Here is a 142208-nt window from a genome sequence, read left to right as displayed (position 1 = left end):
ACTACTGCAACGCCCTATACACCGGCATCGACCAATCTCAACTCCGACGCCTGCAGTTAGTTCAAAAATCAGCCGCTCGACTCCTTACTTGCACAAAGAAGCGAGAACACATCACCCCGGTCCTTGCATCACTCCACTGGCTCCCCATCCGCTACCGTATTAATTGCAAACTTCTCCTGACCGCTTACAAATCCCTCCACGGCCTGGCCCCCACATACCTGTCTGATATTCTCCACCACCACATCCCATCTAGAGCACTCCGGTCAGCCGACCAACTGTTGTTGGAAGTGCCCAGGACCAGCCTTAAAACCAGGGGGGACAGAACCTCCGCTGTGGCAGCCCGCAGACTCTGGAACTCCCTTCCCCTACACATCCAGGGCCCGGTTTTTCAAAAGGTTTAATCCGGATCAAATTGATCCGGATTTAGTAACCCTTTTTTTTTGCTATCCAGGATCACGTAATCCAGCTTACTTTTGAGCCGGTTTTTCAAAGCAACATCGGATTGGATCAATCTGATCCGGATAGAAACTTTTCAGGATCACCAAATCTGGATAACCAGTGCTCAAATAGGGTAGGAAACACAATGTAGAACTATAGATATGTAAAGAGCAACAAGTAGAATAGCCAGTGTGGGGTCAATAAAGTTTGTTTGGATTTGTTTTGGATTTCAAAAACCAGTGATGCCATTGCCATTGCTTTGTTATTCTGTTTTATCATTGCATGCATCACTAAAACATCATCTAAAAACAAAACAAAAATATTTTTGATTGTGATGAATTATAATATTATAATTAGTGACAGAATGATATATATTATTTGTGGTCAATATTGACAGCTTGGGGGATTATTTTATGAGGCCAAACTCTTTCTACTTTGCTGTAGGCCTATACTGAAAGGCTGAATACGTTATAACCTACCTAATCACTGTAGCCTGACGGATGAACAAATCAAATTAAAACCTTATGAATAAATAGGATATCTTGTAGGCTATACTGCATGATCCAAATATAGTGTTATTTGATACAATTTTAAAGTTTCATTACATTTTGGGCCTGAAATCTACGCTGAATCCACCCTTCTGATGGGATCAGTTTAATCCCGATTTTTTGGATCAAAGTGATCCCAATCCTACTAAAAAGTTTTGAAAAAACCAAACTGAAGGTTTGATCCAGATCAAAACCAGGATTGGATTACGTGATCTAATCCGATTACGTAATCCGTTTTGTCTTTTGAAAAACCCATTTTCATGATTTGATCCAATCCCTTATCCAAAATCCGAGCGGATTACTTTTGAAAAACTGGGCCCAGGCGACCCAGTCTTTAAACATTTTTAAATCTCAGTTAAAGACCCACCTTTTTTCCCTTGCTTTTAATTAGTGTCTTATCCAGATTTTGTCTTTTAGCCCTTTTCTTTTCTTTTATCTTTTAAAAAAATGTCCCTTTTTATGTCTTCGCTTTTAGCATTTAAGCCCTTTCTGTGAAGCACTTTGGTTGCGGCTCCGCCGTTTGTATATGTGCTATACAAATAAAATTTGACTTGACTGAAAACATCTGAAAATGAGATCACCAAATAGGATCAGATCTAATTTGAACCTGCTTATGTTCACATCCGGATATTATTTTAGGAGCCAACAGCAACTTTCCCCTCTCTAATGCTCCGTCTCTATCTGAGGTGGTGGATGTTTATCTGTTTGACGAGCAGCTGTTTAGACCTGCAGATGGGAGAGTAGTAATAAGAATTAAGTTTGAAGGTTTTAAGTTGTATTGGAAAACTTCATAAATGGGCTCTTAGCAGTGACAGCTTTAATTAATAATTATGTCATGTGACTAAGACTTTAATGACCCTTCTGACATTATTTTGCTCCTAATAATAGTACACAAAAACCTTTACCGAGATAAGCCGATGAATAAGATCACAAATTCTGTTACATTTCTGCTTCTAAATAAGCTGCCATTTTAAAAATAAAGATTGTTAATTTATATTTATTTATTTCATTTTTAAGTAGCAGAAACGGTAGACATCGGCGAAATGAATAATGGTTTGTCAAACATGAAAACGTGAGAATCAACGTGACAAAACAAGAGTCGCTGCAGATCTGAGTGTTGCAGCTGCAGGAGGAGAGACCGGTCTACGTCCCGGCCTCCGTCATTGAAGAAACACTTCCTGGAGCCCTGCAGCTCCTGCGGCCAACTCAAAATACTATGAAAGTTTACATTAAATAAAAACATTTAGTCCCATCAATTCTTACCAACTAAACTTAGAGTCACGTTAGTTTTATTTAGACAGAGTTACAAGGATCGGGGTCTCCAGATCCTTGATCGACGCTACCAAGAATGAAGAAAATGGGCTCAAAAGGGTACTATTGAGCCTGGACTGTAATTATGGAACAGCTGATCCTTGACATCAACCGTAAGCAGGTGTCAAAAGTATTCACATTCATTACTCAGGTAGAAGTATAGATACTAGTTTAAAAATACTCCTGTAGAAGTTGAAGTATCAATTCAAGTTTTTTTACTCAAGTATAAAATTACTGGCTTCAAAATTACTTAAAAGTATATAAGTAAAAGTAATGTAAGGGGGAAAAAAATGAATGCATCTTAGTATAATGCAAATATAAAGAACCATATATGTGTACTATTGAGCATTAACATGTGTTCCAGAGAGCAGAAGATATGATGACTAGTTGCCTATAAGTATTGTAATGGTGCAAAAAGTCAAACTTCAGAGGCATGTCATCATTTATCCTAACCTTTATTGGAATGTACATCCAAGTTTAGTTGCAGGAATCTGAGGGAACGGATGCAAGAACAAAACTGGACAAGAACATCTGAAACAACCACAACCTAATTCACTCTATCCGGATGGAGCAATTTAACTGGATAGTTTTTTTTTAAAGGCCGAAATGAAATAGAGTAACGAGGCTGTTTTTAAAATGTAAGGAGTAAAAGTAAAAAGTCGTCTGAAAAATTGCTCCAGTGAAGTATAGATAACCAAAATTTCTAGTTAAGGTAACGAAGTATTTGTACTTCGTTACTTTACACCTCTGACCGTAAGCTTCCCGAGAGGTTTTGAAGCTTCTTTGTACTGCTCAGGGTCACCATGTTTCTGTGAGGTGACCTTGGGTGTAGAAATGCACCAATAAATAAGACTCATGTTGCAAATGGGTAAAGACAGGCGGAGCAAACGGATCCAGGAAGCTGACTGGAAAACGCCCACTTCAGGTGAAAATTAGCCGTGGTCACCAGCTCCAACGGCTGACCCGTACTGAATGTTTGCCAGACATCAGAAAATGGCCAAAAATGACCAACGCTCGGTTGGCATGACGACAGAGGGAGTGACTGTGGCTACCTGAGCTGGCGGCCAGTCTAAAGGCTCCAAGGTTATACACAGACACCAATCCCCAAAGACCTCCCATCCCAACCGTCGCTCAGACTCGGTCCCGTTCTCATTGTCCACAGGAAAAAGAGTGAAGCCTCAAAAAGTTCATTTATAACACTTTATTTACATCTTTATTAGTCACATCTTTCAGGTTTACTCTTCATATTTAAGCGGCACAAAAAAAGTAAAAGAAAAGTCACAACACTGATCAGGAACATTGTTTTTGAGAAAAAACACGGACACAAGGAAGAGCCTGATCCAGACGGACAGGGCAAAGGTGGACCAAAGATGAGAACAGGGTGACAAACAGGATAGAAGGACGGGCCGCTGGCGGCGCAGTCGTTGGTGAGGGACAAACTTTGTGAAGGTGACGGGTGCGTCAGTTCAACATAAAAACAAAAGACAAGGTGCAAACGGCTCAGGTCCTCGTGTTCAGCCGTCCCAGACTCCTCCCACCTCCAGGAAAACTGGGCTCAGATCAGACGACCACATGCGTGTAGCCAGAGAAGTCCATCTGCAGCCATCTTTAAAAAGGACAAGCAGGCCGAGGCCGGAAACAAACACCTCCAAAACGGTCAGGATCAACACGAGGTCATATCAAGGTTCCTCCGCAAAGACGGGTCGGCTGTCATCCAGATCTTCAGTATGGATTCCAGAAGAGCGGGTCGGAGAACACGGGAACCTGCTGGTCATCAGAGCCCAAGTCTAAAAGACAAGAGGCGTTAGATGAGATAGACATAAGAAACCAGCTGCTTTGGTTGGGATCCGGCTTGTCCATCACCTCTCCATCTCTCTACCTGAGACCAAGCTCTTTAACCGTTTGATGAAAATGTACAACAGCAGAGCGCTTGGCATCGTTTTAGGGAAACTGTCTCCTCTCCAACTAGATAAGATTGGAAGCGACGAGGATCTGTTGATTCTTAACTTAATGTCTCATAATGACCAAGAAAGTAAACCCAACTCTTCTCCTTGTTAAGGGGCAATAAAAGATCAGTGAAAATAAAATTAGCTGAGAAGTTTGAAATGTGAAGTTGTATATTATCTATCGGAAAAAAAATATTCAAAAAATCGACAACCTGAAGGAATTTAACTTGTGCTCATCTGCTGCCACCAAGTGGACAAAACCACCTGCTGGTTCTGATCAAACCAGCTTCAGTAAAGAGCAGCCTGTATGAAGCTCCACGTGACTTTTATTGCACCGATGACCGACATACTCCATGTCTTGATGCAGTTACTGCTTATTTCAATTAACCTATTCATTGTAAATCTTGTGGATGTTTACATGCTGGTTTATTGCTTAATCTGTAGAATAAAAATATAAATAAACACCCTGTGACGTCACAGCTCATGTCAAAGCTTCAGTAGCATAAAAATCATCTTTAGTTTTTAGATCCTTCTGTTTTTCCCTCCAGAGGATGTGATGCAGCTCACCTGGAGCGTGGTCAGTCTCCATCAGGAGGCGGAGCCAATCGTTCACATCATCATCAGGGAGGCGCTGACTCCTGCGGGCGTGGCTGAGGCCAGGTGGAGAACGAAGAGGCCTGCGGCTCCTTTCCAGGCACTGAAAGGGGAAGCAAATAGATAAAACAAAAACACAATACAGATTTGGGCTGAAGTCAGCAAGGAAATAAAGTCTGCAGGTGAGACCAGAAGTCACTGGCTTCAACCAGTAGTTCCATTAACCTCCATTTTAAAATGTCCAACTTTACAGAGAGCCAATTATTTACTCTGGTTCAAAAAACATTTGTCTCCATAGTTACATTTCACATGCATGACAACGGTACAACTGGCATCCACTCAGATCACTTTACGGCAAAACAAACATCTGGAAGTGTTTTGCAACTGGTGGACCATATGACACTGGGGGGGGTGAAATTAAACGAAAAACTGAACACCTTGAAAGCAATTTACACCTCCCAGCATTCTGTCAAGGAATTTTGTCATGGTTAAAGTCTGAAGTTAGGACCCTGGACACCTCAGTGGAGGTCGTTCAAGGCTGTCGCTGCTGTGCAGGCAGCGCAGGTTTGACTCCTGACTCCAGGTCGTATCACGCGTGTCACTAACACCAAACTTTAAGCTCAACCCTAACTAACCTTTGAGGTCGTACAGAGCTAAAACAGGACCAACCCAGAAATGGCCAAAGTTCTCATGCTTCAAGGTTTCGTTGCCGCTTGTTCTTAGTGACAGATTGTCTCAGGCGCAGTTTTTAGAATTATAGAATTGAGGGGGGGGGGACCCACAAAAACCAAGTTAGGCTACATCTTAGACCTGAATGTATCAGACTGTTGAGCTTTGGTTTTAGAGACTGCAGGTGCTACAGTCCAGCAGCAGGGGGCGGTGCAGCAAAGAAAATTCAAAGCTGATTTCATACTATGAAAGATGTACCATCTGATTTAAAAAAAAAACCCCAAAAAAGTCAGCTCTGTTACCAAACATTGAGTTACATGATCAGGTTATTGATGAGCGTTACCGGCGACAGCGGGATGTTCCAGGCTCCGGGTTTTCCCTCTGACGAGACGGCCGTTGGAGATATGGAGGCGTTAGAGGCGGCAGGAGCCTCGTTCTCTCTCTGCTCATTTCTTCCTCCATCCTCGCACAGGTCCGAGGTCATCTTCGCCAGCTGGCTCTGCCTGCAGAGAAGAAACTCACTCAGCTGAAGCCGCCTTCTCCTCCGGCAATGTTCAGGAAGCTCTGGAGACTCGGGACTCTTTCCCGTAGGTCAGAGCCTCCTCAGTTCATACAAAACTGCTTCCTGTTTTAGTTCAGTTCACAAGCGTTTCCGTTCCTAATCCAAACACCGCACCACAACCCAAGTTAACAGTTTTGAAGCTAGTCAATATCAGTGTTGGCAGAGCATCAGGTTTCCATGACAATCAGCCTGAAGCAAGGAGCTGAAAAGTACAGTGATGGTTTCAACCCAGATTTGTACATTTTTATACCATCTTGTTTGTACCACTTTAGGCAAACCCTGTAAAGTGCACATTTCTTTCACAATCTTGCTAGCCTTTTTAGCTCATTGGCCCTTAAACCACCCCATAGGTCAGTGTGTTGGAAGCAGGGAAAAGTCTAAACATGCAGGACAGCTGCCCTTGAGGACTTGGAATGGACACCTCTGGTATCGAGTGTCACAAAAAGACCAAGGAGCATCTTTGGCCCACGTCTACAACATAAGGCGTGTCTAACGTGTGGTACCGGGTCACATGGTGGCCGGCTGTCCGTTTCGTGGGCCTAGCTGGCGTCACAAACATCAGAAGAGCTGGATACAGGAGATGGAGCGGGTGGCAGATCCACACTGCACAACAAGGGATCTGTATAGCGACCTTCCCCAAAATCGTGTTGCAAATATGACCAGCAGTCTCCGCCTGCCACTCCTGATGTGTTCACTGACCACAAAGAACATCTTTCTGAGGGTGCTCAGGTTCCTGATGACAGTTTATTGTCTTGCAAAGCTGCTGTCAGTCATTTAAGTATCCAGTTGTGGATAACGGTTCTGTAATAAGCCGATATGACGTCCACGGCTCTGAGGAGGAGCAGCTCACAGACATCCTCGTCAACAGTCTGACCCAACGACCTGTCACCCAGCGCGACACCACACCATCACTCAGATTTGTGTCCAACACTCAGACTGCGGTATCAAAATTCTTTCACCTTTAGTCAGAGTTTTATAGTGAGGAGGAGTCACCAGGAGTTTCAAAGCAACACAATCAAGAACTTTGGTTTCAGCCCAGTCGGTTCCTCCAGCCATGGGGGTCCACTAAGGCAGTTGTATGCTAGGAGTCCTGAATTTATAGAAAAGGTTAGGTGTGACTCGAGCAACGGCTGACGATATTTAAAGACTCATCACTTCATTTACTTGGCACCACCTTGACGTCTGAGCTGTGAAGACCCAACAGCATTAATTATTTTAAGCAAAACCTTCGGTTTGGTTAATGGGACCAACAGACTGCCTTACAGGCAGAAGAGGGTCCAAGGGCGAAGCTTAGCCAAACCATTTGACAACCTCTAGCTTGCTGACTGAGAGTCCTGGTAGAAGCCGGAGGACATGGCTCCTCTCAGTGGGCCAGCATCCTTTTGGACTGACCAACGCCTGGACCTCCATGCCTCACCTTTGAAGAAACCCAAAAGGACCCAACAGCCCCCGTCAGTCAGCCGAGTGTTAGCATGTTGACGGGTGCTGATGGTGTTTTAGAGTTCTGCAAATCCTCATTTTAAGTGTTTTGGTAACAATGGACAGATGTTGAATGAAGAAATCCAAGTCAACATTAGAGACAGGAGCGCCTGTCCCGTACTGCAGGGGCAGCAGATGAGTAAGGTTTGATACTTTGCTCGGGTTGTAATAGCTGTTCTGAACCCGAGTGCCTCCAAACTCAATGCTTCTCATTCGTACAAAAATTATTAGCATAAGTAACGGCGGTCTCCACCTACAGCTGCTCCACTGGGTCAGGGGTGTCGATGTCTGGATGGCTGCTGGTTGGGGGGTCCCACAGATGCAGCGCTCGCCTCCACAGACGCACCTGCATGTCCCAAGACCGCCGGCTGTACTTCCTGTACTTGTTGGGGGTGGATGGATGGACCTTGGGATCCCTGAGTTGTCTGAAGAGAACACCGGGGAAAGAGTTAAGCAGTTCTTGGAGCCGTTTCAGGCGCAGTGCAACCTTGGTGTATTTGCTTACCTGGGAACTTGCTGCAGGTAGTTCTGGTATCCACTGGTGTTCTTCCCGTACTGGATCTGTTTCTGCCGTCGTTTCAGAACCGCTGCATTTGTCTCAGTGTTGGCCGGATCTGGCAGGCGGGGGTAGCAGCGGCCGAACGGAGGCCTGGCAGGACAGAAACGTCAGAGGTCCGACGAGCTTTAAACTGATAATCGGCTGAGGGGAAACGACCACTGACCTCTTGTTGTCCACTTCATCCGTCCCCACGGCCACGCTGCTGGTGGAAACTTTAAGGATGCAGCGCTCCAGGATGGACGGCCTAGGGGGTTAAAACTGACCCATGAAACACCAACCACACTGAACATGTACAGAACCCTAGATAGTTGGATGTAAACGGCTAAAACTACATTTCTACTTTAATGTCAGATTGAGGGTTCACTTAAGAGTCGGACAGATCAGAATCAGCTTTATTGGCCAGGTTCGAACGTTGTCCAACAAGGAATTTGACTCCGGTAATTCGCTCTTTCGCAGTAGATAAAACAAATGTGGTATTTTTGACATATGTACAGATAAAACTCTAAGGTGCAGCAGTTTGAGGTAGGGATTAAGAAAAAGAAAAAAGGACAGCTCTGAGTGAAATAAAATAAAACCTATTTACAATTTTACAAAACAAAATTATAGGTGAGCCCTGCTAAACCTGTGGGACCCCCCCCCCCCCAACCTGCATTTACGCCAACTTTATCCACTTTTCAGCTTGGATGAGAGACGGTCAGTCACCTGCGAGGTTTGCTGCCTGCCCCTCGCTCTCGTCCTCGGAGGCCACCAGTGGTGGGAGGTGACGGCATCGGTGACACGTTACTGTGGAGACGAAGAAGGTGATGCATTCACTGTAGTCAGACACCGTTAAATGTTGAAAGGTACTGGATCATGATCTTGCAGACGTTTAGTTTGACAGAGTTTGTTTTACAGGTAGGGTTTTCCTGCAAATTTGTCCTCTTCAGTTTCATCCTAACAGGGTGCATTTTAGACCTCAGACTAATGTACATATTAGTAATTATCAGTGCTGCCTGTAGCGGCAGGGTACACCTGGTGGGACCTGGACTCCCATGAACATGCCCTCTGTGGGGACTTGGGTGCATCTCCTACCTGACCAAGCTGTCGTACACTGAGCTGCAGCCGGGGAGGAGCCACGGTTCAGGGGCAGAGCAACCTGATGAGGTCAGCAATGGGTCGGGGAGGCCGTTCCACACGGCTGCAGACCAGCCCTTCCCACAAACACACGAGCAGGGACTGAAACAGAAGCTGGACACGACAGAAACACGTCACAGAACTTTCTGCAGCACCAACAGCCACATTGAAAGAGGAGCCTTAACTAAAGGGGCTAGTCCACGGGTAGGGAACCCTAGTCCTAGAGAGCCGCAGTCCTGCACGTTTTCCTGCTTCTTCACACCCTGATACTAACACACTTGTGCAGACCTGAATAAGAAGCTGCTGATCATTAATTAGAATCAGGTGTGTTGATGCAAAGAGACATCTAAAACATTCAGGACTGCGGCTTCTAGGACCAGGGTTGCTACCCCTGGACTAGTCTGACTCAGTCCAGGGAGCGAATAAAGATTTCTCTGATGACCACTAGGGTCAACACTGCCTTTCTTATGATCTTCCAGTAAAATACCCAACACGGCATCGTCACTCTTACTTTAAAAGATGACTTGTGTTTATCTGTACCAGCAGCCGGGGCCTCCGGTCAAGTGACCTTTGGCTCAGTCCATTTCAGGACCCTTCCAAGTCGGCCAACCAGGCCGACAGCTAGCCGAGCAGTGTTGAGGAAGCCCAGTTGTCAACCTCCAAGCAGCCATGACTGGCCCACCTCTCGTAGGCCGAGTCAGTCTGCGGGCAACAGAAAGATCGCAGGTCCCAGCCACAGACTACGAGCTCCTTCAGTGGATCCAAAAGTATATCGGCAGAGCTGCCGGCAGACACTTACAGTATATTTCACATGTTGCCAGCGATGCTGGCTTAGTACAAACCCTGCCTGTGTTGCCAAGAGTGGTAGCATGACGATTACGTTAGTGGATAATCATCGGCTGAGCTGGCTGTCAATTATCTCAGGAATGCATACAAAAAATGTACTAATTTAAATACTCTACTGGTTAAAAAAAAAAAAAATTTGCCTGCGTCAGTCGTCATGAATGTGAAATCAAACGATTGGAGACCAAAATGTTTTTTGGAACCAGACTGGATTAGTGTTCATTTCTGCTCTAAAGTTGGACATTTTAAATGGGGATTGACTCGCTTTTGCAGCCTCTAGCAGTCAGGCGAGGAACCGCAATAAATCTCAGTCCCCCATGAGTCTCAACAGGACGTAAACTGGCAGGAATGTGCTCCAGCAAAGCTGCACTAGTACTCGTTTTAGCTACGCAGTAGTCATTTAGGGTGTTTTGTGACCTCAAAAATTAAGATGTTTGGTCAGATTGAAAATCAGAACAAATGCAAGGCAACAGTTAGCATAAGATAAAGCAGCATAGTCCACATGTAACTGAGGTGGTTGTGTCAAACCCTGTGGGTGACGTCAGCATGGCAACACATCAACTCCAGCTCACTTTAACTCAAATTGTAGACTTCGTCTTCGCGAGCTTGCTTATCATATCTCTCAGACTCAGGTGGATTTATTTCCCTTTTCTGACAACCATAAGGAAGCGTATTGAATTCACTTGAGAAAAAAAAAAAATCTGCTCTATTTTTCTGAATTAACGAGATAATGTCCAGCAGATCTAATCTAATCAGAAGGGGCTATCTGCCTGAACAACCACAAAGTCCTGAGGTGCCTGCGCAAAGTCGACAAACTAATAATACCATCAATATAACTTAAAGACAAGAGTATCTTCCAATGTTTCAAACCAAAATAAAACTGGATTAAACTGAAAATGTTTGCTTCCATGAAATCGAGCTCTCAAGTGAATGACAGCTTCTTCCAAATTGTGAGGCATTTCGTTAATTCAGAAAAACATAGGAAATGTTTTCATTAAAACTTTTCTCGGAATTCTGAGATAATTAACTCCTTAATTTAGGAAAAACAGAGCCGATTTTTTTTTCCCATAAGTGAATGCAATACGCTTCCGTACAACCAAACCTACAAAACCCACAAAACCCAGCACAAAAGAGCTGCTCACCAGGGGCGTCAATTGGGTATGGCAAGGTATGGCAGCTGCTACACCTTGGCTTCAAGGGAAAATATAAATGTTTGTTTTTTTAAATACATTTATGGAATTACTCTGTGTCTATTTGTATTGATTATTCTATTACTTAATTCATATAGAATAACTGCAAATGCAAATCAGAACATCATGATTGATTTCACTAGTTATTTTACACTGCAAAAACTGAAAATCTTAATATTTGTCTCATTTCTAGTTAAAATGTCTAATTTTTTGTTAAAAAAAAATCTCATATCATTTAAGACAAGACTCAAAAACAACCAGTCTCACCTTTTTCAAGTAGATTTTCACTTAAAATAAGTGGAAAAATCTGCCAGTGGAACAAGATTTTTTTGCTTGTAATGAGAAGATGAATTTTGTCCCACTGGCAGATTTTTCTACTTATTTCAAGTGAAAATGTACTTGAAACAGGGGAAAATTGTCAAATTAGTTATTTTTTTCTGGTGATGACTGTTTTAAGTGTAATGAGATTTTTTGACTAAAAATTAGACATTTTAACTAGAAATAAGACAAATATTCCTGGTAAGATTTTGAGTTTTTGCAGTGAGCGAGACTGCATTTATAAAAGTTCCAATTTTCTTGACCACACAGATAAGCTCCATAGACTTCTGTGATGAGTATTTGCTGGACGTGTTGATTGATACTCTAGTTAAGTTCTGTGACTCGTAACCTTGCCATACCTTAGCTTCCACTGAATTGACGCCACTGCTCACCAACAGCTGATGAGGATGATGAAGCCGAGTGTATAAACTGTCTTTCTTTAAATGTGTCTCATATTAGATAGAAGATGAAGAAACGAATGTGTGCTGCAAGAGCCCAAAACCAGGCGTAAACAAACATTTCATTTTAACCATTTCCTCCATGCATGGGGAGTCACCTGCCCACAGGTGTGGTTCGTACCTGGAGGACAGCAGCGGGCTGTGAGCTGCAGGCTCCAATCCACTCGTGGACATGTCGGCGTCTTCGCTTCAGAGGGACTGACGCCACAGCGGAGCTTTGGCGGCTTTTTAACGAGACCCACCTGCGCCAGGGGGCGGGGCCTGCGGCCAGGGGGCGGGGCCCGCGGCCAGGGGGCGGGGCCCGCGGCTCAGCCTCACCTGGCTCAGCGGAGCCGCTTCCGGCCTGAGCGGCGCAGCCATGTTGGTGAGGGAAAGCGGTCCAAGTCAGCAGTGGGAAAACTACAAAACTTATGTGTAACGATTTGTTTTAATGTTATCTGTTTTTCTTTTCTTCATGTCTTATAAAAACGTTTTTCTACTTTGTGACTCCATAATTAAACACTAAAGAAAGACAGTGAAGAGAGGAGGTTCAGTTCTTTTTATTCTTATGTATTTGTTTTACACTGGCAATCTAGATTTTGGTAATATCTTTAACAATATAGACCTATGCTAGATTGGTGGTAGTATAGTATATTATCAAAGGCATTTTCCAAGATTTAGAGAGTCTGAGTGTGTGATGGACCTGTAACCTGTCCAGTGCCCAAAGAGAGCTGGGATTAACAGCAGATCTCCATGACCATGACCCATTGGAATAAGTGGATGGATGGACTTCGCAGTTTCAGAGAACCTATTTACCCATGAACCCTAAGCTACAAGTTAAACCCATTGACAGTATAAAAAGAACTGGATAAATTCCCTGTGATGTCACCCATATGTACATTTTTTGACAACTCGCACTCAGGCAAGCTGACCTGCCTACTTGAGTGTCCATATGCCTGTGCTTAGCACTACGCAGGAAAACTGATCGATGAATATTGGCTATAAGCTACCAATAACAGTTATACATACATGTATTGCTATAGATTGCTATTGATACATTTACCTGATGAGGTCTATAAACATTCATCCCTGTACAGCTGACACGGATGTAAAATCTATCCATAGACACCGAAACTGCTCGTTGCACCTGGATGTAAATATATTTATTTCTACTGCAAAGTTGTACATTTTAACATTTTAGTGGTCAGTCAAGGGTTTTATTGAAATTTGCAAGTTCATAAAGTCTGAATATAATTTTGTTTTTCTTCATATTTTGCCTCTTCCTCGGATGCAGTTTCTTCTCCAAATGGCAGTAATGTGCTACAGTGTTGTTAACTCAGCTAGCCTTGGTAAAAATCACCTTAGCTTACCGGGTATGCTAGAAATGTTAGTAGGTTTATCAAATCAAATTCATACCTGTCCAGTTTTGGATTTAGAAATAATGGAAATTTTCCACCACCCACTGTCTCACCAGCCCAACCGAGGTCCAGTATAACCCTTACTAACCCTTACTGAAGAAATCTTAAAAAAACTACCTGTCAACAACTTACAAATTACAATTATATGCTCAGAATTTAAGAGGCCAACCTTTGTTGACAGTGAAATGCTGTGGACATTCATATGTATGTAATTATTTTTAAATGTATTAATTTAAATATTTTCAGTTTATATACACATTGATTGTCTTCAAGTGAAACAATTACATTTTCTTTTAATTTGTCATTTTCACTCATGTTTCTCTCTGGCATTCACTGACTGATGACAGCGCTGGTGCTGCTGACGGACATCCTTCATTCCCCCGTGAGAAACTAAATTTGCAGTTACAAATCTTTCAGAACGGGTAACTGAGCCCCATCCTGCGGCTCTTTAGGAAAGTAAATTTGTTATCCCATTTTTAGAGATATTTACACAAAGTCTTCGGTTTTTGGGCAGAAAGGCCTCCTCTCTGGTTACATCCATCCATCCCTCTGATTTGTTGTTCCAGGTTTGTTGCCGTTGTAGCCACTAACCTCGCGAGAACCAAGCTACAGCAGGGGGCAGTTCTCGTGAGGCCAGTGACAATTCAGTTTGGAGAAGCACAGGAATGCTTTTTAAAAATTATTATATTATAAAAACTGGAAATTTACGGGAAAATACTAATACAGGAGGACGGCGGGGAAGAGGGGTAAAATACGGTAGTTTCGGTGTGTCCATTTCAAAGCATGCACCCTATTTCTGGAGTGAGCAGGAACAAATTTGTGGTATGATAGAAGCATGTCAGAAGCCCCACCTGTCAAGCATTACCCTAAGGTCAGCCTACCGCAGGGGTGTCCAAAGTCTGTCCTGGAGGGCCGGTGCCCGGCAGGTTTTAGATGTTTCCATGCTTTAACACACCCTGACAGACATGGCTGTGTCATTAACAGAGTTATGCAGACCTTGTAGAAGCTGATGAAGAGCATTAATTAGAATCAGATGTGTGGAAACAGGGAAACATCTAAAACGTGCAGGCCCTCCAGGACCGACTTTGGACATCCCTGCCCTAACGTGACACTGCCGTGTGAACCCACAGGAAGTGAAACGTGGTGAATTATTCAGGCGCGACGTCACCCTGAGTTCCACGTTCCAAGTAGGTAAATTGAACAACTATGGAAGGACGGTTTGATATGTTCAGTTACTTTCTAATTGTTATATGTTATGGAAAATACTATATTGTTTAAATTAGTTTAATTATTTTTTATTTTAATTACAGTACATGTTTTTATCTTTGCTGCAACCTTATTGACATATTGATGAGTCAGAGTCATGCCCCTCCTGCAGGCGGCGCTGTGGAGCTTTTAACGTGAAGAATCTGCAGCAGCCGCCTCCAACAGGGAATGAAGGTGCTGATAAATTAACAAAAATGGCATTGCAAAAGGAAATAAATCAAGTAGTTTGCACAGCTGAAAGAACATGCCTGTTTCTTTTCTAGCTGCTTAGAAATATGCCATTCATCTCAAAACTAACAATACCATTTCCACTAGGAAAAGGAGAACGCAAAGCAGTAATAAAGAAGAAAGGAATGGAAATATGGCAGAAAAGGTGGGAGGAAGATCATAAAGGACAGGGATATCACAAAATACAAAAGTCTATCATAACCAAGAATTATACAGAAAGGAACAGAAGGGAGGAAATAGTCATAACAAGACTCAGACTGGATCACACAGGATTAAATGGCACTTTGTATGTTGTGGGAAAAAGGGACAGTAATAAGTGTGAGAACTGTGGAGTAAAAGAAAACAGTAAACATATTCTAATGTATTGTAACAGATATGAAATAGAAAGAGAAAGGCTACAGGAAAAAGTGAGAGAGGCAGAACGTGAGTAGAATTTGAGGGGGATACTGGGATCAGAGGGAGAGGGGGTTGAAATCACCAAAAAGGCACTGATTAAATTCTTAAAAGATACTAGGCTGATAAATATAATTTAAAACAGGTGTTGTGCCAAAAAGTGATTGACTGCCAGAATCTGATTTCTTCTGATTTCTGGCCGCGGGAGCGATAGCGCTGAAACGTCAGATTTTCAGATTATGAAGCTCAAGAATGAGATCAAGTCATATTTAGGCAGAAACAACTTTTCATTAACTATATTTGGCCTTCAATCAATTTTTGGCAGGTGAAAATGCCTATTTTGTGTTGTAATGGTCCTTTAAAAGAGTTCAAAGCAATCCTGTGAGCTCTAGTGTTTATATTATGAAGCTCAAGAATGAGATCAAATCATATTTAGGTAGAAACAACCTTTCATTAACTGTATTTGGCCTTCAATCAATTTTTGGCAGGTGAAAAGACCAATTTTCAGGGGAGAAATCAGATTCCGGCAGGTAATCACCTTTTGGCACGACACCGGCTAACTGAAATGATGTTACACTCTTGTCCAGTAGCGGGCGGTATGCACCGTAAAGCTGTTTGCGATCCGCCAATAAACCAGAGAAGAAGAAGCAGCAGCCGCTTCCGGTCGCAGAGTAAACACGATGGCTTCTGGCAGTGGGGTGAGTTTTCCTCAGAAGTTTACTTTGTATTCAGTACAAATATGAAACCACGGAACCGTGCCGTGACCCAAATGTCGGCGAGTGCGTGACTGCGGACCGGAACCGAGCCGAAACTCGCCGACTAACAGCTAACAGCTGAACGTTCAGATTCATCATCACTACATGTTCTCTCATCTGTGATTAAGCTCTGTTAAAATGTCCGTGTGTTGTGTTCTGGTTCGTGTTCACGGAAGTGGTTCAGGGAAAATAAAGGATAAAAACAGCCTTTTAGCTCCAGCAACAACAAAGCGACTTCCGGTCTGTCAAAATAAAAGCCCTCAATATTAAACCACATCCTGCAAGTTCATGTTTATCTCCATCCCAGTGTTTTGTTGTATGTGGTCTGAATTAGGGCTGTTCGATTTTCCCCAAAAATAAAATCTCGACTTTTTTCTCTCAAAATCCGATTTTCGATTACGATTATTTTGTGAATTGACAAAAGGCAAAGAAATGATTTCAAATATGCTGTTTTTTTATTGACCCATTGGGCTTTAAGTGCAAACTTTGCTCTTATTAAACCAAAAAATGAATGAATAAAGTGCAAAACTCTGTAAAAATATAATAAAATACAAAGTTTTATCTCTGAAAAAAAAATCAGCAAATCAGCACTTGCAAACATACAGTAAGATATATTTCCAATTAAATAAAACAAGACATTTTCTAGTTAAACTAAACTGGGTCTTTGCATGCTAAATAATAATGCAACCCATGAAGGAGGTAGAGGTTTGTAATGTCAGTCATTACATTTGCTATTCACATTTGCAAGTTATTTGCAAGGAACACGAGCCGGTCTACGGCATCTGGCTTGAGGGATGCCCGGTGGCATGTTACAACGCCCCCTCCTACACTAAAGAGCCTCTCCCATGGGGCACTTGTCGCAGGTATTGAGAGGTATTTCCATCAATCATTAATATGGTATCAATCATTAATATGTGTGCAGACAAGATTAAAAAAAAAAAAAAAGTGAAAAATCGATTTTACGAGTTTCACGTTTTAACATCGTTCTAATTACATAATCGCGATTACGATTTAAAATCGATTAATCGAACAGCCCTAGTCTGAATTGCTTCTTCTCTTTTTTTAAAGCGCAAACTTATTTGCACCACTTTTTTTGGCGTTTAAAGCTAATTTCAAATGGATAATCGAACATATATTAGATTAGATTAGATTGTCCTTTATTCCTCCCTTAGTGGGAAAGTTCACTTTGTGCAGCAGCAATAAACACAACACACACATGCAGCGAAAGGGTAAAAAAATATATAATTATAAATATAAACAGTACATTGGAATGAAAATAAAAGTAATGCAGTACGAGAAAGAAAGAAAAAACAGTGCAAAAAAAAGCAGGTAGGATGTTTATGAGGTAGACAGATATTGAACATCTTGTTGTCCATTTGCTACTGTGAGCAGGTCTGGTTGTAGAGTCTAATGGCAGCGGGGAGGAATGACTTCAGAAGACTGAAAACAATATTTGTAGTGTTCATTAAGCCAACAAACGATCAAATAAAGGTATTTGGACCCAAATTATATTGTAAAAAGTCATACAATATACGCACAATAACATTTATTTGGAGCGCCTTCGATGTTGATATTCGTACCCATTCACAGCGACATTTTTAATTTTAATTTTAATGTTTATTTAACAGGGACGATACATACAACATTGTCACAAAGAATGAAAAATGCGATGCATACAAGACGTCTAGCTTCAGCTAATTTGCAGTCTTTGTCCCTGGTCAGGCAAAAGAAGGATAAAAGATACTGAATACAAAATACAATAATACAAATACAGTGAATAATGCAGTGAACAGATATCATAAACAAATAAACACAGCTCCAAAATTTAGATTAAAAATTGCACAAGTTAAATACATTAAACATTAGTAAAATACTGTACTGACTGTAGTGACTTGAGAGAAGTTAATGTTCACATTTCTGCTGCTGCTTAAGCCAATGTTTAGCTTTGGCACTAAACATCCTAAATTCTGTTTGGGATTTTATTTCTGGTGGTAAAGAATTCCATCGGTGTGTACCAGGCACTGAAAGGGATGACTGACCAAATGTTGTCCTGTATTTTCTAATTTTACAATTTTGGTTGCTCATGCTCCTTGTCATTGTCCCACAGTTGTCTGCTTTGATAAAGATCTGTGACATTGCTTGTTGATTGATTGTTTCAGTAATGAGCTGTACAACATTGATCAGGTCTTGCATTAATGATGGACAGTCAGAGTTGTGTAGTGTTCTCCAGAACATTTCAAAGATTTTCATTGTGATTAAGGTCTGGGGTCTGTGGGGACGAGTCCATGTATGAAGTACCGTCTTGTGTCACCAGGTTATGAATCCTGACGTTTTGGAGTAAAACCATGTTATCAGAGAGGGCTCTTTCAGTGTGTTCAGAGACTTAGCTGACCTCATTTTTGGACGTGTAATGTTGCTGAACCCGAACAACTGAAAGAGCCCCAGATCATGATCCTACCACCACATGTATCACAACGGACCTAAAGCATGATGGGAACATCACTTCCTCACTGAACTACTTACCCGGATGTCCCCATAATTATGGAGCGGATTAAACCTTCCTGCTTTTGTTAAGTTTTCATGTTTTGTCTTTCAGTCAAGTAAGAACGACTTCCGTCGAAAATGGGACAAAGACGAGTACGAAAACCTCGCTCAGAAACGACTGGCGGAGGAGAGAGACAGAGAGAGGAGAGATGGTGAGAACACGACTATTTACTTCATATGTTTCACATGTATAAGAATGTTGCAAGTCAAAATTTCTGTAATTTCTAAAATGGTAAACTCAGTTTACCATCAAAGAGGAATATGAATAGTTTGAAGTTTATTTTGTCTCTCCTTCATCTTTCACTTTTCACCCGTCGGTTCTCAGGAAAACCCGTTCCACCAGTCAAGCGGGACCTCCTGCGTCACCGAGACTACAAAGTGGACCTGGAGTCCAAACTGGGGAAGACCATCGTCATCACCAAGACCACTCCTCAGGCGGAGATGGGCGGGTGAGTCCTGGTCCTCCTCCACAGTTCTCTTTATAGGAACTACAGTGGCGAGTAAAGGGGCAAATATACTTGTTGTTTGAGCCTGCATGTGCGTCTGTTTGCGCTCACGACCAGCTGCGTTGTGAACGGACCTCGCTTGTGCACCACACGAGGAGAGCGTGTCCTACTGGTGGTAACCGGTTAGGGGCTGTATGCCGAGCCAGAGTTAGAAACGTAATAAAATATTCAGCAGTAGTTTAATAAACCAGCTGGTGGAATAAAGATAAACAAGCATCACAGATTAAGAGGAGATCACTGCTCTGCTTTTCTTGTGATCTTGGTAAAGAAAACGGCGTGATCGGATATGGTTTGTCGGGCCGTTCAACCAGCGCCGTCGGGAGACTGGAGAGCTTGTTCGTCTTGCCGATGCAGCAACTGATGATGAGATACAGCGGCGATATTTCCGCATTCCCTCCGTTTCGTTTGACGACTTGTTACATCGGATTGTCACGCTAATTCAGCACAAAACCAGACACGGCGAGCCCGCAGCAGGGAGCTGGCTGTCATCCTGCGCTACGTGGCGGCAGGGATGAACTATCAAGCCGTAGCAACCAGTTACAAGCTTGACGCGTGCACGAGCATGTCATCAGGAGATTAAATACTGAAATATTTGGAGCAAAGTCGGTGTCGGTCGAGCGATGACTCACGAACTTCTTCTAGCCAGCTAATAAGGAACGTGAGCTGGGCTTAGACCAGGGGGTGGGCAATCCTGGTCCTCGAGGGCCGGTGTCCTGCATGTTTCCCTGCTTTAACACACCTGATTCTAATTAATCGTCGTCATCAGCTTGTCATCCAGGGCTGCACAATTCTGTTAATGACACAGTCACTTGTATCATGGTGCAATGAAGCAGGGAAACATCTAAAACCTGCAGGTACACCAGCCCTCGAGAACCAGGATTGCCCACCCCTGGCTTAGACTGTCGTGAGACAGGTTAGTTTTACCCTACGTGTTGTTGCAAGCGGATGTAATGTTTGATGATCGGTGGACAAAACAGCCAACCAGCACCATCACCGCTGCATCTTCCTACGAGCACGGACATAACGAGCACAACTCTGTATCTGCACCAGGACTGTGTTGGTCTGCCGCCGCTGTTTTGACATGCAGGTTTGTCTCTGTTCGGTGGCGATGTGGATCATAAATGTGAGGATAACAGCTGCTCAGCTTCTCTTCAAAACAGTCTGCAAGTTTCCGACCTCCGTGTCAAGTCACGTGTGGTCTGCTGGTGTTCGGACTTGATGTGAATTTGATGCTGGGAGTCTATTTTCCCTTCTTTGATGGCCAGTTTACCAGGTCTCAAGGATGTGAAGTGTCCAAGTTATGATGCCCCCTCCACCGTGCTTCACCACAGAGTTGATATGTTGTTGTTGGTCAGCTTTGTCCCTTTTCGCTCCAAACGTAGTTGAGTATACGTCCTGGAGAACTCACTTAAAGTTTCATCAGAGCTCAAACTAGAGGTTCACCAAACTGCAGTTTTCTTTAAAGGGGACCTATTATGAAAAACACGTTTTTCTTGTTTTAACATATATAAAGTGGTCTCCCCTCACCCTGCCAGCACAGGGGAGACAAAATACCATGAATTTCTGCAAGGTGTCTGACCCCCGCCGGACAGAGTCCCCCAGTGTCACGTGGTTTTTTTTGAGCCGATTAGAATCTGCTCCTGTCGTTACGTAACGACAGGAGCAGATTTCCATAGGTTCAGCCTCCGCTGCTGAAACCACGCCCACAACCAGCTCTCTCCGCTGCTGGAGCGGTCCTTTCATTGAGCCAGTCGGACGCGGCGCCGCGGCGGAGCGGATCCGGGTTAAATCATCCAGGTTCCCGGGTGGTTTGGGAGCTGGGTCCTCGGGGGTCTGTCCCAGGTCGGACCAGCTTCACCCTCCGAGATTTTCAGGCAAATCTGTCGGTTTGATCACCGGTAACGGGCGATGCGCACAGGATGCGCTCCGGAGCCGATCTGTGCGCCGGCCGTGGGGTTGCGGCGCCCGTCGCGCAGCATCCGCCGGGCAGATTCGGCTGAAATTCCGCTGGTCGGTCCCCGGGAGTCCCTGCTACCAGTCCAGGCCGGTTCCTGCGGTCCCGGCCGGTCGGAACCGGTCAGATTCCCCCGTTAAAGCCGCTGTGATGCGCGCTGCTCCAGCAGCGCTGCTCCTGGGCGCCCGGCGTGGCTCCGGGGCCAGCGTTCAGCATCCGCCGGGTAGATCCGGCTTAAATAGTGCATAAATGTTATTTATATACAACTCATATTTTATTTTTTTAACAATAAAGTTTCCATTTGTGAAAATTCAGTGTTGTGATAATTTACAGGCTCGGGCTGCTCTGGCGGAGCGAGGTTTATGCTCCTCCCCTGCTACACGTCATTCAGGGAGCCAATCAGCACAGAGCCTCATTATCATACCCCCCCCCTTCCCTAAAAATGAGGCGCAGAAAAAGAGGTTAGAAGCGGTAAAACTAGTGACAGGGCCCACAGGCTGGATTTATGATTTATGTAGAAAAAACAAGCTTTAGATTGTTTTTAAGACATTCAAGGCCTGTTTAAAATATACATTAAATGCCATAATAGGTCACCTTTAATGAATTTTTTTTATTTGCTTACTTCAGTTCAGAAAAGATGGAGGTGCATCCAGATATTTGGCTCTGCTCCCTCAGCCAGATCTACCTTATCTCTGTCACCTACATGAGTTTCACTGTGCTTCTTTGTACAACAATAAATCTGTAATTATGACGACTGTAAGATGAGACTTTGGTAAACCCTCACCAGTGTGTCCGTTTTTAGATTCATATCCCTCTCAGATGGGACGTATTTAGGTCCCATCTGAGTGATCGCTGATGAATGTCGGCCCTTGTTGTGTCAAGAATGAGTCAAACATCAATGAGTCAAACAAACAGGACACGGTTTTTACACAAACAGTCACTTTTGTAAAACAGTGCTGATTGTCTGAGTTGGCAACAGTAACTGAGGGGATGGGACTTACACGTAGTTACACGTGACGTAACCATACCTGCCAACACTCCCGATTTAAGCGGGAGTCTCCCGATTTTCAACCATTTCTCCCGCCCTGCTCCCGATTTGTAATTTCTCCCGCTTATCTCCCGATTTTAAAGTGAAATGAGTCAATGGTGTTTCACGTGTCGGGGTTCGTGCATGGATGTATTATATTAACGGGTTCCTGACAAACCTGGCAACCCAACCCAAAAGCACTGCCTACGTCCAAGCTCCGCCCCATGGAGCTGCTGCGATACGTCAACGTCGCCGCCATATTGGATGTGGCAAGACTGCGCTGCAAACTAATACAAGTAAATTGACTTATTTTCATAAAGCGCCTTTCTACAAAGAAATTTACGTTTTACGTCTCATTTATTCATTCACACACGCACTAATATACCTGGGAAACAGTTAGGCACCAAATATAATATGTTTAATTTTCTCAGATGGCAAAAATAAGAACTTTATCGATCCCACAGTAATTCATGTTATATCAGCTATAGAGAACAAGTTAGTGCCGAAAAACAATATATATCCCCCCTCACAAAAATAAGAAAAATAGAGAAACATATTCTCTCATCAGCAAAGCATTACATAAACATATTTTAAAATTTTCAAGTTACAAAATAACATATTTGAACAATTTTTCAGATTTTTTCAGTTATTTTATTGTTTGGAAAATGGTTAAAATATGTTATTTTGTTATTTGAAAATTTGAAAATTTGTTTTGTTTGAGAAAATGCTTTGAAAAAAAGCTGAGGGAAGAGTTGGTGGAGTATCAAGTCATAGCAAGCAAGGATCTCCCACAGGAAGAGAGAGTTGAAGGTTCTGGGGCCTTCTAGGGAAAGAGGAGAGGTTTACAAATCTGGCATCACTGATGAAGGCAAAGCTCTGCATCCCTCACAGCAATGCAAGCTCAGAGAGGTCATTCAGCATGGTGAAAAAGATCCTCACGGAAAACACAATGAGTATGGATAATTCTACTCTTTGCGCACTCCTTTCTTGCAAGATTAACCATACCAGCCCTGGCCACAAGTATGTACCCTCCAAGAAAGTGATTGAAGCTGCAAAGTCTGAAACCTACAATTACAACAGGTCCTTGGGTGACAAAGGGAACCTGGAAAATTCTACAAATATTGTATTTAATTGTTATTAATACTAAACTTATTTGGCTCCAAGAAGGCTGTAGAATCATTTTGGGAGGTACATTTTAGCACATTTCATTTTAGCTATGGATTTAAAGCTCATTAAAAGTCGCCTTGTTTATATCAGGGTGGGGATGTTGTGAGTGGAGCATTCCAACCACTACCCCAGAAAATCTCCCTATTTTTCACAGCCCAATGTTGGCAGGTATGGACGTAACTAATTTTAATACTTGGATGAAAGTCCATGAACATCAGCAGGTAGTGATAATCCTCCTGGAGATGTTTTTCCAGGCATTATCTGCAGCCTCCTTCAGCGGCTGCTTGTTTATGCGTCTTTCTACCTCCAGTTTTCTCGTCAGAAGCCGAGAAGCTTCTCTGCTGGATTCAGATCAGACTAATGATTTGCTCGTTTGAAGAATGTTCAGTTTCTTTGCCTTGAAAAGGTCCCGATCTTCTCTTTTCCTTTTCCAGACTTTTTCTTCCATCATCAAGATCCGAATGTATCTTCCTGAATTTATAAACGGTTTTGAAGTATTGTTGTACGAATTTTGCTGCTCAGACACGTTGAAGATCAGATCACTTTAGATAAATAATGAATGCAGAGAACCAGTTAATACAAGCAGCTCACACACTTCCTGCCAATACGTTATAAAACACAACTGTCATAAGTTTAAAAATCATACTTGTTGAAAGTTGGTGAAGTGGTTTTAGTGTTTTAACAACAGTATGCGCTGATTCAATGAAACGTTGAATGCGGTCATGAGCGTGTGGTAAGTTTGTGTAGAAATCTTGAAGCAGCAAAAATAACAGATTCTTCTCCTCAGTCATCGTCTCTCTACTTCTTCTCTTCCAGATATTACTGTAATGTCTGCGACTGCGTGGTCAAAGACTCCATCAACTTCCTGGATCACATCAATGGCAAGAAACGTAAGTTCACGTCTGAAAACGTTCAAATCACACAATCAACATAAAACCTTTTCATATTAGTCGTCTGGAGACTGTGGTCTTGACTCTGTTATCCGGCTGACGTTAAAGACAGCAGACCCGAATGCTCCGGCCAGGCGGCCGCCGAGGTCTCTCACTCGCCCCCGACAGACTGCTTTCATCCTCTTGAGGAGTTTGCGGCCGTCCTCGTTCTTCAGTTGGGCCTTTCTGCAATTCCAGTTCACCCAGCTCTCATTTCACCCTTTTACTCGTCCGTTCCAGCCTCCCAGGGTGGTGCAGAGGTGTATATATATTTCCTTTATTTAACCAGGCAAGCAAATTAAGAACAAATTTATTATTTTCAAGTGCAGCCTAGGGGGGTAAGGGGAGGGGGGGGCTAAGATGAAAAAGAACAAAGTTATATAAATACACAAAAAGACATTAAAACACAATACAAAAGATAAAACGGGTGTAACAGGCATAGACAGAAATGCTGCTGTTCTGCCCCTGTTTGACTCGATAAACAGAACTAAAGGGGCTCCGGGACCCGAGCTGGTGGTCAAATTATACAGATCACAGTAAAACTCTGAAACAGAAACATCTCTGTCTCAAAAACTGGTGGGAAGGGGGCACGGTGGCGCAGCTGGTAGTGCAGCGGTCTCACAGCAAGAAGGTCCTGGGTTCGATTCCTGCCGGGGGACGCTGTGGGTGCTGAAGTGCGTGTTAGTTCCCCCATGACTTCAGTGCCCACACCATGGGTGGGGTTGGCGAAAGGATCTTTCTGTGTGGAGTTTGTATGTTCTCCCCGTGTTCCCCTGGGTAGCTAGTGTGAGCTACCCTCACAAAAACATGCACACAGTCCTGGGCTATACATGCCCCCTCTGGCCAACCGGGGCGCCAGATGGGGTGGGGAGGATCCGGCCGGAATAACGTGATCCTTCCACGCGCTACGTTCGGCCGGAGAAACCCCACCCTGTCTGGTGAAAAGATGTGGCCTGCTCACTCCTCAGGTTAAGGAGGAGACCTGAGCTCAGTGCAGGGCCCTCCTGGGGTTGGTAGAGGATGGCAATGCACAGGACTGTCAGTAGGTAGGAGCACGGGGTGGTAAAAATGGGAAAAAAACCGGGATAAAAATATTAAAAAAAAAAAAAAAAAAAACTGGTGGGAACAGAGAACGTACCAACTGGACAATGAGACGAGAGAGAGGCAGAAACATTGATGTGTGTGTGTGTGTGTGCAGATCAGAGGAACCTCGGCATGTCCATGCGGGTCGAGCGCTCGTCTTTGGATCAAGTGAAGAAGCGTTTTGAGGTGAACAAGAAGAAGCTGGAGGAGAAGCAGAAGGAATACGACTTTGAGGAGCGAATGAAGGAGCTGCGGGAGGAGGTGAGGAGGGAGAGAGGGAGGGAGGCTGCGCCCCCTGATGGTCACATGACCAGCCTGTCTACCTCTGACATCAGCTGGTCTGTGATAATCAGAATGACCACTTTTTACAGGAGTGAATATTTGAAAAAAGAAGTGAATCAGTACAGTTTTTAACCTCAAAATATTATAACCGTCCAAAAAATGATGAGGACATCAGAAAAACGGGACCATTTACACCTAAACAAAATGTAGATCACCTGCCAGTAAGCCCCGCCCTCAAACACAGATGAGCTAGTAGCTGTTGAGTGTCAGTTCCACAGAGAAACACTGGAGATCCAACACTCTCACCTGGTTTATGGCATTTATACCACAAAAACATGTAAAACAATGTATCTGGAGTATCTGGAGTATCTGTAATACTGACTCCAGGTATCCAGCAAGGGTGACAATGGGGCTTATTTTATCTATTCCCCTAATTCCTAACTAAACAGTCAATTGTTTTGGATTAAACTGGAAATTTAAAGTCCAGAAGATCAACTAGGACTTTTGCATTTGTTGTCAAAGCAGCACTGACTTTAACTCATTACCTAAACTAACTTAGCGTTACCTAAACTAACTTAATCACAATTGTTAAGTAGAAACACAGACTCTGATTAGTAAAGTGTTGTATGAGCTAGCTAACTTTAATCATAGCTTCCTAACATCTAGTAGACGATAGTTGGATTCCACGAATCCACGATAGTTGGATTCCTAAAACCTCCATTAGATAGTGATGAACATATAACACTCACTCTTGAATCCGTAAACGCCCAGACGACGTGCAGAAAGACAGAAAAACTCAACACGGGCTATGGACCGAAGTCTGACGCCAAGTCCGTTTCAAACGTTGAGTCTCCTGAGACACCAAAGATTGTAAGTGTGTGAATATGAGCACTCGGGTCAGAGACAAAAGCAGAAATTGGCACCTCCCAATTCTCCCCCTCGCCCTCGTTTTCTTCACTACCCCTAAGTTTGCACGTTCCCGTGAGGGTAGTGGTGTCCCAATCCCTCTTTTCACCTAGGGGGAGGGGGCATATCGAGGGCGAGGGGCTGAAAATAGCCCCTACGGATCGAGTGATTTCAGATGCTGACTTCGCGAGCGAGGGGCTATGAAAATTTCCCAGAATGCTTTTCGTCGCCATTTGCGGACTGAATCCAAAAAAAAAAACATGGCGGACATTTCTTAGTGAATAAATCAATATTTTGAGTTAGTTTCTGCATAAAAATGCGTTTTGATTACATTTCTAGCGACGAATGTATATTTTACTTTCAATCACTCAGTGAATGTACTTAATCCCTTTTTTGTCCATTGTTCGCGAAGAATCGCGCCAGAGTAAAGGCTGTTAGGTTACGCCGTAGGCTCTGCATCGATTTGACTCGCCGACCGAAGGCAAACAGGCAGACTCGTCTCAGATTGTGACCAAGGGAGAAAGCATTTTTTTGTGAGAAATACAGAGAAATAATCCTGTGACTCGTCAGATTTGTTTTGGATGTTTCTGATATAATAGTCTTCAGAAACCACAAAGTAATCCAGCTGTTATCTGGGTAATTTACACACTTTCAGATAAAGTTGCCAAAGATCACGCCAGAATAAAGGGATTTATGGGTCCGCGTTACACCAACGCAGAGCCTACGGCGTAGGTTACATAACCATCGCCGCAGGCTCTGCGTCGATGTACGCGGCGACGTACGCCGTACCCTACGCCGTAGGCTCTGCGTCGATTTAACGCGGACCCAAGCTCCAGAGCCGGCAGACAGAAATCTCGAAATCTCGAAATCGCAGTCCAAACTAAAACAACAACTTCACTTTCTACAGTCTTTGGTGTTTCAGCACTGTGAATCAGATTCAGGTGGAAAACGTTCTTCAAACTGGCTTTGTGATTTCAGAGAGAATCTCAAAAGTCGATGTTCTCCGGTGTTTCAGGAGGAGAAGGCGAAGGCCTACAAGAAGGAGAAGCAGAAGGAGCGGAAGCGGCGGGCGGAGGAGGACCTGGACCTGGAGGAGGATGACGAGATGGCGGCTGTGATGGGTTTCTCAGGTTTCGGCTCGTCCAAGAAGAGCCACTGACGCAGCTCCACTCTGAGGCGGAAGGTTGTCCTGCCCCGCCCAGCTCGGTGGACGGGGTTTGAGAGACTGTCGACGGCGGTGGGAGGAGCCGTTCCTCTGCATTCCTGCCATCTTGCTATCCTGGTTCAGACTTCAGGCTCTTATTTTTGTCGTTTCATCTGTCGTTAGATAGAAAATCTGTTGGAAGGCATTTTTCTGTCGTTTTTCTTTAAGCGTGAAGTCGTCAGAAGCAACAGGAAGGCACCTGAGACCAGAAACTGCAGACGTTTCCTTTAACCAGAGACTCTGACTCAAAGTATTTTAAGTTCTTACTATCAGATTTAGCTTGCTCGTAATTTGGTTTTCCTTTTGACGTCTGAGTCGGCTGGTTGGAAGAATAAAGTTGCGTTCAAGACCACTGTGGGAAGTTTTTAATTTGAAACAAAGATGAATGAAAGAGTCATACAGATGGGAAACTCAAACAGCCGAAGAAGGTGATACCAGGACACGGCATGCTGGGAAATTTGGATTTTAATAAACTCTTTTCTTTATATTTCTGATTGCTGTTGTTTTTCAGTTGCCTGTGGTCAGTGAACGCACCAAAGAACAAGTTTGATGCCTTTAGCTGAATTAAACCATCATTGATATGTGAAATATTTTCTAGATAAAACCACAAAATGAAAAAGGGAAGCATGAGAACAGCAGCTCCGGTTTATTTTAGTCTGAAAATGTAGACAAACGATACCCCTGTCTTTGTGGCTTCACATGAACGACTGAAAACGCTAAAATGTGGTGGGTTTTTTTCTTTCTTGTGTGGCGCCACGACAGACCGTTTGATTAACAGGAAACAGAAGAGGAAGTTTGCTCCATTTCCTGTCAGAGGCGCTGATCAGTGACCACGATGAGATGCTGCAGCCTGATTGGACGTCGCTGGAGCCCCAAACTCAGCTGAGGTGTTCTGGGTAAATGTCTGCTGAGAGTGTTTCTGTTGGTGTCAGATGGTTGTCCAGCCTTCAGAGGAAACATACGTCTTTTCATATATGTTGATTAAACCTTCTCTGCACGTGTTGCCGTCCAGACAGAACCACCGTCTCCGTGGTAACCCGAGGTGACCCGGGGTGACCTGTCACCCGCAGCGATGCACAAATCCGTCACGCTCAATGAGGACGGGTTGAGCCCGAAAGATGAACCTTGATTTTTCTGAAGCCAGCCGAGAAATCACAATGGTGTAAAAATTTAATAAATATTAACATCTACATTTTCAACTTTAGGAAAAATTTGAGATTGACTTTATAAACGTGCAGGAAAAGATTTTATAAACCCAAAAACTAAATCCGCTTCGACCGAATAAACCTGAAAATATTCAAGAAAACATTTTGTTTTTGTCATTATAAACTTTATTCAAATACTTTATTTTGTTTGCGATTGAAAAAAAATTTGGATTTCTGACTTTCTAGAACAACTTTTACCAGAATTAATTCTGATAATTTGACTGTAAAAAACTGCCAGTATGTAAAAGTTTTGAAAACCTACTGATTCCCACGGTGACGTTGCCGCCTGCAGGTTCAAGGAAAGCCCACACCCACTAGCACGTTGCTCTTCACTCGCGACCCCAACCATCTCAGCTGGCGGCTGTTTGGCGGCCCGGGTCATGTGATGCAGCTCTCCACAACTCTGTGATGAAACCACGCAGGACCTGCATCTACTGTATGTTCTGGTTGTACGTTTTGGCCCGTTGCTGTGTGCAGAAGGTCGTGAGGTTGACCCGCACCATCACACCTCCTCCACCCTGCTTCACAGTGGGTTCTTCGTCTGTGTTTTAAAAAGCCGCAGAGACTCACTGGCCTCATCGGTGACCTTATTCGTGCTCAGAGGACTATAATTATAACAGTACAGCAGATAACGGAAACATCTCGGTTTTATCTGGCAGGAAACATTATGAGCGGGATGTAAGCGCAAACGTTTTCATTTATTAAAGCGAGCATAAAGGACGTGTCGTAGTGTGCATGTGTCATATTGTTAAATTTGCATTTTCATGGTTCAGCAGAGCGGTTAGCAGCCGCTGCAACCGCCTCTTTACATTTGGGACTTTTTACTTTCATGCCTGCTCTCCCAGCATGCACCACCTCCATCCGGCCGCGTGGAGGTCAATGCACTTGGGCCTGTTCCTCCTTTGTGGCGGCGAGCGCGTGTCGCTGCTTCAGTGTGTTTGGGAGCGGTTTCGTAGCCGCTTGTGTGATGTAAACTCGTCCTGAGGAGGAAGCAGATGACAGTTTTTCATGTAACAGAAAAATGAGACAAAACCAGTGTGAAACAAAACAACAAAAACTGGTTAAAAAGGCAAATCAAAGGCTGGGATGCTTGTTCTTATCTCAGTTCCTGGGGGGATTCTCTCTCCGGAGCCCTTCCACTCTTTAAAAACAATACAAACGTTTTTAATGGTCTTTTTTAAAGCAGAATAAGAACACTTGATATAATAGTCGGTTTTATTTCACCGATACAAATGTGGAGGATGTAAAAATAGGGTTTTATGACTAACTTATACTAAATGTAGCTTTTTATTTATTTTATTTTTATTTAACCTTTATTTAACCAGGAGAAAGTCTCGTTGAGATTAATAATCTCTTTTACAAGAGAGTCCTGGCCAAGACGGGCAGCAACATGGTTACAAAAACAAATAACATAAAAACAATTTATAACAATTAAAACAGTTTTAACAAAACAGTAAACAGATCGCAAAAATAGTCAAAAGAACTTTAAAAGCATCAAGTGAGACCTCTCTTAATTTTAAAATTTTCTGCAACTCATTCCATGCATAAGGAGCAGCATAGCTGAAGGCCCTACTACCTAGTTTAGTGCGGACCCTAGGTACAGACAATACAAATAAGTCCTGGGAGCGAAGGTTATGACTCCCAGTGCTTTTTTGAAAAACATAATTTCCTAAATAGAGTGGAAGTAGGCCAAGAATGGCCTTATAAACAAAGACATGCCAATGATAGAGTCTACGGGTGGACAGAGCAGACCATCCGACCCGAGTGTACAAAGACGAAAAACTTTTAAATTTTGTAGTAAAACTAATCTTGCGTTAAAGACCACGGATTGCATAACTGCATGTTTTAAACCTGGAATTCAAAGGTTTTACAAACATCTGTCATCAAATCATAAACAGTAAAAGTACTTTATTAACATTGAAGTGTAAAAAGGAAAATAGTCGGTAAAAGTTGGTCGTCTTGATCAAAGTTGCAACTTCTCCTGACTTAGGTAAGAGCACTGGGTGATAAAAATAAATAAATAACAAATACAAAAAGTTGCAACTTCTCAACTTTATAATCGATGTGCTCTTCTGTCTTTCCGGTCTTTACACTTTTCGTCATGGTTAATTAGTTTAAAATAATTATTTAATTAACTTCTCATAATTAATTATTAGCTCAAACCAGCTCACGGAGAAGCCATTTAACAAGTTATTAATTTAAAACCATACCATTTAAAACTTTTTCCAGGGGACTGTAAAATAATTTCCGTATTTACAAAAATATATGAATGTTATGTTTTGTTGTTTTTAGACATAACCGATTGGTACATTTGAATGAATCTACGTGCTCCTACTGAATCTACATTTTTTTTAATACTTCTTAATTACTTTTAGCGCCCACATAGAAAGGTTTTTGAATTGGTCTCTATTGGTTTTAAAAATCAGGGAAGGACTGGACTTGATAATACTGTATCTCCATTAAATGGAGGTCCAATTCAACATTCAATATTATTTAATTTTATTTATATAACATCTATCACAACACAAGTTGTCTCTATCCAGAGACCCAGAAAATGACCCCCGATCAATTATTACATAAACAACGGCAGGTATAGAAAACTCTGCTGAAGAGCAGCCGGGTAGAGCAGGGAAAGAGAGGATGAAGAACAGAGGAGACACAGATATATTGTTGAAGCTACAAAACAGCAGATATATTTGTTTTAATAATCCGTTAACTGGAGAACTAAGAGTTCTATGTACATCTGACTGATACCTGGTTAGTTGGTGGACTACAGAGATCAATATAAACAGATGTAGACAGCGGACACCAGGGTGGTCAGAGGGGGGACTGCAGGTCAGGATGAAGCTCTAAGCTCCAGAAGCTCTGGCCTGCAAACATGTACAGAAGAGAAAAGGAGGGGCCAGACCAGCACAATAACCGGGTCCAGAGGAGGAGTATCTCTAATCAAGCTTCTCCTGCCCAGATACTTAATGCCAATGATAGTTTTTAATTTATTTGTCTATTTATTTATTTGTCTTTATGTGTCTGAGGTGTGTCTGGTTCTGATGGAGGTCTCTTCCTGTTAAGGGTGTCCTTCCTCTTCCTCTTCCTCTTCCAGCTCTCAGGACGAAGACTTGAAACAACGTGTGTGATTTGTTGTCATCTTTTTATGATTAGTCATCATATACAAACAATTATAATTAAATGATTTTGAATCCAAATACAAGAAGTGCAGTGACGCTGATGGTCAACCAGATCCTGATCCTGCTGGCAGACAGCAACTCGATACATTTCACGATAAGTCTTTATTTTTTAACAAAAACTAAAAGAACTTACACGGGCAACCCTAAGTACCTCACTGCTTCAAAGGATGTAAGTTAGATCAAGGTGCTGCCGATCATCATTACTGATGAACCGATCATCAGCAGACCCTCTATAAACGCAGGTGTATTGTCCGTTATCTGGTCTAGGGTGTTCAGGTGTGGGTTAACACCACGCCAAGAGGGAAAGAAATCAGCGATGATCTTAGAGGTACAGTTATTGATTTGTGAGGGTTTAGAGAAATTTGGAGTTTACGGTGAGAAAAAAAAAGAAATGAGTCAGTGCAGCTGTCAATCTGTCGACAAATTTACCCCGAAGGGTCAGACTGTGAATCGCTCCGAGAAATGTAAAATAAAAATAAAAAACCCCCAAGAAAAAAAACAAAAAAAAGCAAGAGTTGCAGCAAGTGGGTGCAGCTGCAGCGGCGGTTCCGCTCTGTGGTCAGACGGGGGAGGAAGATGATGCTGCCATCACCCCCCGACTGCAAAGTCACTTCCTCACTGAGAGGGAGGGAGTGAGAGAGAGAGAGAGAGGAAGAAAGAGAGGGGAAGAGGTAGAGAGACACTGAAGAAGGGAAGGAGAGAGAGCGCAACAGAAAGAAGCCATTTTGGGTTGAGGGTGACATGTCGGCCAGAACCTTGCCCGCTCGTCTCTCGTCCGTCTACGTGGAAAGAAGCCCGTGGATTTAGAAGGAGGGAGTTCATTTGAGGAAGTCGAACCTGAAGACGGTTTTCTAACCCTAACCGATCTCTGAGGGACTTGAAGAGAAGTTTGGTTTGACGATTTGCAGGAAGAGGTGGTGGAGAAACGAGGCCTGGGGAGTCGACTGGTGGACGGCGGACGTCCGTCTCAGCGAGAGCCGACAGCCGGGCGGGAAGTAAAACTAGTGCTGGAGCCAGGAGGTCCAGCGGGTCTGCAGACTTTCCCCAACATCTATCCGATGCTGGCTTCCACTTGTTAACAGGTCAAAAGTTGTGGGTTTGACATCAGCCGGACGAAGGTCGTGTCTCTCGGACGTGGCGCAGACGCAGGATGAGTTCCCACCAAGTGCCTACGAGGTCGGAGGTGATGGGGTGGAACCCGCAACAGCTGGCAGAGTACCTGAAGAGGGTGAGGCCTCCATCTCCACTTTTCAACCTGTTTCTGTTCCTTACCGGGTGTGCTGATCCCAAATATCACATTTCCCAGAAAGGCCTTCCTCTAAGGGGAACGTACACCCGTGACCCAGGAAAACGCCGTTGACAACGAGCGCACAAACCCAAAATAGTCCACATTCATTCTTGTCATTTAAAGCCACGATCGTGATGGTGTAAAGATGGTTGTCGCGGAACAGCAACAACAACAAAAACACTTTCTTCAGCCCAACTCTGGAGTCAGCCAACCCGGGTTTAGTTCACCACACGTAAATCCAAAGAGACTGAGCCGTATCACGCCGGCTCATCGGGTTTTATAGGACGTTACTTAAAACCTTCCTGACAGCAACAACCTCGTAGAAGGAAATGGGATAAAAGATTCCCGTGCTTCCTGCTAACTGGGCCCAGCATTCAGACCGGGTGTCACATCAACTGACTTTACAGAATCACAGAACCGAGTCAGAACAGAAAGATGACACACAAATATGTGTGAGAGCAGCTGCAAACAGGAAGTGCAAGTTCAGCTGCTGTTGTTGTTGACGTGCGAGCGTCTCAGGTGTTCTCCAGAGCAGCTGCTCTCACAAGAACCCTGAAAGGTCGAAAAGTTTGACTCGGACCCAGCCAGCAGGTCCATCTGGGTTCAAATGGGGCTGTACGGTTATGATGGACTCTGAATTGGGGGCCTATACGGGTCACACTGGGCCAACGAGGGATGTGGGACGAATGGAGATGGGTTTTTGCTGATTCTCAGCTTAATGGAGGATTATCATCTCTTGATATTAGGCAAAATACAACCTCAGATGAACAACACATCACTTTTTTTCTGCTGTGCCATGTTTTGTTTAACAAAGAATGGAGACAAATGTAAGATTTAAAAATAAAAGTGGGAATTCCTAAGTATCCCCTAACTCAGGGATGTCAAATGTGCGGCCCGTGGGCCGCATGCGGCCTGAGAGAGATTTTCATGCGGCCTGCGAGAAGTTTCCAACGCAAAAAAACGAAATGTTAATTTACTAAAAAGGAAGGCATAAATAATTGCCATGAATCGCAGCATATCCGATAATATATTTCTTCTACAAATCCATCGTTATTCCACAAATAGAGCAGTTTTCGACATTTTTTTTGTTTTCTAGAATGCATTTGCCAATTTTATTTCTTTGTAGACGGTCGTTTATTTTTATTAACTGACTACTATTATATATTTTTGCAGGAAAAATATCACTGCTAAAAAAGATGATAGAAGATATTTATTCAGAGAATTTCAGTTTTGAATACGAGGATAGTGACAAAGTAAAACAGTTAAAAATAGAAGTGCTGACTTTTTGGCGTAAATATCCCCGCCAATTTTTAAAAATAAATACACTTAATTGTACTGGAAAAATCTCTAAATCACAAAGAAACACTATACACTGTAACAAGAAAGATTTAGCTTTTAATTAAATTTCCTATAAAAAAGCGAAACATAAAAAAACATACTTGTTTCTGTTTATCTTTGTAAAATGATATTAAAAGTATCTTACATAATTTGAAAAAAAAAGAAATTTCAAGAAAAGATCCTGAAGAAATATATTTTACATAATTAGAGTGTAAACAAAGTGCATATTTCCTTTAAAATTAACTAAACTGATATTGGATTAGATAACAATAGTAAAAAGAAAAGAATTAGAGAAAAAAATTTCCGCACCGTTTTTGGTATTTTTTAGCGTGCGGCCCGCAAGAAAAAAATTGGTCAAATCCGGCCCGCCAAGCAAAATGAGTTTGACACCCCTGCCCTAACTGTTCCCATAGTATTTAAGAGGGAAAATCCCTCCCAGGTTCTGATGATCATCTGCTGTAAATGAATATCAGTAAATGTGCAGACCTCTATAAACACAGATGTTTTAGCAGACTGGAGCATGCAGGTGCGCATTAACACAATGCCAGGAGGGAAAGACATCAAAAAAGGTCCCAGAGGTGGACGTCCCAGCAAATCTACCCCAAGATCTGACCCTATAAAGGCCCAAAGATCTGACAGTTCCACCTCAGAGCCCCCAGGCATCACCGGGCATGTTTAATGTGTAAATCCATATCAGCACCACCAGAAGAAGATCAGACAGATGAGACCGAAGCGGAGATGTTTGGTCTTCATGTCCAGAAGCATGTTTAGAGAAAAGCAGACACGGCATTCAGAACCACTGTCAAGCACAATGTAGGGAGGGGAGATGGGTTTTTTATTGATGCAGCGATTCAACGGCCTTCAGTGTCGAAGTAAATGTCTGAAAGTCTCAATGAACAGAAGGAACAATGTTGACAAAAATTGATCAGAATTCCTCCAGAACCGTGTGAGACACTGATGAAGTCAGACAGGAAACATCTGCTTGAAGGCATCGCTGCTGAAGGTAAATCTACAAGCTGTTGAGTCGTGGGGAAACTTAGGATTGCCCACGAGGATTAATTTAATCGTTTCTTAAAGGCTTCATTTATTTAAAACTCACAAAAATCCGATGATTCTTATAATAGTTTTAGACACAAGAACCTTGTGTTCTGACCGGTAGAAATGTGTGCCAGTGCATTTCTCTTTGTCCTTGTTGTCGCAACCTTTGAGACTTCAGACGATGACGTCACTCAGCTGCAAGAGCCACAAAAACGTTTCCTTATTTCTTTAAAGAAGTCTGATTTAAAGTTGCTTCTTTTTTTTCTCCAACAGAGGAATCTGGCCGGTTGTGATAAAATCGTGTTGAAGAACTCCATCAGTGGGTCCAGATTCGTGGTGAGTTCACAACCACAAAACAAGATGGAAAATGAAAACATCTGCAAACTTAAATCCTCAGACACAGACTGACCCGCTTCGAAAAGAAGACTTCTTCTTGTATTGGACTGAAAACAAGCTCATGGATGTAACTATGGCCTCAACGTCTGCTTGTTTTCACAGAACCTCAGCGACAACGACCTCCAGAAGTTCCCCAAACTGCACGCCCCGTGAGTTCTGCAGTAGTCATCTACATGAGAAAACGTTGACATCATTCAATTTGAAGCATTTGAAAAGTGTTTTAAAGGCAGCATTTATCTACATTACATTAAGCAGATGCTTTTATCTGAAGCAACTTATTAATGAACACAGATGACTTTTGGACGATTGGGAGGACAAGTTTACTTGTTGTACAGCAACAGTGCAATTCAGGGTGCTTTTCATAATAAAAGCATGAAAAGTAAAGAGGAAAAGCAAAAAAGCAAAAATATATGAGTTACAGAAAAGTTATACTTAAGCTAGAATTACAGTTTAGTCCTGAAATTCAGATGGTTTCAATCAGTTTTTAACAATGATTTAGGGGAACTGAGGGTTTCAACATTCCTGCAGTTTCCTGGAAGTTTGTTCCAGATCTGTGGGACGTAGAAGCTGAGTGCTGCTTCTCCATGTTTGGTTCTGGTTCTGGGGACACGGAGCAGACCTGAACCAGAAGACCGGAGAGGTCTGGATGGTTGCTATGGCAGTAATAAGTCTGATGTATTTTGGGCCTAAACCATTCAGTGATTTATAAACTAGCAGAATTATGTAAAAGTCTATTCTCTGAGGTGCAGGGAGCCAGTTTAAAGATCTCAGAACTGGAGTGATGTGATCCACTTTCTTAGTTCTGGTGAGAACCCGGGCAGCAGCATTATGGATCAGCTGTAGCTGTCTGATTGACTTTTAAGGCAGACCTGTGAAGACACTGTTGCAGTGATCAAGTCCACTGAAGATAAACTCATGCATGAGTTCTTCAAGGTCCTGCTGAGACATTAGTCCTTTGGTCCTGGAGACATTCTTCAGATGACAGAGCGTCCTTTAGTCCCAGAGAAAGACAGAAGTCAAACCAGGAACCTCGTGTCTATGAGGCAGCAGTGCTTTACACTGCGCCAACCTGCCTGGTTTATAAGGTTTTTTCTTGCAAATTTGCACGTTTGTACAATCAGAAATGGACTTTTCTGTAGAGGAACTGCAGGTCTGGATAAGGGCCCTAGTGATCGATGGAGGAACTGCAGAGTTCGGTACTCAAAAACATCCTGAACATGGCGAGACCTCCTGAGCTCGTCTGCTCAGCTGCAGCTTTGAACAAGCCTCTCCTCCGCTGTTCGATGACGTGAATCCTGACATGTAAACGTGTGTGTGATCAGCTGTGATTCAGCTTCATGTGTGTATTTGTGCATCTGCAGGATGGTCTCAAAGATCAGCAGTGAAATCAGCAAGAAGGAGGACAAGAGAGGCCTGTTCGGTAAAAAGTACGTTCATATTTCATGGAAACGGAGAAAAAGAGGTTTAATATTTTTAAACTATCTGCTATGATCTAATGATTCAAAATGAGGATTAATAGACTACGTTCTAGGTTGGAATCATGTCAGTGTTTTCCTGTAAAACTCCTTCAGATGGCTGGTCCAAGTTTCATATCCGGTTTCTAAAAGCTTTCTTTCTTTTGCAGAATATCGACACCCAAATACTCAGAAGCAGGTGAGTCGACTCCAACAGGTGTTACTGAGGCGTCGCACCGAGTTCCCTTCTCCATCACAGATAATATGATTTCTGACTAAAACCTACAAAAGTTGGGATAAAAACAGCAATTTAAAACTGAAGAAAATGTGGGAAACAAATCTGTCAGAAAAAGAAAATAAAAGAGACAACTAAAAGTGATTCTATAAAAAGAACCAACTGAATGTATGACTTTATATAGTCACATGTTTGCTAGATAAAGAAATGCAATTTCATAAACTCACAAATTTGCACTATAATTCAAAAATTCTAAATTTAAAAACTCTCAAATCGGAATAAAAAAACAGATTGTTACTGGATAAATTTGTGAATGTTTAACAAAAATCAGATATTGTGACAAAAAATTGAGAAAATAAAATCAGAAACCAACTTTGTGAAAAAGAAAAAATAATTAAAAAACAGTGACTTTGGAAACTTGTTTTTTTTTTAAAAAAAAAAAACAAGTTTCCAACTGAATGTATGACTTTATATAGTCACATGTTTGCTAGATAACTAAAAAAATGCAATTTCATAAACTCACAAATTTGCACTATAATTCAGAAATTCTAAATTTAAAAACTCTCAAATCGGAATAAAAAAACAGATTATTACTGAATAAATTTGTGAATGTTTAACAAAAATCAGATATTGTAACAAAAAATTGAGAAAATAAAATCAGAAACCAAGAAAAAATAATTAAAAAACAGAGACTTTGGAAACTTGTTTTTTTTTTAATTTTATGAATTCACAAATGTATGAGCAAATAGGTTAGAAATCATGACTTCACAAGCAAACCAAATCTAAAATTGTGACTCAAAAATTTGTAAAAAAAAAAAAACCCTCAGAAAACAGAGCGAGGACAGACAGTAGCTAACCGACTTATAATTTTAGTGCTTCTCGGGGAAATTCTTCAATGTTATTTATCAGGTGGCAACAAATGAAGTCAGCTCATTTTATTTCTCATCAAAACCTGGTCTTAATGAGACAGGGGGTCATTTCTGGGATACAGTAAATTAGGGTTGATTGGGGTTAGTTAGGGTTTACTGACTTTAGCTGCAGTTATCTTGGGTTAGTTGGTGTTAGCTGGGATTAATTTAGGTTAGTTAGAGTCAGTTGAGGTTATTCCAGGTTAGTTAGGTTCAGTTTTTGTTAGTTGGGGCTAATAAATGTTAGTTGGGGTCTGTTGGGGTTATTCCAGGTTAGTTGGGGTTTTGTTTGTACAAACCCAGGGCAGGGGAAGTCTGTTAGCCGCTAACCAGCTGATTTCTCTGCAGAAATGACCAACGACGTTCAGGGATGGGGTGATGACGAGTTTGTGAGTTCTTCTACTTTCCTTTTAGTTGGTGAAAAAAGTATCCTACAAAGTTACTCTGTCAAATTTACTGAACAGTTGACACACTTGATGATTTTTTAGAGCAACATTAAGCATAACCATGCGACTAGCTGTACTGTTGGTTAGCATGTGTCTAACTTAGTGGCTATTTAACACGATATTCCTTACTGACCTTTTCTCACCCATTTTATTGTAGTGTGGATTTTTCTGGAATCATAATTTTTGTATTTTAGCTGAAATGCGATCTGGAAGCTAAAACCCTTTCCTTTTGGGCTCCAACAGGATGATGAAGAGTTCGACAACGACTACGAAAGTCCATACAGTGACAACGATGGCAGCGGCGGAGACTATGAATCCCCAAACGAAGATGCGGCCAACGACTACGAACCTCCCCCCACTGAACCCCCTGAGGACCTGGTTCACAAGCTGTGTCCCACGCTGCCCATCGGAGACGGAGAATACATCGGTACCCACGCACTCCCACGCACATGTTCACGTGTTCAGCAGACGCTCACGATAAACCAGTCCGTTTACGGAGTAGTTTCTCAGGACTTCTGGTTCTCTGGGAGGACATAATCCAAACTGACCAAGCGTGGTCAATGAATATGTCTCCACTGGAGTCACAACCAGACTGTAAACCCCCTGTGATGTCATTAGGGTTGCCACCTTTCAGAAATAGAAATAAGGGACGCTCCGATTTCAGCAACGCAGACCCCAAAAAAAGGGACATCCCCAAAACTTCTAAACTGCATAGAAATGTATTTATTTTATATGAAAAAACTAAATGCTTTGATTTAAAGTTTAAAGTGCTTTAATAGCATTTAACTTGCATGACTGTACAGACATCCAACCATACTAGCAACTGAAATATCCTCCCATGATATTGTACGTCCATCAGCCCAGATGTAGAATATAACCTACAGGTGAAGGTCGGATCATTAGAATATGGTGTAAAAGTTAATTTATTTCAATAATTCAACTTAAAAGGTGAAACTAATATATTACATAGTGTCATCACATGCAAAGCAAGATATTTTAAACCTTTATTTGTTATTATTTTGATGATTGTGATGTTTATTGATTTCATAAGATAGGCTAGAGATTTTTTCATTTGGGGTTTTCATAAACTGTGAGCCATAATCACCAAAATTATAACAAATAAAGGCTTGAAATATCTCACTTTGAATGTAGTGGGGAAATAATATATTTGTTTCACCTTTAGTTGAATTTACTAAGAATGAAGTTTTGCAATATATTCACATTTTCCGACCTTCACCTGTATATTATTACATCAATAAATAAGAGCATAATATGTGTCTGTATTGGTTCAATACGGAATGCAACTTTTAATTCCCAATTCCGGAACAATTCCAGTTTTTAAGGGACGGGTGGCAAGCCTAGATGTCTTACAGGTTCTCTGAATAGTGCTTTGTTGAAGCCGCTTGTTTTGCTCTTCCTGTGTAGCACCATGTTGCAAATGGGAGCAAACAGGTCCAGAAGCTGGCTGGAACACGCCCACCTTATGTCAATCACAGTTAGCAATTTTAGCTTGGTTGATTTATAGCTTATTACACATGATGCTAATTAATGTCCCTTTATAGCCTACTTATTCACTTCAAATCTGTCTAAACATCCTCATGTCAAGCATCGTTAAGGAAATAGCATCCTATATGAGCGCTGCCAGAGCAACTGGGACCCACATCGCTCAATTCACTGCTCGTGATATATCCGGCTGCAGCTACCGGCATCGTGGCTGGATATACTGCAGGACTCTAGTGGTCGGTAGAGGAACTGCAGGCTGCATGTGTGTGTGTGTGAAATATTTATATTGCTTTCTTGTGTATCTGTTTGCAGATAAGAGGGACAACCACCTGTCGAACAGAGCCCTGCCTCCTGCTGTGTGTCCCCGCCCTCCTGTCCACTCCCTGTCTGCTCAGACGGCCCGGATGGTGAGTTATATGATCAGTTTTATTATACAAGTTGAAAAACAAGATCTAAACCGACCTAAAGTGCCTTCACAGAGGTGATGAAAGAAGAAATAACTTTCCAAGTTTTTTGTGAGGACATGCGGCTTCACTCTGGTGGTAATTCTGGAAAAAGTTGGGTTGAACAACTCATTGTTAAATCAGTTCAAAAAGAAGCCTTCTACAGGTGTATCTGTCGCTGTGGCAACGGGTCCAATTGGTTTAGGAATTCAATTAACAATAGCAGAGTGAACAGGCAGAAAGGGGAGGACAAATGTCAGTTTGTCCAGCACCAGTTCAGCTTTTTAAACACACTTGAGGTAAACTAAACTATAATAAAAAAATATGAGTTTTCATGGAGATATCATGGAGGTTCCAGTGGGAAACTATTCACCTTTGGATTTATCACACGAGTGCTCAGAACTACACGCTGTCTGATGTCCGTCTCAGGGAACAAATAAAGAAAATGCACTGTGAAAATACATGGGACCCAAAATGGAGCCTTGAGGAACCCCACAATGAGACAAACTGAAAGTCATACATCAGGTTTGACTTCAACCAGTTTAAAAGTGAACCTCTGATACCAACAAACTGTTCAAGCGTTGATGAAAACAGTTCATGATTCAATGTGTCAAAGGCTGCAGACAAACCTGCTAAGTCATGTGACCAGTGTGTTCTCACAGAAGGTTTTCATCCAGATACGCTAAGAATGAGTGAAAAATTATCAGTAATCCAATACTAGCTGGACATTTAGAGAAGTATTTTGTCCACAATTTCTGTTTTTAAATCATTCAGTGTGTTTGTGTGTGCTTTTTATTTGCAGCCTGGAGAGCCTTCCTCCAGAAGAGACCCCTCCCCCCACTGCGTGGGACGAGCTTCAGGAAAATGTAAGTGAATGATGACACTGTTGCCATGACAACCCAGAAATCCTAACTTCATAACTATTACATTTGAGTGACAACTCCAAATTTCCAGCTTTTAAACTTGCAATTTGCCAAAGAAAACATGTTGGTCATCTATTGCCACTCTCTATGTTTGATGGTTCTGCTGCTGTAACTAACCCACCTTCATATTTCGTTATCGGTCAACACACTGTTTGGTTTCATGTGCCTCCAAAAGTCATGGTTCTGATGTGTTTGCGTTTGTCCTTAGTTCTTCCAGAACCACCGCAGATCTTTCGTGACAACAAACCCGGCAGAGACTCCGGATCCACGCCGTCCCCAGTCAGAGGTAAAACCTGAACCCATTCTTGTTCTGTTTGATCCATGTTGCCGTGTGTTCATTTTCTGTAGCAGTTAAAGGAGCATGAGGCTCCTTTTAAGAAATGAGACTCTCTAGCGCCACCCTTCGCCACGACGGCCGTTGTCGGTACTGCAGCCAACAGCGAAGCCGGCACGGGAGAACGGGGAGAACGCGCATGCAGCGTCATGTGACGTCACATCCGCAGCCCAGCGCGGGAAATTTGGGACCGAATTGCAGCACATTTTGCAGCACACAGCCTGTTCAAGGCAACGGAGAGATACACTAGAGGAAACATTCTTTTGGGTTTGGAACGCTTCATCTGACATTATTACTAGAAAACTTAAAACGTATACTAATTTTTTTCATAAATCCTGCCTCAATCCTGCCTCATGCTCCTTTAAGGAGGCAACTTTAACTCTGACTTTGAATTAATTCTATATCAGTGTCTTGAATGTGCTGATGTCAATGTTTTTTGTGGCCTTCTCAGGACCTCAGCGCAACACTTTGGAAAGGGTGAGTTTTCTTTAAATAAGCTTTATTAACAACTCTAAACTGAAAACAAAAGGAGATCCATGATTGAACTCTGAGGAACTCCAGAATCGCAACCTTTACTCATGTGTTTCTGTTTCTTCCAGCCAAGCGCACAGTCCTGGAGGTGCGTTTATTTGCACACATACACACACACACTTTTGTACTTCCTACATAGTGCGGTCCGAGTGACAATAAATGCTCCAGTACAACACCAGCTCCCTACAGAAGTGTGTGTTTTCATTCAGGCCTCAGCCGGAAGCCTCTGATCCGCCGACCTGGTCCAAACCTCCCATTCTTCCTCCTCCTTCATCCACCTCGGTCAGCAGGAGCAACTCCTCCGTCAGGCCTCCGCCCACCAGGTCCTCCACACATCAAACCAACTCATGTCGTCTCCGACTTGAATTTAAGTTTCCTCTTTGGCACTTTAAGGAAGTTTCCAGATTGTAATCAGAGGTTTGCTTGTTTTTTGCAGGTTGGACGGACGGAGAGAGGTACGCTGCTTCACTTCATACTGATTTTTCTTCCTCCTCCTTATATAGCCGTGTAATTACATATTCAGACACAAATACACACATTCTCTCACAAATACAAACCCAAATAAAAACAGGATGGAACTATTTACTCATCTCATAAATATTTTATTCACAACAGAGAATATGCTAAATTTAAGCTTGCTAACATGATAATAGCAATGTTTTTACTCAGAAAAGTTTTTTAAAAATGTTTTAATTTATTTATATATTTACATATGTGCTTATGACTAGACTAAATGTTTCTGTTCACACATGGCTTCTTCTTTGTATATTGGAGCTTTAGTCTGCAGTTGTTGATGGCACAACCAGCTGTGTTCCTACAGATTTCTGGAAGTTTTCATGTCCTGTTTTAATGCAGCGCTGACTGAAAGCAGCTGGTGTGGATTTTCAGTCTTGTCCACATTCTATGTATCTTCCCTTCTAACAGACTCTCTCAAAATGATCTTTTTATACCCAATCACGCCACTGGCCTTTTGACAATTAACTAATTGGCCTCCACATATTCCTCCAGGTTATTTACAAGTTAGTTTTTCATGTCAGATTGTAAATAAAATGCGGGTTTATGAGATTTAAAAATGACTGTAAAACAAGGTGTTTGAGCAGATTGGAAGTGAGTTTATTGACTGAGAAACTTTTAGCAAAAACTGATTCACATGAAATCTTCAGTCACATGAGCACAAACCCACACAGCAACCAGGATTCAAACACGGGACATAAAACTGAACTGGAGTGAATCAGAACACCTGTCTGCAGGTGTATTAGGCATTAAACGTTTGTGTCACGTTTATGAAGCAGAATCAGAGCTCATATCCTCTTTCTTCTCTTTTCCTCTCTTTTCAGCAAACACATGATGAAGGTGAGCTTTCTGCACTTTTGTTCCCTGTTCCACATTAACATGTCACCGGACACTCACGTTGGAGCAAGTTCAGAACATTTATCAATCGTTAGAGTATAGTGTCCAGATGGGTGCAATAATAAGAAAAAACACCATTCGGGCTTCACGATCCCCTCCAAATACTTTTAGACAGAAGAGGTTTTTCTACTTATTGTTATTCTTATTATTGACGCCACCTGATGTTGGAATAATCCACATCTACACTTCAGACTCCAGATTACACAAGTGTCTAAATTTGGATTCTCTCCTGCAGTTCTTAAAACCAGCACCTTTCCCCTCCAAAATAAAAGTCTGCCCCCCCGTCCAGGCATCCCCGGGGTCTCCACCCGCAATGCTGACAGGTATGTTAATATATGGTTTTTATTCTTCCCAGAACGTAGCTTCAGTTTTCATGTTAACAGTCAGGACTCTTAGAAGTCTAAGTTTTAGAAATGTCATCACAACTCTCAGACCCTCAGCAACCAGTCAGATCTCTCAGGCCATTTGGGAGTTTTTTTCTTGTTGTTTTTTGCATTAGTTGTCTTTTTTTCTGTTTTGTGTCATATGTGTCTTAATGTTGAGAATTTGTCCCTCAATTAGTGTAAAGCGCAAAATATTTTAAATCTGTATTGTATCTCCTTCTGTCTGCAGTACCACAAGGTTTGGTTGTAGGCCCACTTGAATTTAAAATACACAAATTTATGCTTTGTGATTTCTTGATTTACTTCTGCTGTACCATCAGTAGATCCTATAAAAGCAGTCCAAAGTTTCGTCAAAAATCTTTGTGTTTGAAAGCTACTCTCAGGAAATTGAAGGACCAAACTAGCTTGTTTCCTGCACTGCTCTGACCTCTGCTCAGTTTTAATTAGGAGCTAAACTGTTTAAACTTTTTTGCCCAGCAACGCCTGTGATGCTTTTTTACCATAGCTGCCATTTATATAATCTACAGAGTCAGTTACACCTCTTAAAATTAATTATTTCAAGACAAACATCAGAGGCTCCAAGACCTGAGGCTCACCAGGGCTGAGAAACAGTCTGAAAGATAAACGTATATGTTTTCATTTCTTATCTTCAGTTTCTGATCCTTATCTTCCATCCAGAGCCCAACATCTGGAATGGCAACCTTTTGTGATTCAATGGCTAACAAGTGTCTTTAAGTGTCTTTTTTGTGTGTTTTCGACAGTCTTCCTCCTTGCATTCCCTCTGCCGCATCTCTGCCCCCCAAAATGAACTTTGGTAAGGAAAAAAAACTAATACCGTATTTTCTGGACTATAAGCCGCTACTTTTTTCATAGGTTTTGAACCGTGCGGCTTATACAAAGGTGCGGCTATTCTGTGGATTTTTCTTCCACCGCTCGGGGTGCTCTAACGGGAATTAGAATCAAAACTAAAACCAAATGTATGCAAAGAAGAATACGCCACTTCTTCTTTAGCAGATAAAAGTAGGTAGGAGCAAAGTTGCTGCCGTGTTAAAAGACACTGTTAGGAAAGCATCTATTTAGGTACAAACATGTACATCATTTACAGTTCAAAATGGTTCTGTACATGTAGTAAATATCTAATCTAACAACATAAATATCTGCGGCTTGCATATCTATTTTTTTAAATAGAGCGGATGTGGCTTGTATGCAGGTGCGGCTTGTATATCTTTTTTTTCATTATTTTTTAAAAAATAGAGCGGATGCGGCTTATACATATGCATGTGCGGCTTATATTCCAGAAAATACGGTATTAAAGGAACAGTTCAGGTAAATCTGCATTCAGACAGATGAAGATGGAGAGTTTTACTTTTGGTTGTTTTTAGCATTTATTAATAAACTTCAACTGGAATGGTGGAGCTCAAACAGTTTAAGATGACAGGCGGTGAGGCATTAATCTGTTTCACTTCAAGAAAACAGAACTTCTGTGTTTTGTGATTTTAAAGTTCAAAATCAAGATTAGCAACCAAATTAAACCAGCAGACATTTTTCTTGAAGCTAGCAGAGGTGTGTTTGTCTCATTTTAGGTAAAAAACTAACAAAAACTAAACAGTATAAAAGTAGAGAGAAAGGTAAAAAAAAATAAAATCAAATAAGAAATTCACAAGATAAACTTAGAGAACAAAAGTTGCAAATTTGTGAGAAAACTCAGAAGTTGTCTCTGAAATTAAAACAAAATGAAACAAGAACATAAAAATATTTTCTTAAGAAAACGAAAATCAAGACGTTTTGAATTTAAAAAAAGAAAAAAAAATCTGGTTTGTTTTGAGTATCAGTGAACAAAACATCCAAACACATCTGTTTACAGGGATGGGAGACAGCAGAGACAGCAGGGGCAGCATCGTCGCGACAGACAGATCTTTGCCTTGTCCTCCTGCGACCACATCACTTGCTCAGGTAGAGACACAACGCTATCAGAACCAACTCAGAAACGAAGGACAAGACAGCAAATGAGAGGAGACAAAACCAACAAATTGAGCATGCTGTCAGACTGGACATGATCTCAGACTGCACAGAAACTCAGACGGGACCGGTGCTCCATCTGTCCAGCAGGCGGTGCTGTTGTCTCATCCAGCAGGTCTGACTGTGGTGTCTCTGTGCAGGATCTGGACCCTCTGTGGTACGTGGGTAAAGTGACCCGGGGTCAGGCCGAAGGAGGTTTGAAACGACTTCGCAAGGTAACCAGAACCAAACAGCAGCTTCAATGTGATCATGGTTCTTCTGTAAAGGTCCATTATTCAGCTTTTAATCATGGTTCATAAATTATTTTTAGTCATATTCATCTTTAATGTCTTTTAGTTCCATTTAAAGTGGCACTTGGCTCATAAAATTATAAAAAACATGTTTTTTTAAGTTCTAAAAATGCAAAGTTTTATACTCTTCCTGGTGCGAATCTCCTTTCTGGAGCGTATTTTGGAGCACGACGAGAGTTAAAACTGTAGAAACAAGACGTCTAACGTCAACATGCCAACATTTTCTAAGTGACGGCGCTGCAGGAAACCTTTGTTCCTGATTTCCTGACTGGATTTAGTCTTGAGGTCTCAGCTCTTTGTCTCTGTCTTTTGAGGATGGGGCGTACCTGGTGAGGGACAGCACCCGGCAGCTGCCCAACCAGCCCTACACCCTGATGGTCTTCTACCAGGACAAGGTCTTCAACATCCAGATCCGTCAGCAGAACCACAACTTCCAGCTGGGAACTGGACTCAAAGTCCAGGAGGTGACCACCACACACCAACAGTCAAATCCTGATAGCAGGTTCCCCCTGAAACCTGTCAGGACTTGAACAGACCCACTACCCTTCATGGATCCATCAGCAGAAACAGTCCAACAAAAATTGCAGAAGAAGAAGTGCTTTTGAAGCTTCTCTAGATTGATCTGCTGCAACTGTTGGTTCATTAAGGCCCAATCCCAATACACCCCCTACTTTCTTTCACTCGCCCTTCTTTTCTTCACTACACCTCAAAAAGAAGGGACAGATTTTAGGGCACATGAAATCTTCCCAGGGGCCTGTCCCAATACTCCCCCTACCCCGCGTTTTCATACCTAACCCTCAGGAAGATGAGAGCCAAAAACTGTTTTAATTTCAGCTGTAGCGCTGTTAATATGCCACTTTATTAAGTTTTAATATTTTTTCAGGCGTAAAAGTAACCATTAAGATCCCCAACCTGGGCTCAGTTTATCCAAATAACGCCTGTTAAGAAATTTGACCCGATGTTTTCGGAGATGAGAAGACCCGCCGGTCCGGGGCGCAGCAGCAGCAGCAGCTCACAGCCGGAGTACAGACGTGATCGGCCTGCGCCGTCGTCCCGGGGGAGAAACCTGCAGCTCTGTTGAGAATTACCGCTGGCTGAAATAAATCATTTAGTAATAAATGTTGGTTTAATAGATGAAATCTAACAGTTGTAGCTACGCCTGTTAAGAAATTTGCTCCGAAAATTTGGGGATTTCTGCCTTCCGGCTCCGGAGCTGATTTATGGTTCCGCGTTAAATCGACGCAGAGCGTAGGGTACGGCGTACGGCGCGCGTCGCCGCATAACCTACGCCGTAGGCTCTGCGTTGGTGTAACGCAGAACCATAAATCAGCCTTTATTCTGGCGAGGTTGCAAAAAAAGTGATTATGTACATTCACTGAGTGAATATTATGAAAGTAAAATATATATTTCTCGCTAGAAATGTAATCAAAACGCATTTTTATGCAGAAACTAACTCAAAATATTGATTTTATTCACTAAAAAATAAGAAATGTCCGCCATGTTTTTTTTTTTGGATTCAGTCCGCAAATGACGACGAAAAGCATTCTGGGAGATTTTTTGGTCCCTAGGTCAGCTAGTCAGCATCTGAAAACCCTACAAACGTAGGGACAAATTCATAGCCACTACACTACTTTTCGTCACTCCCCCTAGGGGGAAAGAGGAATTGGGACACCACTACCCTCACGGGAACGCGCAAAATTTAGGGGTGGGGATGAAAACGAGGGCTAGGGGGAGTATTGGGACAGGCCCTAAGACTACTGCTGATGTCTTTCCCTCTTGGCTTCGTGTAAACACACCTGAATGCTAAAAGAAAAACAAAAAAACTGCCAAAAAATCCGCTTTAATTGAGGCCTTGATGAGGTGACCAGCTGCTGATGATCGATTCATCAATGATGATGATTAGCAGCACCTGGCTGCTCTTAAATGTCAGATATGCCACCACCAGATGATTTTAGCCCGTTCATCTCCTACGTGGTTTGTTTCTTCAGCTGTAGTTTCCATGTCTGACCAGTGGAGGGCGCCGCTCTGACGCCACGGTTGTGTTTTCTGTTCCCAGACCTTCCCATGTGTCAGCAACATCATCAGCCATTACTCCCACTCTCCTCTGCTCCTCATCGACGCCAAAAACCGGAGCTCCAGCCAGCAGAACCAGTGTGTGCTGTCCGAACCGGCTGCGTACTCCATGTCCCGCCAGAAATGGTCCTGACCGGACCCAACCGGATCCCAGCGGTCGCCAAACTAAAGCGGAGGACGGCCGGAGGAGTCCGAGGGATCGTGACCTTGAAGTGGTCTTTGCACACGTCGCTTTGGTTGTTTCTATTTGGTTGTCTCTGCGAGCCTGACGGGAACCAGAAATGCTTCTCCTTTAGCTTTTGTCCACACTTTTCTGGGTGAATTGTTCACTTCTGGTGTCGTCAATGTTCAAACCAAAACTGCAAATCTTCCAGAGGAGAGCCGTCCTTCCTGTGAGCTTCGTCAAACTTGTTTCCTCTTCTTTTGTTTCCTGTCAGCTCAGCTGCTTTTTGTGAAAACGTCACGAAACGCCCCGGATTGTCTGCAGCCTTCCATCCGAGGCCTCGTCAGCGCCGCCTGCAGGCTTTCATGCTGTAAAAGAAATAAAGTTTGATCAGAAATGGCTTGTGTGTACCGCAGCTCTGTTCCAGCACCTCCCCGGGCTGAACTTACCCCGTAAAGCCTCGGCCCTCTTATTTAGTGAATCATCCAAGGGAAGAAAAGGTTCTAGGTTCTTCCCAATTATCCCAACCTCAACCTCACTGGCCTGTGGGCTAATATGAGCTAAACCCAAAAAATCGCCATGTTCATCAGCACAGCATCGCTAGGGTTGCCACCCGTCCCGTAAAATACGGAATTGTCCTTTATTTGAGAAAAAAATGTTGCGTCCCGTATTGAACTAATACGGGACGCGATTTGTACCGTATTTTCCTTAACTTTTACACCATATTCTAGTTGAATTATTGAAATAAATTAACCTTTACACCATATTCTAGTTGAATTATTGAAATAAATTAACCTTTACACCATATTCTAGTTGAATTATTGAAATAAATTAACTTTTACACCATAGTCTAGTTGAATTATTGAAATAAATTAACCTTTACACCATATTCTAGTTGAATTATTGAAATAAATTAACTTTTACACCATATTCTAGTTGAATTATTGAAATAAATTAACTTTTACACCATATTCTAGTTGAATTATTGAAATAAATTAACTTTTACACCATATTCTAGTTGGATTATTGAACCATTGACCATATTCTTCACCTGTAGGCTATATTATACATCTTGGCTGATGTGGACATACATAGCATAGGAGGCTATTTCAGTTGCATGGTTGGCTGTCTGTACAGTCATGCAAGTTCAATGCTATTAAAGCACTTTAAACTTGAAATCAAAGCATTTTGTTTTTCTATATAAAAATTTTATATAAAAATAAACAAATTTTTATTCAGTTTAGAAGTTTGGGGGCTTTTTTCTTTTGGCTCCTGCGCTGCTGAAATCAGGGCGTCCCTTATTTCTATTTCTGAAAGGTGGCAACCCTAAGCATCGCCCTCCGTGACTTTGTCGCCCGGTCTCTGAAGACCAGCGTTCAGGTCCTGCTGTCTTCTCACAGACAAACCTGGTTAATCCACAAACCCGCCGACCCGGGGTACTACGAGTCTGCCGGGTCAGCTTTCACTCTCCACCATCCCAGAACACCCAGCGGTCTTTTAATTCAGTTAATGAGACATATTATTGTTAAAATATTTATTATTATGCTCTGTTAGGCCATTATTCACAGTTCAAGGAGCTTCAGCTAAATAAAAGTTCAGCCCGGTACACAAAACTGGTTCTGGTCCAGACTGTAAATATGTTTATTTCTGCTGTAAAGTTGGACATTTAAACCCGAAGGTCAACGGAGCTGAACTCACTGTTGGATCCAGACCCCGGTGGTCCGTAGAGGAACTGCATTTTCTTCTGGCGTTTAACTTTTAAATCCATGTTCCACTTTTAGCCGAGTCTCTAGTTTTGGACAGATTATAAATGTGGACACTGACCCCGGAGCCGGTTCTGGTTCTGATCCATCGCCAGGTGAAGCTCGGTGAAACCAGTTGAACTTTTAATCCGAAATTCACCACAGTTGAAGGTGTTGGGTTACTTTTTCCCAGGAGCCCCTCCACCACCCCTCAACACACACACACACACACACACACACACACACACACACACACACACACACACACACACACACACACACACACACACACACACACACACACACACACACACACACACACACACACACACACACACACACACACCCGTATGGTAGCAGCGATCAGTCAGTTACTTCAGCCGCTGTTGTTTTGTCTGCGTCGTCCTTGAAGGCACCACGGGGGGGAGATTACTGCTGCAGCTTATCAGCGTGTGTGCAGATCGCTAGAATAACAGAGGTTTTGGCAGTTTGCTGTTCTGGCGCATTCAGGTGAGTGTGAACACAACGCCAAGAGGGAATGCCATCAGCAACGGTCTTAGAAAAGCAATTACTGATCTGAGTTGTTAAATCATTTCCACATGAGTTGGAGTTCAAAGTAGTTCAAAGAGAAAATGGAAAACATTAAGGACAGTAGTCAATCTTCCCAGGTGAGGACGTCCCAGCAAATGTAAACCGAGACCATCTGAGGCTGTATTTTCCTTTTATGAATAAGTTCTTCTACGTTCCTACACAAGAAAACAATGACAACACCATAAATCAGTTTCTGTGTTAAAATGAAATCATTATCATATCAAACTCTTATTTTCCGTACATACATCCGGAAGGCCTTCATGTAAAGTTTTTTCTTCTTTTGTTTAAAAAAACCAAACATATTTATTTATTTGAGTTAATGGAGACATAGGCAGTTCATTCTGGACCTGTCAGCCGGGCTCTTTCTGGATCAGCCTCGGAGAAGATGTTTCCAGGATGAATCCGGACATGAAGGTCTTCCTTCAGAGCGTTAGCATGAGAAACATCTCGCAGGGGAGATAATCGGGACAACAGAAGCGCGCCGCGCCTCAAACAGTAGCTGCTGCTCCGTTTGTGTTCACACCTAGTCTGAAACCGAGAAACTTCAGATATCCAGAGGGTTTAGAAACCACATCATCGTAACTTCAAAAATGCATCATTACCACATTCAAGCCTAAATAATACTATCTACTTATTTGACATGCATTACTGAAAGGACCTCGAGTTAAGGAGTTTAAGGAATTATCTTCTTAATAACAGTACTTTAATGTTCAACTTGCGCAAACGGAAGAAATAAAAAAACAAATCAAAACTGTAACAAAATCAACAAACGACAGAATGAAGCTGAACCTGAATATTCAGGATTTAATCTAAATCCTCTGCTGAGGCCAATATTTACGGGACATGTTCTCGTTCTCTGGTGAAGGTGTTGGGACAAACCTCAATTCCAACATCAAGCAGCTAAGAGATCAGAAAGAGGAAGATGCCACAGAAAACAGTCCTTAATAACCAGCTGCTACCTGCTGCACACACGGGCCTGTTAGCAGCTGCTAAGACCTGTTGAGATGACCAGTACTCGAGTTGTAAAAAACAATCAGGGGGGATGGTGGATTTTATCATATGGGGACAGATCATTTGTGCTGATTACAAATAATATAATATATTACAAATAATAGCACTGACCAAAACACCTGCAGAAATACTGCAGGAATGACATAGCAGCAGTTAAATGCAGCCTTCTGTAAACTTTAAATATCCACTGGGCTTACATCAAATACATCAAAACACAACAATAAAAACAGTTTTCTGAACTTATCAATATGACTCTGTCCTTCACAGGATAAGTAAAATGGATCACTGCAAAAACTCAAAATCTTAACAAGAATATTTGTCTTATTTCTAGTTAAAATGTCTCATTTTAGTAAAAAAAATCTCATTACACTTTAAACAAGACTCATCACTGGAAAAAACAACAATTTTCACCTGTTTAGAGTAGATTTTCACTTAAAATAAGTACAAAAATCTGCCAGTGGAACAAGATTTTTTTGCTTGTAATGAGAAGATAAATGTTGTCCCACTGGCAGATTTTTCTACTTATTTCAGGTGAAAATTTACTTGAAACAAGTGAAAATGGTCAAATAAGTTATTTTTCTGGTGATGACTCTAAATGTTGAAATAGTAGTAAAACCACATTCATTGATGAAATGACATAAGGGATGGAAATGGGGGATGGCAGTTTTACAGGGGGGATGATTTGGACCGTTTTTATTTCAGGGGGGGATGCCATCCCCCCTCATCCCCCCTCAACTCGAGTACTGGAGATGACCACTCTGACACAAAAGCTCTAAATCCAGCCGTTCCTTTGATGTTTCACATCATAAATCAGAAAACCTCAAGATTTAAGTCGTCCCAAGTCACCCCAAATGTGAATCATTTTGTCTCTTGTATTGGAGAACCAACACCCAACATCCTAGAAGACATGGCTGAGTCCTGCATCACTGTGGGTTTCCTGGCTGTTTCCTCCCGTGGTCATGGGGCCTCCGCCCGGGGCTTCCCTATGTCGCCAGATGAGAGGGGCTTTACTGGTGGGGGGTTTCCTCCTGTCCCTCTTCTGGTCCTCTATGTGGCTGCTGGTGGCCTGGGTTTGGGTTTATGTCGACATCTGGTATCTCGGTTGTGCCCTCCCTCCTGCTCTATAGTTTCAGATCAGGTAAAGCCTAGTTTTCACTTTGCACACACACAGTTACACAGACATACACACCTGCTCACTCACCCCACAGTTTTGGGGACAGATAATCGCAGTAGCCTAGTCTTCATTCAGTTTTAGAGACCTGGAATGGTTGCTGTTTGTGTCTCTCCCTGTTTCCATTTTTGTTTTTTGTTTTTCTCTCTTGCAGATTCCAAAGGCTTGTGTTCAAACCCCATCTCAAAACTCACCTTTACAGAACAGCTTTTAATGTGTGATTAATGTCCTGTGTCATGTTGTGTCCTTATGTACTGTCCTGTGTATTGTAATTGTACTATGTGTTTTGTTACTAATGTAAAGCATCTTTGAGTGCCTTGAAAAGCGCTATATAAATAAAATGTATTATTATTATTATTATTATTATTATTATTATTATTATTATTATTATTATCATTATTATTATTATTATTATTATGATTATGATTATGATTATGATTATGATTATGATGATGATGATTATGATTATGATTATGATTATGATTATTATTGTGTGCCCGTTGTTTTCCTGTGTTTCTCTCATTTCAGACTTGCAGCAGCCCGAAGCAGCTATCGTCAATCATTGAAGCTGAAGGCTTCCAGCCAGGACCAACCCAAGGACCCCAGTCTCCTCCAGCAGCCGGGTGTCCTAGTTGGATGACCAGAGTCTCAGATTTCACAGTCCTGTTTGCATATTTGGGGAAAATCCCAGATAAAAATCCCCAAATTCCAGATAAATCCATGTCTCCTCAGCTTTGTTTATAGCGTCTGTTTATAAGGGGTGGGGTCTCACATCTGGCCACGGCCCTCACCCCTCCAGGTTTGTATCTGCCAATTCAGAGGTTCAGACAAAGCAGAATGAATCGAGCCGAAGTTGTGAGTGCAGCTAACGATGGGGAGCAGGATAATTCTAGCTGGATCTGTGATGTCACAGAAACCGTGACAGAGAACAGGGTTGTTTTTGAGCTGGCAGCTGTTTATGACACACAGATAAATACTCGGAGAGAAAAGTAAGAGTAATTCTTCACAACTCACCCCCTTTGAGATGAAATAAGTAATAAGATATACCTCCTCCTGTCAGAGTTCATCATCAACCTTCTTAGCAGCAGTAAATAAAAGTTGGATTGACAGTTTTTCAGACTCTTATTCTTATCTGGACATCAGTCCTCTCTGACTTACTCATAATAAATCTGACAACTCATGCTTTCCTTCATTAATGACCCTGAATTCTGCTTCTCATCAGCTCAAAGTTAAGTTAGTTTAGTTTTAGTTTAGTTTATTGTTTTGCACAGTTTTTAAAAAATATACAGGACATATCAATGATAAACACTATAGGTGCAGGAAGAGGCAAAAAACCCATTGGGCTTATTTGAAGCCTCCTCCAAAATTTCATGTCAAGATTAACATACAAAAAAACAGAAAGTAAAACTATACAAAAGTGATGGCAAACTAATAATGCAATATATAAATAATAAAGAATAAAGACAAAAAATAAATGTGTGTGAGTGTGCATGGGATATTGTTTTTACAACTTATATTATATTGACTCCTGAGCAAATAAGACTGTACATGTCACTATGAGTAAAGTAAAGTCAAACATTTATCATTGGAAAGCATTAAAAAAACCACATCTGAATGAGAAGAACTCAAGAAGATAGTCAGAAGGTAAATGTGTACTGGGTGAAAGTGGGAGTTTATCATTCTTAGGTCCTCACCCGTCCTGGGGGGAAGAATTCAGCCTGTTCGTATTCAAATCAGCCCCCACCGCCTCTCTCTCCCTCACACACACACAACAGCCAATCACCTGCGTGGTGGGCGGGGCTGCAGCGTATAAGAGTCTCAGGTGAGCAGCAGGTGCCGACACATGTGACCAGCATGGATCAGAGTCTGTCCTCCCCCCTGCAGGGATGTTGTCTCCCCCAGCAGGAGTTTGACTTCAGCTTGTACAGTCCGCCGCCTCCTCCCGAGTCTGGCCCGCTATCGTGGCAACCGCCGGCCACCCACAAGGACTCCTGGCTCACCGGCTCAGACCTGGACCTGGTCTGCAGGACACCTGGACTTCTACCAGAAATCAACCAAGCGTACAGAGACTCCTTCCCCTTCTTGTCCGGCCCCCTGGCCGGCTCCTGGAGCTCCTGGGGCTCCCCGGACCGCCTGCTGAGCATGGTCCGGCCGCCGTACTCCTACTCAGCCCTCATCGCCATGGCCATCCAGAGTTCGCCGGAGCAGCGGCTGACGCTGAGCCAGATCTACCAGTACGTCTCCCAGCAGTTCCCGTTCTACCGCCGCAGGGGCGTCGCCTGGCAGAACTCCATCCGACACAACCTGTCGCTCAACGAGTGCTTCAAGAAGGTCCCACGCTGCAACAACGACCCCGGTGAGTCCAAGAAACCTGACAACAGAGTAACAGAAAAGCTTCTGCTTTTGATAGAATCACTTATACGTCACTGTTGTTGGTTTTTATTGGATGATTTTCTTCTTCTCAGCAGGTAAAGGAAGCTACTGGACTCTGGACCCCAACTGTGAGAAGGTCTTTGACAACGGAAACTTCCGGCGCCGCAGGAAGAGGAAGGCCTCAGCCGACAGGAAACCCTCTTCCTCCTCACCAGAACCTGACGCCAAAGATCCCAGCATGCACTGCAGCTTCCTGTGTCCCCTGCAGGACCCTCCTCCTCCTCCTCCTCCTCCTCCTCCTCCTCACGGCTCCTCTTCCTTGCAATGTCTGCAGTTTCCGGAAGAATCCTCGCCTCCTCCGGGGTCGTCCTGCTCGCCCGGCGCCGTGGTGCCGCGGTGGGACGCCTGCAGCTCCTCTCCTCCGCTCTACGCCCCCCCCACGGCACCTTCTTCCTCGCTGCCGCTCTACATGGAGCTGCAGACGGCGTTCAGTCCAGAGACACCGTGGATGCAGGAGGTCCGGGAGCTGCAGGAGGTTCAGGTCCAGAGTGAACGTCCGTTCACGCTCAGATTTTCTGATGTTCTGGACCTCCTCTCGTAAAATAAAGACTGTTGTTTAAGATAAACGACTTCTTATTCGGCTGCACTTTTCTGTTGAAAGTGTTGGAATGCTTCTATTTATCTTTTTTAAAAGATTATTTTTGTTTTAAAATATGCAATAATGGAATGAATTTGTTCAAATTCGTCATAAAAGTCTTGTTTGGAATAAAAAAGAAAAGCAAGTCTAATTTTTCCTTCATTCTCTTTTTTTTAAATATATTTATACACTGTTTAAATTAAGGTTTTTGTCCCACTGGGGGAGTTTTTCCTGCCGTTGTTTGTGTAATAATTGCTCAGGAGTCAGGTCTCTGGAAAGATCCGAGAGACTTTTATTGTAATAGATGCTAATAAAACTGAATTGACTTGAATATACAACTAGTTTCTATTTAATTACTTGATTAAACTTTTAAGGTTTCTTTTAACTCTATCCAGGGCCGTTTCTGTTTTTTGGGGGGCCTTATGAATGATGCCATAAACCTATCCACTGTGACTGAAATAATTATGGAGAAAACTTAAAACACCTGGGGAGGATTACTACGTTCACCCAGCTAGCTCTTTGGGGCCTTTTGCCAGATTTTGCTCTGGGGACTCCCTTCTTTGGTACAATTCTAGTGTGATGGGAGAATTTCAAACCCTTAAAAATGATCACATTCAAGTCGAATCAAAACACATCTAAACCTCACTGATGCTAACGCAACAACACATCAGGGTCAGTTGTAGAAAGCTTTGTGCAGCGAGGTGGAGGGTTACATTCCAAGAAAAAGAAATGAAACAGTGAGAAAACTCTGGTTAGTTCTCCACTAATACTGGTTATTGAGCCCGACTTTGCAGCTGGGCCTTGCAGGGGATTTTATGTCAAACTAGACATCCATGGGCCAAATCCAGCCGTCAGCCTCGTCTCTTTTGGTCCAACATCCAAAGACAGAGTCCAGTTCTGTTCTGCTTCAGGGAACATTCGTGGACCACGACTACGTCTCCTTTCTGTTATCTCAAATTAAACCACTTCCTGTCCTCGTCCTTGCCCAGAACACAGTTGTGTGTTCAGTATGTTGGAAGTAAAGTTGAAGAATGAAAGAAAAATACATATTTTCAGCAGCAGTTGGAGCACAAAGTGATGCGGTCAGGGAACCAGCAGGAACTTGAAGAAGCTCCCAGCAAAACGTGAAGTTGTAATTAGCTGTTGATGAGAGCGCCGGTGAAACTGATTCAGCACATCTGGTCCTGTTCTAGTGGACCGAGAGCAGATGTGTCTGTCACCAAAGTGTCTTTTCTTTATAGTTAAATTATCAAAACCTGATATAAGAGCAGCTGGACTCCAATAATCCTGCAGTTGCTATTTAACCTTTGACCTGCGATTATAAGCAGACACCTCGGACCTTCACTGGTCCACTGCTTTCAACTTGGTTCTGACCTGAAGTCTACACACACACACACACACACACACACACACACGTGTGTGTGTGTGTGTGTGTGTGTGTGTGTGTGTGTGTGTGTGTGTCTGTGGGCCGTAAACAAACGTCACACTTTCACCGGTGTCGGCTTCATGCTTTCATCATCACACATTCACAGATCTCTGGGATCAGGATCTGATAGTCTTCATCGACTCTTGTTGCCATAGCAGCAGCAGGAGGTCGGAGTGTGTCGTGTGTTTACGGTCACACGTCTCGTTACTCCACCACTTCCCCCCAGGGTACCCCGGCCCCCCTCTTCCAGTGGATCCGCAGGATTTGCATGTCTAAGTGAACAAGCTCACCTGCTGACTTCGGCCTGAAGCAGCCAATCAGAATCCTGCTTGCGGTCGCGGAGACACCTTCATGTCGAAATTCCTCTCCAAACACACTTCTGCAAAAACAACTGAAGTTATTCAGCTTTAATCTACAGCGCAAGTGTGACGCGTCACATAAGGGTCCTCTGGTGAGCTCTGGTGAGCTCTGGTGAGCTCTGGTGAGCTCTGGTGAGCTCTGGTGAGCTCTGGTGAACTCCAGAACAACCCAGAGCCGGTCGCAGTGGTTAGGTCTTCATTCACAGGTCAGAAGTTAAGGCAGTGGTAACTACCTGAAGAAATGTTAACTAGCTGTTAACCCCATCCTCATCAGACAAAAGAGCAAGCCCATAATTATGACGGACAGTTGTCTCAGATTTCATCAGGACTTTAACTTAACTAACTATTTTTGCCACATGCATAGACTTGAGGTCAAACTCCAGGTCCAGGTTCAAAGTTTAGACTCAATGCAAGTTTATTTGTATAACACAATTCAACAATTCAAAATCAAGGTGATTCAAAGTGCTTTAAAAAGACATACAAACATAAATAGAAAGCATGATTTAAAATGTAAAATGTAGCTTTAAAACTAAAAGTAACAGTGCAGATTCAGAGCTTTATTCAAAGGCAGATGAGAACAGATGAGTCTTCAACCTGGATTTAAATAAACAGAGTTTCAGCTGATTTAAGGCCTTCTGGGAGTTTGTTCCAGACATGTGGAGCATAAGATTCAAGATTCAAGATTCAAGATTCAAGATTCTCTTTATTGTCATTATAACAAGTGCAACGAAAAGGTAGGGTGCAGGCCTTCAGTACAACAAAAAACAGTGCAATATCAACAATAAATATATAAAACATTATAAAATAAATCGCTGCTTGTGTTTTGGTCGGCTCCGTGTCGGTTTTGTGTTTTGTTTTAGGTTTTTGTTGCAGATTTCCAGTGCTCGACGTGCCCCCCCCCACAAAAAAAAAAAACAGGGTTTGTATGCGTATATATATGTATATATATATATAAAATATAGTAATAATGCACATATATATGTTTTTACCGGCATGGTATCAACCATTAATATGTGTGCAGACAAGGTAAAAAAAATAAAAAATAGAAGATATATGCAGGTTGACGATACATGTTGATCAATCACTGACTATGTACTCTGGTATTTACCCAGAGGCACCTGTCTCAGGTGAGGCTGACGCGTGCCAGATTCAGAGACTGTAAAAGAAGAACTGGGCAAGCAGTTTTCTCTAATCTTCACCAGCTCTGCAAAACAGAGTAAAACCGGTCCACAACCAGCTTCCACAGAGTTCTGATCTGTTTTTACATTGTTTATCCGAACAGAAACCGGCGGTCCGGCTTATCCTCCTCATCATCCACGAGCCCAAACAAACATACGAGCTGTTAACATCCTTGACGAGACGTGTCATCACAGCCCTGCTGCTGCCGGAGGGCACGCTAGCGCTGACGGAGGCGTGTGTGGTCGGCCCGTTAACCGCCACGCCGGTGGCTGGCTGCCATTTGCATAACGTTACACACACACACACACACACACACACACACACACACACACACACACACACACACACACACACACACACACACACACACACACACACACACACACACACACCTGACAAGACTACAGTCCGGTCGGCGTTCTCACATTTTATCTTAGCTTCTATAAAATAATTTGATGACACAGTCTTGTGTGGACAATACAACGTATCCCACGATTCAACAGCTTAGATTCTTTGGTAGCAACAACTGTGCATTTCAGTGTATGGTATAACACTCTGGATCTTGATGAAAGTGTGAAGGTCTGCAAGAACATCAGGCTATTCAAACGCTGCTATAAGCAGATTCTCATACTGAACTACCAACATTTGATGTTATAATGACCATGATTTTTTATTTAATTTTTTTGCATTGTCTTATTTTCTTCTGTGCATGATGCTTTTCTTTCTTTTTTAGCTACTTTTATTATGGTGATTGTTTTTGTTTGTTTTTTTTCATTGACTTTTTTTCTTCTCTACTGTGCTTGATGCCTTTCGTTTTAGCTACTTTTATTATTGACTCACTTGTCTTTTAATTACTTTTATATTGACATACTTTTATATGTCAAAAAGAAGGGTATATATGTATTATTGTTATTATTATTATTATTGTTATTGCTATTATTATTCTTTTATATATCGGATATTCTTAGATTGCAAGAAGGGGCCGGACTAGATAAGCATTTGCTTCTTCCTGTCCCTTCTTGAACAAAACTGGTTGTGCTTTATTATTGTTGTTGATGTATGGTGTGTTTTTATATTGTTTTGTTCAAGATGAATAAAGATCAAATCAAATCAAATCAAATCAAACAACTTGAAGTATTTGTTTCCTGTATGACTTCGTCAGTGTCTCAGCTGCTGGGACGTCCACTCTTGGCAGAAAGGGAGTACTTTCATTGCCCAGATTGCTTTTTATAAATATATTTATTTCTGTTTTGTCTCTTTGACTTCAGTTTTGCCAGAGACATCGGTCTCATCTACTTAAATGGAAATGTACCCACCACTTTCTCTCGTCTCCTGACGGAAGTCGAGTCCCCTACACCGTTGCGGTGTAAACACACCTGAGCGTCCTGGGGACGGGAGGAAATCCCTCACAGACTCCCACGCAGGTGAAGGGGAGCCGGCGGCCGTCATGCTGGTATCCTGGCAGCTTCCATGAGGACGACCCCTATGATTCCCGTCACATCGGTTAGGAAGCGAAACCATCGCGGCCGCTTACCTCTAACGTTCTTTTTTTTTTCTTTACAAAAATACGCACCAACAGGTTTTACTGAAATAAAAACCTCTTAAACCTTCTCTGACCCTTTAAATCTCCTCCTGGACCCATTTAAACCCTCTTAACCCCGTAACTGTGACTGACAACCAGCCAAAAATAAATCTAGTTTCTTAAACATCAGATTAATATGTTCATCTGTCTGAGGAGATAAAAACCACAGTCAGTTATTGGAGTCAGAATCATTGTGATTGTTTTCATGTTTGACCAACAATTAAAACCAACAACAAAACAGCACAAAACAATAAAGAATGGACAGATGGACAACTTTCCCGCCTCCAGCTGAGCCGTGTTGAAAGAAGCTACTCCGCCCAGCCTGATCAATCCAAATATGGTTAAATGGCTGGAACAAACAAGCCTGGGACACGCCCACCTTTGATGTAGCGGTTTCATTGTGATGGGACCATCCGTCCAACGACCAAGAGCCAAGAGCCAAGAGCCAAGAGCCCCACCAGGTCCCTCAGGCCCTGGGGGCTTCAACCGAGGCCTGCCAGAGTCCCGGTGGAGGTCTGGGTGGAGGTCTGGGTGGAGGTCTGGGTTAGGGTTGCCACCCGTCCCTTGAAATACGGAATTGTTCCGTAATTGGGAATTAAAAGTTGCGTTCCGTATTGAACCAATACAGACACATATTATGCTCTTATTTATTTATGTCACAATATACAGGTGAAGGTCGGAAAATTTGAATATATTGCAAAACTTCATTTGTAGTAAATTCAACTTAAGGTGAAACAAATGTATTATTTCCCACTACTCCCATGCAAAGTGAGATATTTCAAGACTTTATTTGTTATAATTTTGGTGATTATGGCTCACATAATCAACCCAAATAAAAAATCTCAAAAAATGTGAATATATTATGAAATCAATAAACAATTCAATCATCAAAATTATAACAAATAAAGGATTAACATATCTTGCTTTGCCTGTAATGAGACTATGTAATGTACATGTATTAGTTTCACCTTTTAAGTTGAATTATTGAAATAAACTAACTTTTACACCATATTCTTCACCTGTAGACTATATTCTACATCTTGGCTGATGGACATACATAGCATAGGAGGATATTTCAGTTGCTAGTATGGTTGGCTGTCTGTACAGTCATGCAAGTTCAATGCTATTAAAGCACTTTAAACTTTAAATCAAAGCGTTTTGTTTTTTCATATAAAATAAATACAGTTCTATGCAGTTTAGAAGTTTTGGGGATGTCCCTTTTTTTGGCGCCTGCGCTGCTGAAATCGGGCTGTCCCTTATTTCTATTTCTGAAATGTGGCAACCCTAGTCTGGGTGGAGGTCAGGGTGGAGGTCAGGGTGGAGGTCAGGGTGGAGGTCTGAGTGGAAGTAGCCGGCTGATCGTCCCTGTTGGCGAACCTGGAAGTTGGTTGGGCAGCTAAGGTGGTGATGGTGGAGCAGCCTTGGGATGACTACAATATGGCGCCCTTGATCACGTATAATGTTGAATAATTCAACACGGAGGTGAGGGGAGAGCTGACGGCAGCCCCCGGACTCAGCCTTAATTAGGGCCCGAGCACTTACAGTGCGAAGGCCCTATTGTATCTGTAGGATTTTTTTTTCCCTCGTTTTTATCCTTCTTCTGACGAAATGAGGGCCTTTTTGCGATAGACGACAAAAAGCGCGACCCCCTTTCATCTGATTGGTCCATATTTGATAGTCCCTATTCTCTGCCGTAAGTTTTGAACGGGTTGTGATAAAGACATGTGGGCGGTGTCATTCGGACTCAGTATTGAGTACTTGACCTTCATTGGCCTGAATTAGCCCCGCCCTTTCTTGTGATTGGTCAATATTTGATAGTCCATATTTTCTGCTTTAACCTTTGAATGGTTTCCCATAGTAGCTGGGAGGGAATTCATTAAAATCGTGCACTTGGTGACAGGTTTTTGATATTTTGCATGGTGTTAGGTATGAACATATGGTTTTCAAAAACCACCGCAAACAAATTGGGACGGCCCCCTAGTGGCCGGTTTGCAGAAAATTCAAAATGGCTCCCGCTGAAAAGACCAAAGGTCATATCTCAGCTTCTCTTAGTCCTAGATTGTTGTATCTTTATTTATTTATTTATTTCGATCATCTGCTCAATATGGTACACTCATTCATAACGTGTCGTGTAATCATTTAGATTGAAAAGGAATAGGCTGAAGCTCTGAGCTTATAAATGCCTATCCTTTAACCTTCAAATTATTATTAATTATTATTAATTTACATTTTCTATAACAAATGCTTTCTAGCATTTCCACCCAAAAAAGAAGCAAACACAAAAAAAAAAAAAAATATGTAACAACAAAGAACCAGTAAGAAAAGAAAAAAGGAAAAATAAATGATAAATAGTCCCGATTAAAACAAGGACAAAAAGATCAGTAATTATTACCTGCATATTTAAGTGTTGTTTTAACTGTTGGTTGTTTGAGATTATGTTCCCCCCTTAACTCATATTGCCCATCTCTATCCTTAAACAGTTTTTGTATGTTGCAGGGGAGTGAATTATTCTTTGCTTTGTATATTATCTGTGCCGTTTTAAATTCAACCAAGTCAGTCAATTTTAGTGCGTTTAATTTCCAGAACTTGTCACTTTCTCTACTTGTTTTGGTGCTAGGAATTCAATTCTGAGAAAATATCCTATTTCAAGGTCATGTTGAAGGTCAAATTTAATTTTCAAGGTCATTTTTTGTACATAAAAACTCCATATCTCTAGAATTAAGTCACATAGAAAGATTATATAGGGCTCTAGACCCCTATTTTCACCCCCAAGGAATGCAATTTTGTGTTTATTGAACAGGTCACTATCACTGTAGTATCAATAATCTAATTGGGTGAGCATTATGGCCATCGTTCAGGCTTAAGATGAACTCAACTTCAGAACAAAGCCACAATGAAAGCCACTACTGGTGGAGTTGATAATATTGACGAGTGTGGTCTATTTGAGCTCCATGGCACCGCTATATCCCTGACTAACCATCTGACATGTGACAACATGGGGGGGGATAGTGGGGCCTTCAGCTTCTGAAGGCACCACTATCAAGCTTCCGGATGACTTTGCCATTGTGCCGTATATAGCTGAATATGCTGGGGAAATCAAGCTTTCATCAATTCAAGATGGAACAGCCAGACCAACTTTCACTTAAAACAACCGAGCAGGGGTGCCTGACGAAGCATGGCTAGACCATCTCCACAAGGTCCTGATAGAAAACCATGGAACACTTCAAGACATCAGTGACCTACTCTGGTTTCTTCTCACATGGCAAACGCCATGAAGATGTCAACATTGAGTGCAGAAACACTCAATGCTTGTGGTCATGAAGGCAACAGAGTTTCTGAATCCTGGCCAGATTCCAGTCATAGCGGATGACTGTCCTCTGTACGCCCAACAGAAAAGTAGAGATAGTCATATAAAGATTTGTGGGTGGTGTCTAGGGCTGTGCGATTAATCGATTTTAAATCTAAATCGGATTTATTAATCACAATCGATGTTAAAAATAGGAAAATCGGAAAATGGATGTTCCTTTTTTGCAGCTGGCTGCATTACAGACAGAGCTCGTCTAGTCATCTTTGTTTGGTCAAGAAAATGGTAAATGTTGTCACTTTACTAAACTCAAGGAGGATTTACAGTATCTTTCAATTGCACTTCATTTCCAATAGGGAAATTTGTTTGCTATTTTTCTTTAAAAATAAAGATAAAATATTTGAAACAATTTATTCCATTGTCTTTTGTAGTTTTACCAAAAAAATTGAAATCGAAATCGAAAATCGGGTTTTCAGAGAAAAAAATCGGGATTTTATTTTTGTCCAAAATCGCCCAGCCCTAGTGGTGTCATCGGACGTGGTTTTGAGTCCTTGCACATAATTGCTGCAAATTAGCCCCGCCCCTTCATCTGATTGGTCGATATCTGATAGTTCCTACTTTCTGCCATAACTTGAATGGTTTGATATAGAGTCGTGGCTGGTGTCATCCGCTAAATGTCCAGGCCTGAAGAATCTACATGCAACTCATACAAGCTTCCACTGCAGCCTGAACGTGCACAAGGGTGCGAGGGCCCGTTCATCGCTGCTTGCAGCTTTATTTGAATTTGAGATCTGGATATTGGGACATATTTCGCCTTAAAATGTAGGATAACACTGGAGGTCGACCCGAGAGGTCTCGGCTGCTCGCCGCCGTGGAAAGTTTCAGCGCCTCGGGCCGCAGGCTGACAGGAGTTCATAAACATCAGAGTGGAGACGGAGGAGGACAAGTCTGAGCAGGTCTGCAGGACCAGGATCAGCAGAAACCTGTTACTGCAGCTGCTCCAACGGTTCAGACACTCAATGCCCCCCCACTTTCACTACTTCTAATAACCAGCAGGACCACGGTCGGCCCAGGCGCTCCGAGGGCCCGAGGGGTGACGGTTCGGTTCATGGACGGAGGTCGGGGGTCACCCTGGAGCAAACATGAAGAAGAACTAGGACTGGGGCTTTAAAGACCTCCTAATCCTCCTCCACTAGCTCCGTCATCAACTCTTTACATTGCACCCTTAAAGAACCCGTCCCCACACTTCACGAGAGCTTAAACCCCCGGCGGTAAACCCTTAAAAAAACTATAGTAGACCTAAAGACCGGAGATGGGACCGATCTGACCCAGGGTCTACGTCAGGACCCGATGCTGGTCCAACTCTGATCAGATATTCACTGTTATTTCCGCTGCAAACCGCCAGCATCGCCCAGCTGAAGCACCTCCACCTGCCCTCAGTTTAAGTTTAAAAACTTGGGTGTTATTTTAGATGTTGATCTTAACTTCCAGAAACACATAGCTAATGTCTCCAGGACTGCCTTCTATCATCTCAGAAATATATCTAAAGTAAGATGCTTTCTGTCACAATCAGACTCTGAAAAGTTGGTTCATGCTTTTATCTCCAGTAGATTAGATTATTGCAATGCACTTTTTGCAGGACTAACAAAGCAAGTGTTACATAAACTCCAGCTTATTCAAAATGCTGCGGCCAGAATTCTAACAAAAACCAAGAGATATGAACACATCACTCCTGTTTTATCCTCTCTTCACTGGAACCCTGTTAAAAAAAGAGTAGATTTTAAAGTACTTCTTATTGTCTTTAAATCTATGAATGGCTTAGCTCCCTCCTACATAGTTGACATGCTGAATACATACCGGACAGATCCCTTAGATCAGGGGTGCTCACACTTTTTCAGCATGAGAGCTACTTATAAAATGATCAAGTCAAAATGATCTACCACCTACTACAAAAAATGCAAAACATATATTTATTTATAAATATATTGAGGATTCTTTATATCGCATGAGCCAATATTGCACAACACGACAGAATTAACTATGTTCACTCAATCTCGATCTTACCAAGAAATGTTCTTATTTCTAACCTAAAAATGCCATTACACCTGATAACACACATAACTTAAAAGGTTAGGTGTTTTTCCCACGTGTTTCAATTGAACTTTCATTTGTGTCAAGCAAATTTGAAGTTCTAGTTAAGTTTTAAGTTAGAGTTTTGGCAATGTTCAACATAAAATGATGAGCCCTGCTGTATTGGAGCACATTAGACCCCAGTGCTGCTTGTTTTATCCATGAATGACTACGGACCTAAAATTGAAAACTACCCAGTTAGCTTTATTACGTTTTTATTTTTCTGACATTTTCTGCCTTTTCTTTTAGTTAAAACTGTAGCGGGAACAGAGGTTTATGTACCGGGTAAATGCTGATTTATGGTTCCGCGTTGAGCAGATCTAGTGTAAATTCTAGGTATGATGAGAAGACTCTTATTTGATAATCTAAGGCTTAGATCATCAAATAAGAGTCTTCTCATCATACCTAGAATTTACACTAGATCTGCTCATGGTGCTTTCAGTCACTACTACACTCTCTGGAATTCCTCACCGCAGGAACTAAGTTCTGCTCCAAGTGCCCTCTTTCAAAAGCAGACTAAAAACTTACCTTTTTGCACAGGCGTTTGACTAAACTCTACATGATTGGCTGAGTGATAGCATTTTTGTTACAATGGAATTATTGTTTTTCTCTTGACATCCTTTTGTCTGTTTCTGTTATTGTAAGCCTGTAATTTTGTTTTATGTATTTGAGTCTATGCTCGTCGTGTGAAATGGGCTTTATAAATAAATTTGCCTTGCCTTAAATCCAACCGTTTTTTTCAAATGTTTCGGTGGTGATATCGGAGATGAGGATTTTGGACAGATTTGGTCAGGATGAATGTAAAGTATTATTAATTAGCGTCATGAGTTTACATAAACGGAGTCTGGCGAGCTACGCAGTACTTGAGTTGAGGGGGGAAATAAAAATGGCCAAAATCACCCCCCCTTTCCATCCCTTATATCATTTCCTCAATTAATGTAGTTTTATTGCTATTTCAACATTTAGAGTCATCACCAGAAAAATAACTTATTTGACCATTTTCACCTGTTTCAAGTAAATTTTCACTTGAAATAAGTAGGAACAATCTGCCAGTGGGACAAGATTTATCTTCTCATTACAAGAAATAAAATCTTGTTCCACATGCAGATTTTTCTACTTATTTTAAAATTGAAAATTGTTTTTTTCCAGTGATGAGTCTTGTTTTAAGTGTAATGAGATTTTTTTACTAAAATGAGACATTTTAACTAGAAATAAGACAAATATTCTTGTTAAGATTTTGAGTTTTTGTAGTGATCCATTTTACTTATTCTGTAAAGGACAGAGTCATATTGATACATTCAGAATGATGTATTTGATGTAAGCCCAGTGGATATTTAAAGCTTACAGAAGGCTGCATTTAACTGGTGCTATGTCATTCCTGCAGTATTTCTGCAGGTGTTTTGGTCACTGCTATTATTTGAAATATATTATTTGTAATGAGCACAAATCATCTGTCCCCATATGATAAAATCCACCATCCCCCCTGATTTTTTTTTTTACAACTCGAGTACTGGAGCTATGACAGCTAACAGTGATTGACAGGTGGGAATGTTCCAGCCGGCTCCCAGAACCGCACGTCACTGCCTTTCCAACAGTACGAAACAGGACAAGAGGCTTAAAACACAGTCCTTCTAACCTCTCTGGGTGATGTCACATACAGTCTGTGGCTTGATGCTGACGATCAGCGGCAACAAACACGGGTCATTGAATCAGACTATGGCCGTGGTTTGTGAGCCCTCGAGTGGCAAGAGTGGAACTAAAATCTGTAAATAATATTTCTGAGCAGAGGTCCTTAATAAAAAATAAAAATGAATAAACCATCAAGGTAGACCATAAGAAAGATTAGAATTAAACACAATAATGGTATGAAACCAGTTTATTCCAAGAAGCCAACAGATTTGTCGTTAAAGTCACACTGTGATATGACCAGATCTCCTGTACGTTCAGGGTGAGGTGTCAAACTTTCCTCAGGTGACCTCGAGGATCCCTGGAGTTCTGCTGTTATAGATCTAGACTGCTGGGAAACCTCCCATGATGCACTGGGTTCTCTTATTTTGGGTGTCACAGGCAGATATCCCTCTGTTGGTGTCTCTCTCTCCTGTTATCTCAGTCCCCAACTAAAGTTTTACAAAAGGAAATGAACTGAAGCGACAGATCAAACGACCCCGGATCTCTGCTGCCATCGTGTGGTGGAACCGACGAACTGCAGCTCGAAACAGCAAATTAAAAAACAAAACCATGTGAGATCTAATTTCTACTTATGTTAGTGATCGTTATTAATGAGGTGTCACTCATTAAGCCACGCACACAATTATGTACACATCGGTGCTCTTTATGTAATTTTAACCCAATGAGTTACATAAAAATATACATCAATCATATGACGAGATGCATGTTTTCCAACTTCCAAGATTCATTTTTCTGGATGTGATCAGGAACAGAAACAAATACTAGATGTCTGCAAAAAAACAACAATCTGATGTAATACAGTCTAATTTAACTGCGAACGGATCCGGAGCTTCATTAGAGAAAACGTCATTAGACACATCGAGTTAACAAGTTTAGAAAAATAAAGAAAAGTCACAAACTTCCAAATAAAAACAAGAGTGAAAAAGGTTTCAGTGAGTCCTGATCAGCTGATAAATCACTAGAAAAATATCCTTCTCTGGTGTTTCATAAAAGAGTTCATGTGAAGCTTTTCCGCTGTTTCAATCCCAGGAGTTCTGTGGGTGGAGCTTCTCCCTGATTGGCTCAGAGCGGTTTGGGCAGGCTGGACACCTCTTCCAGACACTCGTCGTAGGCCTCCTGGTAGTCCTCGTGAGGCTTGATCAGGATCACGCAGGTCGGCCGCTTGGAGCCGGCAGATGAGCCCAGATCCTGAATATTTCAAAATAAGAGTCAGGACACGTTTCACAATAAGAGCTTCAGTCAGAAGTCCACTGAGAATCTGTCCGGTTTTAGGAGACAGTTTTACACCTGGACTTTGACTTCATCTCAAATTCTGACTGAAGAAAAACTGTGGATTTATTATATCTATCAAACAGATTAATTATCAGTCAATATCAGAAGAAAAGGGAGATTTTTATTAAGCTGATGAATTAAAACAGATAAAATAGCTCCTTGTAAAGTCAGGAGAAATGTCCTCAGGTCAGGAACGGGTTAAAACGAGTAAAATCTCACCACTTTGGAGGGGATGTAGGCGTACGGCAGGCTTCTGTCCTCACACATGACCGGGATGTGACAGTACACGTCGATGGGCAGCGTGTCGCCCGCCATCACCACGATGCTGCAGACAGAGCAGAAACACACCCGTGATGCTCCCACACCTGCAGCACATCTGGAGCCAGATCAAGGCTGCTCGGACTCATCGGCTACAACTGGACTGACGGGGCCCGGCGGAGCTCTGCTAGGCCTCGTTTCAGCGTAACCGCTTGAAATGAGGATGTTTGCACTCGGCCTGTGTTGAATAAAATCGATTTCCCAATTCTAAATCGATTCTCATATTAATTCCTAAAAATCGATCCATATGTCTAAAGATCGATTTTTTTGTGTTTTTTTTCTTTTTATTTATTTATGTATTTTTTTTATTCATCATTACATAACAACCTTTGGTTATTTTTTTGTTTATCCCCAAAAAAGGAATGTTTTGTTGGACATGAGAATAACTGGTGCCATGTTTTTGCCTTTAAATATGTTTAAAGGTATGAAAACATTAAAGTGTTAGGTTATAATTGCATAAATTGTCTATATTTCATTACTTTATATACTGTCTTGGGGTTACATTTGCAAAAAATGCTAAAACCCAAATGGTCAAAAATTAAAAACCAAAATAGACCGAGAATGGAACAAATAAAAACGGAATCTGGGAAAAAATGAAACCGATTTCCTCCGTCTCTGTTTGCCCTGGATCTGTTTGGTAATTCTGACCCACATGATGTTTCTGAAAGCAGTTCCATCAGCATTCTGGGAGCTGATTGGTCCTTACAGCATCATTAGCTGCCAATACTTGCTGTTGAATCTCAATATAATACTAGTAGTAATATTTTGCATAACTACAGTCATATAATTCATGCAACAGCTCAAAAAACAGTTTTAATAACACTAACCCAAATCAATATCGGAATCAAATCTTGATAATCGATTCTGAATGAATCGAATCGATTCTTGACATTTGAATCGATCCCCAGCCCTTTGCACGGACTTGATGCGGATGAAAGGTTAGCATAAGCTAAGCCAGCCGAGCTGAAACTGATCACCGTTATGACTTGCGTTCTGGTCTAAAACCATTTCACACCTTCAGAACTCTGCTGGTCGTGACCACGACCATAAACCGGGCTCACGTCACACCGGTTTTAAAAATCACTGCATCGGCTCCCGGTGTCTTTCAGGGTCGATTTTAAGGTCCCTGGGTTGTCGTGACGTCTGGGATCGACTTTGTTTTTACTGTTAACCACTTTGTGCTGCATTCAATTGTACGAAAAGTGCTCTATAATTAAAACTGGACTTGATTTGAAAACAGTTGTGATCAACGTAAGCGAGTTCCAACCAGTTTCCACGCGTTTACAACGCGGACAAGGAAAAAAAGAGGCTCAAAAAGCACGAAGACGACCACCTTTACAAAAGGAAGAAGTCAAACACAAAAGACTGAGACTCAGAAGTAAATATGGTTTGGTGCAGTTCAAGTAACTAAAACCAACGCGATGAAGGTGATACATCAGAAATGTCAGTCAGTGGTGTTTAACTGAGACTTTACGTCAAACACGTCCAGTCCACCAAGATCTCCCGTCTTCCTGCTGACTTCACTCGTGATGCTGCGCCTCTCCCGGTCAGCTTCGTCTTCATTCCTCTCCTCTGCAGCTTCAGCTAACTCCCCCCACTCTGGTTTTCCCCCTTCAAAACGAGTATATATCATCCTTTTCAACGTAAAAGGTCCACAAAAATCACTCCTTGACTTTCTGACAGAAACCTTGATTGGTAAACAACTTCTCTTCAGTTTTCGAGGTGCAACAGGAAACGCCCAGGTCTGCTGGCCCTTACGTGGTGTTTGTGGTTCTCCAGCTGATTGGATATCATCACACATAAACCCAACTACAGACTGGTTTGTTTTCATTTATTGTTTGTTTACTACTGCATGTGCTGATGACACGACCTACAACTATCAGACATGTACATGCGATGAAGATGTACAGCGTGGTTGCACTGATTTTATTAGACTCTGCGTGTAAACTTTGCATCAAAGAATAAAAGATTGTGGGTCAAAACGCTAATATTTACTAAGATTAAAAAAAAATTCAATCTGGGAACTTGCGTCCGGTACTAAAAAGTTCAGGTGTACACTTGTACATTTACCTGTAATCTGATGTAAAATACACATTTTTTATCTCAACTAAACAGTAAAAAAAGAGTATTATATTTCCCCTGAATCGGGATTTTCCAGTTCCAAGTTGGAGGTTTCAACTGGAACATCCTCTGAAATCGGATTTCGATTCACAGAAAAGTCACAAACCCGAGTTTCGAGTCAACACACCTAACGATGGCGTTTATAACAGCTGTGTCTTATTTCACTCTCATTGTGTCACACATGAGGACGGTACTGGTGGCCTTTAATCAGTTAATGTGTTGTTTGAATGACCATGACTGACATTTGTAAATCACCCGAGGTGTCAAGTAACGAAGTACAAATACTTTGTTACCTTACTTAAGTAGAAATTTTGGATATCTATACTTCACTGGAGTAATTATTTTTCAGACGACTTTTTACTTTTACTCCTTACATTTTCACGCAATTATCTGTACTTTTTACTCCTTACATTTTAAAAACAGCCTCGTTACTCTATTTCATTTCGGCCTTTAAATAAAAACTATCCAGTTAAATTGCTCCATCCGGATAGAGTGAATTTGGTTGTGGTTGTTTCAGATGTTCTTGTCCAGTTTTGTTCTTACATCCGTTCCCTCAGATTCCTGCAACTAAACTTGGATGTACATTCCAATAAAGGTTAGGATAAATGATAACATGCCTCTGAAGTTTGACTTTTTGCACCATTACAATACTTATAGGCAACTAGTCATCATATCTTCTGCTCTCTGAAACACATGTTAATGCTCAATAGTACACATATATGGTTCTTTAATATATTTGCATTATACTAAGATGCATTCATCTTCAATGGCTTTTGTCCTTAATGGCTTTTGTCCCCCTTACATTACTTTTACACTTTAAGTAGTTTTGAAACCAGTACTTTTATACTTTTACTTGAGTAAATACTTTTTTTTAACTATTTTTAAACTCTAGTATCTGTACTTCTACCTGAGTAATGAATGTGAATACTTTTGACACCTCTGTATATAAATGAGCTCAAATTCCGACTTCCTAAGTAAAAGAAACCGAGGTTCTACTCACCCTTTCTCTCCTTTATTGATGAACTTCTGAACCTCTTTGACTCCCCGCCGGATGTTCTTCACTTTAGAAGCTGAAATGAACAAAAACAACACCACAAACTTTAATTCTGCTCCTTACGTGCCGTCACCTGTCACATTATGGGTTATACTGATGGGTTTTATTCATGTATTTGACCTTTTTTGACGCATTTGTAGAGCTTCTTGCTGAGCTTCTTGGAGGCCAGCGGCTGCGCGATGGGGTTGAGGTGCGTGATGAGCTCGTGGTAGGATCTGTCCATGGATTTGTCCAGCACTCCTGCTCCCGCCGTCTCCTCCTCCTCCGCAGAGGGCTTCTCCTTCTTCACTTTCGTCATTTCTGATCGATAATCGGTGAATACGTGCCTGTTTTCTGCTCGGAGCTGCTCTGCTTCTGTTCACACGGGGACCACACGTGTCTGCACTGCTGCTGCTTCTTCTTCTGCGTTCATTCGGACACGCAGACCAACGTTTAGGTCGATACCGCCCCCTACCGACGCGGAGCGGAACAGCACGACAATGATTATAGGAGAATAAAAGAGTGAAGGGCGCAGATGTTTAATAAAAGTATATACAAGTTTAAAAATGAAATACAAATGCGTCTCAATTAAAATTATTAACAAATTTCTATTCTACACTTTTTATTTTTACCTTTTACTTTTATCTTTAATTTTCTTATCTTTTTATCTTTATATGGGTGTTTGGCTTTTGGGGTGTTTGATTTGTAAATGCCAGTGTTGTGTGTGTGAGATGGAGATGTCAATTTCCCCGAGGGAACCTCCCAAAGGGATTAATAAAGTCGTCTGAAACTGAATATGAAAATGTCCTTAATTTGTTTTTACAGAATGCTATTGGCAAGGCAAGGCAAGTTTATTTATATAGCACAATTCAACACAAGGAAATTCAAAGTGCTTTACATTGACATTAAAAGCGGCAGGACATAATTAGACAGTAAATAACAAATAAGATTGAATAAAATTATGAATAAGATGATAAGAAAATAAGTAAAATAATAAAAAGCACAAGCTGTTAAAAATAAGGCTTCAGTAAACAGTAATGTTTTTAGGCCTGATTTAAAGGATCTACAGTTGGAGCAGACCTCAGGTCTACAGGAAGTTTGTTCCACCGGTGAGGAGCAGAATAACTGAACGCTGCCTCACCTTGCTTGGTTCTGGTTCTTGGGAACCACAACAAACCAGATCCAGATGAACCTCAGGGGTCTGGGAGCTTCATAGGAACTAACAGATCAAACATGTATTTTGGTCCAAGACCATTCAGTGCTTTGTAGACCAGCAGTAAGATTTTAAACTCTCTTTGACTCACTGGAAGCCAGTGTAGCGATTTCATGACCGGTGTAATGAGGTCCAGTTTCCTTGTAGGAAGTTCATCTGATATTAGTAGAGAGCAGCAAGAAACAAATGTCAATTCACTTTGCTTGGTCTGAACCTTAATTCGTAAAACGACTGGACGAATCCCTCCGTGACGTCAGCCACAGGTTTTTGTGTTTTTGAAGCCCCTTGACTCCAGGACGTGACATGAACACGTCTGGATGTCAAAACACGCCCACGTTGTGTCAGTCAAAGTTGAACAAAACTGCAGATTTACTGTGAATTACTGCAGCAGGATGTCCTGTTTCAAATGTTTCAGAAAGCAGAAGCTATAATATTGATCTATTAATCATTAAAGACACCCAAACATGTGCTCTCAAGCTCCTGTTTTCTTCCATGTGTTCCCTTTAATGTTTTTTCAACCATTTAAAAAAATATAATTGTAATTTTTCTCCTCCTAATGTACATGATGCTCTTAATAAATATTTATTTTAATTATTGTACATAAACCACTGTTACAAAACATACACAATCCATTAAAGTGCAATGAGGCACATACAATAAATATAATGTATAAATGACATAATAAAGACAGCTTAATAAAAAAAACACCTTCCTTTTAAATAATAATAATTTTCTTTTGAGCGTTACATCATACATCTCTAAAATAGCAAAAAAAAAGTTTTCACAGCACAGAAAAACAACTCTGACCACTGAGACTTTCACACTTGATGCTTCGATGTCACTTCTCATTTCTGACCAGAATTCAGTGTTTCTTAAGTTTATAAAAACAAACTTTTATCTAGAAGATGAAAGAACCTAATAAGCCACGAATCTCATCCTCAGCCCGTTTCACCTCAGTGTATCAAAGTTTTACCTAATAAACTTTAACAAAAATGTATTGAAAATGAAGTTACGAGCCATATTTTCCTAAAAAAACACTGAGGACCACACTAAACAGAACATTTTCAAACATGTTTGATAAATATCAGAACACATAAACAGATTAATGATGCATGCAGAGGTTTACAGACAGCTTAGAAAAAGACAAAAAAACTTTAACTGTGAAGTTGACGAAACATTTAACTGTTTTCTGTTGGTCAGAAGTTTAGGATTTTTTTTGGTGAAATTTCCGAAAGAAAAAAGAAAAATTGTTTTAGAGATTTCTTTTTTTCCAATGAAAGTTTTCAAGTTACTGCTCCAAAACCACTGTAAAGATGCTAGATTACAGTTTGGGGCAGGACATGAGGATGAAGAGTTTTGGAGACTGGTCTGTGGCCTGATGGGAGTAAAACAATGAAACTGTAAGGTGATCTCAATCCGAGAGAAAATCTGTGAACGCCACCAAAGAAACCCCAAACTGGACTGCAGGAGCAGCCCTAGTGGCCAATGGAGGAACTGTATGTTTGTTTGGTTTATTTTTACTTCCACAGCACTTTAGAAAGGGAAAACCTGACTTTCCTCCTTTAAGAAAGTCATAAAAAATCTAGTTCACGTTTGTTATCTGGGCAATTTACAAATTAAAAACATTAGGGATCCCAACTGACACATTTGGTCAACCCTACTGTCAGAGATGGAAAAAACTTAATGTAAACTTCTGGTTACGTCTGTGTCTGATATAAAAGGGCAGAAGTAAACGTGAACACACTGGGGCGTTTGCAGGGGCGATGAGGTCATCACCTGCTGATGATGTCACCCAGGACTGTGGGGATCTGCCTCTTCTTCATCTCTGTGGCCATCTGACACCAGACGCAGGGCACGCAGCAGGTGGAGCACAGGCAGTCGTTGCACAGACTTCCCTAAACGCAGCACAGGGAGACACTTCAACCAGAAATAAAAGCAGGCGACACACAAAAGTGGCGGTAAACGCAGCACAGCGACAACATCACCGGCTCTCATCGGCCTGAGAGCAGGACTGGATATCGTGGATGACCTTGTAGGTTTGGGGCCTGGTGGCCACGGTGTGTGTGTGTGTGTGTGTGTGTGTGTGTGTGTGTGTGTGTGTGTGTGTGTGTGTGTGTGTGTGTGTGTGTGTGTGTGTGTGTGTGTGTGTGTGTGTGTGTGTGTGTGTGTGTGTGTGTGTGTGTGTGTGTGTGTGTGTGTGTGTGTGTGTCCTCACTTGGATGCCGTAGCGGTGGCGCATGGACACCCTCACAGACATGGTGATGGGGTGGATGCAGCCGAACACGTCCAGCACGGGGAGACAGAGACACTGACCGAAGTCCTGGGTGGTTTTACAGGCGAAGCAGGGGCAGCACCAGCAGGCGAAGCAGCCTGCACACACGAACATTAATAGATACAACTTAAAACTAAGTGGAACACTTCATAACTTTTCCATCTTAAACCTCCCATTTCTCCTTTTCCCAACTTTCAAAGGTTCCAGGTGATCTCTAACAGTTGCATCGCCGGATTTCCGGTTGTCACTTTAAAAGGTGACGGATTGACTAAAGCGATGAATAAAAGTTCTAAAACGGCAACCTCAAGAACTTCCAATATTTTCTTTTTCAAAATGACTCTGTCCTTCTACAAGCATCGATGATTGTGCTAACCATGCGTCGGCTAAACACAGCGGTCACGTCTGATTTTGCCTCATAGACATGTGAAACGGATGGTCCTCATTCCAGATGTTGTTTTGGTTCTCAATCTTGATGCTCAGCCTATCTGGCACCTCTGTTTACACCACTTTGACGACATTTTTCTTCTATCCATCCATTATCTATACCGGCTTATTCTAGGCCAGGGTCACAGGGACGTATTTGAGTCTGTCCCAACTCTCTTCAGGCAGGGCTGAACCTGGACACGTCACCAGTCCAGTCATGAATGGGCAAATAACTGCACACACCTGCACTCGCTTCTATGGGAAATTTAGAAAATTAACCTGGCAAATGTGTTCTTGGACTGTGGGAGAAAAAACCTGTAGAACCACGGGGAGAACATGCAAACTCCCCACAGAATAGAAGGATCAGAGTGGAACCAGGAGCCATCTTGCTCTGAGGCAACGATGTTCGCCACTAGTCACCATGCTGTCTGCAACTCTCTTCATTTTGAGATATTTATGTACAGTAGTTAGAGAAAGCAGTTTCAGATCGGCCGAAAGCATTGATTGGTTCTACATGTGTGTCAATCGGTCTAATCTGACAATTTATGAAATGCAGAGTCTTTAACATAATAAAGCTTAATATAACTATAAGCAGTACTCGAGTTGTAAAAAAAAAATCAGGGGGGATGGTAGATTTTATCATATGGGAACAGATCATTTGTGCTGATTACAAATAATATAATATATTACAAATAATAGCAGTGACCAAAACACCTGCAGAAATACTGCAGGAATGACATAGCAGCAGTTAAATGCAGCCTTCTGTAAGCTTTAAATATCCACTGGGCTTACATCAAATACATCAAAACACAACAATAAAAAACACTTTTCTGAACTTATCAATATGACTCAAGAATATTATTATTTCTAGTTAAAATGTCTAATTTTAGTAAAAAAAATCTCATTACACTTAAAATAAGACTAATCACTGGAAAAAACAACAATTTTCACCTGTTTCAAGTAGATTTTCACTTGAAATAAGTAGAAAAATCTGCCAGTGGAACAAGATTTTTTTTGCTTGTAATGAGAAGATAAATCTTGTCCCACTGGCAGATTTTCCTACTTGTTTCAAGTGAAAATTTACTTGAAACAGGTGAAAATTGTTACATTTTTCTGGTCATGACTCTAAATGTTGAAATAGCAGTAATACCGCATTCATTGATGAAATGACATAAGGGATGGAAAGGGGGGATGGCAGTTTTACAGGGGGGATGATTTTAACCGTTTTTATTTCAGGGGGGATGCCATCCCCCCTCATCCCCCCTCAACTCGAGTACTGACTATAACTATAACTATAATAATATAAAGGTGATATGAGTTGTTGCTGAAATGACTGAGTGAAAACAGGATGGTTCCTGAACCAGAACCCTGAGGAACCCCACGTGTGTGTTTTCCTACACTGTTTACAGTCCTCGCAGCAGTCACAGATGCCAGATGTCCATTCAGCAGCCCCAGAGGAGACGGAGGAGGACATGATCATCGTCTGCGGCTGCGAAGTCACTGTCCAGCTCATCTTCCAGCTGACTCCGCCCACTCGCAGAGAGGCAGGTTAACCTACAGTGGGCACAAAAACACCTGAGAAAACAAAGAAGCAAAAAGGACCAAATGAGGACCTCCATCCCTTCCCCACCGATACAACCACCATGAAAGTCCTGATAGGTCGAAAGATTTATATTGATTACATAAATCAATTATATTGAGTCAAAATAACTTGTGAATGCCAGGAGGGAGGCTTTCCCTGCGGAGCATTAAAGTGTAATTGAGGTGTCAACGTCTGGTTTCCTAATCTGTTTGGACAGATTGGACAGAAGAAAAAGATTCTTCAAAAGAAATCTTCAGAAAACCTGATTGACACCACAGGAGGCGTGTCCAATTATTTTGATACAGTCTTACAACCTCATAACCCTGTCATCCTGTCATCTGATGCCCCACCCACTCATGACAGATCATATAAGTTTAAAACTGAAACTGAAAGAAAAATATCTGAGTGTGTAACAAAAAAATGTTTAACTTTAAAAGAAATGACAGCATAAAATCAGAAAGAGATTTTTTGGCACTCTTTCTATTTTTCAATCGTTCTGAAACTGAACAGAAACGTCTGCGTAGCAGCTGATGAGTTCAGGATTGTTACCATGGTGACAGGAGTTTAAAGACAGCCACCCAAAGTCCTTGTTAATTCTGAGCTTAGACTCGACTGACCTACCTGACACAGTTATTTCAGTTTTTAGGACACCCGCCATCAGAAAAACCAGTCAACATGTTTGTTGTTGTAAATCAGAGACGAGGAGAGAGGAGAAGGTGCTCTTACCTGTGTGAAGAGGGACTGATCCAGCTGCTCTGATTGGAAAGCAATCAGAGGGATGAAGTTTACAGATGAACCCGATGAACAAGTTCAACCAGATGTCTCCCTGCGCTCGTCACTGAGATCAACACCAAGTCACAGTTTAGTCCGAAGAGTCCACATTCCAGACAGGAAACTCCAAAAATCCATCAGTAGAAAATACAGTCATGTTTGAAACCTAGTCCTCTGTCTTAAAACAAATCTTTGTGGGAAGGAGATGATAAAAATATCTTTATTTGTTTGCTTCCTAACAGAACCACATCATGACCACGTCATCATCCTTCCACCACCATGCCTGACAGTCAGTCTGAGGGATTTCTGCTGAAATGTTGTTTGGTTTCTCCCAAAATGGTTCTGGACATGAAGACCAAACATCTCCACTTTGGTCTCATCTGTCCAGAGGACATTGTTCCAAAAGTCAGCTGGTTTGGTCAGATCTTGAGTTTAAGATTGACAGCTGTCTTGTTTTTCATTTGTGAATAATCTTGCTCACTCCAAATAATTTAGAAATGGTTTTATAACCTTTTCCAGATTGATGTGCAGAAACCGTTCCTTTTATAATATCATTGCTCATGTCTTGCCCTTTTGGCATTCTTTTAAACACCTGAATGGTCCAGATCACCTGGTTTAAAGGTGACCTATTATGGCATTTAATGTATATTTTAAACAGGCCTTGAATGTCTTAAAAACAATCTAAAGCTTGTTTTTTCTACATAAATCATAAATCCAGCCTGTGGGCCCTGTCACTAGTTTTACCGCTTCTAACCTCTTTTTCTGTGCCTCATTTTTAGGGAAGGGGGGGGTATGATAATGAGGCTCTGTGCTGATTGGCTCCCTGAATGACGTGTAGCAGGGGAGGAGGATAAACCCTCGCTCCGCCAGAGCAGCCCGAGCCTGTAAATAAATACAATACTGAATTTTCACAAATGGCAACTTTATTGTTAAAAAAACAAAATATGAGTTGTATATAAATAACATTTATGCACTATTTAAGCCGGATCTGCCCGGCGGAGTCTGAATGCTGGCCCCGGAGCCAAGCCAGGCGCCCGGGAGCAGCGCTGCTGGATCAGCGCTGCTGGATCAGCGCTGCTGGATCAGCGCGCATCACCGCGGCTTTAACCGGGAAATATGACCGGTTCCCACCGGCCGGGACCGCAGGAACCGGCCTGGACTGGTAGCAGGGACTCCCGGGGACCGACCAGCGGAATTTCAGCCGGATCTGCCCGGCGGATTCTGCGCGACGGGCGCCGCAACTCCACGGCGGGCGCACAGATCCGCTCCGGAGCGCATCCGCGGCGCATCGCCCGTTACCGGTGATCAAACCGACAGATTTGCCTGAAAATCTCGTAGGGTGAAGCTGGTCCAGCCTGGGATAGACCCCCGAGGACCCAGCTCCCAAATCACCCGGGAACCTGGATGATTTAACCTGGATCCGCGGCGCTGCGGCGCCGCGTCCACTGGCTGAAGGAAGACCGCTCCAGCCAGAGCCAGAGAGCTGGTTGTGGGCGTGGTTTCAGCAGCGGAGGCTGAACCTATGGAAATGAGCGCCTATGGTGACGTCACCATAGGCGCAGATTCAGAATGGCTCAAAAAAAGGTCACGTGACACTGGGGGACTCTGTCAGGGGGGGAGCAGACCCTGCAGAATTTCATGGTATTTTGTCTCCCCTGTGCTGGCAGGGTGAGGGGAGACCACTTTATATATGTTAAAACAAGAAAAAACGTGTTTTTCATAATAGGTCACCTTTAAGCAGTAAGGGGGAACTTAGTATTGAACTATTTTTAATTTTTTTTAATGTTTTTTGTAAAAAAAAAAAAAACACAGTCGGAAAACCTACATGTTTGTTTGATGTATTCGCTTAGTCAGAGTCAATATGATCAGGCATTTTCTTTAATTATGTTTTTACAAGAAAAAATAAATATGACCAAAAAAGACAGGATACAAATATTTTCACTGAAACTGTATCAATATCAAAACATCATCTGAACAGTGTAGTATGGACCAGGGAGCATCATGATGTGGTCTGGACTTGCAACCTGGAGGTCTGGACCACTCACCATCACAGAGGCAAAAATAAGCTCCCACGTTTAGATATCTCAAATATCTCTGAGTTTAATTGTTCTAAACTCAGAAATCTCGACATTCAGGTCTCCAAAGAACACAGAAACACTTCATCATATCACCCAAGAACACAGAAACACAGAAGCGTCTTTAGTCCAGTAGATGGCGATAAATCAACACTGTACCGCCGGCCAGTCTGTAACTGTCTGTGAGACAGAGTTAATTGTTTAGAGTTAATTTTATAACATTTTACATGTTATAAAAACTCAAATATGTCTTAAGTTCAGAAGCGTTTTAAGGTTTAAGGATATTTTATTTTGAAAGGGTGTGGTCACTTCCCCTGGTCAACTGAGGGATTGTGGGTCAAAAAGTAAAGCGCGGGACCACAGACAATGGAGGCAGGATGGCATGACACGGGATAAAGAATTGCACTGTGTTCAAGAGGCGCAAACGGTAATTGTGTCTTAACATCAAATGTATTTTATTTAGTTTGTGATTGTGTACAAAATGCTTGAAAAGACTGGACACTTCAAGTATTTATTTGTATAAGTTGGGTCAGCATTTAATTACAATGGACTCATATGGACTTTCTGCTTCTGTTTGTAGTTTTCACGGTGTTTTATGATTTTGACGACGGAGGAGAAGGAGAAATAAAGAGAGAAAATCAAGACATCAGTATGAATCGTGGCCCTTTGTTGAACCGGTGTAGCTACAGTGAAAACGTACAGCTAACCGAGAGCTAACCGAGAGCTAACCGAGAGCTAACCGAGAGCTGAGAGCTAACCGAGAGCTAAAGCTGCGCATGTCCGAGGTTTCCGAAGCAAGACTGCTGGAGCGACGTGTGGCCGGAACGTCCAGGAGCCGACCAGAGAGAGAGAGAGAGCGTCTACCGAGACTTCATCACGGCTTGCTGGAGACAGAGAGGACGGCATCGTCAACCACCGGAGCGGGCTTGCTGCTGAGAGACGACGGGGCCGCAGATCGCGAAGTACCGCGACTTGACCACCAGGGGGCAGCGTTTACCAGCGAGTGCTACAGCTCTTCATATCCTTACCTGCTTCAGCTGGCGTGGTCTCCAGCCTTCTGAAGAGCAGCTCCGCAGGGAGCATTTGATTTGAGTGTCAACCTTCAACTGTATGAACATTTTAATGGTTAAAAGAGTTTAACTATTAAGCAACAGAGGTTTTAAGTGAAATGCTAAATATTCCTGCTTTATATTATATGAATGTTCTGTGGGTTTTGACTTAAGAGTTTAAAATGCATTACCAAATGAATGCATAAGAGGTTTATAAGAGTAACTGTTGCTACCTATCAGTTCTGCCACATACGTATGCTTGGCAATAATTTAGTCATAAAAACGGTAACATTTCTATCTCATGGCCATGTCAATTCTCAGTGAAAAAGCAGAATGTGAGGCCCCTAGTGAGCATGTTGAGTCCCTTCAAGCAGAGTTGGTAAGATTAAATGAACGGTTCAAATTTCAGATTGATGAGGCTGAAATAGAAAAACTAGAGACACTTATTGATGATATCAATGCTAAAATAAAAATTCAAAAGGTATCAGTAACAGAGTCTACCTCCAAGGTTGAACCCCGTAAATCCTCACGGGAGAGAAAGTTAACTCCCAAAATGCTGGAACTAAAGCAACAAGAGAGCTCCCAAAAGGAGAATAAGTTTATCTCCCTTTATGACAAATGGAAGGAGCTAATTAAAGCTGCACGCTCCGAACTCAAAAATGAGTGCTCTGACAATGACTTGTGTTGCATGATGGACGACGTTGAAGGGATAGAGGCTCAAGTGAAAGATGCATATGAGAATATCCGAGCACAGTCTGCACCTTCCACTGACATCAGACGTAAAATGGATTCATGCACAGCAGTAACTGCAGATGTGATGGCGATGATGAAGGTGCGCTTGAGTGAAGTGGGGCAAGAGGACTTTGATGCTAAGGCAGAAAATGCAAGATTACACATGATACTTGACAAAGAGTATGCTCAGTCAATATTTAGTGCTTCAGTCCCCAAATCTGTTTGTAGCAACCAGTCAAGATGTCCATCAGAGCAGCAAAGTATCACTGTAAAAAGAGTAGACTGTGTCGCACAACTTGCTGCCAAAAAAGCAGAAATTGAAATGGAGGAGGTAATTGCTGCACAAAGGCATGAACTTAAAAGACTGGAAAATCAGCGGGATCTTCAAGTGATTGCCGCTAAGATGAAAGCTTATTCTGAAGCAGACTCAGGTGAGGCCCTTAGAGCAGGTGAGATGATTCACTGTCCTCCTGTGTCTATCAGAGACAAAGATATAAAAAAAGAACAATTAAATCAAAACAATGACACTGAACAAAACAGTGTAAGCAAAGACATTTCTTTAGTGCAAGCATTACATGATACAATGGCACTCACCAGACTCCCAGCACCAGAGCCCTCAGTCTTCTCAGGAGACCCACTCAAGTTCATTGAATGGACCACTAGTTTCAAAGCACTGATAGAACGAAGATGTACAAATCCAGCTGACAGACTATTTTACCTTCAGAAGTACATCAGCGGTGAAGCACGGTCAGTGTTGGAAGGAAGCTTCTACAGGAAGGATGAAGACGCTTACAACCAAGCTTGGGAGGCACTGAATGCTCGCTACGGTCATCCCTTTGTAATCCAACGTGCTTACAGAGAAAAACTGAATAATTGGCCAAAGATTAGCTCAAGAGACTCTGTTAAACTCAGACAATACAGTGATTTTCTGACTGCTTGTAGCAATGCCATGCCGCACATTAAAGGTCTTCAAGTGTTAAACGATTGTGAAGAAAATCAGAGGATGCTACAAAAACTCCCTGATTGGGTGACATCTAGCTGGAATCGTCATGTAACAAAACAGCTGAAAGAAACACATGAATATCCCAGTTTCAAAGAGTTTGCCAAGTTTTTGGCTAACGAGGCAGATGTAGCATGCAACCCTGTAACATCCTTCTATGCATTGAAATCATATGAAGAAAGACCTTCCAGAGACATGAAGCGGCCAAAAGCCAATGTTTTCATCACAAACACAAAAGAGTCAGAAAAATCCAACACAGTGATGAAAACCCAAGGTGCTGTGGAGAACAGCACAAGAGACAAAAATGAAACAAAGAGGGTAAATATGCCATTCAGTACTTTAAGTCCAGTTAAATGCATGTACTGCAGTGAAAATCATTCCATTCACAAATGTCAGACATTTGCTAATAAGTCACAAGAAGAAAAGAAAAGATTCATACTGGATAAAAACCTGTGTTTTGGCTGTCTTAGGAAAGGACACAACTCAAAGGACTGCAGAAACAAAGCAACATGTAGCATATGCAAAAAATACCATCCTACACCGTTGCATGAGCACCGCAGCATTGCTCCAGACACGTCTCCCCATGCAGCGTGGCAGGCAGAAGAAAAGTCATCTTCACTCTCTTGCTCCATAGACAAAGCTGATGGTGGGAGCACATCCATGACAGTGCCTGTGTGGCTCTCATCAACCGCAACCCCTGAAACAGAGACATTAGTATACGCTTTGTTAGACACGCAGAGTAGCACTACTTTTGTAGACAAAGAGGTGTGTGAGAAAATGGGTGCAGGTTTAGAGCCAGTCAAGTTAAAGCTTACCACTATGATGGGAAAAGATTCCATTGTTTCAAGTGACAGAGTTAGTGGTCTTAGAGTCAGAGGGTTTTCCTCATATAGCTTTGTTAACTTGCCACCTGCATACACCAGAGATTTCATCCCACTTGAACGCACACACATTCCTACTCCTGCAACAGCTAAGAGATGGAAACACCTGAATGCTATAGCACAGGAAATACCAGAGTTGTTAGATTGTGAAGTTGGACTCTTAATCGGCTATGACTGTTGCAGAGCATTAGCACCACGACATGTTATAACAGGTGGTGACGAAGAGCCATATGCCATTAGGACTGACTTAGGATGGAGCATTGTTGGCAGCTCACCAAAGATTACCAAGTCAACAGAAGTGACAGGTCTGTGCCATCGTGTGTCCGTTAAAGAGCTTCCATCATTGACACCAGCTGCTGTTCTCAGAGTCCTTGAATCTGATTTTAGAGACACAAGCTATGGGGAAAAGACCATATCACAAGATGATATTCAGTTCATGCAGATCTTGAACCAGTCAATACACCAGAACTCAGATGGCCACCTGGAAATGCCGCTTCCTTTCAAAACACGTCCACACCTACCAGAAAACAAGCGCCTTGCTCTGGTGCGACTGAAGCACCTGAAAGGAAAACTTGAGAGAAATCCCAAATTCAAGGAGGACTATGTCAAATTCATGGCAGGTGTCATCGAAGGTGGGGAAGCAGAGAAGGCGGAAGACTCGCCCCAAGACGGCAATGTGTGGTACATTCCACATCGGGGAGTTTATCACCCTAGAAAACCAGAGAAAATTAGAGTCGTATTTGATTGTTCTGCTAAATATGAGGGTACAGCTCTAAATGATCACTTACTGACAGGACCTGATCTCATCAATGGTCTGACAGGGGTTCTCTGTAGATTCCGCAAACATCCAGTTGCAATCATCTGTGATGTAGAGAAAATGTTTCATGGATTCCATGTAAACAAAGAGGACAGAAATTACTTGCGGTTTCTTTGGTGGGAACAGGGGGATACCAATTCAGAGCCAAAAGAATATCGCATGAAGGTCCACCTCTTCGGGGCAGCATCCTCCCCTGGGTGCGCCAATTATGGTATGAAGTTCTTAGCAAGTGAAAATGAAAAAGAGTATCCATCTGCAGCCAACTTCATAAAGAAAAACTTTTATGTTGATGATGGCCTCATCAGTGTAAAATCAGCAGACAAAGCCATCAAATTGGTGAAAGAGACACAAACTGTGTGTGCAAAGGGGAAACTGCATCTCCACAAGTTTATTTCCAACAACAGGAAAGTCTTGGAGTCAATTCCAGACTGTGAACGAGCCAGTGGAGTTCACGATGTAAATCTCAGCCAGGGAGACCTTCCTGTTCAGACTGTGTTGGGAGTAAAGTGGAATGTAACCAGTGACACTTTCTCTTTCAGTACGTCTCTGGAGGAAAAACCAGCAACACGGAGAGGAATTCTTTCGACTGTAGCCTCTGTGTTTGACCCCCTCGGCTTCCTTGCTCCTTTTCTCCTTTTAGGAAAGAAAGTGTTACAAGAAATGTGTCAAAAGGGCATAGCATGGGATGAACAGTTGCCCTTGGACTTGAAGCCACAGTGGAAAAATTGGCTGAATGATCTGGAGAACCTGCAAAAGCTCCACATCCCACGATGCTTTGCTCCTGAAGCCTTAGGAGAGGTTCAAAGAGTCGAGTTGCATCACTTTTCGGATGCGAGTAGCTATGGTTACGGTCAATGTTCATACATCCGAGTGGTGAGTGAAGATAAAGTTCATTGCTCTTTAATCATAGGCAAAGCCAGAGTCGCTCCCACAAAAGTTGTAACCATACCAAGACTTGAGTTGACAGCTGCCGTGGTCTCAGCAGCAGTCAGTAGCATGATAAAAGAGGAGCTAGAACTCAAAATTGACCAGGAATACTTTTGGACTGACTCGAAAGTAGTTCTAGGCTACATTGCTAATGAAGCCCGTAGGTTTCATGTTTTTGTCGCGAATAGAGTACAAAGAATCAGAGATACAACAGATCCAGCCCAGTGGTACCACATTGATACGGATCAAAATCCGGCTGATCATGCCTCTAGAGGCCTCAAGGTGGCAGACTTGATCAATTCCAATTGGTTTACTGGACCAAAATTCCTCTGGGAAAGAGAAATTGCCACACCAAAAGCAAATCCAGAGCTCATGGTAGGAGATCCTGAGATAAAAACAACGCAAGCACTGCAAATCAGTGTAGTCAAGGAAGAGAATTTCCTGCAGAGATTTGAAAGATTCTCTAAGTGGCATACTGTATTGAACGTTGTAGCTCGAATCCTACGGCTAGCAAAAAGAGACAAATCACCAGAGCTCATAACAGTTGATGAAAGGAGAAAGGCTAGTTTAGTGCTTCTGAGACTAGCACAGAGAGATGCCTTCAAAGAGGAGATACTCAAGCTCAAGCAGGGAAAATTGTCACATAATAATCCGTTGTTTCAGTTTGATCCAGTACTGCAGGAGGGTGTCCTCAGGGTGGGAGGGAGATTAAAAGCAGCTTCCTTACCTCTTGACCGGAAACATCCTGCCATTTTGCCAAAAGATGGAGTTGTCACACGCCTGATCCTGGACTACTGTCATGAGAAAACTCAGCATCAGGGCAGAGGTCAAACACTCAATGAACTGAGAGCAAATGGCTACTGGATTCTTGGTGGCAGTAAAGTTGTGGCAAATCAAATCAAACAATGTGTCCCATGCAGAAAAGAGCGCAGGCCTACAGAAACACAAAAAATGGCTGATCTACCTGCGAACCGCATCAACCCCTCACCACCGTTCACATTCTGTGGGATGGACTGCTTTGGACCCTTTCCAACTAAACAGGGTCGGAAAGAAAGTAAGAGATATGGTCTGATATTCACTTGTTTAGCATCAAGAGCCATTCACATTGAGATGCTTGAGGACCTAACAACAGATGCATTCATTAATGCTTTGAGATGCTTTATAGCTATCCGAGGGCCCGTAAGAGAAATCAGATCAGATCAAGGAACAAATTTTGCAGGGGCTAAGAATGAACTCTCAAAAGCTCTAAATGAAATGGACAAAGACAGAGTGGCTGCTTATTTAGCAGAGAGACAGTGTGACTTTGTAATGAATGTACCTGATGCTAGTCACATGGGAGGTGTATGGGAACGGCAGATCAGGACAGTGAGGAGTGTTATGACTTGGGCCCTCTCAAAGAGTGTTGGGAGGTTAGATGATGCATCCTTAAGAACATTTTTCTATGAAGCGATGTCAATAATAAACAGCCGCCCACTCACTATTGACAGCATCAGTGATCCTAAAGGTGAAGAACCACTTACACCAAACCATTTACTTACCATGAAAACCTCTGTCCCTCTGCCTCCTCCAGGAAAATTTGAGGCAGAAGATCTGTATGCCAAGAAAAGGTGGCGCAGAGTACAATAATTATCTGAACAATTCTGGTGTAGGTGGAAGAAAGAATATTTGACAAACATAACTCTGAGGCAAAAGTGGCATTCTCCACGACGCAATGTTAAAATTGGAGATGTTGTCATCCTTAAAGATGAGGGATCTTCTCGCAACGAATGGAGACTGGGAAGAGTACTAAGTGTTTGTACAGATGATGATGGTTTGGTGCGTAAAGCCACCATACAAATAGGTAACAAGAAACTAGGAAAGAAAGGTCAAAGGCTAACTAATCCATCTATTATTGAACGCCCTATTCACAAGCTTGTTGTGTTAGTGGAAAGTAACTGAATGTATTTTCGTTACCAAAATGTGTAACATGTTCTTGTGTTAAGAGATGCATAACCATTCTTAATCTCAGGGTTTTTCTCCCATACTTCTTTTGTGTGTTGCTGAGAAATTACTAGATTTATTCAAGGTCAAAGGTGATCATAAATTATAGTAATTGGTGGGAGTGTAACTGTCTGTGAGACAGAGTTAATTGTTTAGAGTTAATTTTATAACATTTTACATGTTATAAAAACTCAAATATGTCTTAAGTTCAGAAGCGTTTTAAGGTTTAAGGATATTTTATTTTGAAAGGGTGTGGTCACTTCCCCTGGTCAACTGAGGGATTGTGGGTCAAAAAGTAAAGCGCGGGACCACAGACAATGGAGGCAGGATGGCATGACACGGGATAAAGAATTGCACTGTGTTCAAGAGGCGCAAACGGTAATTGTGTCTTAACATCAAATGTATTTTATTTAGTTTGTGATTGTGTACAAAATGCTTGAAAAGACTGGACACTTCAAGTATTTATTTGTATAAGTTGGGTCAGCATTTAATTACAATGGACTCATATGGACTTTCTGCTTCTGTTTGTAGTTTTCACGGTGTTATATGATTTTGACGACGGAGGAGAAGGAGAAATAAAGAGAGAAAATCAAGACATCAGTATGAATCGTGGCCCTTTGTTGAACCGGTGTAGCTACACAGTCTGTAATCAGTCTTAATCCAGATTTTTTTTTGGTTTTACTCTTGTGAAACACTAAGAAATTAGTTAAATGAGCCTAAATATTCTATTTACACAGTACAAGAAAAAGTATGTGAACCCAATGCAGTTAACTGGTTTTCTGTCTTAATTTGTCTTCATTTAACATTTTACGTCTAGTGCTTTTGAGTGTGTTCAATTCATTTGAATTAAATTTTATTTACATACATACACTCACTATAACAACATAGATTGTCTCTAGGAGCTTTCCAGAGACGCAGAACATGACCCCTGAGCAATGATTACATAAATTTAAACAACGGTAGGTAAAACTCCCCTAGTGGCAGAAAAGCCTTAAACCAAACATTTTAACATTTTGATAACAGTCCAGCACATATATACCGATGTGATGTTGTGATGTCTTCAGTCTTTTCACTATTGACGCTATTGGGTTGGGTTGAGATCAATATTTAGTATTGCATCACTGTATCATTAAGTACGGACTCAGTATTGGGTATCAGATCAATATGAGGTGGTGACTCGTATAGAATATTGGGACGGTAAAGTATTGGATCAAGTTTGAGCTTGGGATCCGTAGCGGGTGTCAGATCAGTCTAGGTTTCATGGCAGTATCAGGATCAATATCAGATCAGTATCAGGTATCAGATTAGTAATGAGTATTAGATTGGTACTGGATATCGGATGTTGTTTGGTTGCCTCAGTGACCTGGGCTACTATGTTCTGTTGAGCCAAAGACAGCCGTAACAAAGGCCTCGCTTAGCGACCGAAGGCCTTTCAGACCCATGTGTATGAAGACGGTTTCAGGAAATCTATTCCCTGCTACAGATGATTGGTAACTGGTTAATCAGAGACACGCTTGTTCTCATCTACTGTATGCAGCAGGGAGACTTGGTTGTGTTTGGATGGGTAGCTGACTCGGTGGTCCTCCAGCATTCAGCTCTGAAACAAACCGGACTCCACATGGAGTCTATTACACCTCTGACACGGCCTCAGCGGTAATCTCAGAACAGCAACCTTTTGAAGTTTGTTCTGAACCATTGAACAGTTTCTGGTTTCCATACACACGTCCTTCAAAATGTTTGCTGCCTTCAGTGGGCGGAGCCTCGGGGCTCAGGGGCTGTACTCGTAGACGTCTTCGTCGAACTGTTGGACGTCTTCGTCGATCTGGTAGATGTTCTCGGTGGCTGAAGGTTGGCGCTGCAGCTGCAGGTTGGTTAACGTGGAACCAGAGTGGAGCAGCTGCCGTGGAGACCTGAGACACAACCAGTTTCATGATTTACAGAGAAAGATACAGAAACCCATTGTCAAACCCATTCTACGATCTTATAAACCCTTAAAATCACCACCACCGCACTGGTCACCAAACTGGTCACCAAAGCCAAAGCTTCCTCCTGCTCTCTGGACCTCATGCCAACTGCTTTGGTGAAAGCCTGCCTTCCTACCCTCTGTCCCGTCATCACTGACATAATTAACTCCTCCATAGGCTCCGGTACAGTGCTCCCCAGTCTTAAAATCGCCTCCATCACTTCCATTCTGAAAAAGCCTGGTTCGGACCCTGAGGACCTCAATAACTTCCGGCCGATCTCCAACCTTCCTTTCCTCAGTAAGATCCTGGAAAGAGCAGTGGCGGCCCAGCTCCACCAGCATATGTCCAACCATGAGCTCTATGAACCCTTCCAGTCAGCCTACAGAACCCACCACAGTACTGAGACCGCTCTCATCAAAATTACAAATGACCTCCTCACTGCTGCAGACAATGGTAAAATCAGCATCCTCATCCTTCATCGACCTCTCCGCTGCCTTTGACACCATCTCCCACACCATCCTCCTCGAACGCCTGTCTGCTCTCCTTGGTATCTCTGGCTCTGCTTTATCTTGGTTCCAATCTTACCTCACCAACAGAACTCAGTTTGTCACCATCCCTGGCTCCTCCTCCCACTCTGCCCCTGTCAACCATGGTGTCCCCCAAGGCTCTGTGCTCGGTCCAACCCTCTTCACCACCTACCTGCTCCCCCTCGGCCAGATCATACGCCACTATGGTCTGAGTTTTCACTGCTACGCTGACGATACCCAGCTCCATCTCAGCACCTCACCATCCTCCCAGCTCCCCCCACAGTCTTTGGTTAACTGCCTGTCAGCCATAAAATCTTGGATGACAACTAACTTCCTCAAACTGAACGGCAAAAAGACGGAGCTCATGGTTGTGGCCCCAAAGTCACTGCTCCGGAAGGTTGGAGATCTGCTCATCCGGGTGGACGACAGCACCATTACGCCATCCTCCGAGGTCCGTAATCTGGGCGTCATCTTGGACTCCTCCCTCTCCTTCCAGTCACACATCAAGTCGGTCACCAAATCTGCCTTCTATCACCTCAGAAACATCGCACGTCTCCGTCCCTCACTCTCTGACTCTGTGGCAGAAACACTAATCCACGTTTTCATCACCTCCCGACTGGATTACTGTAATGGAGTCCAGTCTGGGGTTCCAAGTTAAACCCTGGACAGGCTCCAGTACGTGCAGAATTCAGCTGCCAGGGTTCTCACCCACACCAAGCCCTGGCAGCATATCACCCCCACCCTCATCCACCTCCACTGGCTACCTGTTAAGTTCCGCATTCGGTACAAACTCCTCCTACTCACCTACAAAGCCCTTCACACTCAGGCCCCCCAGTACCTGTCCGACCTCCTTCATCACCACACTCCCTCCCGGAACCTGCGGTCTTCAGACGCTGGTCTGCTCTCCATCCCCCGGACCAGACTGAAGACGTTTGGGGACAGAGCCTTCAGTGTTGCTGCCCCCACCCTCTGGAACTCTCTCCCCGCTGTAATCCGTGACTCCCCTTCTCTGGACAGTTTCAAAACACAACTCAAAACCCACCTTTTCACCCTGGCTTTTCCCCATTAGTGCCCACCCCACCCCTGTTGTTTTGTCCCGATTGTGTTTTGTTTTGTTTGTTCTTCCTTTGGTTTTCCTTTTTCAAGGCATTCCTTGAAAAAGGTCTATGATCTGTAAAGCGACCTTGGGTTCCTTGAAAGGCGCTATATAAATGCAAGTTATTATTATTACTATTATTATTATTAAAATCCTTTCTGGATCATTTCCAATGTTTAAACATCCTCTGGTTGGAGCGTTGAGCATGACCTTTTCCTCATCTTAGACACCAGTAAAGCTGCTGGAATTCTTTTGGGAATTGGATTGGTATCAAGTGTTGGACCGTTACCAGGTACTGGATCAGTATACGGTATCGTAAACTGTACAAACCAGGTATCAGACTGGTAATGGGCATCAGTTCGACTTTGGTTATTGGGTATTATATTGGTTTCTGATTGGTATCAGGTATTGGATTGGTGGTGTATAAGAACTATAACGACTATTATTATTACCTTCCTCCCGTAAAAGTGTCGGACCAAAAGTGAACAGGGTCATGGTGGTCTGCTGGAATCTGTCCCAGCTCCATCGCAGATCCACATCAAACCTTCTATACAGATTCAACAAGCCCTAACAGTCAGATCCTGTCACCTTGTCAGCTATCTAGCTGGTGCCGTTTGTAGAAGATCTGGCTCATAACTCAAGAATCAAATTCAGATGATTATCAACCTCCTGAATCAAATCTCTAGAATCCATCCATCCATTTTCTATACCCGCTTCCTTTGCAGGGTCACAGGGGTCTGCTGGAGCCTATCCCAGCTAATTTCAGGTGAGAGGCAGGGGTTCACCTGGACAGGTTGCCAGTCCATCACAGGTCCACATAGATAAACAGACAACCAGACACACTCACACTCACACCTCATCATCAGTTAATCTACTATGCATGTTTTTGGACTGTGGGAGAAAGCCGGAGTACCCACACATGAAGACCCCCACCAGGCCAGGGAGTCGAACCGGGAACCTTCTCGCTGTGAGGCAACAGTGCTAACTCTCTAGAATGTATCAATTAAACATTTCTGAAAGAACTGGCATTTGTGAAACCGTTTCATGGCTGCAGGTCAATGACAGTCCCAGACTTTCTTATTGACACTAACAGGTTTCATACTTCATGTCCAACAACATTCAAATCTCTTTTCTCTCATTTTACTCAGGCAGAGGTCAAACCGCTGAACAGACGAGGTGTCAGAACGAACCACTAAAGGTCACGGTGCGTGCTGGTGTGACCGAGTCGCAGAGCGCCACGGCCGGCTGTTGTGACGCTGTGGTTCGGGTTAACTCATCGTTCCCCGGCTGTTTCCTGACATTCTCGTCGTATCTCTGATCTGTGACATTTGAAGACGTTAATGTCAGCTGAATGACGAGTCCAAATGTGTCGATGAGTCAGAGAGGAAACCTCAGAGGTTTCTACAGCTCGCTTTCAAAGTTCCTATTTCTGGTGAGACTAAAACCGACCTTCCAAGATAGCTGCAGCCAGAAACAACATGTGGTGAAGTGAAGACATGCTTGTGGACGCTGATCTGAGGCGTCGAGAGACACTCAAGAACCGTCCAGATAAAGTCCTGGATCATCTGCAAACCTGCGAGCTGAAGCATGATATAGTCAGCTCAGCTCATTTTAGAGTAAATCAGAGCCACACAAGCATCAATACCAGAGAAAATAACTTCTCGCTTCCACAACAATCAGTCAGAAGAAGTCACATCATCCCGGATGTGGCTTCACCGAGAGGACAGGATCAGGTACGCATTCAGGAGGAGTATTTGTCTTTAACGAGCATCCACAGGGCCCCCGAGGGCTTCCTCTCGTGTGAGAAACTGCATGTTTTAACATCGTCACAATCGAACTGAAACCAGCTGTGAGGTTTGTGGCTTTGAGCTTTTTGTAATTTCTGAGTTTCGGTTTGAAGACACATGAAATAACAACGCTCAAGCAGCCGAAGATGACGCTGTGATGGAGGTGTGATTCATCAGTTCGGCTCAATCTGAGGGCACGGCGTCAACGTCAGGGGCGTAAAAGCTTCTAAAGCCACCAGGAATGGCTTTCCACTGGAATCTGGTTTTTGACGATGAAACACCAAAGTTTCAACTGAATTCAGAGTTGGGTTGCGGAAAGAGAAGTTGTCGTTTTGTTTTTTTGTTCTTCGACTGCTAGCTCAGGGAGTTGTTGTCTCAGAGTGGTCGTCCTTGCAGCGTTTTAAGAGTCTCGGCTTTAAACCGCTAACAGGCTAGTGTTTGCAGCATGTAGCAGCTGGTCGCTAGGATGGTTTTAATGCTGGAACAGTGCTTTGTTTAGCTGGTACCGGGGCCTTCATTTGGAAGAGATGATGCACAAAGATAAAACAATAGGACAATACTCACACTTTGAGCTGGTTCCATCTTTTCGCTGCGGAGACAAAAACATCAGAAGAAAGATCAGAAGTTTGTCACAGAGATGCCACAGAGACAGGCGTTACTGCATTAACTGTCTAACGAGGAAGAAAACATCAATCCTCTGCAACACAAGAAAGGTTTGACAGATTTCACTGTTAAAAGAAATAGATTATCCTCCTTTTACTGTCCCAAATGACTGCAGAGGGAATATTTGCAGAGTTCTTTGTGACTGTTTTTATTTCTTTATTGAGCTTTTCATTCTCAGCTATGACTGCAACAGTTCAGTTTCTCCTTGGGGATTAAAAAAGAAACAGCGGAGAAACAGCAACAGTTCTGACTTGTCAAACAAATGCAGGTCTCAGGTGGCAGCAATGGTTAGTTCAAGTACACTGTGGCAGGGTGGAGGAGCCACTCAGTGGATTGGACACAGGTGTGTCCAATCAACCTCTCCACCCTGCCTGCCTTCTTAAGTAGCAGCTGCACTCCAGAGAGAGCGCTGCTGGGAGAAGGTTCTGCCTTTTCACGTGTGTCTTGGGTGAAGGGAGAAATAAAGTGTAAATGCATTCATGAAATGTATGTAACGGTGCATATAATTTATTAACATTATTATTTTTTTTTTTTTTTTCATTGTTTTCTGTATTTATTTGTAATTTGAAGAAAACGTGATTAGTTTATTTGGGACTATTTTCTGTGATGTGTTTTCAAGTCTCGCGGGTTTTCAAGTCTTGCGGGGTTTCAAGTCTCGCGTTGTTTGGGACCTCTTCCGGCTGTTAACTTCCGGTTTCGGCTCCAAACAAATAGGAGGATGGATGGACTTCATGTTACCTTGCGGTCATGATAGTTTAATGCTGGTAACAAAGGCAGCTGATCACCCAAATTGCAAGGATAAGCTCCACAACCTCAACACGTGCAAAGGACTCTTAATTCCCTCTTGTGCATGCAGCCAACGAGGTATTTGTACATGTCTTTATTTTTTCTGTAATTGTATTGTTAACTTCATGTATATTTGCTATATGTTTGTTTTAGTTTCACGGTGTAATGGAGGAGTAATGAAGATTGCCTTCATTAAATCAGTCAAGAAACCACTTGTGTTTACCGTGCTTGGAGGGAGTTACATAAAGAGTTCCTGCACTAAACCTGTGTCCTCTGTCCTGTCGGTCGGCCCCCGTAGCACTAGCCTTGCTACATACACCTTATAAAAGGGAACAATTTTCTGTTGTGAGTTGGTCTGATACGGACAAAGATGAACCGATATTCACTTAATTGTGACGCATCTTACCGATGATTATGAGTCCGCCTGTAGTGACCAGGACCACCAACAGGAACAGAACACACACCAGAACCACCGTCACCATGCTGCCTTCCTGTTCACACACACACACACACACACATACACACAACTTTATTATGCAAACCGTGCAGAGGCAGGTGGTTCTCAGTGGACAACAACACTGTCCAACGTTGACGTGATGCTCTGAGTTACTGACCTCAGCCGACTTTGTGATGGGTGAGGAGGAAGTCAGGAGGTTTCCTGTGGAGGTCATGAGATCTGCAGAGAGGGAAACGAAAGCAGATGTGTTCAGCAGCGCAACGTCAGGATGGGGGGAAAGAGTCACAAAAGAAGCTAAAAAAACATCAGTTTCTACATGAATCACAAGACTGTGGTAACAAGGATGACGCCGTAGCCGTGTCCTCCAGGGAGACTGGTCTCTGCTGAAATGATGAAGCTAGTGGACAGAAATGAGGAGTAGATGACGAGGTGTTCATTAATCCTCGATTGGCTTCGGTTTCTGTTTGTCTCCATTTATTCTCAACACCTGAAATGTTTTGTTTTTATAGAAATATTGTTTCTTTACTTGAAACTATCTCACTGTTGGTTGAAGACAAACTTCATCACGTTGAGTTCCGGTTTTCGTCATTAACGGAGATACTGATCTCTGATTGAAGGCGCTTCCTGTGTAATTCGCTCTCTGTTTCTCACTGAATATAAATACATTCTTTCTTCGTGTGTCATGTTTCACACTTTCAGGCTTGTTTTCTGCTCGACGACCTGCGTTCATGACATCACAGCTCAACTAACAGGCTAACACATATACGTCTACAGTTAAATTGAGAATAAAATAAACCCCCTGAACACTAAAACGACTCAGAACGGAGTGTTTATAACCTTTAAATGAGGTTTTTATGGGTTACACACTTTTGTATTTCAGGTTTGTTTTTAAATAACGTTCAGTGGAGGGAAAACGAAAAACACAACAATTCCAAATAAGCTGTTAATAACTCAACCATAAAGATAACGTTAGAAGAACCACATTGTTGCATGGAAACATCTTAAAACTATTTTCTGTCAAACATCCTCGGACATTACTTCTGGTGGTTGATGAGAAATGCATTCTGGGATGTCCTAAGACTACACGTCTCTACTAGATTTCCTTGATAAAAATGTGTTTGAGCAAGAACACATTGCAGGGTTTGTACCGCACTGGTCCAGATGTGGACTTTGAACCGGATCAGAACTCCAGCTGAGACTCGTGATGTTTCACAGGAACAGACAAGAACAATGTTGAACAACGGCTTCAGCCTCGTTCCTCTGGATCTGGACTTGGATTTCATTAGAAACTACCTCTGGACACCACCGGAGGGACAGCAAACAGGACTGTCCAGAACCCTCACAGGGTCTTTAGGGGCGTTTCCACTGGCGGGGGAAACTCTAAAGTTACCGACTGGCTCGGCCCCTTCAGCCGTCTCCACGACACTGTAGCGCCACACAAGAACCGCTGGGCGGACAGATAATACAGCCGACCACCAGATGACGGTAATGAGCGTTTTTCTTGCTGTCCAGCAGCATAAAACGAAACAAGAAAGAAGAATGCAGCAAAATATTAAAGAGAAAAAGAAACAAGTGATGCTACTTGTGGGTTTTTTTTTTACGTACACTGCTGAGGTTGCTGACAGGAGGTTCCTGTCAGCCAACCTGAGAACTTCTGCTACTACAGGAACTTTGTCCCCACGTAAAGGTTCCTGGAGGCCACTTTAGTGCCAACGATCCGGCCCCATCAAATGTACCCAGGACCCCCGCTAATGGAAGCGACCCTTTTGTCCTTGTACTCCGTGCCGCCACGCTGTTAGTGGATCAAACTAACACATCTGGAAGCCGTCTGGAACACGCCCACCACATTTCAGACACTGCTCTCTACTTTAGCCCAGCTAATCAATCAAACTTTATTTACATCATGTTTTACAACAACACAAAAAAAGGCCAAAATGCCTAAAATTTTAAACAATAAAAACCACAACCGACTTAAGGCTAACTGTAAATAATCAACAACAATAAGAATAAAATACAGTCATAGAATGAATCAAAGGATAGATATGTGTATGCTAACCTACAGCATGAAGCTAATTAACATAACTTACATTGATTGATCTGTCCAACCTGTTAAAAGATCTAAACCGAATGAGCTGAAACCAGGATCCGTGAGTCCAGGCAAGTGAAAACGGCTTAGTACCAGCCACCAACCAAAGACCATGCCCCTATATACATACATCTGTTGCTTTATACAGTTTTATCTGATGTGGTACAAAAACAAATCCCTCCGTACAGTTGTCATGGATGTGACATGAAGTTTGGTGACTGGAATACAAACCTGCCGGTTTATGAAGCCTGGTGAGACCAGTCAGCCAGCTGGACTACAGTCAGGTCTCAGTGACATAAACACCTGGATAACGTTAACCTGCTGCTACTAAACTCAGATCAGACTCAGGTTTTTATGTTTGGACCTGAGTGCCTGGATAGCAAGATTCTGAATCCATGACATCACTCTGGAGGATTTTGGAGAGTTTTGCTTTAAAGGTATTGTGACATAATTTTTAACATGCTTTTAACACTATTAAAAGTCTTGGCTAATATCCCTCAAATGTGTCTAAAAGAGTGTAACAAGAAAAACTTCACTCCAGTACTCCATGCCTGGCTTTTTATGACGGTGTTTTTTTGCGCCGTGAAAAACGCGTCCTTTTCCCCCTTTCCTGTCAATCATTGCCCCGCTCCTCCTCCAACCAACCGCTACACACTTCTGCCGTCTCCACACACACGCGCGCACACCAAACCACAAACACCCACACACACAGCCCAGACAGGGCGACTACAGCCCGGGGATGTCCGTGACCAGAGGACTGGAAGGCAGCACCGTAGCTCCCCGCAAGCAATACGCTAACAGCGGCGTCGGAGAATTAAGCCGGGAGCGACAGGTGAAGCATGCACGGAAAAGGAGCACGGCAAAGCAGACAGTCCACCGCAAACAATCACAAAAATAAAGGCATGCAAAGCAGCAGTGTCCCCTTATCTTAAGTCCAGTCAGTGGCCGTGGGTCTTTTTAGCAGTTGTCCTCCGGTGATTAGAACAAAAGAGGCTCTAAACAGCTCCGTGTTAAGCCTGATTTATGGTTCCGCGTTAAATCGACGCAGAGCCTACGCCGTAGGGTTCAGCGTACGGTGCGCGTCGCTGCGTAACAATACGCCGTAGGCCCTGCGTCGGTGTAACGCGGAACCATAAATCAGCCTTTATGGTGCGCTGGAGAGGAGCGGAGGCAGGGAGCTGGGTGGAGGGGGCGGTGATTTAGTGGCCCTTTACGTAATGATCCGCCACCAAACCAGATGCGCCGTTTTTGCATAGTTATGCGGAAAATCCCAGAAAGCACACAATACACTGAATGTTAAAAGTTCGTTTTTTTTGGGTGTAATTGATGTCAAGACACCCAACAAAACACAAAAAATCAAGAAAATGTGTTTTTCATGTCACAATACCTTTAACATCCAATTCGACATAAATAGGCCTGTAATCAGTTGGACTGAGTTAACGTGTGTACTCTCTGTTTAATATGCTCTCAGATGTCTTTTGTTGTGACTTCGAGTTATATAATTTAACTGAACTAATGTTGACGTTTATTTTCTCAAATCATCAGATCTGGATTGACTTTGTGTTTTTGGATCATTTCAAAGCGGTGCATCAGTCCTCCATCACTCCTCACCTTCGCTGGTGTTCTCGTGCTTTGGAGCAGGTGAAACTGGACTGGTGGCTCTCGTCTCTTCACCTGACGTTGATGGTGGGATGTTGGTAGGAGCTGAAACAGGAAGTGAACACATCCATGAACAACACATGACCCATGAAAACAAAACAATTCATGTAACTCAGGATAATTCTGACCTGTGACAGTCAAGTCAAAGTGATGTTTGTCATCATTGAACCATCCAGATATCGCCAGCCTGCATCCGTATCTTCCGGCATCTTCCTCTGTGAGGTTCAGGATCGTCAAAGAAACATCTCCTTCTTCCAGTCGTCCCTGTAGCTGGTACCTGATGGACTTTCTGGTTCCTCTGGCCACTTTATTTCCATCTGTAGCGATCAGCTGATTGTTGCAGCCACTAGAAGGTATCTGTCCTCGACCCCAACAAGCCCACAGAGCTCCGTGAGTCTTTCTGTCGTATTTACAGGGAAGAGTGACACTCTGACCCGTCAGACGAACAACACTCCTGCTGTCACACTCAGACACTGTGAAGACAGAAGAACAGAAGTCCGTTAGAGTTCAGACACATCACAACTTCCCCTCCAGCCTAAGCTCCAGTTTTAACGAGTCGAACCCAGTTCTGGATCAAGGCCACCAAACTTGTGACTTTTATCACAAATTACTCAATTTGCCCATCTCTTACCAAACAAGACCACACCTGTCCAACCGCTGCTCTAACACCCCAGAACCACCTCAACATCTACCAGCAGACAAAGTAAGACGAAAACACACCCTCATCATCTTCAAGCAGATCAGATACTTATTTAGTTATGCAGCTGTTACTGTTCCGGTTTAAAAACTCGGACACATGTCATTCCTTTATAACTAAAAGTAGAAAAAAGATAAATGAAAACCTACGGTCTGTCACATTCAACTCACAGCAGAGACAAAAAAGAGCACAAAACAGCCTGAATCTACGACAATCAAACACTCGAAGCAGAACAACCACCGACAGCAGAGCAGGTCAACACTGCTGATGATCCTCGGTTCAGCTCAAACAGCAACAACACGCAGAAAAGATTAAGGAAAGCAAGTGCGAGGTAATAAATGTGTATTGTTTCAGAGTACCTGTTAGGAGCACGAGCAGCAGCACGACCCTCATGGTGGACGCTGATCAACCGTCAGTCAAATATGAGTCACTCTGAGCTGACAAACTGAAGCAGAGACAAAGTGTTTTGAAACCACAGAATGACAGGAGGAGGAGACTTTCACCAGATATGGTGCTCAGCATTCACACGGTTGTACGATCTCGATCAGGTCTGGGCTGCAAGAAGAAAAACGCTGACCTGGAGCTCTGCAGGATAAATCATTCAAACTGCCAGGTTTTCCTCTCAACAATCAAGGAAGATTTAGTCCAAATAAAATGAATGCATTACATATTTATCAGTCAAAAGTGAATGAAACAATTAAGAATAAGATTTATGTAAAGGCCAATAAATGCTTTTAGATACATAAATGACAGGTTTATGATTTAACATCAATAGATGTGAATGATTGAATACATCCACTGGTTGTAAAGCATTTAAAGAAAACATAGCTCTGCCCATTTTATTGAGGATCAATCCAGTTGATGCTTGTTTAGACTTTGGATAGCAAAGTATCCCAGAATGTATTTCACTTCAAACAGGAGTAAACATTTTTAACAGTGAAGTTTTGTCGTTATTGTGAGGTGGAGTGATAGTTGGCAAAATAATTTTCCAGTTTTAGTTATTCATCTTCTCACACTCCTGTCAGCAAGGTTTTTTCAGTTCAGCCTGACTCTTGGACAGTTGCCTCTCCAGTCAGCAGAAGATATTCACCAGAACATCAGATATTCACATTTTCATTGCAGAAATTAATCATCTATTAAGTCCACACTTAAAAACCCAGAAGTGCAGATTCACAAAGTCAGTAAACATTAAAACAAGTTCCGAATTTAGAAAACAGGAACTGAAAGGTGTATTTGTCACTCAAAACAGGGTGGTGAGGGCGTATGACGGCAAATGGTTTATGGAGCACCGTCCAATCTTCACTTCCTGTTTGATGCGGTCATCTGTTTCCTGTATAAAAACCTCGCCTGGGAGTTTCATTTCTTCACTTCTTCAGCAGCTGAAATGTGACATCTGAGCTCGTCACTGCAAAAGCGTTCCCACAGCTGTACATCCTCTGAATCTCTCAGAAGATGTAAATTATGTAGTCACTCAAAAATGTTTGACTTTGGACATTTACATGAGTATTTTACAATAACTCTAAAAGTAGTTATTCTGATACCAGCATGAGTAATACTTGACGACGCTGCTGTAAATAAGGGAACCAGAGAGTGTTTACATCTGTGCAACATTCCATAGTCATTTTCATCCCCTGGTAACAGATGAAACGTGTGAAAGTAAAGATATATTTAAATCTTAAAAAGATGATGCAATAATAATAGAAACTAGATTGGGAAATGATTGGAGAAGTTGGGTTGAGGTTGCTGCGACTGCCCGTCCGTGATCTGTGGCTGGCAGCTGAAGAACTTCTGATCAGTCTATAAAAGTTTGTGTGCAACACTCAACAGAAAAGCACAGAGTCAGAGGTTTCCACGGTGACGAATTCACAGTTTCATTTAGGGAAATCCTGACTGGCTGTTAATGGTTTCCTTGATTAACCAAGTCAAACATTCCATCTGAGTAAGACTGAAAATGCACCGACATGGTCCGAATCAAACTTTTTTTTTAAAGAAATTGTGACCCCAAGACCCTCAAGACATTTCAGCAAAGGTCAATGTAAAGTTTGTGTTTCTCAAGCAAAGATGTCAACATTCAGGGAAGTTTAAAGAACAAAAAACATAATTTTCATTGCAAACTATGAGTAATTCTGACATGCAGTGCAAGCAGTGACATTAACTGTATCTAGACTGTCTGCAGTATGTTCAAGGATTTGAGAACTTCAGAGAAACTTGGTGAGCAATCTAGAACATGATGATCAGAAGAACAGGAGCAAAATTATCATTTCAGTTTTTCTTGCGTTTAGCTGTTGAGCGTTTACAGTTAACCAAGACTTGATAGTAGTTAAAGAGTTTGAAAGAGTAATTTGGACAGAAACAGCAGATAAGACATCCATCCATCCATCCATCCATCCATCCATCCATCCATCCATCCATCCATCCATCCATCCATCCATCCATCCATTTTCTAGACCCGCTTTATCCTTTGCAGGGCCAGGGGGTAAGATGGATTTTATCAGCATGAATATGGTAAGAAATATTGGTAAAAGATTTTTATTAAGTGTCCAAGAGGCAACATGTACAAAGTAAACAAGAGAGATCCAAGAACGAATTTCTAAATAAAATAAAACTGGAAAACCGCAAATGCACATCTTTTAATCAGTTGCTGTTACTCATGACAAAATAAATACACACATTTTTATGTGCATCTAAATAAACATGGCATTACATTTAGCAGACGCTTTGATCCAAATCAACCTACATTAGAGAATGCAGTCAACTTAGTTAAGTACAAACTAATTGCAGCTTAGACCAAATTCAAGAGCAGTTTAAGAATTCAGAGAGGGCAAAGCCACAATGAGTCACTCTTAGGGCTTGTCGAGCAGCTCAAAAATATGTGCTAGAGCCAGTTCCAAGTAGGTTCTACAAAAGGTATTTTCAGAGCCACGTGTTTGATCTACAGTACAAATATTTTTGATTCCAGTTAAATCAGTAAGAATTCATCCAGAATTTCCCTGATGTTTTATGATTTTGGTTGTTTATAATCATCACGGCCCCCGCCCATGACGTAGCGGTTAGTGCTTTCCTTGCAGCCAGCAATCAAAAAGCAAAAGAACTGGTCTGGCAATAGCTCTGAACTAGCGCTGGAACTGCTTTAGTCTAAAAGCCGTATCTGAGTTGAAACGCTGAAGCAGGAGTCATCAGAGACAAAGTTTTAAAACCCTCAGGATGACAGACGGAGGAGATTCACCAAATGTGGTGTTCAGCATTATTTAAAAGCAGATGTCCTGATACAGAACCTTGTGGCACTCCTACTTCTAAACAAGTAGAAAAGGTAAAGAAAGAAGAACATTTTATGCTTCAGTTCCAGAGGAAAAAAGGTTCAATTAATGATGACTCTTCTGTTTCGGGACAGAAACTTAAGTCCGACTCAGAAAGAGTTTTCCACCTCCTGCTCCTCTGATTGGTCCGGCCCGCTGTGAGTGTCTGATCTCTGTCCAAATCTCCAAATTCCTGCAACACAGAGGGTGGATTTTCATTACACTCTTTCGTAGAACAAAAGGGACAGACTAACTCTCTCTGTGTGTGTGTGTGTGTGTGTGTGTGTGTGTGTGTGTGTGTGTGTGTGTGTGTACTGACTGTAAGCAGCGGTCAGCAGTAGAGCAGGGATGAACACGAGGAAGGACAGTCTCAAAGTGTTTCCAACAAACATCTGCAGAGTGTTTACACGCTGAAACAAACAAACAGATGAACAATAGGTGAACAAACACAAAAACACTCAAACTGATGAATAAATAAACAAGTGTTGAGTTGGTCTCTGCGAGCACATTTGGTCATCATCACCTTTCTTCATATGGGATGTGTATGTTCACATTCATGTAAAATGTAAGCGGATGAGTCATGTGATACCTGAGCAAGAGTCACTGTTGGCTCTGTGCTGACGTATTCTGTGACATCACTTCCTATCTTCTCTGTGACTCCACCTGAAATAAACACATGAAAAAAATCCCACTTATGCTAGTTGTTGCTTGCGTAAAGAAACTGTCTCCAGGTTACGAACTGCTGGTTCCTCCGGTCAAACGATTTTAACTTTCTTCTGGACTCTTCTGGGTGGACTAACCGGACCACGAGGAAGCGGGTGACTGAAATCATGATCAGCTACCAGCTGTTAATTGGTCGTTCAAACTCCAAGTCTTGGCCGACCGGTGGGTTACCACAACTGGTCTGGACCTGAAAGTGGTGGGCAAGGTGACGGCGGGCCCCAGCGGAGCTCGGTCCATCATTGTTTCAGCTGTGGCTGCAATAGGACCTGATGGAGTTTTATTCTGTTCAGCATCGTAACTTAGCACAAGCTAAATAAACCCAGTTAAAATAGCAAACTACAGTACCTGGAATAAGGTGGGCGTGTTCTAGCTCCACTCATAAGGAAAATTTGAATGTCACCAACTAAGCATGTTTCAGTCAGATGTACATAGAACTCTTAGTTCTCTTGCTAACGGATAATTAAACTGATATATCTTCTCCTATCTCTCCTATTTGTATGTCCTTTTTGAGCCTTGTGCATAGAGCCGGTGTTTATCTCTGGTTTCTGTAGCACAAACGAACAGGTGGTAACCGACCCCAGGATAGGACGCTAGTCTATCGCTGGATACTTCCCCTAGCAAAGCTATTCATACACCTGGGTGAAGTGAGGAAAGCCAAGAGTAAAGCATCTTTCCCCAAGGATGCACAAAGTGACGCCAGTGCTATAACACGAAATAATTCATGTAACTCTCTCAGATAAGTCACGTTGTGGCTTGGAGTTATATAATTTAAAGCAGCACAAAGTAACTTTCAGCTTTTGTTGAGTTTGGCGGCTCTTTTGGACAAAAGCGGTAGTGCTTTACCAGAAAGAACACTACATTTCCTATGAGCACCAGCGCGTACTGCCGGAAAAGTCCTGTCCCCGTCGCGTGCATTTGTTTTGATGAGAGAAGACGGGACGGACTTTCAAAACTACTTTTCTGTTTTCAGCGGTCGTTGGCAGGATGGATAGCGACGAGGTAATGTATCTGTTTTTGGCTAAAAAATATAATATGATGATGTTGAAAAACACTAAGTTCAACTTGGTTTTATTAAGTTGTTTCAGCGAGATAATCCAATCCAATCCAATCCACTTTATTTGTATAGCACATTTTAAAAACAACAAGGTTAACAAAGTGCTGCACAATGAGTAAAATAAAACATGATAAAAATAGTAAAAAACTAAAAACAGAGTAAAATAGATAAGAGCACATAAAAGCACGAAATAAAAACACACCAGACAGACAACAACCAGTGTTCTATTTCGTCCCTACTGACCGCCAGGCGGTGCTGTAAGCACTGGATATCTTCCCTCGCGCATGCGCATGTCGAGTACAATACCAACAATGTCACGTCACCCGTGACCCCTGCATGACCCCCGGAAGGGTATATCTTCCGGCGTCAGCATGGGATCGGCTCCTTTATTCTTCTCGCATCGCGCGTCTGAAGTACGGCGGGTTTCTTAGGGAGGAAAAAAAGGAGCTTTGTGAAGCTCCTTTTTTTCCTCCCTAAGAAACCCGCCGGCCTCTGTGCAGCTTCGTGCCGTAAGGTAGGAGTAACGATTTTTTTCGTCCTCCGAGGAGCTGTGGCCGATGCGGTATTGATGGTGTCGGGTGGCGGCGGCGTCTCCCCGCCCCGCCCCCCTGCCCAGCTGACAGAAGGTAAACTGTCAAGCTGCGCCTGACACCTGATCACAATCTGCGCAGGGAGACAGCGTTTCGCTTGCTCTCCCCACTTATTAATGTGACAACATTATTTTTTCCTTGCAGATTATTTTTTTCTTTTGAAAAAGAAAAAAAAAAAAAAGACGGAAAAGGATTATTTTTTTCTTTTGAAAAAACAATACAAACACCTTTTTTGGTCTTTCTTACAGCCGTGGTGAAGGCCACGCCCCTCTCCCACCGGCTCATTTGTGGTGACGGCAGCGTTTCGCTCCCTCTCCCACTTTATTAATGTGACATTATTTTTTCCTTGCAGATTATTTTTTTCTTTTGAAAAAAAAAAAAAAAGAGAAGACGGAAAAGGATTATTTTTTTCTTTTGAAAAAACAATACGAACACCTTTTTTGGTCTTGCTTACAGCCGTGGTGAAGGCCACGCCCCTCTCCCACCGGCTCATTTGTGGTGACGGCAGCGTTTCGCTCCCTCTCCCACTTTATTAATGTGACAACATTATTTTTTCCTTGCAGATTATTTTTTTCTTTTGAAAAAAAAAAAAAAAGAAAAAGGAAAGAAACGAGAGAGGATTGTTCTCTTCTTTTTGAGTAAAGACGCCTATTTTTGCCTTTTCTCATAGCCGTGGTGACGGCAGCGTGGCACTCCCCTCTCCCGCCTGCATATTGGCGGTGACGGCAGCGTGCTCGCTGTGGTGACGGCAGTGTTTCCGCTCCCCTCTCCCACTGACACACCTGTGTTGACGGTAGCGTGGCCCTCCCCTCTCCCGCCTGCATATTGGCGGTGACGGCAGCGTGCTCGCTGTGGTGACGGCAGCGTTTCCGCTCCCCTCTCCCACTGACACACCTGTGTTGACGGTAGCGTGGCCCTCCCCTCTCCCGCCTTCATATTGGTGGTGACGGCAGCGTGCTCGCTGTGGTGACGGCAGCGTTTCCGCTCCCCTCTCCCACTGACACCTACGTGGTGATGGCGGCTCGTCCGCTCCCTCTCCCACCGGCACATCCGTGGTGACGGCAGCGTGACCGCTCCCCTCTCCCACCGACACATTCGTGTGGACGGCAGCGTGACCGCTCCCACCGACACATTCGTGTGGACGGCAGCGTGTCCGCTCGTCTCTCCTACCAGCACATCCGTGGTGACGGCAGCGTGTCCGCTCCCTCTCCCACTGACACATCCGTGCTGACGGTAGCGTGGCCGCTCCCCTCTCCCACCGGCATATTGGTGGTGACGGCAGCGTGCTCGCTGTGGTGACGGCAGCGTTTCCGCTCCCCTCTCCCACTTACACATCCGTATTGGCGGTAGCGTGGCCCTCCCCTCTCCCGCCGGTACATTGGCGGTGATGGCAGCGTGCTCGCTGTGGTGACGGCAGCGTTTCTGCTCCCCTCTCCCACTGACACATCCGTGCGGACGGTAGCGTGACCGCTCCCCTCTCCCGCCAGCATATTGGTGGTGACGGCAGCGTGCTCGCTGTGGTGACGGCAGCGTTTCCGCTCCCCTCTCCCACCGACACCTACGCGGTGACTGCAGCGCGTCCGCTCCCCTCCCCCACCGGCACATCCGTGGCGACGGCAGCGTGACCGCTCCCACCGACACATTCGTGTGAACGGCAGCGTGTCCGCTCCTCTTTCCTGCCAGCACATCCGTGGCGACGGCAGCGTGTCCGCTCCCTCTCCCACCGGTCGCTGTGATGGAGCGTTCATGCCCAGGGTGCATGGCCGCCCTGGACCCTGCGGATGACCAGGACCTCTGCGTGTCGTGCCTCGGCCCTGAGCAGCGGGGCCGTTGGCCAGCCTCCCCTCATCTCAGCCGGGGTCTTCTCTGAAGCGATCGGCAAAGAGAGTGGTGGGGGTCCCCAAACGACGGCGGATGACGAGCCAGCTCTCCTCGAAGGTAGATCGCTTGGCTGCCGACATGGAGCAGATGAGGGCGCCCCTCCTCAATCTGCAACCTGGTACTGGCCAGGTGGAACCTGCCATGCCAGAGTTTGCTCTGGGGTCGCCACCGCCGCTGCCGGGGGACGCCATATCCATTGCAGCCTCGGCGAGCCACTTCAACGTGTCATCAGGGGACCCGGCCTCACAGCGCTCGGGGTTCTCCTCGCACCGGCCCCCGGGCCTCGCCCCCGGCCGCCTGCCCACGGCGGCCGGCGCGGCTTTCGGCGGTCTGTGAGTCAGCCTGCTGGTGACTTTCGCCCCCCTGTGCGCGGACCTTCCCACCAGCGTCGGGGCGTTGATCCCGACCGTCGCCCCCCCGGGACGTCCGGAGCCCGGGGGAGACGGCGCTATGGCCACGGAGCCGGTCGTCAGCTACTTTTCTGGCAGCAGCTCGGTTACTGGGCTGCCTGCTCATTGGGGCCCGGGTGGTTTCCACCCTAGCCCGGGGGTACGTTTTGCATTTCCGACACCGGCCTCCTATCTCCGGCCGGGTTGAGATGACCATCGTCAGAGACCCGGCAAACATTCCGGCTCGGGCTCAGGTGTTGCCCGCCCTACTGGCCAAGAGCGCCATCATGCCGGTGGACCCCCCGCCGCGGCCTGGGGGTTCTACTTGAGCTACTTTCTCGTCAGCAAGAGAGACGACGGACGTCGTCCCATCTTGGACTTGAGGGACCTCGACGAATACATGCCCTTCCGGAGGCTTGACCACAGCAGATGCTCTGCGTTGGTCAGGAGGAAGTGGTTTGCAACTGTGGACCTACAGGGCGCTTGTTTCACGTGCCGGTCGCGGCACGTCACCGGTGGTTCCGGGGGCTCGCCTACCGGGGCCACCGTTGTCGGTTCAGGGTGCTCCTGTGCGGGCTCTCCCTGTCACCGAGGATTTTTTTCACCAGGTGCGTGATGGCAACCCTTGCCCCTCTTATACCTTTGGGCCTGCTGTCGCTACGCCCCCTGCAATGTGGCTGGACAGCCTCGCCTGGATGCCAAGAGGCACGGGCGCAGGCTGGTCAGGGTTTCGCGGGTGTGTGTCTATACCCTTGCACCCTGGAAAGGCGGGACATTCCGGCTGAGGGGTGTGCCCTTAGGCGCTGTCCCCTCCCTGCCGGGAGGCTGTCATCAGTAGTCCTCCCGGGTCCGCACGCGCCACATCAACGTGCTGGAGCTCTGGGCTCTGCACTTCACACTAACATTTTTTGCAACTCCTGTGGGGGAGGCGCGTGCCGGGTCGGTCGGACAGTGTGTCCACTGTTCCTTGATCGGCCACCAGAGGGGGCCCCGACTCTGCACAGCTGCTGCAGGTGTCCCGGGGCCTCCTAGCGTGGACAGCTCCTCGCCTGCCCGGCCTTCGGGCGATGTTCCTGCCTGGAGACAGGAACCGGGTGACGGACTTCCTCTCCCGGCGCAAGCCGCCTTTGCAGAGGGTCCTCCAGAGGGCTCACGGGCTCCTCTTGGTGGCCCCCTTCCGACCGGGGAAACATAGTTTCCACTGCTGCGGGGGCTCTGCTGCGACACAACATGACGCCCCCCAGAGGGACCGTCTTTTCCAGCCGGAGATTCAGGTTTTGCACCCCGACCCCGTCGCTTTTGGCTCTGAGTCTGGCCGCTGCGGCGCCCGACCCATTGTTGTCAAGCTGTCCTGAACCCGTCAGGGCTGGCATCTCGAATGCCCATGTGCCTCCCACCCGCCTCTGGTATGAGTGCGAGTGGGGGAGATTCTCTGCCTGGTGTGCAGACGGGGCAGAGGACCCTGTTCTTTGCCCCGTGGCCACGATCCTGGGGTCCCTTCGGTCCCTCCTGGATGGTGGCCGTGCTCAGTCCACTTTAAGGGTGTATGTGGCGGTCATTTCATCGCAACATGCCCTGGTTGAGAATGCCACCGTGGGGTGCCGCCGGCTGGTTTCTCTTTCTCAGGGGGGCTCTGAGGCTGCCCCCCCCGAGGAGCCCAAAGGCCCCAGTTTTCGATTCCATTCGATTTTTATATAGCGTCTAATACAACAGGTGTTGTCTCTAGACGCTTTCCAGAGAACCTGAACATAAACGTACATATAAACCCCCGAGCAGTGTGGGACCTGCCCATGGTGCTAGGTGCCCTCTCTTCTCCACCCTTTTGGGCCCTTGGCCCGGGTGGGCCTGAAGTGGCTCTCTATGGAGATAGCTTTTCTCCTCGCCATGACATCGGCGAGTCGATGAGTTACATGCCCTGTCAGTCAGCTCAGGGGCTACGTTGTGGCCGAACGTGGCGTTCCTGCCCTAGGTCCTGCAGAGAGTGGGCCAAGCCCTTTGTGCCCCGTACGGGCCCTTGCTGCTTATGCTACCGCGCCTGTGCGACGGTCGGAGCAGCTTGTTCTCTGCCATGGTGGCCCCAACAGGGGGCGTGCTGTTTCTGGACAGCTCCGTCCCACTGGGTGGTGGACACCGTCGAGCGCGCCCACAGGGCCAGTGGCCGCCCCTTACCAGTGGGGGTAAGGTGCCACTCGACCAGAAGCGTTGCGGCTTCTTGGCTGCCCTGCAGGGGGTGCCTCTGGAGGACATCTGCACCGCGACTTCATGGACGTCGCCAGACACGTTCTCCAGGTTTTACCGGATCAATGTCGCCACTCCCCAACCATTGGGCGTGGTTCTACTCCCGGGTCCTTCTGCCCCTGGTCAGTGGGGTATGTGACCGGGATCCTACGTGACATTGTTGGTATTGGTCATCCAGTGCTTACAGCACCGCCTGGCGGTCAGTAGGGACGAAATAGAACGAAAGTTACGCCTGTAACTACGGTTCTATGAGTCCCGGATGACCGCCAGGCCTGCCGGTCACTCCGAATCCTCGTGCTCTCGCGAGAAGATTCTAGGAGCCGATCCCATGCTGACGCCGGAAGATATACCCTTCCGGGGGTCATGCAGGGGTCACGGGTGACGTGACATTGTTGGTATTGTACTCGACATGCGCATGCGCGAGGGAAGATATCCAGTGCTTACAGCACCGCCTGGCGGTCATCCGGGACTCATAGAACCGTAGTTACAGGCGTAACTTTCGATTCATAAACATAAAAGACAGGACAGAGACCACACAACTCTCACGCTGGATTAAAAGCCAAGGAATAAAAATAAGTTTTAAGACGAGATTTAAACATTTCTACTGTGGGGGCCATTTTAATGTGGGGAGGTAGCTCGTTCCAAAGCTTAGGGGCTATAACTGAAAACGCCGGGCCAATGTTTATTCTTGTCTGGGCATTTTTTATTGTTTTTTGTCCGGGCATTCAGCTTTTTACTCTCCCGCTTTCTTTTTTCGCTTCCTCCGATATAACTTTTATTTTCTTCGTTTTTTTCGCTGCTTCGGCCATGGGCTCTGCGCTCCACGCCCCGCCCAGCTTTCGTCTTGACTACGAATCGGGAAGGAGGGGGAAGTGACGTATGCCGTTAAGCAGTCAAAGCCGTAAAAATGTTTAAAGTTTTTTAGTGTGGCAGGGTTCCTACCATGCACCTTAAAGTTACATAGTGCCAGTGAAGGCGATACAGACCCCTCAGACTATGACAGAGGTTCATTAAACCTGTTGGAAGTTGATGTACCATCACAATGACTCAATGACTCAATGACTGGAAATATTATATTAAGGTGGAAAAGTTACATAGTGCTGCTTTAACTGAACTAATGTTGATGTTTATTTTATCAAATCATCAGATCTGGATTGATTTTGTGATTTTGGATCATTTCAAAGCGGTGCATCAGTCCTCCATCACTCCTCACCTTTGCTGGTGTTCTCGTGCTTTGGAGAAGGTGAAACTGGACTGGTGGCTCTCGTCTCTTCACCTGACGTTGATGGTGGGATGGTGGTAGTAGCAGAAACAGGAAGTGAACACATCCATGAACAACACATGACCCATGAAAACAAAACAATTCATGTAACTCAGAATCATTCTGACCTGTGACAGTCAAGTCAAAGTGATGTTTGTCATCATTCAACAATCCATGTATCTGCACCCTGCACCCGTATCTTCCAGCATCTTCCTCTGTGAGGTTCAGGATCGTCAAAGAAACGTCTCCTTCTTCCAGTCGTCCCAGTAGCTGGTACCTGCTGGGCTTTCTGGTTCCTCTGGCCACTTTATATCCATGTAGTAGTGGTGTAGTGATCAGTTGATCGTTGCAGCCCCTTAAAGGTATCTCTCCTCGACCCCAACAAACACCCAGAGCTCCGTAAGTCTTTCTGTCGTATTTACAGGGAAGAGTGATACTCTGACCCGTCAGACCAACAACACTCCTGCTGTCACACTCAGAAACTGTGAAGACAGAAGAACAGAAGTCCGTTAAAGTTCAGAGTTCTGCTCAGCAGACACATCACAACTTCCCCTCCAGCCTAAGCTCCGGTTTTAACGAGTCGAACCCAGTTCTGGATCAAGGCACCAAACTTGTGACTTTTATCACAAATTCTTCAATTTGCCCATCTCTTACCAAACAAGACCACACCTGTCCAACCGCTGCTCTAACACCCCAGAACCACCTCAACATATAGTCAAAGTCATCTTTATTGTCAATTTTTAATAAAATACAGAAATCAAAAGTATGTTTCCCTCTTGTCCAATATAAAATAATAATAAGGGTCAAGGGTTGGGGGAGAATGGATCTGGTGTGCGACTTGACTAGCCGTTCAAAGCACTTCATTATGATGGGAATAAGTGCCACTGGACGGTAGTCATTAAAGCAGGACGGTGTGGGTTTCTTTGGCACAGGTATGATGGTGGTGGCCTTGAAGCACGATGGAACGGCAGCTTGTCTCAGAGAAGTGTTGAAGACATCTGTGAAGACATCCTTAAGTTCCTCTGCGCAGTCCTTCAACACACGACCAGGGATGTTGTCTGGACCTGTTTTGCCTTGCGGGTGTTGAGAGTGGAGAGAGTCCTCTTCACACTAGCAACAGACGGGCACAGGACCTGGTAATGGGGAGGGGACGAAGTCTTACATGGACTTGTGCTGTTTTGTGCTTCAAACCGTGAACAAGCCATTTAGATCATTCAGAAGAGAGATGTTGCTGTCGCAGGTCTTTGGCTTGGGTTTGCAGTCCGTGATGGTCTGAATGCCCTGTCACAGGCTATGTGTGTCTCTGCTTTCTCTGAAGTGAGTGGTTATCTTTCTTGTGTAATCCTTTTTAGCTCTCCTGAGGCCATGGGACAGGTTGGCTCTTGTTCTTCTCAAGCCGGTTTCATCCTTGGTTGTTCTTGATCTTCAGTAGCCGACGGACTTCCCCTGTCAGCTATGGCTTCTGGTTATCCCGGATGGTGATGGTTTTTGTGTGGGTCACATCATCAATGCACTTCCTAATGTAGGAAGTAACAGTGTCTGTGTGGATGTTGTATGTGGCTGCCAGCTTAAACATACCCCAGTCTTTTGTATCAAAGCAGTGGAGGCCCCCTCTGGCCACAGTCGGACCTGCTTCAGGACCAGTCTGGAGGCTTTCACTCTGGGTCTGTATGCTGGCCTCAACATGACGGTGATGTGGTCAGAGAGTCCTATGTAGGGTACGGGTGATGCCTTACACCCAGAACAACCTCAACATCTACCAGCGGACAAAGTCAGACGAAAACACACCCTCATCATCTTCAAGCAGATCAGATACTTCTTTAGTTATGCAGCTAACTAAAAGTAGAGTAAAGAGCACAAAACAGCCTGAATCTACGACCATGAAACACTCGGAGCAGAACAACCACCGACAGCAGAGCAGGTCAACACTGCTGATGATCCTCGGTTCAGCTCAAACAGCAACCACACGCAGAAAAGATGAAGGAAAGCAAGTGCGAGGTAATAAATGTGTATTGTTTCAGAGTACCTGTTAGGAGCACGAGCAGCAGCACGACCCTCATGGTGGACGCTGATCAACCGTCAGTCAAATATGAGTCACTCTGAGCTGACAAACTGAAGCAGAGACAAAGTGTTTAGAAACCACAGGATGACAGGAGGAGGAGACTTTCACCAGATGTGGTACATTCACACGGTTGTACGATCTTGATCAGGTCTGGGCTGCAAGAAGAAAAACGCTGACCTGGAGCTCTGCAGGATAAATCATTCAAACTGCCAGGTTTTCCTCTCAACAAAACAAGGAAGATTTAGGCCAAATAAAATGAACGTGTTACATATTTATCAGTCAAAAGTGAATGAAACTATTAAGAATGAGATTCATGTAAAGACCAATATAAGCTTTTAGCAACCTGATCTCACAAAAATCTGTGAAATGCCCACGACCTCTTACCACTATTTTCCGTGGTACCAACACGGAAAGTGGTATAATTCCGTGTGTACACCACGGATATTGCATGCATGATGCAAAGTCAATGGGATCCGTGGTCGTGATATATACACGGATTATGACATTATTATTATTTATATATATTCTAATCGATCTGAGTCGGGCTGAAATTGCAACGTCACCAAGCTGAGGGCCACCTAATGGCCAGAGTATGACATCTCACAACTCCTTCTCACCTGCCACACTCAAAATCCATTAACAGCAACAGCGATATTTACTTTACAACTAAGATTTGGTACAACTAAAAATGGCAAGCAAACCTGTGGTGCAACGAGGAGGTCCACAAGTTTTATCCAGAAGGGGCTGGATGGGGCAATTCATTTTGGGCTGCCTTGCCATGAAGGCCCCGCCATTCAAGCCTTGATATGCGGCTTTCAAAAAGTCGAGAAAAGTTGAGGTGGAAGAGAGGTGATCTTCTAGAGCATCTCCAACTGGTCCAGGCAGATAGCCGGACTCCCTGAGTCTGGTTCTGGTTCTGATGGGGGATTCTTCCTGTTAAAAGGAAGTACATCCTCTCCACTGTGACCTGCGCGTGTGTGTGTGTGTGTGTGTGTGTGTGTGTGTGTGTGTGTGTGTGTGTGTGTGTGTGTGTGTGTGTGTGTGTGTGTGTGTGTGTGTGTGTGTGTGTGTGTGTGTGTGTGTGTGTGTGTGTGTGTGAGAGTGTGTGTACTGACTGTAAGCAGCGGTCAGCAGTAGAACAGGGATGAATACGAGGAAGGACAGTCTCAAAGTGTTTCCAACAAACATCTGCAGTGTTTACATGCTGAGACAAACAAACAGATGAACAAAAATAGGTGAACAAACACAAAAAACACTTAAACTGAAGTGATGAGTTTTTGGTCTCTGCGAGCACATTTGGTCATCATCACCTTTCTACATCAGGGATGTGTATGTTCACATTCATGTAAAATGTAAGCGGATGAGTCATGTGATACCTGAGCAAGAGTCACTGTTGGCTCTGTGCTGACGTATTCTGTGACATCACTTCCTGTCTTCTCTGTGACACCACCTGACATAAACACATGAAAAAATCCCACTTACAACCAACCTACCCATTTAATCAATAAGTTCATACAGCTTCAGTAAGAGCTTGATTAACAGGTTTAAAATTCTGAGTCAACGTTATAAACAACTCTAACTTTATTGTAAATTTTAGCAGATATTAGCAACAACAAGCTTATGTATTCTATATCTATATCTATCTATATCTATCTGCAGTTGTAATGCTAGCTGTTGCTTGCGTAAAGAAACTGTCTCCAGGTTACGAACTGCTGGTTCCTCCAGTCAAACGATTTTAACTTTCTTCGGGACTCTCCTGGATGGACTAACCGGACCACGAGGAAGCGGGTGACTGAAATCATGATCAGCTAGCTGTTAATTGGTCGTTCAAACTCCACGTCTTGGCCGACTGGTGGGTCACCACAACTGGTCTGGACCTGGAATAAGGTGGGCGTGTTCTAGCTCCACTCATAAGGAAAATTTGAACGTCAACAACTAACCATGTTTCAGTCAGATGTACATAGAACTCTTAGTTCTCTTGCTAATGGATAATTAATACTGATATATCTTCTCCTATCTCTCCTATAACACAAAACAACATGTAACTCTCTCAGATGTCTTTTGTTGTTACTTGGAGTTATATAATTTAACTGAACTAATGTTGACGTTTATTTTCTCAAATCATCAGATCTGGATTGACTTTGTGTTTTTGGATCATTTCAAAGCGGTGCATCAGTCCTCCATCACTCTTCACCTTTGCTGGTGTTCTCGTGCTTTGGAGCAGGTGAAACTGCACTGGTGGCTCTCGTCTCTTCACCTGACGTTGATGGTGGGATGTTGGTAGGAGCTGAAACAGGAAGGGAACACATCCATGAACAACACATGACCCATGAAAACAAAACAATTCATTTTAACTCAGGATAATTCTGACCTGTGACTTTCAAGACAAAGTGATGTTTCTCATCATTGAACCATCCAGGTACATTCACCCTGCATCCGTATCTTCCAGCATCTTCCTCTCTGAGGTTCAGGATCGTCAATGAAACGTCTCCTTCTTCCAGTCGTCCCAGTAGCTGGTACCTGCTGGACTTTCTGGTTCCTTTGGCCACTTTATATCCATGTGTAGCGATCAGCTGATTGTTGCAGCCACTAGAAGGTATCTGTCCTCGACCCCAACAAACCTCCAGAGCTCCGTGAGTCTTTATGTCGTATTTACAGGGAAGAGTGACACTCTGACCCGTCACACCAACAACACTCCTGCTGTCACACTCAGAGACTGTGAAGACAGAAGAACAGAAGTCCGTTAGAGTTCAGAGATCTGCTCAGCAGACACAGATGACGACTTCAGCTCATGGACTGTCTACAAAGAACCAGAGAAACCTCCTGTGACATTCACCAACATGTTGATTTGGTAGCAACAACCAAAATTTGGATGAAATTGACAAATTTAATCAGAATGATGTCAGATAATCTTGTCCCGTCCCAGGTCTGTTTGATCCGACTATTTGTACGAGTAAAAAAAGGCTTCAATAGTACTCTTCAGAAAAATGCTGACGATTTAATGGAGGGTTCATGCAGTTCTTCTGATACATGTGTGGGAGAGGCCCGAAAAGACCCAGTCACCACGGTGAAGCACGGTGGTGGGAGCGTGATGCTGTGGGGCTGTCTGGCTGCTCTGAGCTAAAATAATCTTGTTTGGATGAATAGTATAAAGAAATCTGATGCCCTTCTCGCTGTAGGTTACTTGGTCCTCCAACATGACCCAAAACATACGTCTGACGACACCAGAACCAAAGACTGGGCCTGTTAGCAGTGGTGGACAGTAACGGAGTAAATTTACTTGAGTACTGTACTTAAGTACATATCCAGAGGATTTGTATTTTACTTGAGTATTAGATTTCTTTGGTACTTATTACTCTTACTTGAATACATTTCCAAGACAAATATTTTTACTTTTACTCGAGTAAATTTCTAGGAAGGCTGAAAAGTACTCGTTACTTTCAAGTCTGCTCTTTTTTCTTCTTCCCTAAAATCCTATTGGACACAAGCTGTTTTTGTCAAAGGAGGAGACCTATCACAGTGCACGCTCTCCACTGGGATGTACGTAAAGCGGGAATACGTCAAGCCTCCTCAAAACGATACCGCCAAAGTAGCCTGCGTTTGTCAAGACAGAGCTGCAACAAGTCAAGCTATAGCCGCAACAATTAATTTAGAAAAAATATAGTAATTTACTGATGTGAAAAATAAGAAATTTACTCTTACTCTTATGTTTACTTAAAGTAAATTTAAAAGCATTTACTTTTGGATACTTAAGTACCTTTAAAAGCAAGTACTTTTCTACTCTTACTCGAGTAATATTTTGACTGAGCTACTTTTACTTGTAACGGAGTAAATTTTGACCAGTAGTATTTGTACTCTTACTCAAGTACTGGGGTCGAGTACTCTGTCCACCTCTGCCTGTTAGTCACAACAAAAAACAAACATCACAACAAGGAGATGAAGAAATACAAGTAAAAGGTAATAAATGTGAAGAGTTTCAGAGTACCTGTGAGGAGCACGATCATCAGCACAACCTTCATTATGAACTCCAACTAACTGTCGGCACACGACCGACAAACGAGCTGGGAAACTGAAGTACGTGTTAAAGACCACACAATGACCGAGGGAAGAGGAAATGTACATCAACGTGATTACATTTCTAACTGATTAAACTCAAACCACAGAGAATAGTTCTCAGGGTCAAAACCACAACTCTGAATTTCTGAAAACTGATGAACTGCGAACCTCCTGGAAACGGCATCAAACAGGGGCGAAAATCCCGGGGGGGACAGGGGGGACAAGTCCCCCCCATTAGTAAAGCTGTCCCCCCCTAGAATAATGTGAGACAGAATTAATAATTTTGGAACAATGCAGTAGTATTTATTAGTGATGCACCAAAATGAAAATTTGTGACCGAAACCGAAATCGAAAATAATAATAAACAGTAAAATCTCATTACACTTAAAACAAGAGTCATCACCAGAAAAATAACTTGTTATTTGACAATTTTCACCTGTTTCAAGTAAATTTTCACTTGAAATAAGTAGAAAAATCTGCCAGTGCGACAAGATTTATCTTATAAGCAAAACAATCTTGTTCCACTGGCAGATTTTTCTACTTATTTTAAGTGAAAATCGACTTGAAACAGGTGGAAATTGTTGTTTTTTTCCAGTGATGAGTCTTGTTTTAAGTGTAATGAGATTTTTTTTAACTAAAAATGAGACATTTTAACTAGAAATAAGACAAATATTCTTGTTAAGATTTGGGGTTTTTGCAGTGTATTATGTCAGATGTGCTGTATTATTGCCACCTTCCACCTAATACCATTGTTTTGTATTACTCTAAGAAAGGTCTTCTGCCTGTTTGCGAGATAGAGTTGAAAATGTCAAAATGCTGTATTAAAGGAAGGCTAAAACTTTTATTCCTTGTCCCCCCCTGGATTTATTCTCTAAAATGTTACTGTTTATTGTCCCCCCCAACTATGAAACGGGATTTTCGCCCCTGGCATCAAAGTCATAGCGCTTCTATCCTAAGTGACCCCTGAGATACCTGGTGTCACAGGACCGTGATGTACTCCTGATAATTTCCCTGCTCTCTACCTGGAGTGCCGGACAGAAGGGCAGCATGTTTATCCAGCAGTGCAGGACGTGCATGGACGTTATTCAGAAAGAAAGGACACAATGAAGCTGTTGGTTCAAGGTCTATTCTCTGTGGGAGGATGCATGTGAAGTACAGTATGTGGTTGTTTTGTTATTGATGCTCAGATCTGAAGACAAAAAAAGGATCCGGCCAACTACTGAACACAACTGACATTGTGCCGCAGCGTGTTAGAATAAACAGAAACTCTTATGTCTCCTTTTACAATCGAGAGAAGGCGTCACTTCCTGCTGTAAAGACAACATAAGGTGTGAACAAATAACACCAATAAGATAAAAAAAATACAATAAATGTAAGTAAGTAGAATATAAAAATCTACAATAGTGTTATTGAACATGTTTGGATAGATTAAGTGACACTCACACGCCTGCCTGATGGAAACCGTTCGTACAGATGATGGGCTCCTTTCTGATGTTCTTTGTTTTTAGAAGTAAAGGAAACTAAAGATGTCTTTGAGAGAAGGTATGTGCATGTTTGTTATTTTCTGCGCAGCGTCGATCAGCCTCTGCAGGGCCTTCTTCTCAACTGCAGAGCTGCTCCTGAACCAGATTAACGTGCTGGGGGTGAGGACGCTCTACAGCAGGGGTATTCAACTAGATTCGGCCGGGGGCCACATCTGCAAAAGGACTGTATGGAGAGGGCCGCACAATTTGAAAATGTGGGGGTTTTCAAAATGTATTTTGCACTCAAAGACGAAGACTTATGTAAATATAATACATTTGTATTATACATTTGAATATATCTAGTTTACATATGAATTATGTATTAATTGTCTCCAGATTTAGTAATTGTGAATGTTAAATATAATATTCAGATAAAGAAATATTATTTTGAATGCAAGTTCATTTTGAAACCATGCATTGTGCAAACTTAATGAAATTGATATTGACCTACTTTTAATAAAACACGCCATAATGACAAAGCACCACTTTCCACCAAGATTTCCTTATTTGAATATTATATTAAGCATTGAGCACAACCATTTTAGTCCATAGTAGCCAGTTATAAAAACATTATTAAAAAAATATATATTTTTTTTTCAACAAACACCCCCTTTTTTGAAATATGACCAGGGGCCACATAAAAGCTCCTGGCGGGCCGCATGTGGCCCGCGGGCCGCCAATTGAATATCCCTGCTCTACAGAGCAGTGGTGGGAGGACAGCAGCAGATGTTGTGGCAGGTTAAAAGGTGGTTGGTCGGATGATGTTAAAAGCTCAACATTAGTCCACAAATAACAGCCTTGTGTATGTGTGTAAAGCAGTGAAGATGACATCGTCTGTTGATCTGTTTGATTAATATACATACTGGCAGGGATCCAGGGTGATTGGTTGGATGGCCTGGTCTGTAATCACTAAGCTCTGTTAAAGGTGGGTAATGGTAGTGGATGTTTTGAGACAGGAGGGGACAGAACACTGTTGCATGGCAGTTTCCATGGGGATGAAGTCTGTTTCATATAAGATATACAGAGGTGGGTAGTAACGAGTTACATTTACTCCGTTACATTTACTTGAGTAAGTTTTGGGAAATTTTGTACTTTTAGGAGTAGTTTTGAATCACTATACTTTTTACTTTTACTTGAGTAGATTTGTGAAGAAGAAACTGTTACTCTTACTCCGCTACATTAGGCTACGTTGAGTTGTTACTTTTCTTTTATCCCTTTTATCTGCGTACGCGACAATCTCATGACATCATTGGGTGATTCTTTGGGAAAAATGTTTGTTTTTGCATGTTTTGTCACATTTACACAGATTCAAACACACACAGAGTTTATATAAGTTCATGTTTGTTCTAGTTCTGCCTGGTTAAAAAAGAAAAGTACAAAGGCTTGAAATTTTGTGCTACTTGTGCTTAATTTATTTTTTTATTCTGTTATTCTTTTATTTATTTTATTATTCATTAAAGTACTTGAATTTACTTTAAGATTATTTTAATTTAATTTAAGTTATTTTTTATTAATTTTAATTTTTTTATTGATTTAATTTGCCTGAAGATGATTATTTTGTACTTTTGTCTGTTTGAATGGTTGTGTTAAAAAAAATGAATCAGACGTTACTCAACAGTTACTCAGTACTTGAGTAGTTTTTTCACCAAGTACTTTTTTACTTTTACTCAAGTAATTATTTGGATGGCTACTTTTTACTTCTACTTGAGTCATATTATTCTGTAGTAACAGTACTTTTACTTGAGTACAGTTTTTGGCTACTCTACCCACCTCTGGATATATATATATATATATATATATATATATATATATATATATATATATATATATATATATATATATATATATATATATATATATATATATATATATATATATATATATATAAAAGACTTAGACTGAAAATGCACTTAGAGATTGCCTGATCCATCTTTTTTCCAGACAAGAAGTAGCTTCAAATAACATTTCGTTGAAAGATCCCAAAGCCATTCCTTCAAAAGTGGGTAGAAAAGTAAAAAAAATAAATAAAATAAATACAGTTAGTCTCCCCGTCGGGGACCCGAACTTCGGTCTCCCACCAGGGATCTATTTTCGGCCACTACACTCGGCCCATTAATGTTTATCCGGCTCCGAATGCTGACACCATTGATTCGGAGCGGAGACTTTCTTCCAGTGATCATCGAGTAATCCGTAAATGATCTTGCGTCATTCAAAAAAATAAAAAATAAAAAAAGTTGTAGTCTCCCCGTCGGGGAATCGAACCCCGGTCTCCCGCGTGACAGGCGGGGATACTCACCACTATACTAACGAGGACAACCATAAAAACTGCAGACAACACATGGCATTTTATACATGCCGCGCCAATTTCCCTGGCGGGGATTCTTTAGCTAAATGGCCCTAAACGGATTCCCATTCATTTTCAATGGTAGTGCTAAACCACTACCGATGTGATATATTTCCGTCCGCTATGAGGCGTTTCTCTACTTGTTTTTTACACCTGAGAATCTCCATTCACTCTACTCGGACTTCCTCGGAGACCACAGACCAGTCGTATCAACAGACAACGACATTCCGACTCTCCAAACGAGTTTATCAAAGGTAAGAGACTTTTTTCTTGTTTTAAATATGACCCTACAGGATGCATTTACTGTCATGTCATGTGTGTTATGATAAACAATGTCAACCAATCAATATTGTAAATAATAAAACTATCTTAATCAGTGTCTATTCGTCTATCTTAATGTGCAGTTACTTCCTTTGGCAGCAATAATATCTCTACAAAATGCAGGATTTACACTAGCCAGTAAAATTAATCTAATAATTAAACTAATAACACATTTACACACTTAATTATTCCCAAGTCCCAAGTATTTTCAGTGTTTTCTAGTCATTTTACTTCACATTTGATACAAACCACAACCGGGATTCGAACCCTGTTCTGTGTGGAATCGAAGAAAAAAAATAAACAAAATAAGCTGTTTCGCCTTCTGCACCTACACGTACATTGTCTGCTGAGTTAAACGTTTTGAGTACTTCAAGTGAATTTGAGAGACAAAGTTTATGCACACATTATTTTGCAATTAATATCAACTGATATTGATTTATGTAGCAGGAAAATAAAAAACAAAACATAGGGATCCGCATGAAAACAACACGAACTCAGATTTTATAAAATGAGTTGATTCTGTGGTGTGTGCTGACATCTGCTGGCCAGATGATGGAACTGCAACTCTGAGAAACACGACCAAGGAAGACTTCTCCACTTAGTTAATTAATCCATCAGATTTAATCACACGACTCTGTAAAATTTAAATATTGGTTGAATTTAATATAATTACGTTTAAAACATGAAAATATCAACATAACAAACGGCTGAACAACGATGGCAAAACAATTGTTTAAAACTTATACTAATGACAAAACATAACAAACGTAGGCCTATTCATTTACACCATCCACGAAGGTAAAAGTTAGTTAAACTTTAGGGATTGACTTTGGACATAACTGAAGAAAGAAAAACATCACGTCATGATCTCCAGGTTTTATGAGAGTCTTATGGAATGCAAAGGCAATTCAACATTATATGTGAAATTGAAATGGGAAGAAGAATTGAATGTGGAAATTTCATCAGAAGAATGGTATGACATGTGTATATTCCAACATACTTCCACAAGCTCACACCAATGGAGAGTGTTTAATTGGAAAATTGTAATGTAATTCTGTAATTCTGTATTTTATAACGCCTAAGATCCAAAGTAAAAAAACATTAACATCTTATCCTTGCTGGAGACAATGTGATACTTTAAATGCACATCATGCACATATTTTTTGGAATCGTGAAAAATTGAAATCTTTCTGGAAAAATGTACATTCAGTTTTGACAAAAGTACTTGGATATGAGATTCCATTAACATGTACTGTCTTATACTTGTGTCATATTGCAACGGTAGTGCAGGCAGAGGATCACTGGTTGGTTAAGACACTCCTTACAGCTGCTAGGAAAACCATCACTAGAGCTTGGTATAAACCTGAATCGCCTACTTTTAAACAGTGGCTGGATATTATTAAAGAAATATGGACGATGGAAAGACTGACCCATATCCTGAGTTTGAGGGAAGGGCTATTTGAGAAGAGATGGCAAAAGTGGACATTTTATCTACAGAAAGCATAAGGATGCGGACCTCTTTTTTCTTCTTCCTCTTTTCTTTTTTTGCATAGATTATTAATGTGCTAACCCACAAGTTTGTTTGTTTTTCTACTTTTTATTTTTATTTGTTTGTTTGTTGCACGGTGAATATACAGATATTTATTTTTTGTGATCTGGTAAAAATGTGCAGTTGTAAAAAACTGAAAATCTAATAAACACAAAGTGGAAAAAAAAAAAAGAAAAACATCACGTCAACTTATCTTATTTGATAATCATAAGTAACCAAACACAACCGTCGTCAAAAACAAAATCAGAAAGTATAAATGAAACAGTTGCTGTTTCCACATAAATGGGTTCCGTTTATCCACCATTTGTAACAGCTGCACTGAGTTGAACCCTAATATAATATTACATCCATGGTTGAACCACAAGACGGCGCTGCAGACAGAGAGCGCGACTGGGATCACGTGACGAGCGGAGCTTCGCACCTTTGGTGTCAACATTCGTCTTTTCTTCAACTTTGGGGTTGAAGCATTTGGTCAAACAAAATGCTTCGGTTTCCATAGACAGAATTTACATCCTTGACAAATGTACAGGGTAAAACATGTTTAATTCAGATAGTTTTGCATTAATATTTTTACATTTTGATTTAAATACTGCTGGTTTTTAATGTTGAGACCTTAATAAAACACGACTGAAATGGAACTATGCTCTATATACCCTGAGTGTTAGTTGCCATCGGGTTACCATAAGAATAAGCAAAGACAGTGTAATAAAAAAAAAATATAATAGATGATTATAAAATGATTTACCACTTAGAGAGTTTATCGTTATCATTTTACAACAATACTTGTTAACATGTGATAACATCTGACAGACTTGCTGCAATCGTTACTCAAACCTGCGTTCAGACGATCTTTGGAACAAAATAAACATAACTTGAGCAAAGAAGATCAGTTTAACTCTCTAACTTCTCCCATTCATTCTCTATAGTAGTTTTTAACACTACGGATGTAATACACTTTTTTGCAGCTGGTGAGATTTTGGGGGCGCTGTTTCTAAATATTGGTAGCAGAAAGGAGATCTTGGAGATGCTGTTGGATTTACAGGAAGAGGATCAACGAAACGAGTGTAATTGGTGAAACTAATCACAACCATTTTAAATAACTGCTACTAAAAGCTGTTTAAGAATAAATACAAGCTTTTTTTTCAGCTTCAGAAGAGGACCAACTGAGTTTCTGAGGCAAGATCCCGAGAAGAAGCCAAGAGGATCTAAAGATCCCTGAGCTGCAGGACAACTCAGCTCCTCAGAGAGAAGACAACGTTAAAAAAAATGTCTTGGCCTGACAAAAATGTCACGAGTAAAAAGTAACATGAGGAAAGGTAGAAAATAGTCTTTTTATTGTTATTATTAAAAATCAGCAGTCTTGACACAGACTCCTGTTGTTCACCTCTGTTTTCATTAATCATAAAGTAAAACTGCTAGGTGCTGACAGTAAAAGGATTTCAGTTTTTCAGTGAAGTGGACCCTTCTACTTATTTGACTAAGGAAAGAAGAGAATAAAAAAAAGAAGCGTCGACTTTGACCAAAGTTGACTCTCTTCCTCAGACGGAGCTGTCCTCCTCGAACTCTGATTGGTCTGGCATTCTGTTGGTCTCTGATCTCCATTTAGATCTCCAAACTCCTGCAACACAAAAATGTGTTCAGGTTGTTTTTGTTAAAATACTGAAATGAGATCTGAAAAACAGTGAAGGTTTATTTTTCATAAACATCCGCAGAAACATCAGTGATAAATGAAGAGAATATATATTTTTATCAGATCAGGAGGCGTCGCGGATTAATCTGAAAACATACAGTGTGTATGTGTGTGTGTGTGTGTGTGTGTGTGTGTGTGTGTGTGTGTGTGTGTGTGTGTGTGTGTGTGTGTGTGTGTGTGTGTGTGTGTGAGTGTGTGTGTGTACTGACTGTAAGCAGCAGTCAGCAGTAGAGCAGGGATGAACACGATGAAGGACAGTCTCAAAGCGTTTCCAACAAACATCTGCAGAGTGTCGTGTACGTCCTCCTGCTGATCACGTGACTGTCAACAAACAAAGAAACAAACTAATCAACACGGCAGCTTAAAAATCCCAAAACAGTCCAAAGGATGAACAAATAAACAATGATTAGGGCTGGGCGATATATCGAGATTTTAATATATATCGATATATTTTCAAACACGATATGGTACGAGACAATATCGTTTATATCGATTATTTAAAAAAAAAATGTATGATTTTGATATAGCTTATTTTGTGACAACTTGACTTGAATGTTTTATTTGAGATTTGCACAAATCTTTTTTTATTTGCACAACTGTCAACCTCAGTGGAAAAGTCTGCCTGTTACTGTCTACATTGTATTAATTGCACAGTGTATTTTAATTTAATTGTTATTTAGGAAAGGAATATTTGTTTTATTTTATTCAAGAAGCATTTTTATTCTATATATGCAGGCAGTTTATTTTTATTTCATTTTTTTATACATTTTGATATTGTGCAGACCTCTGTTAATAAAGGAATCTGTGTGACATTTGGCACGAGGCTTTGTATTAAAACTGACTGTTTTTTTAAGGGTTTGCCTCAGAAAAAAAATGAAGCTAACAGAGATGCTATGCTATAATGCTTTGGGGGAAACCCCAATTATGGCACAGAAAAAATATCAATATATATCGAGTATCGCCATTCAGCTAGAAAATATTGAGATATGACTTTTGGTCCATATCGCTCAGCCCTAACAATGATGATATGAAGTGTTTCTGGTGATGTCTGATCATTATCATGTAAATGTGTCATGTGATACCTGAACATGAGCCATTATTGGTTCTGTTCCGTCACCTTCTCTGACATCACTTCCTGTCGTTGCTGTGTTGTAACCTGACAAAAGAAGACCAAAGAAGCTCAAAACCAATATCTTGACTTCCGTATTTGTTGAAGCAGAAACTGACTGAACAATTGAACGGACTGATCAAACAGTTCTTTGTCACATCCCGCTCCTCTGGGTGTGACCACGCCCTCTTTGGTGAGAAAAGGGGAGGGGCAAGAAGAAGTGGTTATCGTTATCCGGTTAGCATTTTTGTGTATTTTCAACCGGGAGAAGCCCTTAACTCATCTGTCTCAGCTGGACCTCGAGTTTCTGTCCTTGCTGTGAGACTTCACCTGTGTTACCTGCTGCCTGTGATGTCATCACTAGAGTTGTTGCCAGGTAACAAACACAACACACCAGTGTATTCACAATCATCTCTGGAACCAAATTCTGTGTTTCTACACAAAGATTGTGATTAACTAAGTTTAGGTAACTTTAGCAAAGTTAAAATCTTGGAAATTGAATAAAATAAACTTTATTGTCCATCCTCTATGGACACCTGGAACCAGTTTTATATGTTCCCCATACACACTGTTTTTTTAAATCTTTTTTATTTGTTTGCAAATAAGTCATAAAAGAGATGACAGTTCAGGATTTTCCCACATCTTTCCATGAAGCTGAAAGTTACAGATATTTGAGCTCTGGTCCCTGTGGAACTGATACTCAGCAACCATTGGCTTATCTGCTTTTCTGCGGGGCTTAGCAGTAAGTCATGCTCAAAACCTAAGTGAGGGGGTTAAAGGGTGGAACTGGGATGAGGCCCTGAAACACACGGACTAACAAACATTTCTGATATCACATTTATTTTTAAATATTTGTATTATTTAAATTTTCTTTTACATTTAAAAAAAAAAATAAATTAAATTTATTTTCCTAAATAAATTATACTTCAACAGTATAATTTCCTCTTTGGATAATCACAAAATATTATCCAGTACTGATTTGGCGTAGGTTTTCGTTCCGATGGGCTTCCCTGATGCAGCTTTCACGGCTACCTGGGCTTTTCGACCAGGTGGGGTTTTTGTAACGCCCAGAAACACTAAAGGAGGCTGACCTGGGGCCTCATTTATAAAAGAGTGCGTAGGATTCATACTAAAAGTGCACGTAAACCCAAAAGCTGAAAATGGCGGGCGCAAAAAAAAATTCCGGATTTATAAAACCGTGTGCACGAACACTTGTACACAATGTTCGCTTTATAAATCACAGTCCAGCGGGAAGGTTGCGCAGGTGAATTCGCCTCATATCCCGCCCTCTACACGCCCACTTCATACCATAAATGGGCAATGCAAAGTAGTATTTGCATATGAATGAGCCTGCTGAGCATGCGCAGCGGCTTCCTGCAGCCTGTTTCTGCTGCGCGTCAGGATGAATGAGACGTGTCGAGCCACCGTGCCACTAAATTTCACGGAGACTGAGATCGAGATGTTGTGGATGAGGTGGAAGCCAGGAAAACAACATTATTTGGTGGTTACAGTAAAAGTATAAATAGTATATAAATAGTATAAAATAAAGCGAGTGAGTGGCAGCATGTCGTTGCTGCGCTAAACGCCGTGAGTACCACGGCGCAATTTCCACTGGGGACAGGGGGGACACCCCCCACTTTTCAAAATCATGTTTTTGTCCCCCCACTTTTTACAGTTTAAAAATGGCTGTAATTGCAAATCATCAAGACACTGTGCGAAGGCGATGCGAAGATGGGGCGGCATCCCCGCTCCCCCTCCTCCCCTCAGTGCTGCTCAAGGCTGATTTATGGTTCCGCGTCACACCAAAGCAGAGCCTACGGCGTAGGTGCGCGTCGCCGCGTACGCTACGGCGTAGGCTCTGCGTCGTTTTAACACGGAACCATAATTTAGGCTTACGCCCGCGCGTAAAGGTTTCACGCGTGCGTAAAGGTTTCACGCGCGCGTAAAACTCATTATATATATAAAAAAAAATCTGTGTCCCTTTAGGTGCTCCGTAGAGTGGCCCGGCACTCATTTGTTCTGTCCTCAGTCACTCTACGGTTGGAAGCGGTGGAGAAGAGGAGGTTCCCGGCGTGTCCTGCACCGCGGCTGCAGCAGCAGCACTGAGTCCTAACTGATGCTGTGCTTCACACACAGAGGGACAGGATCAGCGCTATTATATTATAAGTCTGATATGTGATGACATTATTAAGAGTATGACATATGGCTTCATTTCACCACCTCACCACCTGCGTCGCCAGTTCCCCATATCTTAAGTATGTTCCTACGGGAGGGTCAGGGTTGGCGTTAGTTTTTTCTTTTTAAATCCCAACCTTTGCGTAGAAGGTGGCTTACGCATCTTTCAATCCCTGTTTTGTACGCAAGCAAGCTTTATAAATGAGGCCCCTGGTCTCCTAAAGCCCGAGTTATGGTTCCCTGCCTACACCCTCGCCGTGACGCTGTCGTGAACCCTTCGGACTTCTCCGTCACTCCCTTTCGCTGTGGTGCAGTACCCCCCGTGACTGCTAATTCTTTTCCTGAATGGTTTATGCGACTTTTTCCGGTCACAGTGAATCAAAGAGATAAGAACAACTATTGCGCAAAAAACAAAAAACAAAAAAATCACACATACACGAAGAAAAGAGCGCTGAAAGTTCACGACTGCTTCAAACCGGAAACCGGAAATGCGTTGCTACCAAGCGAACCAATCACAGCCCTCTCCGTCTGCGTGTGGTCTACGTCGCCTCGACGCATAGTTACAATTATTGGGAGGTGCACGTCAGTGACGGTGTCAGTGACGGCATGTGGTCGGCGTCGACGCATACCCTACGGCGTAGGCACGGCGTAGGCACGGCGTAGGCACGGCGTAGGCACGGCGTAGGCACGGCGTAGGCACGGCGTAGGCACGGCGTAGGCACAGCGTAGGCACTGCGTCGTTTTGATGCAGAACCATAACTCAGCCTTTACTCTGAGACGGGTTTTTGGCTCTTCAACCTAAACTGAAACCAGACAGACCTGCAAAGATCCCTAAGTGGAGGAAAGGACGCTAGCTCATGTAGAATATGGACGGTTTTGCCGACAGGTGAGCAGGAAACATTCAGACACCACTCACCTGTTGTGGCGCGTGGCGTGTTCACGTTCTCCACATCCTGATTATCTGAAATATTAGAAACCAAAGAGGCTTGAGGAGAAACAGACACAACAATGGACCGCAACCCTTTTTTAACCACCAAACACATCTGCACAAGACCAAGACATAAACACAGCAAACAGAGGTGGAAGAGCAATCATACGGCTGATGATGATGAGGTGGACGATGAACGACTCGTCGTTGAAAGGTCCTGGCAGCTGAACTCTACAGTGATAGAAACCAGCATCTGACAGCTGGGAGTCCAGTATGGACAGAGATGAAGACGAGGACACGGAGTACCTGGGGAAGACAGAAGAAGGCTGCTGTCATCACAATCACGTCACGGAGGTGAGGCAGATGAGTCTACGCCCATGTCATGACTGTTACGACTGATCTGTTGATGGGTAGATGCGTAGTCGGTGAGTTAAACATCTTCTACATCAATCTGATTGGTGAGTATACCTGTCCGACTTCTGGTAAGTCACGTGGTCTCTGGCGCTGTTGATCACTGTGTTGTGGCAGGTGAAGATGGACGGTTGGCCCCTCCCCCAGCACACCTCCACCTTTCCCTGCTTCGCCGCCTCGGAGCGACAGGGCAGCTTCACCGCCCTCCCGGCCACGCCCACAACCGTCTCCGTGGCAACCGCAGACACCCGGACTTGTCCTGGAGCACACACATAGGGCCCGATTTACTAAGATCCTAAATAAAGAGTACTAAATTGCGTGTGCACTGAAAAAGTTTGCACGTGCTGTTGTTGTGTGTTTTGCGGGAGATCAACTAAGAATGCTTGCGCAATTGATAACAGGTGCAAACCGCAGTATTTAAATGAGGTGTTGCGTGTCTTACGGTTTGCGCCACGGAGAGTCTGGATGGAAAGCAGGATAGTCGCAAGCGCAAAATGAAATTTGACGAGTTGGAGTTAGAGATATTAGTGGAAGAGGCAAATAAACACATTCATGAACCACAGCAAAGAAATTTAAACATTACCAAAAGAAACGATATGGGAGAAAATCTGCGATAGAATAAATGCAGTTGGTAAGACAAAAAGAACGGCAGGTGAGGTTAAAAGAAGGTGGCAAGATATAAGGCGAAGAACTAAAGAAAAAGTGGCCTTTAATAAAACTTCGGCAAACAAGACAGGTGGAGGGCCTGCGGAAGAGATGCCTCTAACCAGCATTGAGCAGCAGGTGCAGCTCACCTTCTGCGAGGAGCAGATAACTGGGATACAGGGGTATGACACGCTAGAGCCAACTGCAGAACGCACAATAAGAAACACTTTTTTCTCCATGAAAACACGTGATTTATTTATTATCACAAATAAAAAAATGAATGTGCCTCCTGTGGCAACCTTTTGCTGAATAATACTCGATTTAACATTCAAATAAAATATTTCTCCTTTTGCATGTGGAGAATCCTCACCACAAGTTGAGCCATCCCCACCCCAGTCCTCAAATAAGCCCTTAACTCATTCAACATCTCCAAGATGGAATCGCTAGATAGTCGATATGTTTCAACTATCTGGTTTTCATTCATTCCAAACAAATTTACACGAGTCCGAAAGACTCTCTCTCTGCGTATTCTTTGATTTTGGCGATGTCGCCTCCTTGCCACAATAACAGCAGCCATCGGTGCGTAATGCTGGGCAGATTAGCACCTTCCTTTCCAACGTATTAAATACAGACGCAATCACAATCCCCACAATTACTTTCAGGCTTGGTAAATCTCATTGCGTGTGGTAAATGAACCTATTTGCATTTTCCCCTCCCAGTATTTAGCGCTTTCTGGTCATATTGATTATTCATCAGGGCAAAAGTACTAAATGAACAGCGTGTGCTATTTTGCTCATTTGAGAGGCGCAGTCCTCCTTGCACGCTGTTAGTAGATCAGCTTGCACATTGGTTTGCGGGTGATGTCAAGTTTGCACATGTTTTTACGCACGCAAACCTTTAGTAAATCAGGCCCATAGAGAGGGAAAAATCTGCAGTTTCTCTGATGTCCACCAGGTGGTGGTGGTGTCCAACTCCAACTGTGTTGGGGAGACTGACTTCATTACAGGAAGAGAAGCAGTGGAGGAGGTAGCTCCTGCCTGAGCTGCTCTGGAACCTGAGACGTGGTTGGATCTTTTCATGATCTCAGATAAAAACATTAATCTCAGACATCAGTGGGAGCTATTTATATCCTTATTCATATAAAACAAGGCTGTTTTCTGAAAGCTAATTTTCTTTATGTCGTACAGTATGAAGAAACAGCATCACCAGGTAACAGGACAGCCGGTCATCAGTCATGGCATTTTGACCAGCTTGGAAGGTGTGATAAATGTAGAAGTGATGTTGATTTTAAACAGACAGACTGATCAGACCGAAGGGCGGGCGTTTACCCAGATCTCAGTCTTGGAGAGGTTTGAAGGTACCGCTCCTTCATCCATGAGGAGATGAGGTGGGCGGATATCCTTGTTGAAATGGTACGGTCATCTGGCAGGACAGACAGGAACAGCTGAGTATCGTCTGCATAGCAGTGATACAAGAACCCTTGTTGTGAGCAGATGACCGGACATGGCTGTGAACCCGAGAGGAGCCAGATGCAGGGAATAGTAACTTTGCTCAAGTGTTGGACGGAGTTCAGGAGGCACGGACAGACATTGACAGTCTGAATTCAGATTTCCATAAAGGAGAAAAAATGTGGAGATGTTCTTTGATGATTGAGGTGATTATGTACCTGAAAACTTTCCCAATAAAACTGAGAAAAGATTCAGCAGTTTCTAGTAAAAAAATATACTCAAGCAGAGAAAGAAAGATAAAAAGTCCCATTCTTAAGAGAAAATCACTGAAATAAAGAAAGTTCCAACTGAAAACACCAACAGAACGATGCACAGCAACAATATTAAATATTTCTAGGACAAAAAACTCAAAATATTTCTGCTACAGGTTTATTTTACTTATGACAGACATTTGGTCTTTTCACAACTCCAAAATATTTGAACGGACTTCCACAGTTTATTTAATGTTTGTATTAAATGACGACATATTTAAAATTTCAGTGTTGTTTCTTCGTTGATGGTCTAAATCCAAACACACAGCATAAACCAGCACCTGGACTGAACAGGTCCAGATCCAGACTCACCTGAGAGGAGGCTGATGGAGCCGACAATGTTCAGAAGCAGCAGCATGTTTTCCTGACGTTCTGTCTCCTCGGACGGACGGACAGACGAACGGCCAGGCAGACGATGAGTCAACACCCTGACTTCCTTATTCCATCCCCTCTGATATTTATAGACTTGCAGTGGTGTTTCCAGACAGAAAATCACAAAACACAGAGACCCTTAGCACGTCAGAGTCTGACGTGGGTTCGATCCGAACAAACTGGTGGTCAACGGGTCCAATCAATCCAATACAAACCATTCCTACCAGAAATGGTGCAGTTCAGTTCAGTTGTATGAGACCCTTTTATAATGGAAACACATGAAACAATTTGCCCAGCCGTACCTGCCCGGACCAAACCACTCAGTGGAAACGGGGCTTAATTGTCATCATTTGCTAATTAGCACTTAGGGCCTGATTTACTAAAGGTTTGCGTGCGTAAAAACGTGTGCAAACTTGACAGCACCCGCAAACCAAAGTGCCAGCTGATCTACTAACAGCGTGCAAAGAGGACTGCGTCTCTCAAATGCGCAAAATAGCACACGCTGTTCATTTAGTACTTTTGCCCTGATGAATAATCAATATGGGGCGTACCCGCCAGAAATCGCTAAATACTGGGAGGGGAACATGCAAATATCTCCATTTACCACGCGCAATGAGATTTACCAAGCCTGAAAGTTTTTGCGTGGATTGTGATTGCGTCTGTATTTAATACGTTCGAAAGGAAGGTGCTAATCTCTACATGCAAGAGGAGAAATATTTTATTTGAATGTTAAATCGAGTATTATTCAGCAAAAGGTTGCCACAGGAGGCACATTCATTTTTTTATTTGTGATAATAAATAAATCATGTGTTTTCATGGAGAAAAATGTGTTTCTCATTGTGCGCCTATCTTGTTCTGCAGTCATACCCCGGTGTTGTGCCGTATTCAGCACCCCTGCCGTGAAAAGCACCCCCTCGTCTGACAAAAATGATATTCTCATTCCGTGTTCTGTTCATGTTCTGTTGTCCATGTTCTGTTTAGCGTCCAGTTTTGTGTTAATGATTCATGTTTAAATGCGCTCATGGATTCGGGTAAAAAAAATAAAAATCGGGTAAATGGTTATTGATGTCATTAATTAATAGCCTGCTTACTGTGTTGTCTTCCATAATATTTGTAAATATATATAATATAAACTCCTAAGTATGTGTTTGTGTGTGTATATATAAATATATTGAAGTGTCAGTGTGTTGTTTTTTTTCTTGGTCTATTTATCATTCAATATACGAGAGGGTGCTTTTCACGGCAGGGGTGCTGAATACGGCACAACAATTTGCCTCTTCCACTAATATCTCTATAACTCCAACTCGTCAAATTTCATTTTGCGCTTGCAACTATATCCTGCATTCCATCCAGACTCTCCATGGTGCAAAGTTTGCGCCGCAAACCGTAAGACGCGCAACACCTCATTTAAATACTGCGGTTTGCACCTGTTATCAATTGCGCACGCAATCTTAGTTGATCACCCGCAAAACACACAACAACAGCACGTGCAAACTTTTTCAGTGCACACGCAATTTAGTACTCTTTATTTAGGATCTTAGTAAATCGGGCCCTAATGTTTTTCTTGCACACCGGGGAACATTCATAAATACGACTGTTGATTTTAAAACATTAACAGTTGGTCTTGGACTGCTGGAGATGCTTCTGGAGACGTTATTTTCTACAGACATCTGCTGGTTTATTTTGGTTTTTATTGTTGTTATTTTTTTTCCCTTTCCCCTTGTCTGCATATATATTAATGGTTAATACCAAGTTTGGTGAAAACCTAAAGCATATATATGCATTTTAATCTTCAAACAAAGGTTGTTTTAGTGTGTGTGTGCATGGGTATGTGCGTGAGTGTGTCTCCTTCACCAGCCCTCTTGGCAGTCTACATTATTTTATTAGTCCCTCATGAAAAGGAATGAGGAAAAAAGAGAGAGAAAAAATTCAACTGAAGAGGACTAAGATCACCAAAAGTGGAGCGTAAAAAAGTAGGAAAAGGGAGACAAGACAGTGACGGGTGCAGTTTGGAGATTGTGATGTGATGTAGTGTGTGTGAATAAATGTATAATGCGTTGTGCCCGAAAGAAAAGAGACATAAGACAGCCAGGTATTTATAATCAGAAAAGGACAGAAAAAACGAAGAGGGGGGGCTGTGCAGTGTGTTGGTTTTTATTGTTTGCAAATTCCTCTTCATGTGTTTCTACTTTACAAGCTTCACACAGATGTGATTTTATTAATGGTGGGTGCAGTGTTTTAGATGGTTAGGTGGTTAGGTAGGTTCTTAAAATTCACCCCAGTACAGATGTCATGAATGAAAAGTCTAACTATTGAGAGTAAAGCTTAATTTTTATTTTCTCTTTATTTCTGCCATAAAGTTTAACATTTTAACATGGAGGTCAATGGAGGTTAACTCACTGGTTCTGTTGGCTGGGAAGAGTCCACTAACTGCTCAAATCGTTCCTGAGATATGGCTTTGTACAAACACTCAGAGCCATGCAGAACAGTTGGAGATATGCATCTCCTTAGAAAAAAAACTGTTAACTTTAGAAATCAGTAAAGAAGGCTCTGATATAAACTTTTAAACACATAAACACAATCAGCCTTTATTGTCACAGCAATGCCGGACTACCAGGTCCTCATGAGGGTCTTCTTGGTCTGAGGTTCTGGTGAGTTGCAGGGAGGACCGGGGTGGTTTGGTATTTCAGGAGTCTAGAACACCTTGGACAGACTGTGTCATGTTGTTAGAGTTGTTCTTGAACAGTGTTTGTGGTGGTGCAAGTTGGGGGCGTGGCCGAAGTTGGAGGTTTCTCAACAGATAAATACGCTGCACCACAGTTTCACTTCAGTTTCTCTTCAGCCGCTGGGGAATTTTCAGGAAATACAATCTTCCCTTTTTTTTCCAAGACTTTCCACCGTTTTTTGAGGTATATAGATAGAGATTGAGATATTGAGACAGTACAGATACACAGGACCCTCGTAGCTACCAGGGCACAACCAGGCTGCAAGGTCAGCGTCAGAATCCCGTTGGTGGAGAAACAAAATGAACTGTCTTCATTTGTAATCATCTAAGAACCCTCAAATACAATTGCCAATCTATAAAGTTCCAATTTAAAAAAAAGATTTTTCATGCAAATTTGTGATTTTACCATCACAAAACGTTTAAGTCCTACAGTTCCTTTACTGACCAGCAGGGCCTGGATATAGACCCGCGGTTCCTCTACTGACCACTAAAGTCTGGATCCATCAGATGAGTTCTTCTTCATTGACCACAGTTAAGTTGGGTTTGTTCAGTTCTTCTCATAAAGTCTATGACCATCACGAACGTTCTCAAACACAGAATAGTCGTCCCCTCTAATGTCGGGGCTGATGTTGAAAACATCTGCTTCCTGTCTGAGACTCAGACCTGAGCATCAGTTTCAGGGCAACTGCTTCGTCTTCTGTCGTCTCCTCATTTCCTCTCCATCTCAGTGAAAACTCGCAGGGGTCGGAGGTCGTTTATTTTCAGTCTCTCGTATCTCCAACATGATTTTTGTGCCACATTCCTCTTTAATCACATTCCTGCTGCTGGAAATCAAAACACTTCACATATTTGTGCAACATATTAACCTGTAACCTCATCAGGAGGAGATGCTCCCTTCATACATCTGTTTGTAGTTTTTGTATTCCGTCGTTTTTATGTTAAAATGTCAATACTCCCTCTCTTAATTTTATATTATAGTGAGTTTTAGTGTTGAACAAGTACATCCCCAGAGGAGCAATAAAATATGACTTGTTTAGTAAAAATAAAACCAAAAATGAGGAAAGGAAAGCGGGCAACACTAAGTACCCCCTACTGCTTCTGTAAAAGCACACGTGTCAGTTTGCTGCTCTGATACATTCAGGTGTGTGTTAACAAAAGGCCAGGAGGGAAAGACATCGGTAATGGTATTAGAAAGGCAACTGTTGCTGTCAGGGTTAAATTATTCTGTTTTTTGTCTGCAAACCAGTGTCAACTTTATATTAGCCTACTAAAATTGAATGACACTTGGTGACAGTCATAAACATTAATGTTCATGATATGTGTCCTGTCACACCCCTCAGAGTCGTCATGGATGTGAAATCAAACGATTGAAACCAAAACGATTTATTGACCCAGACTGTAAACATGTTTATTTCTGCTGTAAAGTTGGACATTTTAAAACTTAATGGAGATTGACTCCAGCCTCTAGCGGCCAGTCAAGGAACTGCAACGAAACTTCGTTCCACATTAGCCCAAATCTGGAAGTTAGATGGTTGGTGCTTGGTGTCAGCGTTACTTTGATCTGTGGGAATTCAGATGGGTTTAGATGGCGTTCCAATGAGAAATTCAGATTAAATCTGGAAAAGCTCATTTTATCTGATGCAACTCATCTTCTTAAAAATATTATTCCAGAAAAAGAAACAAACATGTGATGATAAGTACGTCTTTAAAATGAGCAGACTGCTGTGCGATCATCACATGATCTTTAAACTTTCAGGTAAACCCGTAATCTCAGGAATCCAGCCGTGGAGGCCAGAGTTACACGCTCCAGGTGGGACCAGAGGACGGAGAAAAACCACTGCTAAACCGGACTGTGGCACTTCCAGGTCACATGAGCTTTATTATGTGTTTACACAAGACACTTTTGAACATGACTGCTTGTGTAACTGTGACGGAAACGTCTAGAGTCGCTCAGTGCAGACTGAATGAAGACGCTCTGTAGTCTCCAGAGGGAAACTCTCTGATTTCCATCTTTTATGTATTTGATCTGAATTGTTTCTGCCTGAGTGTTTATGGACGTGAATCCTCGTCAGGCTTCAGAAAACAAACCCAGCAGCGATTAAAAAACTCTGATTTGTTTAGAGAAAACCAACGAAACAGCAAACAGACAGAAGATGAAGGACATTAAATGGTTCCAGCGGAGATTATCTGGATCACATCAGAAACAACAAACACGAGGACAACACAGGACGGGGCGTCTCAGAGCTTACACTGGGAGAACTTCAAGTTCAGAGCGAACAAACTGCAAACTAGAGGCAAAGATGATGCTGGGGTTTGTGGGAATTTACTGTAATGTGAATATTTTTGGACTGAACACCATCCAACTGCTGCTGTAAATCAAGTCGCTGCAGTGGACTGAAAATATGATTAACCAGATTTATTCACTGAGCCTGAGTCTGGTTGAATGCTGCTACTTTCAGCACATCCATCCATCGCTGGTTTCTCCGTCCAAACATAGAAGGCCTGATGATGCAATAAGTAACAAATGATGGATGTTGGATATCAAAGATATCTATGTTATCTTCCATTATTGTTAATCTACCATCATATCAGAAGTTTAAGGGGGCTTTAGTACAATCACATTGCTTTCAGACACAAAACCTGTTTATTTAACACATTTGAAACACAGCCAGATACCGTCATCGTATCACTGGGCAGCAAACAGTAATGAATGATTCCAGTTTGTTAATCACTTGTGGTTTCTTTCTCTGTAGATTTGTCTTTTGTAAAAAGTTTCACCTATTTTATTGTAGATGACTGCATAAACATTACTAATTTGCATCAACTTTATTAATCTGCATCAGTGTTATTAATTTGCATCAACGTTAGTAATTTTCATCAGCGTTACTAATCATTGGCTTGAGAACCTTCGACTGCAAGAGGTCAACAATACACCAGCAGAAACAACGTTCCAGCTTCTGAGCTGAAGACGATCCCAGAAACTTCCCTAGGAGCCAGTAGCTTGTGCTAACTGTGTGTCGCTTAACGCAGTGGTTATTTCTAGGGCTGCAACAACAAATCGATAAAATCGATTAATAAAAGTGTTGGCAATGAATTTCATTATCGATTTGTTGTGTCGTGCGATTTATGTGTCACTCGCCATTAGGGGTGTAACAATATATCATGCCACGAAATTTCGCGATACAAAAACGTCACGAAACGTGTCGTGGAGGTGACAAAGTGTATTGCGATATTGGGTTATTAATATTAATCTATTGTGTTGACTAGAAACGCGCATCCGACCGCGACCGCGGCCGCGACCGCGCCTCGACCCGCGGACCAAAATCTTCCTCCGCTCAGAAGAAACTAGTCCCGTTTTGTGGTCCCGTTTTGAGCTCTGAACCTTTACTTATGTAAGGCTGGTGTAGAGTTAAGCCTTACCTTATTAAATTAAACCTTTTTCGGGTCGTGAGTAGAATAAACACGGAGACAACTTCTGCTGAGTTCGAGTGTACTTTAATGTCCGCTCAACAGCGTAGGATTTTAGAACATCAACACAGCACCTAGTGCTGTATCACTCTGCCCAATCTAAAACATATTAACAACTACAGATAAACTGACGAGTGTCATTATAGTCCCTGATTTACATCAAAATATAAAGAATATGTTTATAAAATAATGAACCCTGAATTACCAAAATAACCTTCTTAACAAAAATAAATCTCCTCTTACACTTATAAGGTGAGCATGAATCAATCTGTTTTATGATGTAAAATTGTATGTATTTATTTACTTTTATTTATTTATTTAATTGTAGTTGTTAAATTAGAAAGAAAAAAGTCAAATCATACATGAGAGAAACTATTCAGTTTGTGGCAAAATATTTATACTGAAGATGCATAATGCAAACCTGACATTTACTTTTAGTTCAGTTTGTGGAAAATGGTTGGCCTGGCTTTCTCTTTAAAACTTAAACAGTTATAAAGCATTACAAACTGTAACAATAGAACAAACGCACAACATTGTTTTGTATTTTGTGTCTTTCAACTAAAAGACAATTTTTTCCAGTCATTTGTTCCTCATTCAAGGTTGTTAAAAAAATACTGCTATAATATCGTATCGTATCGTTATCGTGACCTCAATATCGTGTATTGTACCGTATCGTGAGATTAGTGTATCGTTACACCCCTACTCGCCATGTCACAGGGCCATTTAGCATCATCTGCAGAGCTTTTTCAATGCCGCCTGACTGAAATAAAGTTTAAAAAAAAAACTCAACCTGCAGAGCGAGTTGAATGGAGGGCAGCGGCTGTATTTTTAAATGAAATTAAGTCAACTTTATGAGTCACCGATGCAGAGAAAACGGTTCAACCAAAGTCCTCTAAAGTGTGGAAGGACTTTGGACTGAAAAATGCTCAATATGCAAGCTTTGCAAAAGTGATTTGACGTGGCGCGGGAGCACCACGGTGATGATACAGCATCTGACACGGCTGAGTAAGTTGTACAATATCCTGCGTTTGTTCTGTTTCAAAGAGAAGAAACGTAACGTTAGTGTCTCCGGTAGCTTGCCTGTTGCTGCTGTTTGCTTATTAGCTTGTTAATGGCAGTGATAGAGTACGTGTGTGTTACTTTTTATTTCAGTTCAATTAGTTTGTTTAAATGTACTTTATAAATAAATTTAACTTGTTCTCAATGATGGTAATAATGTAATGATTAAGCTTCAAGTTTTAATTTGCTAACAAAGTCTGATTGAAGACACTACACTGTATGGGGGTGAGGCAAGATGAACTGCTACTCAAATTAAGTATATATACATACAGTATATATATTGCAATGCAAACTTCCTGAAGAAAGGGAATGAGTGAGTGCATCAGCAAGTATGAATTGCTATGGAAGGTCATGTTTACTTGTTCTCTGCATTTATAGTAATACACAAGTGTTAATGTTGAAACCAATCCTGCATTTCTTTATCATTTATTTATTGTTCCGACAGCTCAGGACCTTTAAATTAGCCTAGATATTTTGCAGGTATATAGCATATATTTGTAAGTATTTAGGTGTTTATATATATATTTTTTTACTAAAGCTATTTGACAAAAATGTATATATTTCATCTTATGGTAACAGAACATTTGGGCAGCAATCTATTTTTTGTGTGCTTATTTGCTCTGTCAGTTCAAATATTTTCAGAAAAAAGAGGTTTTATTAAAATAATTGTTAATTGCAGCCCTAGTTATTTGTGATGTTGCCACCAAAACAACATCTGAAACGAAGCAGCTTCTGCAAATGTTCTCCAGCAGCTCAGCCGTTCCTCCAACGTGGGTCTGCTGAAGGTTTTATGACCACAAGGGATCATTTCAGGACCCTTCTAAGCAGAAGTCTGCTGGGACATTCAGCCATTATGCTTGACGGTGACATCACAAGGCATTTCTCCAGTTCTTCTTATACAGTCTGTGCCCTCATCTGTCACCTATTTACAGAGCAAAATAAGAAATTTTTTTCTTTATTCCACTTCAGTTAAAGTCTTCTCTAGCACCATGTCCGAGAAAATCCTCCTCTCCTCTTATATATATATATATATATATATACCCTCGAAACGTTTCTCACGGGACGACTTTCACACGGACGGCGCAGCAACCAACCAGACCCCTTGAGAGAGAGGCTACCCCTGAATTCCAATCTCCACCCTCACAGACTCACAGACTTACGTGCACACTCCCGCGACTTGCGTAAGGGTTCAGGGCTGTCCCATTTATAAAGTCGTTAAGTGCGCGAGGGCTCCCAGCAGACATTTTGAGCCCTTACTGCTCACTTACCGTAAGTCAGCATCTCCGCAGACTTTTGGAAAGGGAATTACCCACAGTTCATTGCGGTGTGACCACTAGCGGAGCAGGCGGGGGGGCAGAGGGGGCGGCCGCCCCGGGCCCACTGCTGCGTGGGGGCCCACGCCGAAGAGGAAAAAAAAAGTGTGCTGAATAAAATAAGGAAAGTTGGACTGTATAACAACTGCGTTCATAAGGATAAAGTTGTTTAAAAAATAAAAATGAAAGAAATAGTCCCTTCTTCCCTTGTGTGTCTGCCTGTTATGCACGGGTACGTGCGCGCGCAGTTTACTTTTAAGCCTGAATTATGGTTCTGCGTTACAACAACGCAGAGCCTACAATGTAGGGTACGACGTAGGGTGCACGTCGCCGCGTACCCTACGCCGTAGGGTCTGCGTCGGTGTAACGCGGAACCATAAATCAGCCTTTAGCCAGTTGTCGCATCAGAAGTAGCCTTAAAGCAGGAAAGTCATGCTGAGTTTCATCAGGCTGAAATTATTTTTAAAAAATGGGCTCCATGGATGAGGCCTCAAACCTCACCTTGCTCTCAATCGAGAGGGACATCGCCATTGATGAGAGCAAAGTGATTGAAAGGTTTGCGACGATGAAGAGCTGGCTGATCGTCAAACGTGTACTCCCCGCTCCCCCGGATGGAAATATTTTTTGTTGTGGTTCTCTGCCCAACGCTGGA

The 142208-nt window shown here is 42.7% G+C and overlaps 9 protein-coding genes and 1 non-coding gene across 10 annotated transcripts; 3 read left to right on the top strand and 7 right to left on the bottom strand.

The window, feature by feature from the left end:
* Positions 1 to 3587: 3587 nt before the first annotated feature.
* slbp2 (stem-loop binding protein 2) lies at positions 3588 to 12254 on the bottom strand. The gene is made up of 9 exons (XM_061739133.1): positions 12150 to 12254; positions 9178 to 9333; positions 8809 to 8889; positions 8270 to 8350; positions 8053 to 8196; positions 7805 to 7972; positions 5850 to 6009; positions 4811 to 4940; positions 3588 to 4084 (listed from the first exon to the last, which is right to left on the bottom strand). The coding sequence occupies exons 1-9, from the start codon at positions 12200 to 12202 to the stop codon at positions 4020 to 4022; spliced, it is 1038 nt and encodes a 345-aa protein (XP_061595117.1). The 5' UTR covers positions 12203 to 12254; the 3' UTR covers positions 3588 to 4019.
* A 3664-nt stretch (positions 12255 to 15918) lies between these two features.
* zmat2 (zinc finger, matrin-type 2) lies at positions 15919 to 28156 on the top strand. The gene is made up of 6 exons (XM_061739131.1): positions 15919 to 16010; positions 18664 to 18763; positions 18937 to 19060; positions 24082 to 24155; positions 25393 to 25538; positions 27481 to 28156. The coding sequence occupies exons 1-6, from the start codon at positions 15993 to 15995 to the stop codon at positions 27622 to 27624; spliced, it is 606 nt and encodes a 201-aa protein (XP_061595115.1). The 5' UTR covers positions 15919 to 15992; the 3' UTR covers positions 27625 to 28156.
* Positions 28157 to 32741: 4585 nt separating this feature from the next.
* On the top strand, positions 32742 to 49658 carry lcp2a (lymphocyte cytosolic protein 2a). Its single transcript, XM_061740386.1, has 21 exons — positions 32742 to 33287; positions 35997 to 36059; positions 36222 to 36268; positions 37481 to 37546; positions 37744 to 37772; positions 39065 to 39105; positions 39406 to 39589; positions 40978 to 41072; positions 41911 to 41974; positions 42240 to 42317; positions 42817 to 42842; positions 42965 to 42984; positions 43106 to 43219; positions 43333 to 43351; positions 44234 to 44249; positions 44542 to 44629; positions 45451 to 45503; positions 46554 to 46642; positions 46849 to 46923; positions 47313 to 47462; positions 49055 to 49658. The coding sequence occupies exons 1-21, from the start codon at positions 33210 to 33212 to the stop codon at positions 49202 to 49204; spliced, it is 1545 nt and encodes a 514-aa protein (XP_061596370.1). The 5' UTR covers positions 32742 to 33209; the 3' UTR covers positions 49205 to 49658.
* A 5945-nt stretch (positions 49659 to 55603) lies between these two features.
* foxi3a (forkhead box I3a) lies at positions 55604 to 56864 on the top strand. Its single transcript, XM_061739130.1, has 2 exons — positions 55604 to 56105; positions 56215 to 56864. The coding sequence occupies exons 1-2, from the start codon at positions 55604 to 55606 to the stop codon at positions 56721 to 56723; spliced, it is 1011 nt and encodes a 336-aa protein (XP_061595114.1). The 3' UTR covers positions 56724 to 56864.
* Positions 56865 to 69050: 12186 nt separating this feature from the next.
* nhp2 (NHP2 ribonucleoprotein homolog (yeast)) lies at positions 69051 to 73594 on the bottom strand. The gene is made up of 4 exons (XM_061739129.1): positions 73314 to 73594; positions 73140 to 73209; positions 69920 to 70025; positions 69051 to 69616 (listed from the first exon to the last, which is right to left on the bottom strand). The coding sequence occupies exons 1-4, from the start codon at positions 73489 to 73491 to the stop codon at positions 69491 to 69493; spliced, it is 480 nt and encodes a 159-aa protein (XP_061595113.1). The 5' UTR covers positions 73492 to 73594; the 3' UTR covers positions 69051 to 69490.
* Positions 73595 to 76157: 2563 nt separating this feature from the next.
* LOC133459254 (cornifelin homolog B-like) lies at positions 76158 to 78593 on the bottom strand. Its single transcript, XM_061739128.1, has 3 exons — positions 78479 to 78593; positions 76601 to 76755; positions 76158 to 76280 (listed from the first exon to the last, which is right to left on the bottom strand). Exons 1-3 carry the CDS (start codon positions 78591 to 78593, stop codon positions 76158 to 76160), a joined length of 393 nt encoding a protein of 130 aa, XP_061595112.1.
* Positions 78594 to 89149: 10556 nt separating this feature from the next.
* On the bottom strand, positions 89150 to 101037 carry LOC133459953 (hepatitis A virus cellular receptor 1 homolog). The gene is made up of 7 exons (XM_061740383.1): positions 100976 to 101037; positions 100048 to 100392; positions 99872 to 99964; positions 96332 to 96393; positions 96124 to 96208; positions 94833 to 94857; positions 89150 to 90804 (listed from the first exon to the last, which is right to left on the bottom strand). The coding sequence occupies exons 1-7, from the start codon at positions 101007 to 101009 to the stop codon at positions 90663 to 90665; spliced, it is 786 nt and encodes a 261-aa protein (XP_061596367.1). The 5' UTR covers positions 101010 to 101037; the 3' UTR covers positions 89150 to 90662.
* Positions 101038 to 103329: 2292 nt separating this feature from the next.
* Positions 103330 to 115282, bottom strand: LOC133459954 (hepatitis A virus cellular receptor 1 homolog). Its single transcript, XM_061740385.1, has 7 exons — positions 115226 to 115282; positions 114075 to 114160; positions 112177 to 112530; positions 112001 to 112063; positions 104502 to 104575; positions 104232 to 104322; positions 103330 to 104105 (listed from the first exon to the last, which is right to left on the bottom strand). Exons 2-7 carry the CDS (start codon positions 114106 to 114108, stop codon positions 104023 to 104025), a joined length of 699 nt encoding a protein of 232 aa, XP_061596369.1. The 5' UTR covers positions 114109 to 114160; positions 115226 to 115282; the 3' UTR covers positions 103330 to 104022.
* A 6648-nt stretch (positions 115283 to 121930) lies between these two features.
* On the bottom strand, positions 121931 to 122002 carry trnad-guc (transfer RNA aspartic acid (anticodon GUC)). Its single transcript has one exon. It is a non-coding gene; the product is annotated as a tRNA-Asp (tRNA).
* A 2329-nt stretch (positions 122003 to 124331) lies between these two features.
* LOC133459253 (hepatitis A virus cellular receptor 1 homolog) lies at positions 124332 to 132994 on the bottom strand. The gene is made up of 7 exons (XM_061739127.1): positions 132932 to 132994; positions 130273 to 130474; positions 129974 to 130110; positions 129793 to 129837; positions 126676 to 126749; positions 125803 to 125914; positions 124332 to 125521 (listed from the first exon to the last, which is right to left on the bottom strand). The coding sequence occupies exons 1-7, from the start codon at positions 132975 to 132977 to the stop codon at positions 125442 to 125444; spliced, it is 696 nt and encodes a 231-aa protein (XP_061595111.1). The 5' UTR covers positions 132978 to 132994; the 3' UTR covers positions 124332 to 125441.
* Positions 132995 to 142208: the final 9214 nt, after the last annotated feature.

This window comes from Cololabis saira, chromosome 14 (assembly GCF_033807715.1).
Source record: "Cololabis saira isolate AMF1-May2022 chromosome 14, fColSai1.1, whole genome shotgun sequence".
NCBI classification, from domain to species: domain Eukaryota; kingdom Metazoa; phylum Chordata; class Actinopteri; order Beloniformes; family Belonidae; genus Cololabis; species Cololabis saira.
The sequence above is the reverse complement of the archived record's forward strand: the minus strand, read 5'-3'. Positions and strand labels throughout refer to the sequence as shown.

Excerpts from the sequence above, each read along its gene's own strand:
- slbp2 (XM_061739133.1), bottom strand. The coding sequence starts at position 12,202 with ATGTCCACGAGTGGATTGGAGCCTGCAGCTCACAGCCCGCTGCTGTCC. Across the intron at positions 8,890-9,177 it reads GTGTACGACAGCTTGGTCAG|TAACGTGTCACCGATGCCGT; the intron begins GTAGGAGATGCA and ends TCGTCTCCACAG. Across the intron at positions 8,351-8,808 it reads GCAGGCAGCAAACCTCGCAG|GCCGTCCATCCTGGAGCGCT; the intron begins GTGACTGACCGT and ends TTAACCCCCTAG.
- zmat2 (XM_061739131.1), top strand. Across the intron at positions 18,764-18,936 it reads AGACAGAGAGAGGAGAGATG|GAAAACCCGTTCCACCAGTC; the intron begins GTGAGAACACGA and ends GTCGGTTCTCAG. Across the intron at positions 19,061-24,081 it reads CCTCAGGCGGAGATGGGCGG|ATATTACTGTAATGTCTGCG; the intron begins GTGAGTCCTGGT and ends CTTCTCTTCCAG.
- lcp2a (XM_061740386.1), top strand. The coding sequence starts at position 33,210 with ATGAGTTCCCACCAAGTGCCTACGAGGTCGGAGGTGATGGGGTGGAAC. Across the intron at positions 39,106-39,405 it reads GATGGGGTGATGACGAGTTT|GATGATGAAGAGTTCGACAA; the intron begins GTGAGTTCTTCT and ends GGGCTCCAACAG. Across the intron at positions 41,073-41,910 it reads CTGCTCAGACGGCCCGGATG|CCTGGAGAGCCTTCCTCCAG; the intron begins GTGAGTTATATG and ends TTTTATTTGCAG.
- foxi3a (XM_061739130.1), top strand. The coding sequence starts at position 55,604 with ATGGATCAGAGTCTGTCCTCCCCCCTGCAGGGATGTTGTCTCCCCCAG. Across the intron at positions 56,106-56,214 it reads ACGCTGCAACAACGACCCCG|CAGGTAAAGGAAGCTACTGG; the intron begins GTGAGTCCAAGA and ends TCTTCTTCTCAG.
- nhp2 (XM_061739129.1), bottom strand. The coding sequence starts at position 73,491 with ATGACGAAAGTGAAGAAGGAGAAGCCCTCTGCGGAGGAGGAGGAGACG. Across the intron at positions 73,210-73,313 it reads CTACAAATGCGTCAAAAAAG|CTTCTAAAGTGAAGAACATC; the intron begins GTCAAATACATG and ends TGTTCATTTCAG. Across the intron at positions 69,617-69,919 it reads CCTACATCCCCTCCAAAGTG|GATCTGGGCTCATCTGCCGG; the intron begins GTGAGATTTTAC and ends TGAAATATTCAG.
- LOC133459254 (XM_061739128.1), bottom strand. The coding sequence starts at position 78,593 with ATGAGCTGGACAGTGACTTCGCAGCCGCAGACGATGATCATGTCCTCC. Across the intron at positions 76,756-78,478 it reads CTGCGAGGACTGTAAACAGT|GCTGCTTCGCCTGCTGGTGC; the intron begins GTAGGAAAACAC and ends TCGTGTGTGCAG. Across the intron at positions 76,281-76,600 it reads GCCACCGCTACGGCATCCAA|GGAAGTCTGTGCAACGACTG; the intron begins GTGAGGACACAC and ends TGCTGCGTTTAG.
- LOC133459953 (XM_061740383.1), bottom strand. The coding sequence starts at position 101,009 with ATGAGGGTCGTGCTGCTGCTCGTGCTCCTAACAG. Across the intron at positions 94,858-96,123 it reads AGGCGGACTCATAATCATCG|CGAAAAGATGGAACCAGCTC; the intron begins GTAAGATGCGTC and ends TTGTCTCCGCAG. Across the intron at positions 90,805-94,832 it reads AGATGGAACCAGCTCAAAGT|GTCTCCACGGCAGCTGCTCC; the intron begins GTGAGTATTGTC and ends GTTGTGTCTCAG.
- LOC133459954 (XM_061740385.1), bottom strand. The coding sequence starts at position 114,108 with ATGAGGGTCGTGCTGCTGCTCGTGCTCCTAACAG. Across the intron at positions 112,064-112,176 it reads CTTTGACTTGACTGTCACAG|GTGAAGAGACGAGAGCCACC; the intron begins GTCAGAATGATT and ends CATCAACGTCAG. Across the intron at positions 104,106-104,231 it reads ACTGCTGACCGCTGCTTACA|GAATTTGGAGATTTGGACAG; the intron begins GTCAGTACACAC and ends TCTGTGTTGCAG.
- LOC133459253 (XM_061739127.1), bottom strand. The coding sequence starts at position 132,977 with ATGCTGCTGCTTCTGAACATTGTCGGCTCCATCAGCCTCCTCTCAG. Across the intron at positions 129,838-129,973 it reads CCACCTCATCATCATCAGCC|ATAATCAGGATGTGGAGAAC; the intron begins GTATGATTGCTC and ends CTAATATTTCAG. Across the intron at positions 125,522-125,802 it reads ACTGCTGACTGCTGCTTACA|GAGTTTGGAGATCTAAATGG; the intron begins GTCAGTACACAC and ends TTTGTGTTGCAG.